General features: G+C 36.1%; 2 protein-coding genes across 9 annotated transcripts; one reads left to right on the top strand and one right to left on the bottom strand.

Annotated features, from left to right (window-relative positions):
• The first annotated feature begins 4,613 nt into the window (after nt 1–4,613).
• Nucleotides 4,614–86,831, top strand: LOC101746974 (potassium voltage-gated channel subfamily H member 8). Of its 8 annotated transcripts, none has more exons than XM_012697561.4 (17): nt 4,650–4,777; nt 6,698–6,803; nt 53,292–53,404; nt 66,080–66,310; nt 67,436–67,573; nt 69,815–70,062; nt 70,171–70,405; nt 70,477–70,640; nt 71,595–71,811; nt 74,674–74,853; nt 77,090–77,289; nt 78,010–78,259; nt 79,622–79,737; nt 80,557–80,843; nt 81,768–81,966; nt 83,521–83,670; nt 84,516–86,831. In XM_012697561.4, the coding sequence occupies exons 3-17, from the start codon at nt 53,329–53,331 to the stop codon at nt 84,981–84,983; spliced, it is 3,159 nt and encodes a 1,052-aa protein (XP_012553015.1). In that variant the 5' UTR covers nt 4,650–4,777; nt 6,698–6,803; nt 53,292–53,328; the 3' UTR covers nt 84,984–86,831. The 8 variants fall into 8 exon arrangements, with proteins under 8 accessions (XP_062526596.1, XP_012553015.1, XP_012553013.1 ...); XM_012697559.4 differs by having other exon boundaries at nt 4,673–4,861; XM_038013361.2 differs by having other exon boundaries at nt 4,688–4,861; nt 69,878–70,062.
• A 28,216-nt stretch (nt 86,832–115,047) lies between these two features.
• On the bottom strand, nt 115,048–120,132 carry LOC101746833 (NECAP-like protein CG9132). The gene is made up of 5 exons (XM_038013357.2): nt 117,417–120,132; nt 117,141–117,346; nt 116,884–117,065; nt 116,112–116,299; nt 115,048–116,045 (listed from the first exon to the last, which is right to left on the bottom strand). Exons 1-5 carry the CDS (start codon nt 117,500–117,502, stop codon nt 115,988–115,990), a joined length of 720 nt encoding a protein of 239 aa, XP_037869285.1. The 5' UTR covers nt 117,503–120,132; the 3' UTR covers nt 115,048–115,987.
• Nucleotides 120,133–121,896: the final 1,764 nt, after the last annotated feature.

The following is a 121,896-nucleotide window of genomic DNA, read 5'->3' as shown; positions in this document are numbered from 1 at the left end:
ATAAGCGGTGAGTTTCCCTTTTGAAATAACACTGCTGTGCTTTTCGCTGGGTTGATGTCTATGCGCCTTTTTTGGAACGCTTCCTGGTCCTACGGCACGCACCTACACTGCCTCATCACGCAGCATTCAAGCTCAGTCTCGACTAGCCGCAGACTTCGAGCAGCACTGGCGACAATCACGCAGCATTCAAGCTCAGTTTCGACTCACCGAAAACTTCGAGCAGCACTGGCACTTGCAAGCTAATCTCAGCACGGACAACGATAACTAAAATGACACGACCTCCGGTCTCGGAGGGGAGTGATGTTTTTTTTTTTTTTTTTTTTTTTTTTATTGCCCTTGTAGGCAGACGAGCATACGGCCCACCTGATGGTGAGTGGTTACCGTCGCCCATGGACTTCAGCAATGCCAGGGGCAGAGCCAAGCCGCTGCCTACCGTAAAATGATGTGGCGGGTAGCCATCATACAACGCAAGATAATTGACAGATGCCTGAATCTCGCTTACGACATTTTCAAGATAAAGCGCATATACTTAGTCTGGCCCTAAATACTCTTACAATTAAAAATATTAAAAATTCTATTGCAAATAACATTTATTACTTTTACAGTGTGTTAGTTTAATACATAAATATAAAAAAATTTAAAGTATAAAAAGCTTATTCGAAGTGGTCGCCATTGGCTGCAATACAGTCCTTTAAACGTTGAGGCCAGTTATCAATAGAAGCACGCACTCTTTCCATGGGAAAAATTTTCACTGCCAATTGTACGGATTGTTTTAGGAACTCCAAATTATCATGGCGTTTAGAGCAAGCTGTACTCTCGAAAACTGACCATAAATCATTATCCAGCGGATTAAGATCGGGACTTGACGACGGCATTCTTGATTATTGAACATGGTGTTGTTAAGGGGCTTCACTACCTTCTCAAGAATGGTATCTTGATACGCTTGTGCCGATGTTTTGATACCTTTTTCACAAAAGTATGGCTCAGTCACTCCTTCATAGCTAATACCCCACCAAACCATCACTGAAGTCGGATAGTGCCCACGTTGAACTCCGTCGACTAATTGGGAAGGTTCCTTAGAGCTTTGAGCATAAATACGGTCATTCTGGTTAGTTAAAATGTTGCTCAATTGTAAAAAATTTCTCATCCGTAAACAAAATTTTTCTATGACCTCCTTTTGCGTACCGCTTCAGTAGTTGTTTCGATTTTACCACCCTATTTCTCTTTTAAATTATCACTTAATAAATGACCAGTACGTCTCTTATAGGCTGCAAGTCCTAAGTCATCTTTTAAAATACGCGACATGGTTCTAGGTGCTATCTTCATCTCCCGAGATAAAATCTTTTGCTTTCGGACAGGATTTCTTCGAATTATTTCCCTTACTGCTTTGACCACCTTTTTCGTACGAACACTACGTGGACGGCCAAATCTTTTTCTGTCACAAACAGAGGAGGTCTCATTGCACCTATTAATAACCCGGTACACAAACATTTTACAAATACAAAGCGTATGGAGAATTTTAAAATTGCATTTGGCTCTATACATACTTTGTGTAATGCAATCACAGCGATTCGGTTCTCTTTATCACCCCACTCCATTTTAATATCGCAAAATATTGTACAATGTATTGGCGCCAAAATGAGAAAACTCAATGAGCAATCATATAAAAATGACAGATTCCAAATTCAAATGTAATATTTTGTTTAATTTTAATTGTAACAATATTTATGGCTAGACTAAGTATACAAGTTCCGAACAACAACATTCGGACCGTCGCGTCGGTCTACCGAGCAATATCACCCGCTCGGTGAAAGATTTCCCTCCGTCGTATACCTCCAAAGTAATGCGTTTCGGTCTGAAGGGTAGGGCAGCCGTTGTAACTATACTGAGATTTTAGAACTTATATCTCAAGGTGGGTGGCGCGTTTACGTTGTGGCTATGGGCTCCAGTAACCATTTAACACCAGAAGGGCTGTGAGCTCGTCCACCCATCTAAGCAATAAAAAAATAACGTAAACTAAAAATTTATTTTTATAAAAAAAATATTCTTATAAACTCATAGAATGTTTATAAGTGCTTCAAAGTATAAAACTCATATTATTATGATTTTTATTTAAGCCACTTCAATAGGTTCTAAAGGTGCGATATGTTCTTGAATACTTATCGTGAATATAGATTTAAAGATTACAAAGTAACAAGTTCATATTATGATATAATTTGGATTATAACATCTTTCGAGTTCTATTCCTAGAACACAATAACATTAAAATAAGTATAAGTAATATCCAACTCGGTAATATTGTTTCTTTCAATCCACCTATGAAATTTAAACTTTATCATTCTTAAATTATGTTCAAAATTTCTAATAAAAAAGTGATTCCAGATGTAAAGTATGAAAACAACATTTATGTGCCGTAACCAATAAATAGTATGTCAATCGGAACACAACATATGTTTTGTTTTTGAAATCTGCTCTAAAGAATTTTACAATTTTAAATCGTTTGAAGCACGTCTATTAAGCCAAGCCGTTTCGAATAGTATTACATAGGAGCATTTTTGTCGTCACTGAAAATACGTATAGGTTTACAGATAAAGCAATTATTTTTAGCGGCACGTGTAAAAAGACAACGTAAAATTAAGTGAGAGTGGAGAGGGAAGTAATATTGATACTGGCTTCTATTGTGGAACGTGTAACAATGCAGTGATTAATGACAGAAGCAACGCTGTGCCTTCGCGAGCAGAACTTAGCCACCTGTCAAATATGTCCAGGCTATTGTCATGGCTACGCAACACCATCAATATAACTATGTATATATATATATGTCAGTGGCTAAATACATCAATATGTAAAAGCCAAAAAGAAAGAAAAAAAATAAATATATATATGTATACTCAGTCTGGCCATAAATACTGTTACAATTAAAAATAAACAAAATATTACATTTGAATTTGGAATCTGTCATTTTTATATGATTGCTCATTGAGTTTTCTCATTTTGGCGCCAATTCATTGTACAATATTTTGCGATATTAAATGGAGTGGGGTGATAAAGAAAACTGAATCGCTGTGATTGCATTACACAAAGTAGGTATGGAGCCGAATGCAATTTTTAAAACTCTCCATACGCTTGGTATTAGTAAAATGTTTGTGTACCGGGCTATTAATAGGTGCAATGAGACCTCCTCTGTATGTGACAGAAAAAGATCTAGCCGTCCACGTAGTGTTCGTACGAAAAAGGTGGCCTATAAGGGACGTACTGGTCATTTCTTAACTGATAATTTAAAAGAGAATAGGGTGGTAAAATCGAAACAACTACTGAAGCGGTACGCAAAGAGAGGTCATAGAAAATTTTTGTTTACGGATGAGAAATTTTTTACAATTGAGCAACATTTTAACAAACAAAATGACCGTATTTATGTACGGCTTGCTCTAAACGTCATGATAATTTGGAGTCCCTAAAACAATCCGTACGATTGGCAGTGAAAAAATTTCCCATGGAAAGAGTGCGTGCTTCTATTGATAACTGGCCTCAACGTTTAAAGGACTGTATTGCAGCCAATGGAGACCACTTCGAATAAGCATTTTATACTTTAAATTGTTTTATATTTATGTATTAAACTAACACACTGTGAAAGTAATAAATGTTATTTGCGATAGATTTTTTTTTTTAATTGTAACAGTATTTAGGTATGGCCAGACTAAGTATAAGTATTATAACTTTTGTATCCATGAAACATTATGATAAATTGCAAAAATGTGCGAGTTACGGTGCGGTATTTCTCGTCTGTATTTCTATCAGAAATAGGAGTTTTATAAATTTTCATGGAATTGACGGGGCGCACCGCAACGAAAATCGATACGGTTCCAATCCTGCAAAAAGCCTCCACTGTGAAAGGTCTAGTGCTAATAATCCTGCAGCACAATCTGAGCGACTTGCCATGATTTAATGTACTCACTCAACTACACCAGCGTCCGTTTAATAAATTATATTAAAACTGATCTACCGGAAACTAAACTGTTTTCTCTGCTAAATATTGAAGGTCAATGTGTTCAGAAACGGTAAGTTCAGCATTAAAAGGTTTTGTTTGATTTGTTTTCTTTTTAAGATTAATTATTGAACAACATGGTACAAGATCAGTACATGGGAATAAAAACAGAACAGATGTTAGTAATCGGTTAAAAACAGTCATGAATTATATGGTGTCGGACGTGGGGGTTGCCTTTAGATGCTGAGCCTAAGCATATTAATGAGGTTCGGTAACCGTACTCGTCGAATTTGGCAAAGAGTTCGACGTGCTACCTAACCTAAGCAACAGCCTGTCGAGTTTCTCACCAGAACTTCTCAGAGGGTCGCGATTCCGATCCGGTAGTAGATTCATTCGCGAAGCAGCTACTCTTGAGTTGTTAGATCTCCCTTGGAGGCGCTGTTAGAAAATCACGCCCCTTCTGGCTGAGCCTTTGCTCGCCCACCTGTCTTTGTGAAACTGGAAAGGCCTCCGGACCACCAGTAAACACAACAAAAAACATACATTAATGAGGATGTAAATTGCCGTGTGCGGCATTTACGGGGTGGTGGGAGGTGTGAGGAAGCGGGTGGCCCGGGCCGCCCAACCTGTGGCGTATCTGTTGCGCCGCCCGCCAACCGCGCGTCCCGGCGCTGCCTGGCCGCAGGCAGTCTGTGTCACGTCGCCGTCGCAGCTGCCCTTGTTGTGCGACTGAAAGCTCGCGTTCTCGGCGGAAAACGACTTTTCCGCTTCAAAACACGTGACAAATAACCGGTTCGTGAAAATTTGCTTTTACGATAGTTAACGCTCGAGTCATTCGTCTGTACGTAAATGGTGTTTGGAAATAAAATTGAATTGGTTTGTTTTTAAAATTTAATAAACTAGTGTGTAGTTTCAGTAGTGATAATATTCCGTAACTTAATTGAATAATTTTATAAACAAATACTTAATAAAAAATCTTATAGATACAAAGACACATTCATGCACTTTTTGTTCTGAAATAACTTCAGCTAAGATATATGTACTTATATATTAATGTATTTAGACATGTTGTAGATCGTTGTAAGTTGGTGAATTTTTCAAGTACAGTTTGCAAAACAAAAAACCTTATTATTTCAAAGAGCTTTTGTCAATTCCTTAGCCATTAAATAAATTCTGGTTTTAATTTCAATATAAAAAGCACGGAACTCGTAACAAATCGTCATTTACGTATTTTATTGTACAGTTGGTTTCGGTGAGAAATGTTGTTTATCAGCGAAAGAAATAAATCACTGCGTTTTACGCTAGTTTATTTGTGTTTATTGAATCACTTTACATATTCCGGGTACCACCATGTGTAAATGAGCATATGATAGATATTGTGTATACTGTGTCCTTCAGTCTTTGTTCTTTCTATCAGCTGTGGCGTTGATTCATTGACGGTACTTTTAAACATATTTCTGGCGCATAAATTATTTTTCAATTGAACAAAAATGAATATAGTATAGATTTTAGGCGTGCTGATGAATTATTCGTTACGTAAATAAAACGAGCTGATGTTATATGTGAATTTGTATTTATTTCATAATCATATTAAACATCAGTTTAAAAGTTGCCGACAAATTAAAGGAAGATCTTTTTAACATATTTCAAGGGAATCAGAATTTTTAACGATAAAGTTGCCTGTGCTTAGTACTAGAAAAGTTGAAATATCATCATAACAATGAAATATTTATAAATAGGCCAACGTTTTCAGATCTGACAATATTTTATAAGAACGAAAGTCTTAAGGGTAAGAAGTACGGTAATATACCGAGACGAATAAAAAGAAATCTTGGAATATGAAAAAATATTTTGTTACTTTTGTCGTACGTAGAATAAAATATTCATAATACCATAAAGGATGCGTAGGCACACGTGCTCCGTTTAATATGTTTCTTTGTATTATTTGTTTGACTGACTACTTACCTTCAAATGGAAATGTGAATTATTTATAGAAATGTTTTATAAAGTTTAATAATTCATCATCGAATATGTCACTGGCAATGTAGATAGTTATATTTAGGCACATTTGTGTTTTTAAATAGCTTTAACTATTTAAACGAGTTTCATGATTTAGATAGAGTGGGCGGTGATATTAATAATATGGTGTATAATCATATGACTCGCTTACTAAGCATCTGGTCGGATGCATAGCATAAATCCGTATATACATAACAAAAACTCAATAAAACAATAAGTTTCATAGATTTCATAAATAAAAACAGTACCGTATTAAATTAGATGTTTTAAAATAAAACACGCTAAGGTGTAGATTAGTATTTCATATTAGAAGTCTTAAAGTCATTACGTCACTAGATACTTGACTGATCACCATGCGTAGCTATTATGAAGTTAAGATACAAACATACTTATCTACACGTGAAATAATGTTGTTAGTTGTGCCGGAGTTGAACTGAAATCATGCCCAGAGGCGGCCAATCTACTCAATCCCCGGCTATTAAAGCCCTGAACTTATCAAAGATATGAATCCTTATCTAAAACCCATATTTAGATCGATACAGCGATACGAAGCTACTCGGCTTCTTTAACATTATCTACTTAGTTGGCGACATAATAGTTAACATTTTATTTTATAGTTGTTGCTTAATTAATTCGTAAAAAAATACGTGAATATATTTATTGTGAATTATATTAATAGTTAGGTGGTTTCAGAAGTGCAGTGTAGTGAATTGTGAGAACTAGAAAGAGCTGCTTCCCGATGGCCATTTGTCTTCGATCGCGCTAGATCGATCCCAAATCGGAGGCGCGATTCCAATCGGTAAGTGCAGTATGCGATCATGCAATCAGTGGACCAAACTGCGTTTTGGTGTACACAAGTAAACGAGATAATGATAAAAATTGAACCTTGAAATGTTTTAGTAACGAAATTCCTTGAACGATCAAGATAAAGTCCTTTGTTTTAGTGTGTCATGTTTAAGCGAAGGATTATCACGTCATGAATATATAACTTTGACGCTATATAAGTATAATTAACATGTCTTCGTGTTTGTTGTTAAAAACTATCAGAAAATTTAAGCTATGAGTTTTATTAAATATAAATAAAATCAATAGTAATCTAGTAAATACATACTATTTTCCGTTAATCGGAAATGGGAGCATCAACCAAAATCTTAGATAAAATACTTTGATGTATCGTTACCTATTTCTGATGGTAGGGTGTCTTGTGAGTCCGCACAGGTAGGTACCACCACCCCGCCTATTTCTGTGGTGAAGCAGTAATGCGTTTCTGTTTGAAGGGTGATAACTGAGGCCTTAGACCATATGTCTCGATGTAGGTGGGCGGCATTTATGTTTTAGATGTTAAAACCAAGTGGGCAGTGAGCTTGTCCGTTCATCTAAGCAAAAAAATTAATTGCACATTAGAAAAATCCGGCAAAAATCAAGGATCGCGCTAACGACCATCTCAAAATAATCTTGCGATATCTTCTTGCGAATCTTCCGAAGAACGATATTCGGAGCGTTTGTATACCTACCGACTTACAATATTTTTGTAACTAGCATTTTCAAATTTAAAAGTAAATCACACATTTACAATAAACATAGCATTTTTATTAATTATTAAAGTTTCCATGATGCTAGCTGACGCGGCAACCATGGCACGATCCAAATTTCTGTATTATGTTTGTGATCGTTTTGTGAATATTGAAATTTGACAGGATTTTTTTTCATATTCTGTTTTCAAATGATTCAGTAACCAACTTTTAACGAATAGCATTTTTTGACAATTAAACTTAGTTGGTCATAAAAATCCGTCAACAGAATTAAATAGATACTAGTTGGAATATAAAATTAAGCGCCTAAGCCAATATTTTTTCCCTACCCGTGTTACTATAAACTTTAACACAAGCCGATTGCTAGCCTATACCTTAAACATATTTCTTTAAGCTTCAAAGACGTAATTCATTTTACACAAAATCTATAATAGATTATGTTTCGTAAGATCTTAGCTCTTGCTTGGTCTAGCAATTAAATCGTGGAAAATGGTGAAATCGGGTGCTTGTTTTCTATCATGGTAAATATCCAGCTATTTCCGACCAAATATCTTACCGTTACGCACGAGTGAACTCATTGTGAATGCTTGCAAGTGCATGTGGCATGTGTACTATATTAATGACTATTTTAGTTTGCTAGAGCTTTAATTGCTTATGAGGAAGCATCCGTGACCTAAATGTAATGTCTATCCGCATTCATATCCCGTGATTTTTTCATTGTTTTTTTTTGTTCTATATTGCAATGGGTGTCATTGCATTTACAGGGGCTCGTAGCACGGCTTATAATTCTGGACTTGTCTATTTCATTTATTTTCGAAGCATGACGTCATAAGGTGATGTGAGGTAAAGCTGTAGAAGTCGAGAGCGCATTTATATATCAAGGCAGAGCAAGGCAAATTCCAACCATTTATAAAATAAAACCGCCTTTTTAAAGCTATTTGGTGAATACTAAACAGTTGCACGCCGTCACGTTATAAAGAATGAAAGTTACTATAGATACGTATTTTTATGTAATAATTATGTAAAGTAGACATTATATGCTTACCTCGGTAATTAAGATAAGGAAAGATGTAATAAACAAGTACTTATCATACAATTTATAAACAGTAATTTACGTACCTCGAATAAACGCAGACACACACACACACACACACACACACACACACACATAAACAGGTAAACGTTGGAACATTGCCAAAATGTTATAACGTGCTTCTCTTCAAAAGCGCGTACAATCATAAAATAAGTCTGTGTGTTTGTTAGTCTGTTAGAACCTGCGGTGATGTTTATAAACGACGGATACTACGAAGTGGAGTTAGCCGAGATGAATATACTACTGATAAATAAATAAATTTTAATGATAACAAAAATAAAAAGGGCATAGTCAACTATGAATATGATTAAAACGAGATGAGGGAATTATTTCAAGTTATTTAGAGCACTTCAAGTACCTACGATGTTTCTTCTATGAACACAGAAGAGATTATAAGTGATCCGTATTTCGTTAGGTGATTTCTTCTATTGATCGAAGGGTGATTTATATATATTGGCCTCTCGTTGTTTTTTATTGACATAAAAATGTCGTATGACGGCAAAGTTCAGCCATAATTATGCGTTTAACTGCATCGATGTTATATTACACGTAGGTAAATTAATAATGAAGTTCAGAAGACGCTCTGACAATTTATGAAATATTTTACAATAAATTCTAATTAAAACAATATCTTATATCAATAATACCAGTACTAAATGACTGGACAAGCATACTGTGGGCTTTGTGCTACGTGGATTTTGGAATCCATAGAGATAATAACAGCGTAATGGTCGCCATCCTTCATCCACGAGATCGAAGCTTCAATTGTTGTTCACAATGGCTGCCTCACCCTTCCAGCTGGAATGCAGAAATAGGTCACAATACGAACGGCACTTAGTAACAATGCAAATTTATAAAATTTATCTCTTATTTTTAAGACACGTTGTTATTCATTTATGTTGGACAAATCTTTTCTGAATAAGTATTTATTATGTACGTATTTATTTATTGTTATACGGTTTCAGAATATTGACTATATGGATAAATGTATATTAGTACTATCATCTGATATTCCACTACTATAATGATATATACTGTTTGTCTTATCCTTCAGACTTCGACGGTGCGCGGCGGTAAAAATAAGTTGGGGAAAAGTCTTTTCGCATTATAGTATGTATGAACTTGTAATAAAATCTCTTTGGCTATATTATTATATACTATTTGTATCTGTCTGGTTTTAGTATCATTAAAAGTTTAAATTTTAAAGAAGATAATTCCAAATTCAAATTAGGAAAATGTGTTTTTTATTTATTTTTCGTACTGTCAATCTAATGAAAAAATTCGATACATTTTAAAATTTTACTACAAAAAAGGTAAAAAATGCAACGCAAGCCGCGTCAATTTGCGATGTTTTTGGACCTAATGCAGTGATATAGTGGCTAGTGATAGTGGCGTATATACGCGTTATGAGTGAGATATTACAGTTTTTTTAAACCTAATTTTTGAATTACGCAACTAAGTTTCCTCTAAAGCCGGTCCGCTACTGGTTTCTTAGACATTAAGCAGAAAGGAAAATTTATGACTAAAAGTATGTGTCTAGCATTTTAAGCGGAATTATTGGATATTAATCTAATTTCAACGTTGAATAATAGCGAACAGCTGGCGTATTCAGTCTTTAGAATGCAGCTAAATTGAACAATTTTAGGATAAAGAACAATTTGCTCGGGTCTCATAAAATCTGCGAACACTTAACTTCCTTTGTTTAACGAAAGCATCTCGAGACCGGCTGCGAACAAGGTCCCTTTTTAACTGAATCATGTAAATAATCGTAATTCAGAAGAACTCACAAGTTGACTGTAAATTTTTGTTCAAGATCATTTGAACTGTTTACCTTTCGTTTTAAGGATAGGTATGAAAATAGCTTTTTTTTTTTATTGCTTAAAGGTATGAAAATAGCTTCAATCTGTTCATTAGTTTTTTTTTTCTTTTCCGTTGGTACCAATAATTAACTAACACTAGTTACACTTGCATCATGTATAATAATTTGGTGCGAGTTGTCGTAATAACATTTATATTTTGATAAGCAAAGTATAGGTATGAAACTCTCCGAAAAAAAAAGATTTCTTTTATTTTGCGCGTTCCCCGTTGATTACAATTTACTTGAAGTCATCGTGGCCTAAAAGATAAGACGCTCGGTGTACCAGTATCGAGCGATGTGACTATGACGGTGTTAAAAATCCGCCGGCAGGTAGTAAGTGCATTTGCCTAATGAAAGATATACTTGCAAGATGCCATCACGCTGAATGAATAACATAGTAGGATTTAACTCTATTCCGAAACAACTATAATTTGCGTAATTATAGACGATACGGCGCATTGTAAATTCGTATGTATTGGTAGGTACCACCATTCTGCTTGATTCTGCTACGAAGCAGTCATGCGTTCCAGCTTAGGTTAGGGGGAGACTGTTGTTATACTGTGTACTACATTTGAGAATTAGACCTCATGTCTCAAAGTAGGACGGTAGGTCGGTTTTTTACTGGCGGTAGGACTTCTTGTGAGTCCGCACGGGTAGGTATCACCACCCAGCCTATTTCTGCCGTGAAGCATTAATGCGTTTCGGCTTGAAGGGTGGGGCAGCCGCTGTAACTATACTGAGACCTTAGAGAGAGTAGAGAAGTTCATTGTAGATGTCTATGGGCTTCGGTAACCACTTAACACAAGGTGAGCTCGTTCAATAAAAAAAAGGTGGGTGACGCCACTCACACACTGAAGATTATGAGTTCCGCTAACCAAGTAATATCAGGCTTACCGTGGCCACGTTGAGACTTCTATGCCATAAAAAAGTTGGTACCATACATTTTCCATCAATCTCATGGCGCTGCGGGTTGTTTGAGTTAAGTACTTATGATAGAGGTCACAGCTCTCGTCCGGGAGCAAGCTCAAAATGGAAATAAGCTACCGGAAAAAGATTTTCATCTGTAAAGTCTCTGTAGGTCTGTAATTTTGTAACTGTAGTTCTGTAAAAGGAAATACGTGCTAAAATTTACCTCCGGTTCATTTTTAGTTTAGTTTTTCGTGAGTATAATAAAAGTGCACTTTATAGGTACTCACCGTAAATGGTTCTTGTACTTTTTTCCCTACGTAGTCAATGGTAGCCTATGGGGTTATTCCAGTGACACGCGGACCGATAGGTGAACTCACGGACATATCCTGAGAGAATTACAACACTGAAACACTGATCCTAGCAAGAGCAGTGCTTCGCAGAATCTGCCATCGGATCCGAATCGTGACGCATTGAGAAGATCCGACGAGAAATTCCGTGGGCTGTATTCTATGGGCTAGTTCGCTCGTCTCTTCGTCGTAATCCACGAGTGGTACTAGTATATCATGCCGTAGAGTCGACCGAGTAAGAACGTGGTTCGGTCGCGAACTGTCCTAATGTGAGGCCAAATGTCATCCCTTTGTCGAGGGTGACGCCTAGGTACTTAGCCTTCGAGGCCCACGGTATATGGGCTGATCAAAGATTTAATGGCGGGTATAGAGTTACCGCGCGTAATTCGAAACGACATACTAGAAATGGCGTCGGGGGGACGATCTTGTTTGAAGAGCTTGATGTGCTTTTCGTGATGTTGATTGGGGACCGCGATTCGAAGTGTATTTTGTTACAATTTACGCTAAGATTAAAAGTGATGGATACTAAATGAGCTTACGGTTGACGTGGAGCTATATGGTTCCCGGAGTCTGTATACATCACAACCTGAATGTTGCCAACCTTGAGATATGGGCTCAAAGTCTCAGCTATATTTTATTGTATACCCTGACATAGGATGCAAAAGACTTTAAAAGGTGTTTTTTCAGGAAACCACTTCGCCTAGTATACAATTCTTGATAGCAATTCTTAATAGAGCTCAACTTTACTGGTCTCAAATTTAATAAAATATATAATTTCATTCCATTTCTTTCAGTTTTTTTTTTAAATGCTTTTATTTCATCTCATTAATGGCTGTCCTGGAAGAAATCAAAAACATATTGTATCTGTAAGTGCCCACAGATGTCGAGCCCTGAGGAAACACGATCTCGAAATCGATAGCTGTAATAAATATGCCGTCACATTCAACTGCCGTTTCGAACTAACTTCTTGATAAGGGATTATAGAGTATCCTTGAAGTATCATAGAATCATCAAAGATTATTAATAGTTTGTGTGCTATTTAGACCTTTTTGGGATCTACCCAATAAAATAGACCAGGATTCCTGGTACTATATTTAAGAATTATATGTTAGAGTTAAGAGGTATATGACTCAAAGTGCCATCCATATACTTGTGGAATTTCGAAGCGTTAAAAGTGCGTTGAATTTAGTTTTTTTTCTACCTATTAACTGATAGTATATGAGGCTATTCTAGCTAATTTTACTGCAAACGAAATAAGAAATCTTCAAACAACATAAACAAAATTATTATGAAAAAAAATATCGACTAAAAGAGTGTGTAATCACCTAAAAACATAGTTCACGATTCAAAGAGTTAATGCAGCACTAAGAACTAACAACAGTATTATATATTTTTCTAAAATTAAATATGATGGTGCTCTTAGTTCCCTATAAAAAGAAAATATGTTGTCCAATATAGTCTCACCAAAACGGCACTCTCAAATAATGAAATAAATAATAGGGGTTAAAGTATGAAATTGCCCTTTTGTTGTAATAGGTACTTCGAATTCACATAGAACCTTCATGGTTTGAGATTTTTCAGTGGAACTTTTTTCAAATGGTACCTATGAGGTTCATAGCTTAGCTTATTTTAAAAAATGTGCAACATTCATTAACCGACTTTCAGTTGTTTTCTTTATTCAGCTTAGACAAGAAAGATGGATAGGTACTTAAAAAATTCGAGTGATTTTTAATACGAGGTCCGACGCGGAACTAACGCTGCAAAAACAGCTCAAAATATCAATGTTGCGTTTGGAGAGGGGAATGCTAATGCTAATTTTCAATTTTTCAGTACAAATCGGCAATTTCATACTTTAACCCCTATTACATATTATGTATTTTGGTTGATGCCTACAACGGTGTTAAGTTTAGAAGCAATTCTCGCTTCTTACCTGGAATAAAAGCTCGATTTTCAAACTGATGTCATCAAACTTTTTATTTACATTTTTTTTCCTTTAAGCAAATCCTTATTTGGAGTTTATTGAAACCTCTGGATCTATTGAGGGACTTCAACTGTGTCTGCTGTACTTTATGTTCTCACAAATTGTTGAGTTTTACTTGATCCCGTCATCTCAGTATCATCGCTAAACAATACTACCTAGAATCACTGCTTTCCCCCACATTATATAATTAATAACACTCACGATAAATAAATAGCATTATTGTAATTTTGGTTAAAACTATTGCTATAAGCTTGGCTTTGTTGCTAGTGCATCTTAAAAATGAAAAAATGAATAAAAAACTTAAGGCGCGTAATGAATGTATTACTGTTAAAATAAAATACACGATCAAATCGTAGGATGTCATTAGGTTCCCAATTTTTTTTTCTTGGAACATCATTCGAGCGTTTGAGAGCCGGAAAAAAAATTATTAGATTGCCAATCAACATCGTTTTCGGAATGTTTTTTTATCTGGGTTCTGAGAACTTTCAAAAAGAACAAATTTATTTGGCAATAACGAAATGGCTTTCCAATTAAATGTTAATGCTTATGTAGCCTTAAGCAAAAGTTTCGTGTGGCCTATGAAATCACCTTGCCTGTGTGTGGTCAGTGGGGTGTAAATAAAACTTATCTTTACTACTAGCTCACACGTCTTTGTTTTCTTATTGCAAAATGTGATCTGATGTGGTTCATGAAGCCGTCATTTTTTATTTCGCTAAAACTTTTTTACCAGAAAACATTTTAAGACAAATTTGGAATTTAATCTCCTTGCGTCAATAATCCTGAATGCTGAGGGTCGTGGCCTCCTCTAATAACTTTCTCCTGGATTGTACTGCGCCACTCCCGCGTTTCCTCGGCTTTGTGGATAGCAATCTGGACCGAAGTCTTGAGAGTAGAACGTATTTGGTTCCACCACATTGAACTTCTGCCTCTGGATCTCCTTTCGCATAGCTTGCCTGTTACCAGCAGCTTCTCTAAATTATTACCTTTCTTTATGGCAATGTGTCCAAAGAACTCGAAACTTCTTCGCGCGCCTATAGCGAGCGATGAATCGGTGACAATGAATTCGTTGGTTTTGTGTTCTGTCCAATGAGTCCCAAGATTAATCTATACAAATGCGATAGTCGAATCGGTAGAGATTATTTTTAAGCAAGCTGGAACTGATAACCGGAATTAGTAGATACTACAATAACATGGAACCATTATTATGGATATCAATTCTTATGAGAATTCGAATCTTCTGATACTTAAACCGAACATTATAAAGTAGAATCAATTAGATATTTGTAGGAAAGCGGCCTGAAATGTTTAAAAAATATTATATTAAGAAACAAAAGATGCTATTCCAAACGACGCCGCGACGCTATTCCAACCGAAACAATAACATTTCGATAATGGATCTATTTTGGGTGTCCGATGCGTTCTTACTTCAGATTTTGATTTAGAAAGTTTACAAACGGTATTGTTGTAATTTTATGGCATTTTTATCGCTTTCCGAAATAAGCCAATTAACGACGGCCAGTCAAGGCGAATGCATTGTTACCAGGAAACTGGCAGAATTCCAAACAGATTGTTACCAGTTCAAATTAATGGCTAGAAATACGGGTCGCACTCGGTGTAAGCTAATTAGTTACTTATAAAGAAAAATCAGAAGAACATATTATGTAAACCGAATAAATTTCAGAAAATAAATAAAACTGTAAGCAGGCATCCATATCAATTCAATTAACTTAGTTATTCACATTTCGATTCCCAATAATTTTATTTATTGCGATATTTTGTTCATGTACTAAGTTTATGTATGCAGTACGTTTTTATCACAGTTTTTTTTATTACATATTGTAGAAGTTATAGCGACTTTGAATATTTTTTAAACATCTAAGTTGCTATCAAGATGATAATTTATGAAATAGCTGAAATAATCGTTTATCACATTAATCGCATAAGTCTTGCTTTCGATAAAGAAATCCGCTAACATATCTTGACGTTAATATTTATTACGAAATCCCACTGTTTACTGTAGCTCTCAATTCTAATGATATTTTATGAACTTCAATTTATATTCAACGCTAAATTTAAAAAAGATTACTCTTCAGACTCACATTATTCAATAAAATTCAATTTTCACAGACAAAGTCATAAGCATAATGTTATATTTCATGTGCACAGCTAATTTAAAATTAAACTTGAGAATTTTTCGGAAATCTTGTTTTACTATTTTGAATGCATTTAATAAGCTTGATTAACTTGTTCATCTATCAACGTAATATACAAAACTCAAGACGCCAGACCAGCTTGGAAATTTTCACAAACCAGGACGGCTGACAATACAAAAATTAAATCTTTTGGCCTAACGTTCCGACTGAGGATAACCAAGATAAGAAAATGTTTATTTGAAATTGTTAGTTTCGCGTTTAAGCGAGCTTCTTTAGTTTTTAAAATATACTTTCTATCAATCTTCTAGTACTAACTTATATAATTAATTTATGAACCGATTGACATAAAACAAACACTAAATGTTAAGTAAAGCTTACCCCAATAAATTAGTGAAAACCACATTTAAATCGGCAAAGCTGTTTCTGAGATTAGCGTGCACAAACGCACAGACAAACAGACAAACAGATAAACAGACAAACAGCCAAAAATTCTAAAAATCACTTTTTTTTGTTATACTGCGTTCATAAAGACCCTATAACAGTTTTCCTGAGATATCTTCCATGTACAGACAGCGACCAGTTACGATTTTATTATATGTATTGATTACTAATATTACTATCGTCTAGTAAAAAGAGATGTTTTTTTTGTCGTAGCTTAACTGGCCGAATTTTCACGCGGATAGGGACTGTAGGGGGGAGGAGGTGGGTTCATATTCGCAATACGCACAAAGCAGTCGCTCTTTAACGCTCTTTTGTAAAGTCGTCTTCGAAACAGTACTCTAAAAGTGTAAGGGTACGGTATTGGGTAGTCCCATGCATATTACGCCATCTCCATTCCACACGACGCCAAATTCGCGTACCGTATGAAGCTCAATTAAACAGTATTATTATTAACTCATCCGGATACTCTGCTAAGAAGCTAAGAAGCAACACGTAATGCTTCTTGCCTGTCCAGCTGCTTCCTTAAGGATCATAAGTCTGTTATTAATAATTCAGGATACGTATTAATGCGAGAGGTCATTTCGTGAGTACTACATTACACCGTACGTACTATAGAAAATAAGTGATAGTAACACGAGATGGATGAAGTTCCACGATGCGACCGTAACATTTTTATAAGATAATCTATACTCATAAATTTAAATCATCAGGAATGCTTAAGCTGCTCCAACTTGTAGATCACCTTTAATGTTTATAATTCATACAGTAATTTGGCTTTACGCGCTATTTACGTCACACACATCAAATTAAATTTATTTTCAATAGATTTGTTAAAACATAAATGAAAAAAAGCTGATTCCGGCTCTCGTTTCAACCTCTAACCAGCGTCAGCTTCAGATTGAATCCTTGAATTGGAGCTCCGTCGAGCCGGTTACAGCGATTGAACGGGGATAACTCAGTAAACGTAAACGTGTTTGACGTTCGTACCTGTCTGATCGATCAAACGCTTCTAGTGATTGTAAAAACCTTATTTACGTTGTCAATGTTGACGCTCTGACATTTTATCTCGCCATTGATTTACTGATAATCAAAATATTCACATTCATGGTACTTGTGTACGTATATATTAATCCGGATGGTAATACACGACCTTCCAGTACGCAATACTTGAATATTACGTACGCGAAATGATCCCGCCGAGAATATTGTGCATTGTGCAGTTCTGGCGATGCGCCAAAATACGTGATCACACTTTGTTGCTAGTAGTTTTGTGTCTTGTATCTATCCTCGTTATTAATTTAACTAGTTTATTCACCTTTTACCTAAAAATAAACGTAAAAGACATTCCCTGGAGCGCATACCAATATATTTTTGGCGCACATACACGATTCACGGTACTCACATGTCTGTCTGTTTAGATGTTAAACTGAATGATTTCCGATGGCAATAAATGTGCTCTTGCAGAATGTAGGTAAACCATTACATGTCTACTGCGTTTGCTTTTAAACAGATGTAACTCGTTCCAGATTCTTTAAAAATAGGTAATATTCAACATAGTTGATAATTACAACGCATAAATATATCAGAAACATACCCGCAGGCAAGCGCTTCTACGCGAGTTAAGATCAACACTAGAGACGTAAATTAAATGTGGTGGAAAACAGAAATGTGTTCTTACCGACAAAGAGGGACAAAGCATTGTATTGATTTTTTGGTATTTCAATTATTCAGCGTTAAAATAAATGCTTATTGTTATTCCATTTCTCACAATTCGAGGAACAAAAGGGAATTGGATAAACGATGTGATTGGGGTCTCAAAATTATGTCATCTATTACTACGATTTTCACTATAAATACGAGCCATTGTTGGATTATTTTAGTGGTATTAAAGGTTAAACAACATTAATGTCAAAATATTTGTACATTTACCCAAAATGTCGTCTTATATTAACAAAAGTTCATCTATGGCATCGGAGTATGAGAATTTTCTCAGTAATGACAACGGTTGACGTGGCCAGCGGTTTGATGTAGGCCAGGCCACACGGTAAATTTAGCTTAATTGCTACCTAAATAAAGAGAAGTGCACATTCGACCCTTCCCGGTGGACTGGTTTATGTTGCGTTATAAAGTCATCCACTTGTACCATCCACATGTAGTAAAACTGAATGTAGCCCAACGATAGTTATCACAGATACATGATTTTGTTCAATTGTGCTACCTATTTTCTACTTTCGGCTACCTTAGTATGCCGAACGAATATGTTAACATAGGCAAGACCCAACCATTAAGCGCTCAGATTTTGTTTCCGCCTGATAATTGGCTTTTAAGACCTTTAGAGGGTGACCAAAGAACCGGTCTCATTTTTGTTAATATTACGACAAAGGTTTTTGCATTCGGTCATAATTCGGTAATGAACCGATATCGGGTATATACTTATGTTTGGTCTACCATTCAAATGCTTTCCTACAGAAACAAGGAAAGCCTGTGGTAGCCACAAGATCGGACGTAATAATAATAATAGTAACATACAGCCCTACGACTAGTATAATTTTATTCGTGGCTAGCTTAGCCGCTGAGATAGGCAGGAAGGAGGCCACATGTGCGGACTTGCAATATGCCATGCGGCTTGCATAATTTTGCTCGTGGGTAAAGGTAATAATGGAAAGGCATCAACCAGTTTACTATTAGATTAAATAGAACCATGGCCACTGATAGTTTTATGACAGAAATATTATAACTAATAATACAGAAAGACGAAATGTTTTGAAAATGAGAGCGAACGAAATTTGAATTGAGGGTTGTTGATTTTAAATATTTTCGGTAATAATTTTGGGTCTTTCTGCTATCTCTGGCAACACTCGTTTGTTCAGATCATATGGCTGTCGTTGCGATACAGGATTTATCCGTAAGTTCTTTTCGTTTACTGAATTGTAGATTCTAAAATTGGACGCTCTCTAAACAATTAGTAGATCACGACTGAACGTAACGTGCGAATATTTTCTCACGAATACAGCTCTACGTGAATCGTACTATTATCTGCATAACTAGACTATCTATACTTCTATACTAATATTATAAAGAGGAAATATTTGTTTGTTTGTTTGTATTGAATAGGCTCGGAAACTAGTGAACCGATTTGAAAAATTATTTCACTGTTTGGAAGCACTTTTGCCGAGTGACATTATACCTAATAATCTTTTTTGAAAAAAATTAGGGATCCTTACTAAAACTCCAATAATGTAACCCAAGGTGTAAAAAAATTACCTAAAATATTATTTACATCGCGTGCCCTGCGAAAACTATTGATGATAGAATAAAATAATGTACTACGACTTTGTAGAACACATTATTATTTACAAAAAGTGTCGCAACAGCAGATGTCTAACTATTATAGTTATGCCGCAATAAGTGTTCTTTTATTTTAAAAAATAAAACCACGTCTAATATCGTTGAAATTTTTGTTAAAGAACGAGCGGAGCCGGAGCTGGCCGCTTGTTATTAATAATTCCATCGAGTCAAGAATGGATTCAAATGATACCTCACAAACACCTATAATACGTTATAAATTACCCTCGCCGCTGACTGTTGCTAAGTACTTATGAACTTGACTACTGGTACAGTTTGAAGGAGGCCAGCGGTGATAAGAAATTATACCCTCGAGAATAATCCTGTTCGCGTTAACGATGAAATATAAGCGCCGAGGCTAACTGCCGCTTAGTAGTTAAATAATTTCACTAGACAGGCTCTTGTTAGTTGAAACAAGATGAGTGACAGCATTTGTTAGCTGGATGTTTTAATTTATTTATTAAATGCACTTAATTTTATCTTGAGAACTAGATACATTTTGCGTTTGTTTTATTTATTTATTTATTGCTTAGATGGTTGGACGAGCTCACAGCCCACCTGGTGTTATGTGGTTACTGGAGCCGATAGACATCTGTAAATGCGCCACCCACCTTGACATATAAATAGTAAGGTCTCAGTATAGTAGTTACAACGGCTGCATTACTGCTTCACGGCAAAAATAGGCAGGGTGGTGATACCTACCCGTGTGGACTCACAAGAGGTCCTACCACCAGTAATTACGCAAATTATAATTTTGCGGGCTTTAATTTTATTACACGATGTTATTCCTTCATCGTGGAAGTCAATCGTAAACATTTGTTAAGTACGTATTTTATTAGAAAAATTGGTATCCGCCTGCGGGATGCGAACACCGTTGCATCGCTAGATACGAATGCACCGGGCGTCTTATCCTTTAGGCCTCGACGACTTAAAAAATTTGTATTTTAAAGTCTACATATTTTTTATTGAAAACGACTTTTATATTCGTGGTCACCGATGGAAACGGTTAAGTATTCGGAACGTCGGTAATAATATAAAGACAATAAAAAACGTGAGATTAAACCGTAAAAGTAATTTGAATTATATCTACGACCTTTTCGTAGGTCATATTTCAAATTAATGTATATTTTTATGAGCAATATGTTATATACCATTTAACATTAGATGTTATCACAAAATTTCCGGCCATCAGGGGTATTCCTATATATTTAATAACATATAAAACTAGAACTTTGATAAATGTAATGTACCCTTTTCATTCATTTTTATTATTACCTATTCGAACGAAGAAAACTTTGTTCTTCAGTAATTTTAGTAGCGGACGTTTAAATGTAGGTAGGTAATTGTTGTGTTGGGCGTAATTTCAGTTTCAAAATTAATTTACTGTAATCATCGAACCCTACTGCTTAGGATTTAATATTGACAGCCTTTATAATTAACGTTTAATACAGTCTAGCGTAATTCAAAAGCCTTCAATCTGAACTATTCTGAATTTGAAATGTTGAAATCCTTTGTTCAGACTTCAAAATCAACAAAACTTTTTCCATAACCATCAGCTCGTTCGCCTACGTTTCGCCGGAGCAACTCCAAGTGGTCTTGACAAGTCGTCATGAATATTAAAATGAGAAATTCTGTGAATTTCGTTTGAGTATCCCTCTTCACCACTTACTTAAGCTATCGGGCGGAACATCAATGCAAAATGCTTAAGGAATTTCAAATTTTCCACTAATATACAATTTTAGTTCAAAAACAAGTGAACGAAGAAAGAAAGATGAAACTCACGGGTAACAAATCGCAAGCAAATATGGCGAGTGCGCTGCACAATTTCAATTCACTTCAAACTTGACTTAAATTCTCCAAACGAGCTATTAAAGTGTTTGAAAAAGTGGAATGTCAAGACTTTTGTTTCAGTGTTTGAGCACTCTACGCTAATTTAAATTTAAATATGCTTCTAACTTATGTAATGCCTTAGGTTTGGTTGACGGACATAATGGAATGAGATAAAAATGCTAGATTAAACCGTAAAAGAAGTTTTAGTTATCATTACGACTAGCTGCAACTGATAATTTATTAATCTATACCTAGTCAGGTCATAAATTCTGTCACATGTTTAATGTAAAATAATTGAAACAAGTTTATTCATTATGTAACCATTCATATACCAAAATGAACTTAACAAAACATAGATTCTTATGACACTAAAGTTTGTTCAAAATGACCTCCGTGATTTTGAATACAGGCCTTCAATCTGCGCGGCCAGTCGTCTATCGCAGCACGAACGAGGTCCATGTCAATATCGGCGGCTGCCTTAATCAAGGATGTCTTGAGTGACTCCAAATTGGGATGAGGCTTTGAGCACGCCTTTTCCTCCAAGTGTTGCCATATCTTGTAATCTAACGGATTCAAATCTGGACTGGAGGAGGGCCAGTCTTCATGCCGGATGAAGTCGATTTCACGCGCCGCCAGCCAGTCTTGTGTGCTCTTCGCTCTATGAGCTGGCGCCGAATCTTGTTGGAATACCCAGTGCCTGTTATTGAACATGGTATGAGAAACAGGTTCCGCAAGGTTCGTCAGGACTGTATTTTGATACACAACTGCATTCGTTTTTACACCTTTCTCACAAAAATGTACCTCTGTTAAGCCCCAATAAGAAACTCCCAACCATACCATGAGCGAGGATGGAAAATGACCTCGTTGGACACGCGGAATACGGTTGCTCGCTTCTTCACTACTGTGTGCGTACACCTTATCATTTTGTTTGTTGTAGCTCTCTTCTACGGTAAAAATTTTTTCATCCGAAAAAAGAATTTCCCGATATTTTTTTCCCGCGTACCGCTTCAACAAAGCGCGGCATCTCTTCAGTCTCAGGTCCATTAGACGAGCATTCAAACGATGTCCTGTTTTACTTCGATATGCCCGAAGCCCTAAGTCTTCACTTAACACCCTTTTCACCGTGGTTCTGCTTAACCCCATCTGAAGGGCCAACAGTTTCTGCTTACGTTTGGGATTTCTTTGGATTCGCGCCTTCACAGCTTTTATCACTGCTGGAGTCCTAACAGACCGAGGGCGACCACTTCCTAACCTGTCATCTACACTAGAGTCTTCATTGTATCGTTTAATGGTACGATAAACGAATCTTTTGGTTATATTAAAATTTTTCAGTATGTTAAAAATTTGAATAGGCGCGTAACCGCAACGATGCAACGCAATAACTGCAACACGGTCTTCTTTAAGCGTCCACTCCATATTTAAAAATGAGTAAAATTCTAAAAGTATACATTTTTATTTTCATGAACAATTCGAAATTCGAATTCAATAAACTTTATGGTGGCCAGCATTCTAAAAGAAAAGTTTTTACTGTGTGACAATACTTATGACCTGACTAGTTATAATAATAATAATAATAATAATAATAATAATGTTTTTATTTCAAGTATCCATGACTCATATAAATTGTTAATAAGACTTAGACCTATGTTAGTAGTTATATTTACATCACAATGAATTACTGTGGTAACATCCCATGGGAGATGGCACCACAGCGACCCATGTATATACAGTCCAGCCTGCTTGCGATCATGCTCAGGATACTGTTGGAGCTGGCCCTCACTCTGTTTACCAGAGATGCACACCTCTTACGCATGGTAGCGTAAAAACAATCTATGTGCGCGTCTGCAAACATCCCTGATGCGCTACAAAAGCGGGGCAGCACCACCAGCACCCTAAACGCGTTATTGTATTGAACACGGAGAGCATTGTATGATCTTTGAGTATATCCAGCCCACAAGCTGCACGTGTAAAAGTTAGTACAGTAGGCCCTAAAGAGGGTGACCTTGACTTTAAGTGAACACCGTGCAAACCTGCGAGCTATCATGTTTGCTCTAACCGACAATGCTCTCCGCTCTCGTTCAATATCTTCATCATCTTTGAGATCAGGGGTCAACACATGGCCGAGATATTTAAATTTATAAACTCTTGTCAATGGCGTTCCGTTGAGTACTACGGGAGGTATTTTATCATGCGTCCCACCCCTGGTCTCAAAGACCATGATCTCCGACTTTTTACAGTTGTACACCAAACCGTGTGATTTGGCGTATCCCTCACACAAAGAAACAAGTTGCCTTAGGCCACAGATAGACGCGCTCAGCAGCACCATATCGTCTGCGTAGCTGATGTTGTTTACGCACACCCCGTCTATGAAACAACCAATCCTGGTCCTACTGAGCTCGCCGATCAGCTCGTTCATATACAGGTTGAAGAGCGTAGGCGAACTCAACCCGCCTTGTCTCACCCCGCACTCCAACCTATATGGAAGAGACAAAGCCCCAGCCCATCGCACATTGTTGATCTGGTTCCCATACCAAAACTTTAGAATGTTATTTATTTCCGTGGGTAGTTTAATATTTTCCAACTTTTTCCACAAGAGGTCATAGGAAACCAAATCAAACGCCTTGGACAGATCAAGAAAGCAGGCATAAACAGGTGTTCCTCGCCGCGTGTAGTATTTGACAGCATGCTTAAGACTTAAGATTGCACTCTCTGTCGACAAACCTGAACGGAATCCGAATTGGTTATCATGAAGATTTACATATTTATTTAGTTTAAAGTTAAGCATGCTGTCCAACACTTTGGATATAACAGTAGCTAGTGAGATAGGCCTATAGTTACTGCTATCTGCAAGGTCTCCAGTCTTATTTTTAGCTATTGGTACAACTACTGTTCGTATCATTTCCCTTGGCAAATAACTATGACCCACAAAAATGTTATACAGCATTGAGAGAACCCTAGAGATGTGCACGCCCGCATAACGCAGGTGCTCAATGCTGAGCCCGTCATGTCCCGGAGACTTACCACGTGACATTGACCTAATTGTCTTTTTAACATCCTTAGACGTAAATGCCACTCCAATTTCCCTGCCGTGCTCAATATCAAGCACCGACCCAGCGAGTCCTAAAGTAGATTTTACAAAGAAGCGTTCCTTGAACATGTTGGCAATTTGTTCTGGTTCACTCACGCCACCGACGCTCACAGGTATTGTCGGCCTATTCTTTAATTTATTTGTGTGTTTCCAAAAGCCACGAAAATCACTTTTAGAATGGTGTGAGGCTAGAATATCCATTTTTATTTGGTCCTCATGATCTTGGCACCACTTTAGTCTAGACTTGAAAACTTTTCTAGATTCACACATATCATTATACGCATACCCAGAAGTAGGTTTACCGTACCCTACCCACAACAAAAACTTTTGCCTAGCTTCCCTGTGAGCCTCGGCAACATGCTTATTCCAGCCCACTACCACTCTTCTAGCACGTTTTACAGCGCCCTCCCGACCGTCCAATGCAGCTGCACTTAGGGCATTTACAATATCTGTATACAATTTATCTATAACTACTATGTGATTTACTTCAGTACACACACCATCACAGCATTTACTGAGTTCATGAGGAAAGTCAATTAATCTTAATCTTTTATTACATTTTATTACATATACGCGCGAGCAAAAGTTTGGAATCACTTACTTGAAATTGGTTCCGCGCGATCTTGCTTACTGAATAAATTTTTAATTATTATAAAAATCACATAATTTTAAAAGTTCAACTGTCAACTTTAAATTGATACCAAATTCATTCAAATCGAGCCAGTAGTTAAGGAGCTATTCTGGATTAAGTGAAGGAGGTAGGAAAACAAGGAAATATGGAAAAATAATGAATGAATAAAACAACAAAAATTAATAAATAAAAAAAATTTTTAGCCTTAAAATTAAATGTCAGTACTTTGTGTTCCCTTCCCTTGCCCTAATAGCTCCTCGAAGACGATTCTTCATAGACCTGATCAGCTTTTGAATTGATTCTTGTGGGATACCTTCCCACTTCTCAATCAACGCCGATTTCAGCTCATTCAGGCATGAAGAAGCTGAAGTTCTGGAACGAACCCTTCTCTTCAGTTCATCCCACACGTGCTCAATAGGATTCAAGTCAGGGCTGAGCGCAGGCCAGTCCAATGTGGCGATATCGACTTCTTCGAGGTATTCAGTTGTTACACGGGCAGTGTGACAGTGAGTGAGAGTGTGTGTGTTGTCTCAATTGTCGTACAAGGTAAAGGGTCAAAAGTAGCGGAGATATGTACCGGTCAACGTGTGAAAGTCGACTGATAAAGAAAATCCTATAACAGGTGCTTTTATAGGGGTCAATAGGCCGCAACTCGCGACGTATCAAACAATTGAAACACGTCTTTTTCGTTATTCCTTCACTTAATCCAAGATAGCTTCTTAAATACTGGCTTGATTTTAATGAATTTGGTATCAATTTAAAGTTAAGAGTTCATCCTTTAAAATGATCTCATTTTTATGATTATCAAAAAAATATTTAGTACACAAGATCGCGCGGAACCAATTTCAAGTAAGTGATTCCAAACTTTTGCTCGGGAGTGTAGTATAACTACTTGAAAATGTAGTATATGTATAAAAGGTATGACTACGAAAACTGTACAGTAATCAATAAAGTTGGAAGTAACGAAGTGAAACTAATAATCGCAATACACATTATAAACACGTAACGCAAACCATAAAAAAATATGTACATATAAGTATTTCACCCATATTTAACAAGCTTGCGTAATTGAATCAAACATAAAAATAGTTGTTTTGTTATTATTCTATTTTAATTTTTACTTAATACATAACGTAATCAGATACTCAGATATTTGTCATTACCAAAATAATTCAAAAGGATTACCTACATATTAAAACAAATTAATCATTCAACAGTGGTGGTAGGACCTCTTGTGAGTCCGAACGGGTAGGTACCACCACCCCGCCTATTTCCGCCGTGAAGCAGTAATGCGTTTCGGTTCGAAGGGTGGGGTAGCCGTTGTAACTATACTTGAGACCTTAGAACTTATATCTCGAGGTGGGTGGTGCATTTACGTTGCAGATGTCTATGGGCTCCAGTAACCACTTAACACCAGGTCGACTGTGAGCTCGTCCATCGATCTAAGCAATAAATAAATAAAAAAAGATACTCAGATATTTGTCATTACCAAAATAATTCAAAAGGATTACCTACATATTAAAACAAATTAATCATTAAATATCTAAGTGGATCAGAGAAACGTATTTGAAATTTTGCGAACAATTTATGAGTGAGTGTGCCTTGAGAATTCATTCGTTTCTGTTGACCCGTAGATCTCGTTTCAATTTGCTCCTAAAATATTTACGTCCGTTTCGACGCACGACACTGAGCTGCTTCGGGTAAGCTGTTTCCAGTAATTTATTTTACGGAACGACAAATTACGAGCTGTTATAAATGAGTTGAGATATCAATTTAAAACGTCCCGAGGCGCCTCGGGGTCATTTCATAAACATTTCTATAATTTCAGTTTTTAACAGTACATACCTACAATTTTTATTTTATTTTATTGTAATATTGCTTGCTAATATTGATGGTAGTCAAATGATACGTATATAGATTGTGTATTAATCAAAATTCAGCAACAATCAGATTATCAAATTACTGAATTAGGCCGCTGCCTACTGAACGGTAGGCAGCGGCTTGGCTCTGCCCCTGGCATTGCTGAAGTCCATGGGCGACGGTAACCACTCACCATCAGGTGGACCGTATGCTCGTCTGCCTACAAGGGCAATAAAAAAATAAATAAAAAAATATTTTCTCAAACCATGCCTTGAAACAATAAAAGACGCGAACATTTTAACAAGCATGGCAATAATAGGAAGTAATTTTACAAGATAGTCTTTTTTTATTCATAGATGTTTCGATAATAATAGCACTGTTAATTTCTGAAAAAATAGCGACAAAAAGTAAAAGAATTTTACTCTCTGAAAATCATCTCCTTAAACATGACCTATTTTCATGACAAGATGACGTAACAAAGTGATCCAAAAATAGCTGATGCCACGTTTAATAATAAATGAATGCATAAAATATCCTCAGTGATGACGCCACAAATGCGGAACATCAATTGATTTTATTTTATGTTAAAACAATGAGTGGCACTGTATTAATTTAACTAAATTATTGAAATCAAATGTGGTAATGAGCTAGCTCACTGCACTGCGTTTGGGCTCTGATAAAAATACTTTCATTTGGTACCTATTAAATTTATTGATACACTAGGTTTATTTTTACAATGTTGGCAGACAATTTATAGAACTAAAGTTAGGTGGAGATGGATTGCACAAACATATATTAGAACGTTTAAATTAAGAATTGAAGTCCACAAATGCGAAGAAATTAGTATCTTGCCCTTAATACGGGATTTAATTACCTATTAGAGGATGATGAAAAATAGGAACCAATCTGGCCAAAAGAAGGTAATCCCGCGGTAAGTCCCATGATTGGAAAAAAGACGGCTATTGTTGTTATCATTGCTATAATTTTGACTATATTCTATTTTTATTGTAATTTATTGTATTTTACTGGTGGTAGGACCTCTTGTGAGTCTGCACAGGTAGGTAACACCACCCTGCCTATTTCTGCCGTGATGTGTTTCAATTGTACAATGTGACAGGTTTTTTCGTCTGACCATAAAATCCTATCTAAGAATTCTTGATCCTCGGTATTTTTCCTGAACATCAAACGGCAAAACTCTTTTCGAGCAAGATAGTCCCGGGGGAACAAATTTTGCACACGTCTTACGTGGTACGCATAAAATCTGTGACGTTTCAGAATACGCTGGGTGGTATTTTTTGGGATTCCCGTAGATTCCTCTATGACACGGACTGAAGTATTAGGGTCATTTTCAATCTCTTGCAGTAATCCTTCTTCGCGATTTGACCTAAAAGGTCTGCCTGTATTTCTTCGGTTCTTGGTAAATGACCTTCACAAAATGCTTGGTGTACATAATAAACACTCGATTATCCGGATATCGTTGGATATCATTCACGATATACTCTGCTTTCAGCGTTTGCATTGCAACTGCACTCTCCGTAAATTAAATGCATATTCACGTATTCCAACGCTGTATACAGAGTGTGGCATGGTATAATATCAATTAATCAAACAAACTGATTCACAAATGTCCGGTCACTAAAATTTTCCTTTATTGAACAGTAGGTAATGTTTTCAAAAACTAAACTGAATAATCCTTTTTGTGTCTTGATAAGAGAATTCTTAGAATTTTTACAAGTGTTGTCATAGTATTGCACCATTCTAGAATATATTTTTTCCTGCCTATTATAGATTGGTCGTTAGATCGAGGGGTTATTCTAGATTCGCCGAGTTAGTAGGTTAGCTCACGGGGCTCAAACCTGACGATGTTGCTAACACGAAGAGCCTTAGCAAGAGTCGTGCTTCGCAGAATCTACGGATCGGAAACGCGACCCACTGAGAAGATCCGGCGAGAAACTCAGTGGGCTGTTTCTGTGAGCTAACTTACTCGCCGAGCCCTTCGTCGCAAGCGACGGGTTCGACAAGAACGATGACCGGTGCTTGGGGTTTTGGGCGACGTCGGCTGTTTACCATTTGGTTCGCTGGATCGGTTATGTAGTTACCGGCGGCCACGATGAGAGGGTTCTCATGTCGTGCCGCTTTATCGCAATGGTTAGAATTGTGATGATTTACGCTAACTTTTGTAATAACATGCCATAGTACATTTCATACATTTTTTTACACAGTAGCATGTCAAAGTTGGTTAAAAGTTAAAATATTCTAAAATTTCAAGAAAAAGATTGTATATTTTATTTTTATATTAAAAACTACGAATGTTTTGGCCCTATTTGGAACTGCAATTAATAGCTATGCTACTTAGGTAGCTAATATAAAAAAAATGTGGGGATATGTCCACATTTGTAACCACAGTATCTAATCATAGGGTGTAGGGTATCATATTAAAACATTTAAAAAAAAAAAAAAGTAACTTTGAAAAAAAGAGCTGGATTTTTTTTATATTTTTCCATGAGTAGTTATTGAACCGACCATACACAGGTACCGGCTTATCGTTGAATTTTGGGACACGTTGTATATACATGTATAATTGGGATCGTGGCACATACAATAAAACAAATTCACTGTATTGTAGTTTTATTGTTCTCATCCCAAATCTTCCCTATAATTATAACTAAAATAAATTGATACCTCTTTTAAACCACACTAACATAATTTTCCACGCCATCTTGTTTACTTCTTTATTTGTTTTCTTCCTTTCATACCATTTTCTCTCACTCACACCTTAACGCTCCGTGCCACGCTATTTTTATACGTTCTGTTCTTACCCATTCTACATAATAGGTTGGGAAAAAGTCTTTTCGCATTATAGTATGTATGAAATAAAATCTTGTAATAAAATCTCTTTGGTTATACTATTTGTATCTGGCTGGTTTTGGTATCATTAAAAGTTTAAATTTTAAAGAAGATATTTCCAAATTCAAATTAGGAAAATGTGTGAATTTTATTTATTTTTATTATGCCGGCCACTGACATGCTCGCAAATATTCGTACATTGTACGAATGTTTGCGCGCATGTGAAGGGCCGTCAAACATTCATTCGCAAACCTAGCAGCTGTGCAAATGGGTTCGCATACTCAATTTGCGAACCCCTTTGCGCTTCCTCCTACACTTGTTTACGAATGTCTCACGAATTTCTCCTCCTTTTTAATTCGTCAATAGAACATTGAAAAGAAAAAGAGTTTTGAATTCTTTCCCAGACAACATTAACAGCCATGCTGTTTTTATGGGATTTCTTTTGATGAAGATACGCTACACAGTAGACGTCACGAACTATGAAAATGGCGATACGTCCGTTACCTTCGCAATCGTCGGCGCAACTGGGCAAGCGAATGTGTGGGAGACTACGCGACGGTTCGAGGTTCGCGCGCTTTAATGTCTGTTAAAAAACCGACACAGCTTGGAAAACCACGAATGCAGCGAAAACTTTGCATAATCATTCGCAAATGTCGTCCTACACTTGCGGGTTTGCGTATTCGTGCGCATGTGAGTGACCGGTGTTACTGTGAAGATGAGTAAATCTAATGAAGAAAATCGATACATTTTAATATTTTACTATAAAAAAAGTAAAAATGCAATGCAAGCCGCGAAATAATTTGCGATGTTTATGGACCTATTGCAGTGTCTATGAGAGTAGCATAAATTTGGTTTGAGCGTTTTCAATCCGGAAATTTTGATGTCAAAGTGGCACGTCGCTCTGGTCGCCCTATTACGGATAAAATGGATGCCATTTTTGAAAAAGTGGAGCAAGATCGGCATATCAGTAGCTACGACGTAGCTGAAGAACTGGGAATTGACCACAAAAAAGGTTTGGCGCATTTGAAAAAAGTTGGGTACACAAAAAAGCTCGATATTTGGGTACCTCACGAGTTCGCTGAAAGAAACCTAATGAACCGTGCACTCATTTGTGATTCTTTATTACGACGTAATGAAACCGAACCATTTTTGAAGAAACTGATAACTGGTGATGAAAAGTGGATCACGTACGACAAGAACGTGCGAAAAAGGTCGTGGTCAAAGGCCAGTCAGGCTTCACATACTGTGGTGAAACCCGGGCTAACTCGCAACAAGCTGATGCTGTGTGTGTGGTGGGAATGGAAGGCATTATTCATTATGAGCAGTTACCATCAGGCAGGACCATCGATTCTGAACTCTACTGCGAACAACTGATGAGATTAAAGCAAGAAGTTGAGAGAAAGCAGCCGGAATTAATCAACAGAAGGAGTGTGACTTTTCATCATGATAACGTTAGACCTCACACATCTTTAGCCACTTAGCAAAAATTAAGATAGCTTGGCTGGGAGGTGTTAATACATCCGCCGTATAGTCCTGACCTTGCACCTTCAGATTTCCACCTGTTTCGGTTTTTTCAGAATTCTTTATGCTTTATCCATACTACCTGGAGCCACTGCGGTCATCCACAGTGCGTTTCCAGAGGTCTTTTTTGCCACGTACCATCCGGCTATGGAATGAGCTCCCCTCCACGGTGTTTCCCGAGCGCTATAACATGTCCTTCTTCAAACGAGGCTTGTGGAGAGTATTAAGCGGCTTGGCTCTGCCCCTGGCTTTGCTGAAGTCCATGGGCGATGGTAACCACTCACCATCAGGTGGGCCGCATGTTCGTCTGCCTACAAGGGCAATAAAAAAAATTAGCTATGATAACATGGATTTATGTTTTTATGGAAAATAGACATTGTTTTTGTAGACGAAAGTGGTCGTTCGCAAATTAAACAAAATAACTGAATCACGTTCGTTGTATCTTCGTACGTGGATTTCTCTAACTCCTGCAACTTGGGAATTTCATCAATCACTTCCACTAATCAATCAGCTGACTCCAGCGGCATCTATAAATTTTAATACTGTGGGTAGGTACATAATACATTTATCTTTTACCTTATACCCTTACTAAAAGTTGTCCTTGATTTCGTCGAATTCTTCTAGAAATAAAGATTCTGGTATGTAGCAACAAATTTACTCACTTGTTTTTAAACTTTATGTGTAAATAATACAGTGGTGATGTAAATACCGAAGGCATTATCTACGGGTCTAAGGGTATAGAGAGAGATATATAAGGTAAAGAAAGAGAGAGAGAGAGAGAGTATTCTTTATTGTACACCAAAAAACAAATAAACATTGCGATACATTAAATACAAAAAAGTACAATTGGCAGTCTTATAGCTAAGAGCGATCTCTTCCAGACAACCATCAGGTATAGAGAGTAATGTGATTGATTGAGGGTTGATTGATTGATTGTGATTGATTGAGGCATTGTTATGTTTATAAATTAAAGTATCCTAAAAAAGCATGTCTAGACAAATGCTTATAGTATACATAAGAATAGATGTAAGTCCAACTTAAAATTACGTAAGAAATTACGTAAACAAGGAGGGAAAACATTGCATTCCTACATATGCGATGAAGAACAATAACACACTGTTTGGAAACACATCCTAATACTTATTACTAGTCTAGTTATGAGATGCTTCTGTCAGCACACAATCAACCTGACATTAAGTGGATGATTTCATGAATTCCAAAGTAAAAATGATAGAATAAGGCGACGCAGGACAACCCTCCCTATTAAAATTGTACGCGGAACAATGAACAAATGAAATCCTAAGAAGAAAGTCTTATTTTTAATGTGAATCAAAAAGCTATTGCTGAATTGAAACAAATAATACAAATTGTTCCGCAGATATAAATTGCGCAGATATAAATTGAATTAAAACAACAAATCGATAAGTCCAACATCGAACAACCTACACAGCAGACAATTAAAAGTTTCCTATAAAAGAAAAGAAGTTTTCGATTTATTCTTTTATAGGAGGTAAATGTAATAACGAGATTCCACTGCCTTGGAGGATTAACGTAATTTTTTTGAAGATCAAAAACAGGAATCACAGATACACACTCAATTACATATACCACACTCGCACACACACACACACACGAAACTTGTGTTTGTCTTTCAGCTCGGGACACGTTAAATTAAACTCACACTAAGAAAATCACGTCTAAAACTGTGACTGATCTATTTTGTCAACGACCTCTTTATCTAGAATCAATCTGTAAATATTTTCGTGTTTTGATGGAATTGGCACCACACGCGTTCCGTCTCCCAAAATAAACCTAAGCAGTTCCGTTAGTATAAACACTAGACATATACCAAAAAATTAAAATTACTTTTCTGACTGTGATACATCTAACACATTTAGCCTTCCGTTACAGCATTGAAGTAATGTTTCAATTTATATAATCGATTCGATCGTGTTAAGTGTTTACCATTAGTGCTTTAATTTGATGTAGTTACATATCAACGGGAAGTAGCAAATCGAAGGTAAGATGCGTAATGTAGTTAGTAGGTATAACCAGCTATCATCAGTAATTGGTAAAGTAAATAATTTTGAAAACGCGTGGGCGATATGAACTGACTTATATAACAAGTTAACGTGTTAATTTACGATGGTTTATATAAAATTAACATTACGTAACGATATAATATGGAGCCAAATATGTGATTATACCTAATTACTTTTTTTGGTTATAATTATGGCTTAGATGTGGCTCTAAATTTCATTGCATTGATTTTTTTACAATTCACAAAGACTGTGCCGAAAACGGTATCGTTAACTAAGCTAAGTAATAATTATACGTTCACAAGTCGTTTTTGTGACTTCACAAATTTTGAACCTAAAATGTAAAGCAAAGGCAATAAAGGTCCGAGTGTCATAGAAGACAATGGAACCAGTGTGTATATTGAGTTATAACCGTGTTAGACTGCGGCCCAAATCCGACCAAGGAGACGGGGCAACGCAAGGCCGTCGTCACCCGAAACATGTCTTGTCGGATCCATCAGATCCACTCTCGGTGCTTTTAGGCCCTTCAAGCACCGGTTACCGTCCTCGTAGAACTCGAGAGTTCAATGAGCGAACTAAACCATGGACACAACCCACTGAGTTTCTGGCCGGATGTTCTGAGTGAGTCGCGATTTCGATTCGGTGATTGATTCAGCGAAGAACTGCTCTTGCTAGAGCTAATGTTAGCAAATTCTCTCAGGTTGAACCTATGAGCTCTTCTACCTGTCCGCGCATAGCCCCTATGCACGTATTTCATAACGTCATCATTGTACGAATGCTACCTTCGTTCTATTTTTCCCGAATAGTTATATTAAGCTGTGTATACGACAAAATGTTATCATTGTAACTAGAAATGAATTGAAATACATCTACGTTCAACAATTTTTTTAAACCTTCACTTTTTTGAAATAAATGTTTATCCACATTACCGTATATATGTACCTTAAAATGGTACGTACACTTTTATGTTGTCAGTTGGTCAGACACATCTATATTTTTTTTATGACAGAAATTGTTTTGAGAGAACAAATGTTCAAATTACTACATGTGATTAAGTAATACGATTATTCCATACAACTCTCATGCCAAACTTTCAAAAACTCTTATCCTTTTAAGGAATAATTCGTTTGTTTCAAAATGATTTGCAATTTTAATTCATTTTGCCGAGAATATCGTAGAAGATAGAAGAATTTTATTCTCATTTTATTTATTGAATAAAAGTATTCGAATTCGATTGAAATACCTTTCTGTTAGACAACACGTTTTAAGAAAATAAACCACATCCAAGTATCTTACGACTTCTTTAATAATTATTTTAGAGAAAAATGATAACAAGCGTTTCTTGTTTTAACTTAATTTCCATTTTCTTTGTGTACGAGATTTATTAGACTTTGAAGCGTCGTGCTATTCAAAATGATTTCTTCTTAAGGTTTAAGAATGATGAGTACTTTCTGCATTAGATGGTCAGACGAGCTCACGGTTCACTTGGTCTTTGAGGTTACTTGAGAACATAGAAAAAAGAAATGTGTATCATCACCACACACCCTATGACGTGACGTGAAATAAATTATAAAAATAGATTTATTTAGATTTGATTGGAGAGATTTACTTACAGAAAAAAATATATTATAAACTTAAACCTTGAAAATTTCAATAAGTTTTCGTTAGTTTGATTTATTTTTATGAATCTATGTGATGGAATTTTTCAATCTAATTGTCATTAACTTCAAGACGTCCGATTACCTTGAAAATTGGACAATATAATAATTTTATTATTAATCTTTTTTTTTACGATTGAAAGATTAATGGTGGCCTGGAGGCCTTTCCAGCTTCATCAGGAAAGGTGGGCGAGCGAAGGCTCAGCCAGGAGGGGAGGATTTGCTAACAACTGCCCGAGTGCCTCCGAAGGAGACCTAACAACTCAAGAGCAATTGCTTCGCGAATGAATCTACTACCGGATCGGAATCGCGACACACTGAGAAGATCCGGTGAGAAACTCAGCGGGCTGATGCATGGGTTAGGTTGCACGTCGACCTCTTTGTCGAGTTCGACGAGTACGGTTACCGGGGTTCCTCAGCCTGCTCCTAGTGTTAGAGCTGAAGGTATCTAATGCAAGAGTTATTGGATCTGATGGATCCGTAAGGACGTGTTATTATTAATATGATTTAATACTGCTGTATGGGATATTTTGAGTTACATATTATTGAGGTCTCTAAACTGTTATAAACTTTTTTTGTTTGTTTGACCTTTGACCGTATCTTATACACCGAATACAAAGCTCTTCAATGCGAGTTGCCAACAACGACTTGCCCGTTTACGTGTAAATATTTACTAACATTGAAAATTGAACATTTTTTCTCTTCAAACGTAAACCAAACCTTAATGCTAGACCATGGAGTCTGATTACACATTTGTCTTTAACAATTACAAATTATGTAGTGATAATATGTAGCAAACGAATTATGTAAGTGGAAAGTAAGACAATTGATTAAGGTTTTCATGCCAAGAACAGTTTGTTGAAAACATTTTGTGGGCCGTAAGGACTATTCCCATTTAGGGTGTATTGATTAATTCCCAACACCGTTCAGAGCAATATAAAATTTAATTGGAAAATCGATAATTTCAATAAAGTCCGGCAAAGTAGGTTAGCATCTTGTTACTTATTAACGATTTTTAATGAGCTTTGAAACTTGAAAATCTTGAAGTCTTAGGAAAGTTTGCAATGATATTAAATTTTCATTGTTGATCAGAAACAGAAGCGACACGATGATTGACGTCGTTTGTATTATCTATCGGTAGTCTGACAACACATTGTCTATAAAATAACAGGCATATGCATAGATTATACACTTAATATATTACGTAGGCACTCTAAATAAAAGCCAATGATAAAAAATGTATATAAAATAGGATACGATAAAGATGCAATACAAACATATTCGATGCATTTGTAGAGTGCTTGAGACTTTCTGAATTTATAGATAAAATAGCACATTTATTAATAAAAATATTAAGCATTAAATGAAACATGAAATTGAATGATCTTTTCTGAAAATATAATTAAAAAATGGCCCCTGTCATTGGCTAATCAATTTCAAAGTGGAAATGGTTTTTCGTTGATTGCTGTGTAGAGCGTGGACTGTAATTTGTGCTGGTCGCTTCAATAATTCGATATATTCAGAGATAAGGTTATTTTTATTTTATTTTAATGTAGTTACAACACGTGCACGTACGGCCTGAATTGTTGATTGACTTATAATGACTGTGTTGTCAAAATTATTATGCTATTTCAGAATTCAAAAAAATTGTTATGCAAACTTCATGTTTAGAATTGCTTTAAACAATTGCGAAATTATGCCATCCTGATGTCTTAGCAAAATGATATGTTAAAGAGTATATTATTACATGGAATTTAAGTATGGTAAACCTCTTAGGACAAATGTTCTATTTAGAAAAAAAAAATGCCATTTTTGCAAGCAATAATATAGCTGAGCTATAATCTCCAATACGTCCCCTATTGGAGATTCAAATTGGACATACATTTTTCCCATATTAAAATCGATAAGTAATAAATCGGTTTTTATTCTGACATGTAAGCACAACATAAATCGCTCTCTAGTTATAGTATGGAATCGAGAGAGCGATCGATACTACATATAACAGGTCGCAGGTTGCGGCGACGCTTTCTGCAGATGAGTATTACGTATGGGATCAAAGGGAAGTCACTGGCTTAATTCAAACACAATCGAAATGTTTCCCAGTTATTAAAGCGCTTTATAAATTAACTCTGCGTTAACATTTCAATATTAATGTTTCACTATCGTTCTCAGGTAATAGGGAAGTCACTGATTCAATTAAACATCAATGAATATATTTCTGATTAATAAACAGCTTTATAAATTAAATATAAATGCATGTATCGTAAATTCAATCATCGGTAATTTCATTGCAATCTGTGTTTATATAAACTAGAGGTCCCGCAGTAGTCGAAATTCGACTATAATTAATTGGAATTGTAAGTTTGTACACTATTATGATTGTATTTTATACTTCTATAATCACAAATTTCGCCAAGGCTACACTATAGACAAATATTAATAAAGACAAATAATATTTAATCTATTCTCAATTTGACCACAGACGTCAAGAACAAAAGTTTGACAATAAATAGTATGCATGCGTGTGTGCGTCTAAAACATTGTATGTAGTGTGTGTAATGTTTTCTTTATTGATTTAATGTATCTTTTATGCATTATTTTAAAAAAATATTAGCATTGTGCACTTCTTCTCTATATTCTCTATAAGTGTAGAAATTTTAATACTCCTCCGTCCGGACAATTTTCGTAAAAAGGGATACAAAGTTTTTGCTTCACGTATTAATATATAGATAGCTGTTATTAGCAATTAAAATCTATGTCAGTGTAATCTATCTAATTATGTTTGGGTATAGCGATAACCCTGACAATGCCAGAGGCCCAGCTAAGCCATTATATTAATCACTTGATAACCTTTCTAATATATTCATTCATAGTTTCTTCAATTCTCACTGAAGCTAACAGTGGAACAATTATTACACTATTACGTGATTGAATTAGCGCGTACGTAATGAGAATTTTAGTTAGTGGGCTAATGCGAGAAAACAAGAACTTAATATCATCCAATTATTGGAATGGATTGCTTATTTTCATTTTTAAAAATCATAAATACCAGATTTCTTACTGGCTATTTCTAGAGAGCACGCACTGTGTGAAAAAACAAATATATTTCTAAAATGAATGAATGAAACGAATATTTTCCATTACTTAGTACAACCCACGGGGATCCGCTAATTGGTTCAAAAGTATCAACATTATTTTATGTCCTTTTCGGAATTCCGAGTGGGTTTATTTCACAGTGAATTGGCAGCAGTAAACAAATAGAAACTTAGTTACAATAATTCCCTACGTGATGTGTTTCGTAGAATAGGAAAAAGGATAAAGACGTATGTAGAGTGTAGAGCAGTGTACTAAAAGACGGCTGTAGAGAACAAATTGCTGTGTGGTTCATTTATTGAATAAATGTGTAGGTATGCGATAACGAACCCATGTTGATGTTGATTTCTAGAAAATAACGCTTGTTCATTATTTTTTTATTGCCTTTGTAGGCAGACGGGCATATGGCCCACCTGATGGTGAGTGGTTACCGTCGCCCATGGACTTCAGCAATGCCAGGGGCAGAGCCAAGCCGCTGCCTACCGCTTAATACTCTCCACAAGCCTCGTTTGAAGAAGGACATGTCATAGCGCTTGGGAAACACCGTGGAGTGGAGCTCATTCCATAGCCGGATGGTACGTGGCAAAAAAGATCTCTGGAAACGCACTGTGGATGACCGCAGTGGCTCCAGGTAGTATGGATGAACTCTACTCTAGTGGTGGGCGGTGCGATGGTAAAAACGAGATGCCGGTATCATCTCGAACAATTCCTCAGAGCACTCCCCATGGAACATACGGTACAAAATACAGAGGGAACCGAAGTTCCTCCGCAGACCCAGAGGTTCCAAACAAATCATTTACTCTATTCTTTTATGACATGAAACAGATACGCTTTGCACCTTTTGCAGAATCTGAATTATTGTTTTTTTTACTCTGAGTATGCCAAATAACACTTCGGCTAATGCCTAAAGCGGATTAATTTCATTCACTTTTGATGCTATTTTAGAATCGTGTTTAATAACTACTAACAAGCTCTTACTCGTACCACGACCCCATCCGCGGTTTCCGAGATTAGCGTCCAATATGTTCCTAATATTAATATTGTCAATATTTTTGCCAGAAATCATTTAAATATTTCCGAAATAAGATTGCTTAGATGAATCAACTTTGGAGAAATTCTCTATCTTTCAATTAAAAGTCATCAATTCAGTTATATCAGAAATTAGCCCGTATAAGTAAACAGATTCACCAGGAAGACAAAATATTAAAATCAAACTTGGTATTTCGAGACACAGACGCCCAATTTTTCATCTTTAGAGTGTAGCACGATATTACACAACACGAAATCATCAATCATGTTTTAGACGTATTTCACTTTATTACCGTATTACCATTCCTCAATCCATTCACACCGCTATTAATCAAACTATTCTTACTTAAATATAATCTTACTTAAATATAGTACGTCTAAGTATCCGCGCGAGTGAAACGATTAAAACGCCTTGTATTTGAAAAGTCACATTTTGTAGAAATTATTAACGGACTACCTACTTGATAAAAAACAGACACAATGTAATAAATAGATAATATTATTGAATTTACTTCGTAACTCAAAGACAAACTATTACTTTGAAGACATCCATTTGAGTATTTATTGTCTCATTTAATTTGCTGGTGGTAGGACCTCTTGTGAGTCCGCACCACCGTCCCGCCTATTTCTGCCGTGAAGCAGTAATGCGTTTCGGTTTGAAGGGTGGGGCAGCCGTTGTAACTATACTGAGACCTTAGAACTTCTATCTCAATGTGTGTGGCGCATTTACGTTGTAGATGTCTATGGGTTCCAGTAACCACTTAACACCGGGTGGGCTGTGAGCTCGTCCATACATCTAGGCAATAAAAATAAAAATTGCACCACGATCAGTTGATCGTGCCCATTTTTGCTGTAAAATGTTTTCTAATTTAACACCACCATTTATTTTATTAATAAAAGTAAACAAAATGAATGTGTACGTAGTACTGAGTGAATCCAGGCTCGGGCAATAACAATAAACTGTTATGTGACTGACCTTGAAACATTATGAGATAGAAAAGCTTACAAAGCTTGCATCAAAGGATTAAGGTCGAGCTCGTATTGTACTACGCAGGAATTTGAGTGGAATTAAAGAGACATTACGACATTAGTCTCCTTTATCCAGACGCGGATTGTTCACACACATTCTGTTAATCCAATATACTTGTCTATTGTTTAAGAATGTGATTCAATTTTACTATGAAACGTTTTGAACGAATATTCCTAAATGGGAATTTGGTATTTGGAAACGATTTGTCCCTTTTAATGTCCGTGTTCTTTGAATTGGTGGACGAGCTCACAGCCCACCTGGTGTTAAGTGGTTACTGGAGCCCATGGACATCTACAACGTAAATGCGCCACCCACCTTGAGATATAAGTTCTAAGATCTCAGTATAGTTACAACGGCTGCTCCACCCTTCAAACCGAAACGCATTACTGCTTCACGGCAGAAATAGGCAGGGCGGTGGTACCTACCCGCGCGGACTCACAAGAGGTCCTACCACCAGTAATTACGCAAATTATAATTTTGCGGGTTTCAATTTTATTACACGATATTATTCCCTCACCGTGGAAGCCAAACGTGAACGTTTGTTAAGTACATAATTCATTAGAAAAATTGGTACCCGCCAGGGATTCGAACACCGTTGCATCGCTCAACACGAATGCACCGGACGTCTTATCCCTTAGGCCACGACGACTTCAAAACTTTTTTTATTACTTTTATAACTTTTTGTAATGATAACAAATACAATACTAGAATTTATGTAGTATGCCAGGTCTTTACTCGACTTTCATCAGAAAAACGCAGGCGCGTCGCAAGACATCTTGAGCTATTTTTAGTTAAGAGTACCATCCATCCATAGCGGCTGTATTCTCGCCCTCTTTGCTTATTTTTTTTGTCCTTGTAGCCAGACGAGCATACGGCCCAGAGCCAAGCCGCTGCCTACCGCTTAATACTCTCCATAAGCCTCGTTTAAAGAATGACATGTCACAGCGCTCGGGAAACATGTGGACCTCATTCCAAAGCCAGATGGTACGTGGCAAAAAAGATCTCTGGAAACACCCTGTGAATGAATGCAGTGGCTCCAGGTACCATGGATGAACTGTACTCCAGAGGTGGACGGTGCGATGGTGAAAAAGAAACGATGGAATAATCTCAAACAATTCCTCAGAGCACCCCATGGAACATACAGTACAAAATACAGAGAGAAGCGAAGTCCCTCCGCAAACCCAGAGGTTCCAAGCGATCCGTGAGAATGGGATTATTGACAATCCGAACGGCCCTCTTCTGTATGGAGTCTAATGGAAGTAGTTGGTATGTGGGAGCCCCGGCTCAGAAATGGGAGCAGTACTCCACCCGAGGCCGGACTTATAAAGCAAAAGTCTTTGTCCAGGCGTGAAGTACCGCTTCGCTCTGTTGAGGACTCCCATTATTTTAGAGACCAACTTGGCTTTTCCCTCCAAATGACTCCGAAATTGGATATCGCTCGAAATATCGACCCCAAGTATATCGATACGCGTGGAAGGCTGCAGGGTTGGAATTGTGGTACCATGGCAAAGGGGACTATTTCTACCGGCATCATGGGTTCACGTAAGACAGCTGTTGTAATAATACACTTTATATTTAATGCCATATCTAATGGGTGTGGTATTAATGTTGTCAAAAACTTGTCGCAAAAAAAGAATAATTTTATCTACAACATTTTTGAATAAAAGTAACTGAAAATGATCAATAAGTGATTATGAAAACTCAGTTAAAAGGAACAAAAAATAAATCAAAATCATTTTCAAAGATAATCAAACATTTGAAATTAATTTCACAAGCCCTGGATAAGAATAGTTTACGTCATATTGAAGCACTGGCTTGCAATATTCCGTAATCGTGTTTACGTTGAATTTACCTGTCGACGTCATCTTCAAATCAGGCCTGCGACGGCTTCCGGTTCACTGGAATTTTATAATCAAAATTCGTTCATCCGTCTTTGATGTTATACAGAGAGGAAACTCATCTTATAAAACATTCATTCGTTGTTCACCGTAAAGAATCGTTGAAACTGAAGACTTGTCAAAATTAAAAAAAATGCCGATGATAAAGGCCGTGCTAAAATGAAATTAACAAGAGTCTTAAGGAAAAGAAATATGGTTAACACCAGCGTTCCGCCCGAAAACGCCGGACTTCCGCCCTTGTCTGGGGATGGCGGGCGGGGTATGTCAGAGTCGAACTGACTAAAACCTCCTGTCGCTCAACAACCAACGTCCAAACCTCGCATGAAACAGAACTCATGAAAAGGCAAAGGGGGGAAAGTAAAGCGCTTAGTGCGGAGCACATCTCTCCCATCACCCTCCCCTTCGGGACGCCGGACTAGCGGTCGTCGGCGCCACGACCACCAGCCCTCTCGGTCGGCAGACTGTCCGAAGCCCGCCTAGATGGCGCCGGTTCGAGTGGGTAGTGTTCTGCCCTACCAGGCTTTCTTTTCTAATAATGATTATTTATCATGATAGCAATAAATTATTTTCGTTGTTGCATTGTATTTATGAACTTCCGGGAATTTCATTATTAATTAATATTTGTTCCACGGAAGGGTTGGTGTAATATATTTGGCAATTGGCTGCGGTATTCTGGTATGGTTCGCTGAACTGAAAACGATCTGATCCAGCTATGCAATTGATCGAGTTAGTTAACAACGCTCCGTTTATTTATCGTCAAATAAATAACTATTACAATTCATTCATTACCTGTAACGCAGCTGTCAAATTAGATTTTGTTAATGATTTTAGAACGTTATTAATGATTCGGGATGTGATTCGATTCCAGCAAAGACAATTTTTTTTATTTTTTTTTATTGCTTAGGTCAGTGGACGAGCTCACAGCCCACCTGGTGTTAAGTGGTTACTGGAGCCCATAGACATCTACAACGTAAATGCGCCACCCACCTTGAGATATAAGTTCTAAGGTCTCAGTATAGTTACAACGGCTACTCCACCCTTCAAACCGAAACGCATTACTGCTTCACGGCAGAAATAGGCGGGGTGGTGGTACCTACCCGTGCGGACTCACAAGAGGTCCTACCACCAGTAATTACGCAAATTATAATTTAAAAGTATATTACATCTCATTAATTTCTCTCGGAATTCTTTGTATTCCAGATAAGCCCTGTAAATTTGCTATTAAATAACACGTATTGTATTATATAATTATAGTAATAATTATTGTGCAAGTACAGAACTCGACGTAGCCCTCGTGAACCACCCCTTAGATTCTTTGAATTCATTAATCCACTTTAAATGGATTTTGAAGAAGGGAAAAAAGTTAATGCTCTAAGCAAGTAATAGAATTTTAAACTTAAAAAATAACTGCGTGCTGTTACAGTAAGTTTTAAACAAAATTAGTGAAACTCGGCACGTTCCGCGGTGACTAATGCTTATATTGCGTGAAAAAATAAATTACCTGCGGATTTCCAATAATTTACTTTCGTTCTTACTTTGTTCTGACAATTACGGATAAATCAGCAAATCGAAAAACAAATCAGCTACATCAGTCTATTTTCAAGTGATAATAGATTCGATTTGGTGATAAATTTGAATTGATTTAGGTATTTTTTGGGGCTGCCTGTAACGATCTGAGCATATTATTCAATGGTAATTATGATTCTAGGACGATCTTTATTAACACACAGGACAGTTACGAAAAATAAATGAATCCATAGTCTTTTGAGAAAATATACATTAGAGCTATGTTCTAATTCTTACTGGAGGAAGGACCTCTTGTGAGTCCGCACGGGTAGGTACCACCACCCCGCCTATTTCTGCCGTGAAGCAGTAATGCGTTTCGGTTTGAAGGGTGGGGCAGCCGTTGTAACTATACTGAGACCTTAGAACTTATATCTCAAGGTGGGTGGCGCATTTACGTCGTAGATGTCTATGGGCTCCAGTGACCACTTAACACTAGGTGGGCTGTGAGCTCGTCCAACCATCTAAGCATAATAAATAAAAAAATCTAAGCATTATGATGTGCTAAAATCTTTTGTTTTAAATTTTATTCCAACATACAATATAATCTCCTAGTTTAACAAAATGCCTAAATAACAAAAATATTACGATTTGACATTAACAACGAAAATAAAGCTTTAAAAGATGCAGGATTTTGAATTTTTATTATTACTAGTGGTCCCGCAGTAGTCGAAATTCGACTATAATTAATTGGAATTGTATAATAAGTTTGTACACTATTAAGATTGTATTTTATACTTCTATAATCACAAATTTCGCGAAGGCTACACTATAAAAATATTAGTAAAGACAAACAATATTTAATCTATTCTCAATTCGACCACAGACGTCAAGAACAAAAGTTTGACAATAAATAGTATGCATGCATGTGTGCGTCAAATACATGGTATGTAGTGTATGTAATGTTTTCTTTATTGATTTAATGTATCTTTTATGCATTATTTTAAAAAAATATAAGCATTGTGCACTTCTTCTCTATATTCTCTATAAGTGTGAAAAATTTCATACTCCTCCGTCCGCGCTATTTTCGTAAAAAGGGATATAAAATTTTTGCTTCACGTATTAATATATAGATTATAATTAACATACTTTTTTGGATTTTGATTCGGTTTGAGAATACATCTAAAATACATGCATACGAGATTAAAGCATAGCACTGACATAGTCGCATCGTTGATAAGAGTGCACCAGGCGTCTTATCCTTTATATTACGAGAAATTTTCAACACCTAGCATCTTTCCTAGTAGCATCGAGTAAAGTCGCTAAATAAAACAAAATCAACATTCTGAGCTGTAACTGGAATTGTGTCTTCCTTTTGTTCGCCTAATTGTTTTTATTTAACAATTATCAGTTCAAAGGGCAGCACCACATCGACGAGAATTTCAAAGGGCATTTAAAGGGTATCTCTATAAACAAATTATTTGATACCATTCATTTCGCTTAATATCAATTTCCTTTGACGGGTAAAATTAAATGTAATTAGATACGAACGTAACTTTTGACAGTACCCGTGAAATATACTCGGGGCTTATAAGCAGTGATGTTTCGTTAACGTTCATATTGTTTTGTGTGTGTTCAAAGAAACTTTTATGAAGTGGTTCCCGTTTGCTCCAGTGCTCCTTCACAGTACTAGCTCTATTTTAATGTAATAGTTTAAAATTATTCACATAGTAACAACACATACCAACTAAAGCAATATTTAAGTACTGGATAAATGTTTTTCGTTATTATTTGAATTGGATAATTAAGACACGACAATCGTATGTTCTTTTAACTGCAGCTCGGTGGTTTCAATCTTAGGAATGAAATCATTTTTTAAATCTAGATAGGAATGAGATGCCAAAGGATATGCTATTGTACTAGTATAAGGAAAAATCATTTAAGGCTATTATTAAGATGATTTGGTCCTTATTTACTGGCGAATATTTCTGTCATATTTCACACTCAAAATGTGTGCCTAATTTCATTGAAATGACTTTTTTTTTTTTTTTTTTTTTTTATTGCTTAGATGGGTGGACGAGCTCACAGCCCACCTGATGTTAAGTGGTTACTGGAGCCCATAGACATCCACAACGTAAATGCGCCACCCACCTTGAGATACAAGTTTTAAGGTCTCAAGTATAGTAACGACGGCTGCCCCACCCTTCAAACCGAAACGCATTACTGCTTCACGGCAGAAATAGGCAGGGCGGTGGTACCTACCCGCGCGGACTCACAAGAGGTCCTACCACCAGTATACTCATCTAATCTAAGACTCATCTAATCACAATTAAATAGCACTTTCCATCTCGGAAGCCTAGCTCATTAGCATTTGAATAGATTAAGCTTGAGTGGGACTAACAAAACAACATGCGAAACTGAATGAAACGGAAGAAATAAACATAGATAGATGCTAGACACATGTATGTAGATAAAGAGATACTTCGAATATTCATCATTACATTTACCATAATTATTGAAGCTCATAAGTCACTTAAAATACTATTACAACAAATCAGAATCAAAAATGCATTTTCAATTTCAACTTTATTATCATAGGGGTCAATTCAACACACGCTCCACATGGATTGCTCTGTAAATTTCACCATCCACTTTGAGATATGAGACTGAAGTCTGAGTTGTACTTAACAATACTTCTTCTTCTTGCCCTTACACTACATTGTGTAGGGTCAGCGCAACTTGTCTTCTTTTTCTATTTATTCTAACATGTTGCATAGGAATTTGGCATAAATTTTACGATTAGATCCTTGCCTGATGTCAACCCTCTTTGGGAATGGTACTGATGTATCTACAACTATTATACCGGTATTTATTTTAAGACTGGTACGACTGACTGAAACATTGCTCTATAATGAAAAATAAGTGAAGAAAATGGCTTCGTATAAAGTATGACCATATCTAAACGATATCTATATACGAAATGGTTAATAAATTACAACGTATGCCCGTAATAACGGATTTATGAAGGGAATTATATCTTTAGCGAGACTGCAAGATCAACAAGATCTATTTATATCAAGGAATCCTCGTTCCCGAGAGAGTAGAGAGCGGAACGATACCTCTAAAAACCATTAATTCGTATTTACTGCTTTATTATTTATGGCACGTAAAAAGTTTATGACAACGCGAAAAGGCTAGAAACGTACCTACTCGTGTGCCGTTGTTTACGAATCACTTTCGATACATCATTAACTACTTCGTTTACAGAAATTATTGCGTCCGGTTTCGTGGAATGCCTAGCGCGAAATAAATCTTGATCCCTTCCTTATTCGACTTTAAATTTGATTTCTGTCAAAATATAGAAATTAAGAAGAGGATGTTCACGAAGCGAATGCTTGTTTTGTAACCAGCAGATTTTTATTGCACAACACACAGCAAAAACAGAAATTTTCTTAGAAAAAAAAATTGTTTACGTGCGCTGTTCGTGACCTGGTGCATGGAGGTACTAGTTCTGTTCGTTTTACATTGCGGGTTCACGAAATATGAAATCACTAATATGAAACGCAATGAAGAATAAACTTTTGTTTTTATTTTACTATTTCATTTATAAACAAACTCATTAACGGATGAATGGTTATCTGAATAGGAAGTTTTAATTGTATAGTAGAACTTCTATCCTACCCTTCAAAGCGGAATGCATAAATAAAATACTATGATTACCGCCTACGCTTTGGAAATAGATCTCTTACGTCCGTATTATATTACTATGATTCGACTTATGTGTTTGGCTATACATTAAAATGCAGTTGCAGGGATCAAAAAAACCATTTTACAGAGGTAATTCGTAGCAGAGTTAGCACTTTATTAGTGTAAATATATTTTATCGTATTAAGCCACAATTATTAACAATTATTATAACACCATCGTCAGACATCGTAGGGACGAATAGGGTGATCAAACTCAAAGAAATATTGAGTACACCAATCACGTTTGTTGTCTTAGAACAATTTAGATATCTTCTCTTGACGTTAGCGAACGAAAACGAATGATAGTTCTTAGAACAGAGACACCGCTTCTCAAGAAGGCTGGTTGGTAAGTGTGATGGCGTCTATGCGCCTCCATCAGCTAGGCTCTGTCAACACGAAGTTATCGGAGTTCCGACGATACCGCAATCGTGCCGCCATCTCTCGGGAATCGAGCTGCGTTTGGTTTAGCTACCAAACTAATGACCGTCTCCGACATGTATGTAATAAGATCGAACTGCTAATCTTACTTTGCTCATTAAAATTATATCCAAGAAAGAATTACCGGAAAAATGTTTTCCTAAGTCGTTTTCCTAATTACACTCAGAGAGACCTTGGATTAAAAATAAATACACTTTCTGAGAAGATAAATGTTGTCGCTTGAATAAGGGGAATAAACGTTATGTACATATTTAAATGTATAGATCTTGTATTCGACCGTGTTTTTATTAATTGTAAATCATGTATACTTTATATACAGTTATACATGTTTTAAGTAAGACTGACATTGTATGGGTTAGCTGAGTATATTGTGGGTAGCCACCATCGTAAGATTTAGGGCTGTGGCTTGGAGAACTGTCAATCTTACTGTAGCGTGAACGAGTTTAGGCGTATTCTATGCAAGAAATGTTTAAATAGTGTATTTATGTATTGACTCATTTGTCGATAGAGTTGAATTCTTAAAAATAATGTCACGAATTATTTTAGAATTTTAAGACTTAGTTTCTACGTCTGTCGAAAACAACAAAAAAAGTAAGTAAAGTAACAAAGAGCGAAATGTGAAAGGAAAAAAGCAGATTAATGTAATATTCATTAATAAAAACAGGCCTAAGATAAAAATATATTTTTTCATGAATTTTAATACGCATCTGTCACCCTTTTCAGAAGGACCATGAGCGTCCGCCATGTATATTTATGCCCTCAAGAAGAAAGTGTACTTACACCTATAACGTGTGCACAGTGAATTTGTTGAAAAATCGTGTCGATGGTCCAAACGTAAGCTGGATCACGAAGGAGCTGTTTGTTTAGGTCTGTTGGTAAACTTGTATACTGATTTTATTATTTTCTATTTCCTCTCAAAACAAAAGCTAAATCTTGGTTCTCGGTAAGGGATGTCGGATAATTTTGGGTTACTTGAAAGGTTATTATTATTATAAGAAAATTAGTATACGATAGGAATATAGTCGCGGTCAAAGCAATATGTATTATGTGCAAAAAAAACCTTTTTATAATTAGCACATAGTAGACATTTATTTGACAAGGAATATGTTTAGGTTTTTAAATAAAGCCGCAGTTATATACTTAGTCTGGCTATAAATACTGTTACAATTAAAAATAAACAAAATATTACATTTGAATTTGGAATCTGTCATTTTTATATGATTGCTCATTGTGTTTTCTCATTTTGGTGACAATACATTGTACAATATTTTGCGATATTAAAATGGAGTGGGGTGATAAAGAGAACCGAATCGCTGTGATTGCATAACACAAAGTAGGTATGGAGCCAAATGCAATTCTTAAAACTCTCCATACGCTTGGTATTAGTAAAATGTTTGTGTACCGGGCTATTAATAGGTGCAATGAGACCTCCTCTGTTTGTGACAGAAAAAGATCTGGCCGTCCACGTAGTGTTCGTAAGAAAAAGGTGGTCAAAGCAGTAAGGGAAAGAATTCAAAGAAATCCTGTCCGAAAGCAAAAGATTTTATCTCGGGAGATGAAGATAGCACCTAGAACCATGTCGCGTATTTTAAAAGATGACTTAGGACTTACAGCCTATAAGAGACGTACTGGTCATTTCTTAACTGATAATTTAAAAGAGAATAGGGTGGTAAAATCGAAACAACTACTGAAGCGGTATGCAAAGGGAGGTCATAGAAAAAATTTGTTTACGGATGAGAATTTTTTTACAATTGAGCAACATTCTAACAAACAAAATGACCGTATTTATGCTCAAAGCTCTAAGGAAGCTTCCCAATTAGACGACAGAGTGCAACGTGGGCACTATCCGACTTCAGTGATGGTTTGGTGGGGTATTAGCTATGAAGGAGTGACTGAGCCATACTTTTGTGAAGAAGGTATCAAAACATCGGCACAAGTGTATCAAGATACCATTCTTGAGAAGGTAGTGAAGCCCCTTAACAACACCATGTTCAATAATCAAGAATGGTCCAAGAATGGTCCAGCAAGACTCGGCGCCAGGTCATAAAGCTCGGTCTACGCAGTCTTGGTTGGAAACGAACGTTTCGGACTTCATCAGAGCTGAAGACTGGTCGTCGTCTAGTCCCGATCTTAATCCGCTGGATTATGATTTATGGTCAGTTTTAGAGAGTACGGCTTGCTCTAAACGCTATGATAATTTGGAGTCCCTAAAACAATCCGTACGATTGGCAGTGAAAAAATTTCCCATGGAAAGAGTGCGTGCTTCTATTGATAACTGGCCTCAATGTTTAAAGGACTGTATTGCAGCCAATGGAGACCACTTCGAATAAGCTTTTTATACTTTAAATTGTTTTATATTTATGTATTAAACTAACACACTGTAAAAGTAATAAATGTTATTCGCAATAGTTTTTTTTTTCCTTTGTCTCAGTATTTATGGCAAGACTAGGTATATACCTACCACATAAGAGGTATTAAATTACATAGAGTATTTAGACTATTCCCATGCTCTAACTTTTGAACAAATGTAACTAAACTTTCTATTGAACGTGGCTGGTTGAAGCCCGAGTGGTTAACGTTAGGAGTTAGATTTTATTTTTGTCCCCGAAACGTTGAGCATATAACTCTTTATTTTACGTAAAGCACGTGTACAATCGGCGTATTAAAATTTAAACTTTAATTTAGTAAATATTTTAATCAGTGAGAGAATATATTGAATCATTTACGATTTCATTTTTCATATTAGTTTTAATCGAAATCTGAATTACATAGTACAAAGGCTGTTCCACCGTTAATGCTCGAACACATGACCGCTTCAAGACATAAATAGGTGATAACCTACCGGACTTAGATACTCCTGCTGTTGGTCTTCTAATAATAATTAAATACGCTCTGCCCCCATAAAATTTTAGTTTTGTTTCTAATCGTCTGTGTTGCCATATTCATTTATTTTACTCGTATTAAAGGATAGAGTAACTATATCATAAAGAGGGGAAATCGTATGACCTTGTTTACGAGCGTAATAAACAACAACACAATCATTATAAATAATTTAAGGATTTCATTGGATAGTCAAATTTTTTTTTTCTAGTTTTCCACCTGCGGTCCCCCTTAAAATTGGTCGAGCGCAATACGCATACGATACATTTTTTTGTATAGCACCGTCAGTGACATTTCAGCCATTCTGCCCAAACTATTTACAAATTATAAAACCAAATCTTCCTCGTTTATAATTTTTTTTATTGTTAAAAACCGTATGAAAACCAGTAGTAGGAAATAAGCAGAGAATCAGATAGAAGAGGCACACTGCCACTATGTTTTATATTATTTAAGGATAACAACAAATACTATATGATTAATAATAATAATACGAAACTTCCTTGCGAAATCGAATCAGGAATGAAGAGATTCGGAGAAGAACCAAGATAACTAGCACAGCTGAAAGGATTGCAAGATTGAAGTGGCACTGGGTAGAGCACATCGCTCGTATAGCAGATGGCTTCCGAAAAATTCTCGAATAGCGACCGTGAACCGGAAAGCGAAGCGTGCGTTGGCATCCCACGAGGTGGAACGCCGACCTGCTAAAAGTTGCGGGAATCTGCTGTGTATGCAACTTGTAGAGAGGCGAGCACGAATGACTATCGAAACAGTATTCGTATCGCTATCCAGAAAAAATATTCCTATACATTTTTTCTTTTTTTTTTCCTTACTTAAGCTGATAGCCTTGAGAGGCTATTTCAGCGTAACCTTAACTAGTAGGTGAGCTCACGGGGCTCAAACCTGACGACGTTGCTAACACGAACCCTAGCAAGAGTCGTGCTTCGCAGAATCTACCACCGGATCGGAAACGCGACCCACTGAGAAGATCCGGCGAGAAACTCAGTGGGCCGTTTTTTCTGGATAGAATAGAATATACAGTCAAACCTGGGTAAGTGAGAACTGGATAAGTGAGAAAACTCTATATAAGTGAGAGTAATAGCCAGGACCCGTCATTTTAAGCTCCTAAAACCTCTATTAGCGAAAAACAGAAGCCTCTGTAAGAGAGAGTCGTTTTTCCCTCATGTACCTCCGTAAGTGAGACTGCTACTTATCTATACTTCTTTAAGCGACAGTCGAGCTTTATTTATTTATATTATTTAGGAGGAACAAATTACAAAACAAATAACAAATTTAACATCTGCTATTTTATGATTCATTCTTAACTTTCGTGGAACTAAATAACGTTGTTATTTTATCGCATTCTTTTCGAATGGACACGTGTGCCTGTGTGCCGTCCTGTTTGTCGGACCTACTCAGTTTATCGTTAATAAATTGCGAAGTAAAGTTCTGTTCTGCATCATGTCAAAACGGAAAATTAAAGTACTGTCATTATTAAGTGATAAACTTAAAATTGTGAATGCGTTTGAATCCGGAAAATCCCGAAATGAAATTCAGAGGGTGCATTAGCGAGAAATTCGGGTTAGTGAGAAACCTCTTTAAGCAAGAATGAGATTGTGCTCCCTTGAACTCTCGCTTATCCAGGTTTGACTGTATACGATAAACAGCGCCCCTACCGTCCGTAAAAAGAATTAATTTCAGGAGCACGAATGAATTTCCTGCTTGTCGTTTGGAAATCGAATCGTCACGTTCTCGAAACTCGAAACATATACTCATAATCGAGAGCACGAAAAATCTTTTGACGAACGTTAACGTAAAGGCTTGACTACCATCTAATGTAATAATCCGTTTTCGTATCGAAGTGTCGATACATTTACATTACGAATTCGATAGATTTTCGTGTTTGATGTACCCACTGGTTCGGTTACTGTGGCCAGCTTTGGAGGAAGCCTATCTCTCGCAGTCCACGTCCATGGGCTGAAGAATAATAATAAAGAATTAATTACATTACATTATATTGGCTTTGTTTTTAATATTCCAGTCTGGGCTATAAAGCAAATGGTACCGTAATCTTTGTTAATAGCGATCTCTTTCCAACAACCTTTGTAGTAAGTACGCATAGGAGAAAGGTAACGCACAGTGACTACTTGTAGGTTTTTTCTATTTTTTTATTTCTTAGATGGGTGGACGAGATCACAGCCCACCTGGTGTTAAGTGGTTACTGGAGCCTATAAACATCTACAACGTAAATGCGCCACCCACATTGAGATATAAGTTCTAAGGTCTCAAGTATAGTTACAACGGCTGCCCCGCCCTTCAAACCGAAACGCATTACTGCTTCACGGCAGAAATAGGCAGGGTGGTGGTACCTACCCGTGCGGACTCACAAGAGGTCCTACCAGCAGTAATTACGCAAATTATAATTTTGCGGGTTTGATTTTTACTACACGATGTTATTCCTTCACCGTGGAAGTCAATCGTGGACATTTGTTGAGTACGTATTTCATTAGGAAAGTACATTCTTGTTTGTTTTGTTTCAGATCGAGGGCGGGTGCGCGTGGTGCGCGTCGTAAGGGGATGCCCGTGCGCAAGGGGCTTCTCGCGCCCCAGAACACCTTCCTCGATACCATCGCAACTCGTTTCGATGGCACTCGTAAGTATTTCTTAAAATAGTCTTAATTTTCTTCCCACCTCAATTCCACTAGTGGATGCTGAACGACATCCATATCGTATATTATTTTCTTATCGTGAACCACGTTTTTGAAGGTCACAAATTGTGTACGTGTATCATGGAATTTCTTAAGTTGATATAGAAAAATTTGTACTGGTCCCGTGATTAAATTACGACATAGTCTCGTGACTACGATACTCGGAGCGTCGACATGATAATCGCCTTATCGTTGCCACCGCTGACTACTCCCCGAATCCTGATCACGCACGAGCCAGTCACCGTCGACGCTTTAGACACGTCCTTACGGATCCATCAGATCCAATAACCTTTGCATTAGACACCTTTAGCTCTAACACTAGAAGTAGGGACCCCGGTAACCATACTCGTCGAACTCGGCAAAGAGTTCGACATGCAGCCTAACCTAAACATCAGCCCGCTGAGTTTCTGGCCGGATCTTCTCAGTAGGTCGCGATTCCGATCCGGCAGTAGATTCATTTGCGAAGCAGCTAATTTTGAGTTGCTAGGTCTCCTTTGGAGGCGCTCGGGTAGCTGTTAGCAAATCCCACCCCTCCTGGCTGAGCCCTTGCTCGCCCACCTGTCCTGGTAAAACTGGAAAGGTTCCGGGCCACCAGTAATCTCTCAAACATAAAAAAAAACTCGGAGCGTCTTATCTATTAAGCCATAAATGCTTTAATTTTAAGTAATTGTACAATAAATTCAAGGATAATCTATGTCCATGTCTCGAGTTGTAGATCCTAGCAAATGATTACAATGCAAGATATATGTTCGCTTACGCGGAATTGCTTATGATAAATCGCTGAGTTCAACCACGGCGCGTTTCAAGGCAAATATTTATGATGTAAAATCCCGCACTGACATGAGCTCCTCCTCCTGTATAGAACCTTAGGCGGATTTTCCTGACTTAAAAATGTCTTTGTTCAAACGTGGTCTGAAACCAATTCTCAGTGACTTGCTGTAATGCTACCTACTCACCATCGAAAGGTCCGTAAGCTCGTATGCATTGGATAAGAACAGGGAAATCGTCTAACTTCATCAATCAGTAAATTTGATAGGAACATTAGCGAATACTGCTTACTGGTGGTAGGACCTCTTGTGAGTCCGCGCGGGTAGGTACCACCGTCCTGCCTATTTCTGCCGTGAAGCAGTAATGCGTTTCGGTTTGAAGGTTGGGGCAGCCGTTGTAACTATACTGAGATCTTAGAACTTATATCTCAGGGTGGGTGGCGCATTTACGTTGTAGATGACCATGGGCTCCAGTAACCACTTAACACTAGGTGGGCTGTGAGCTCGTCCACCCATCTAAAAAAAAAAAAAAGCGCTAATACGAACAAATGATAGGAAAGTACGTACGATAAGTAAGTAATATTACTTATTTAAGATCACCAGACCAGAAAATAATCAACAAACGCCTCGTTCTAAAAATTTGCTAAATTGAATCTTAGCTTAAGCTCATTCGGTTATTTTTCACTTTACAGAAACTATTACACGCGTTTTCTTTTGAATTTTGTCCTATTTAAAAAAAAACCATCTTTCTACTTCTACTTGAATTCGCGTCGGTTCTTTCATTAGACTCATTTTATGTGCAAATAGAGTAATCGGATTTTGCGTTCAGTACTCAGATAGTATTATAGTATCAGTTATCAGTATCAGATAGTACTTAGGACTTCGTTAATGCGCGCTAAGTAGGCACAACTAGTGTGAAATAAAAAGCACATTACAAATAAAACATAAATAAATAAACCTTATAATAAAATAATAAGCGTTTCAAATTTAATAATCAAATACTAAAACAATTAACAATGAAATCGTTTGTATTTTGTATTTTTAAAGTACAGCAACAACATTGTTTACGAAGCCGTGTAAAGTGAAAGAGTTCTCCAAAATAATTCTCGTTAGGTTTATTTAAAGCTTTTCATATTTCGTATAAGCCTTATGATATCGCGAACATTGTACGCCAACGTAATTTAGAAGATTTTCTACTGGAAGACTTATTTTGCTTCTCGGTATTATGAACGTGAGCTTGGAGAAACCCAACAATATGAATTACAACGCGAGTAGAATGAGGTTTTCTTTCACAATAAAATAATATCAGAAGGTTTCTTAAAATTAAGTTGAATTAATGATTATGGACCTTTTTGGATGTGATTGAAGAAAACCTGTTAAGTTTTAATCTCAAATTTATTCATTTCATAATTAATGCCGACTCGAATCTTACATTTTATATTATCTCGAATACATTTGCTACACCATGAAAATCGAAAGATCTAGAACCTTCGCATAATGCATTATCATTTATTTTACATAATAAACTTCCAACAAAACATTGTAATTTTTTATAAACATATAATCCTAGTATTACAGCTTCGTTATCGACTCACGCCAATTAAAGAATTAATAAGTTAACGGTCTCATAAAGCTTGCAACACCGGCGAAGGCATTAAATTAATTTCTTTCATAGATTAAAAGAGCGTGAATTCTTCTATTACACGAGGCGATCGTTATTGATAATCCGTCTAAATAAACGAGAAAGCATTTTTACGAAGAATGTATAAAAACTCATAAAAGCGAAAGCATTGAAGCGAGATGCCGCGGACGCTATTCAAAGTGTAATCATAACCTTTTTCTGTGAACCTTTACGGATCTGTTGAAAGCAAAGGATTAATGTTGAAAAAACAGAACGCGTTAGCGCAAGTGGATTACAGATTCATAAACGGGGAAAGCTCATCTTTTCCTCAATTTTATCAAAAAAGAAATTGAAACAGAATTCACCGCTTAAAAAGCATAATTATGTTTTTCTTCTTCATTTATTTGGATTTTTGGTGTTGACCTTGACACCCTACCTAGACTTACAGATCTAGCAGCAACCCATCTCAAGGATTCACCTAAGAACGGGCAATAGCGTTCTTTGAGTAATACCAGAATATACCAGTATATTCCAGTCGCCAATCGTGAGTGGTGGTACTCACTATGTTTTGGCTATGGAAGGGTTTAAAAACGAATTAAGAACATTGAATATAGATTTACCCTTTTATTACAATGTTATGGATTGTTCAAATATAAATAGATACATTAATTACATGGTCTAAAAGCAGGTAAAGCGGGTAAACATATACCGGATAGTTTTTTTCAATACCTTAACTTTAACTTTTGCGAAAACAAAGGAAAAATCTTTAAATTAACCGTATTGTTTATTCAATAGTTTAATTTTGGGTCTTCTTAACAGCATACTATTACGTAGCTTTAATGATTACAAGCATTAACGTGACGTGCGTTTCCTTCTTGAAGTAGTTTGATTGCACATAATATTCAGTGGCCAATTGGCGCCAGTTTCGATTAACTGTCGGTTATTTCTGTTATATTTCTGTACTGCATACCGGCGCATTGACCGAACCGACTCAGTAAAATTAGCCGAGATTCGCGAACGTGCACTAAGCCATAGTCGTGGCCGCATTCGTTTAAATCTAATTATATCTTCAACAGATAATAATAATGTCCTCAATAAAAATAAATCAATTAAATTATCTATATATAAAAATGAATTGCTGTTCATTAGTCTCGCTAAAACTCGAGAAAAGCTGGACCGATTTGGCTAATTTTGGTCTTGAATTATTCGTGGAAGTTCAGAGAAGGTTTAAAAGGTAGATAAATATGAAAATGCTCGGAATTAATTAAAAATAACAATTTTGTTTTCTTTTGACGTGTCCCCCGTCAGACGGATTCTTTTTGTTTGTTTTAAGTTTATTTTATACAAAAGTTTAGGTATTTTATTTATCGATTGAGGCACTACGAAGTCTGCCGGGTTAGCTAGTACTGAATAAATATTGTTGAAACGTACGCAAGTAGAGGTAATTGAAAGTTAAATGTCTTTTGTGAAATCAATATCTGATCTTACGAAGTCGGCTTTGTCGTAATTGTTGACCTCTATTAATAATTATGCGAAGATTACAGCCTATCAAGGTATTCATCGCGAAGTTACGATTTGATCTTCACATAATTGGAAGAACAGAGAAGGATATTCTCAAAAGCCCTTTAAATCTTTGAAATCAAGAAAGTACTTCCGTCAAAATTAAATTTAATTATCGAGTTATTCAATGGCGTAATCCGTAAAACGTCAATGTCAAGTCAGTTATTAGCTACTTTGAGAACTTTATCTCGTTATAGGAAGCAAGTAAGTTAGGTTGAATGTCAAATTGTATAAGGAATTGTCCACAAAAGAACAATGGGCTGTTGTAACCTTGTTATTAAATCTCGTTTTGACTTTCGTTTCCGTTACAGAGATATCGTCGTGTTAAAAATAACGTTGAAATCCGTTTGTGATGCTAAATCGATGCAAAGGTACTCAATGATCTCGAGTACCGAATATCTAAATTGGTGCTGCTGTTTGAATGCGCTCACAAAACAGATAATTCCAAAAGTCGTCGTGGCCTAACGGATAAGACGTCCGGTGCATTCGTGTTGAGCGATGCAACGGTGTTCGAATCTCAGGCGGGTACCAATTTTTCTAATGAAATACGTACTCAACAAATGTTCACGATTGATTTCCACGGTGAAGGAATAACATCGTGTAATAAAAATGAAACCCGCAAAATTATAATTTGCGTAATTACTGGTGGTAGGACCTCTTGTGAGTCCGCGCGGGTGGGTACCACCACCCTGCCTATTTCTGCCGTGAAGCAGTAATGCGTTTCGGTTTGAAGGGTGGGGCAGCCGTTGTAACTATACGTGAGACCTTAGAACTTATATCTCAAGGTGGGTGGCGCATTTACGTTGTGGATGTCTATGGGCCCCAGTAACCACTTCGCACCAGGTGGGCTGTGAGCTCGTCCACACATCTAAGCTATATATATATATATATATATATATACATACATACATATATGAAACAAGAATACCACCGTTAAGGCTTCAATAAACTACTATTTTATTTAGAATAGTCGATAAACATCATTCAATATTTTATGAACAATACTTCGATTTGTTGCTACGATAAAAAAGGTCTGTATCAAGTGAACCCCATCAGCCGAAGTGTAAACGCGGTTTATATTCAGCTCGTGTGAATTGGAAATGAAAAAATCTCATACTCGGGTTTTCGAGGACGACCGCTAAGAAATTGCTATCGTCGACGGAAAATGCTGTTCATATGACTTGACGTACTTTGTCCGACACCAGCGGAATGTTTCTTTATGCCTCACACTATGATAATTGCGCATTTACTGTAATGACTTCAGATGATATAACGTAATGTTCTAAAAATATTTGTAGGTACATTGCAATGAACCATAAAAGCTAAAACACTGTAATTCGGTTTAATGTACCTGCGTAAACGACATGATATATTTTACATCATGCGAGGTAAATGTGAACGCCTTATGCTATTTACTGCCTTATTATATACAAAAATTGTGTTTTGATGGATTATAAGCTTAAAAATAATAAGCACTTAAAAATATATACTACCGTCTCAATAGGAACGCAGAGAATAAATCTAATTCTAATAAAGAAGTAATTGTATTTATGGATTTAATTATCGTTATTTTCTCTTTTTTGTGGATATTCTATATTTTAATCAATCAATCAAAAGATGTATCTAGCATTCATGTAATGGTATTTGAAGGCTCCAGCTATACAAGATCGTGCGGAGCGAGAACGGTCCTGCCAATTAAAATCCTATTATTATTTACACGTCTAAAGCCATCGTGAAGGCCAAAAATGAAGTCATAGTGGCCTAAGGGATAAGACGTCCGGTGCATTCGTGTTGAGCGATGCACCGGTGTTCGAATCCCGCAGGCGGGTACCAATTTTTCTAATGAAATACGTACTCAACAAATGTTCACGATTGACTTCCACGGTGAAGGAATAACATCGTGTAATAAAAATGAAACCCGCAAAATTATAATTTGCGTAATTACTGGTGGTAGGACCTCTTGTGAGTCCGCGCGGGTAGGTACCACCGCCCTGCCTATTTCTGCCGTGAAGCAGTAATGCGTTTCGGTTTGAAGGGTGGGGCAGCCGTTGTAACTATACTTGAGACCTTAGAACTTATATCTTAAGGTGGGTGGCGCATTTACGTCGTGGATGTCTATGGGTTCCAGTAACCACTTAACATCAGGTGGGCTGTGAGCTCGTCCACCTACCTAAGCAATAAAAAAAAAAATGAATTTATAAATATAGTTATATGATAATATAATATTGTAATACAACTTAATACTGATTTACTTACGTAATCGAAATAATCGTGGTCTTTTAACGATTTGAGATAAAAGCTAAATATTCATTAAGCTGAAGGATCAATTACGTAGCGACTGCTTTCGAATTTGAATATGAGTATTTTTACGTGAACTTGAATATACAAGTGATAGACGAAATAACAAAGACTTTTCTTTCCAACAAGATCAGGTAGGTACTGATAAATAAATTGAGCAATTTAAGTTACATAAAAACTTTGTCATTTGTGAATTTATGTTTTTATTCATACAGTCGTGTTTTCTTGAATACTTATTTTTTCTCGGTGTACCATATATCATGTACTTTTAGAAAAAAAAATGAAACTGAAAGAAAACATCGCTAGGTGTTTCTCTTGTTATGTTTCCAAAAGTACCTTAAAAAATTCATATATGATATATAAAAATAAAGAAATATATACAACAATTGCTAACAGATCGCTGGAGGTACCTTTTCTCTTTTTGCATATTTGAAATATTGTCGAATGAACAAATCTAATACTAGTAGTATTAGACTCAAAGGCAAAGGTACGTTTGACCTCTTGCTCGACAGCGTAGGTTTTATCAACGTATCATTTTCGTTATTAAGAACATCAAACGGTAGAAACAGACAAAATAAGATATTCATTAAAATAAATGTATACTCGAAATATACCTTCGAATTTATCTATGCAGCGGTTTTATAATATATATGATGAAAAATCGTTTTAACAAAACCTTAGATTTTGACAAAACAACGCACGTCAGCAAATTTAATTAACGCAGGCATAATATTATTAAATGTGACTTAATAAACACTAACCGAACGTGTTCCACTTCAAGTAATATATGAATCTCGAATGTTCCGAAATCGTTTTGCGATACAAACAATTTTAATTAAAGGACCGTGTTGAGCAAAGAAAAGTTAATTTCAAGTTCGACGTTGATTTCCAGGCAGCGTAAACAATCTATCAGTGGAGAATAATTTATGCAAACTTTATTTTAAGCTGGAGTATCGTAGCCGCAGCACGCTCGCCCTGGCCTCCTTTCCGCCTTTACCAGAATCCAGACTTTTCATCTAATTCCGTTCGAAGTCAAAACAATAGATCGTTATACAGAAACCCAGATTATCTTGCCAAACCACACAAGTAATTTTAATGCGTTGTTAGAATGTTCGCATTTAAAAATTGGTTTGCTTAAAAATATTGTTGTTGTAAGGACAACAGATTACTATTTTAGTTATCAATTAATGATCTTAAAAATAAACTGAATATTGTGAGGGAATTTTTGTTTCCGGCAACATGAGCGTTGAGTTATTTGTATAGCGAACTTGAACGCTAACGTAATTTTATGAAATAGGGCACTGGCAAATTTTAGTAAAATTAGCGATCGATAGTTTATCTATGAAGATATTTCAATTTTGTTTTCATTAAACGACTTATTGATGAAGGAATAAAATACATTCAACGCTCAGTTTACCGATCCTAAGTTTTCATGTTAATTTCAGTGCTAAAAATCATAGTCATTAGCGACATAATAACAGCATGACACATTATACATTTTATTATATGGGTGAATAGGTAACGGAGAGACGTCTCTCGTTAACTTTCCTTGAACCTGTGCCCACGTCATCAATCTTCTTTTTTTGCGAAAATCAAAATGTACGCTTTCACAGCAACCCACAAACACGCCCATAAATTAATGTTATTATTCTTTTTCGTTGACACGACAAAGAAACTTTCTGGCATTTTCCTTCCGATCTAAACTTTCTACTTTTGTACTCCTTTTAGTGTTGTTTTTATTTATTTATAAGTTATTAGGGAAGTTAGTGAAAAATGTCAGTGTTGTTTGTGAATGTACAATAAATACGGGAAACTTTTATTTTTATTCATAGAGTTAGAATTAGAACTAAAAGCGTAATTGAATTCACTGCTCTGTGAAGGAGTATGTTTCTGATATAAAACGAACAACGCTAATTTAGTATTGGTAATAAAACAGGCGGTACCATCGCATCATGACACTATTCTATATATACTATTTTTTTTTTTCTTTTTCTTGTTCCTGCCCTCCCAAGAAATTTTCACTAAAGCAATGATACGGTTCATTTTACAGGAATAATAGTAATTATTCACTTTGATTCATTTAAAACTATGAGTTAATTTTATGTCAAGAATTTGTACCAAATAAAAATAAACAAAAAATCGGGAACAAATTTGTTGGATTTGAATTTATTTCAAAATGTGATATATATAGTTTAGTCCAAATATACGTAGGTGGGCTATTATGTAATTGGTAAAATCGTTAAAAGCATTTTTGCCAACCATTTAATCGAATACATCAGCTGCTCGCGACAACAATGTGTTAGAGAGCTCTTAGATTTTACACCTGGCCGCGTTTATAATATTCGTCTCATTTTCGAACGGTCATTCATTGTCAGGCCTTTGAATATGACGTGACTTGCCTGGAATTTTCTCTAATCTTTCTTTTTAAGACACGAGCTGACTGATTTTTCTTTGGTCTTTCTTTTACGCTCTTCTTAAGGCGCTGACTGCGCATGAAGTTAAAATATGCAGTATTTTTATCACATAAATATTCCGCGCGTAGTTATGTCTACATTAATTATACAGTGTATCGCGTGGATGGAAATGTGAAATGAAAGGTGACATAAAGGTATCCTTCTCGGGATTGTCGACATGTCGTATTTCGTTAAAATCGGTTCAGTATTTGAAACGAAAAAAATATTTAAGCTATCGTGGTAAGAGTATTAAATTTACTATAGAAAATTTTAAAAGTGAATTCCAAAAATATTTAAATGACAATAACTGTTTTGCCGCTGGAATCATGGTCCAGGCCGCTGGCCGATCCTTCGGCTGGTAGTAGGACCGTCGAGGCGATTCGCCCGATTCTTGTGGATTGGGTGAATCGTGACAGAGGACGCCTCACTTTCCGGCTCACGCAGGTGCTCACTGGGCATGGTTGCTTCGGTGAGTTCCTGCACCGGATCGGAGCCGAGCCGACGGCAGAGTGTTACCATTGTGGTTGCGACTTGGACACGGCGGAGCACACGCTCGTTGCCTGCCCCGCATGGGAGGGGTGGCGCCGTGTCCTCGTCGCAAAAATAGGAAACGACTTGTCGTTGCCGAGTGTTGTGGCATCGATGCTCGGCAACGACGAGTCGTGGAAGGCGATGCTCGACTTCTGCGAGTGCACCATCTCGCAGAAGGAGGCGGCGGGGCGCGTGAGAGACGCACAAGCCCGCCGCCGTCGAGAGGGGGCCAGGGAGGCGGATCTCGCCCTAGCCCTGGCCCTCTAAGTGTTTCGGGTCCCCCTCATATGTCGGTCTGGGGCCCGGCGAAGGGGGCCTAAGAAGACGACGTGCAAGCTGCTCTGCACGCGTTTTACGCAAGAGCATCCGGGTGATGGAAGGCCGGCTATCCTCGACCCACGCTGGTTCTGACCCAGCGGGGTATTTCGTAGGATAACCTATTCAAACCGGCGCCATCTAGGCGGGCTTCGGACAGCCTGCCGACCGAGAGGGCTGGTGGTCGTGGCGCCGACGATCGCTGGCCCGGCGTCCCGAGGGGGAGGGTGATGGGAAAGATGTGCTCCGCACTAAACGCTTCACTCTCCTCCCCTTGCCTTTTCATGAGTTCTGTCTCATGCGAGGGTTGGACGTTGGTTGTTGAGCGACAGGAGGCTTTAGTCGGTTCGACTCCGACATGCCCCACCCTCCATCCCCAGTGGAGGGTGGGAGTCCGGCGATTTCCTCCTGACAAAAAAAAAAAAAAAACTGTTTTGCCGCTTTCGTTTATAATGAAACAAAGCTTATATTCTTTCTTTGTGTACCTGTGAATTTTTTTATGAGAATCTGTTCCGCAACTCTGAAGATGTGCGCAAACAAACAAACCCCTTTCTATATTAATTACTTTTTTCAATGTACATAGACACCGGTTACTGCCGGTTTATTATTGTATTGATATATTTCAATTTTTAGATCTATGCGATGAAATTAGAACTATCAATAAGTAAGTAATTGTAGATACTTTATCACTTAAACAACTCATTAAATCAACATTATTGAATGTGGATAAAGAACACGTTTTGCGTGTAAGTTTAATTCTTGTAATGTGAAATCTTTTTTTTTTCATATAAAAGCTATGACATCTCAAATCGAATATACCACAAAAGAACTTTAAACTTTAAGAAATGGCTCATAGAGAAAGCTCTAAGTCTGATATGTGAAATAGAAATAAATGAATGTAGATGCTTCTAGTGATCCATAAATTGTGACTCTTATAGAGTCAAATAATATTAATTAAGCATATGCGGCTAGTGATGCATAATGACAAATAAAATTGTTAAATAATGAAAAATATGTATCTGAAGTCACCGCCATTAAGCTTCCTGCCACGTAACCGGTATTGTGAGAGCTCCCACTACACACCTACCAATTTTTCTAATAAAATAATAGGAGGAAATTGCCGTTTTATTGTAAAAGGTATTCGAATTGACATAGAACCTTCATGGTTTGAGATTTTCGAGTGAAACTTTTTTCAAATGGTAGCTATGAGGTTGTTCTTTTAAAAAATGTGCAACTTTTGACTATCACCTTTTAGTTGTTTTTTTTTTATTCAGCTCCGACAAGAAATATGGATACTTCGAAAATTCGAGTGACTTTTGAATACGAGTTCCGACGCGGAACCAACGCTGCAGAAACAGCTCTCAACATCAATGTTGCGTTTGCAGAGAGGACTGCTAATATGTATATAAATAATGCTATATTCAATAAAAAAGGTGGATAGGCAATCATTATACGGGAAATAGGTGATTTGCCGATAATCGCTCGTTTGTGACATACTAACCATACTGCCGCGAAACAGAATTGCTCAACGTCAATCAGAAATAAATAACGTGAAGATTTACAAGATTAATAAATTATTATAATAGGTAATAAGGTAATAACGTTAGCTTAAAAAAAAAACTGCAGCTAATTTTGATACTTTTAAGCTAAATTTCATTTCAACAAAAAGATTTCGTTTTAATCATACTATATGCTTTGGCCGGTATAGTAATAATCGAATATAGGAAGCAACCCTACATATCTAGACGTAGCATTCATTAGTAAATTATTAAGTATTTCTACGTAGAATAAATTTAATAAAGTAATCAGGAACAGTAATTGAACTCGGAGAAGCAGAACAATCTGTGAATGAAAACCATCTAACATCCAATAGGTATAACATACATTTGTTAACATAGCATTATTATTTGCTCAGTGGATGTTTGCTTAGGACTCATAGCATTAACAAATTTCAAAGTACTTACTGCCTTAAGGGTTCCTTGGGAACTACAAACCGAGTCAACATATACGTATTTGACATTGTACAGGCACAACATTAATATACTTGTTTTATTTGGTTTTAACACTTTCACAGCGGGTACTTTGTTTTAATAGAACATATTAAATATATAAACCTCTATTTCCTATATTCGCACAACAGAGAAGCCTAGTTCTTTTTTAGTCTACCACAAGACTGATACAGATGAGGCGTATCAGACCTCGTTTTGTACTTAAGATTTTAGTGTAATATGGATTTATTTTCTGGCACCTTTATCCGTATCCTATAGAAGGTATCTTATTAAGTAAGTGGGTGTAAAATCAAACAATAAACGAAAATGGTGCTTGTGTATCGAGTCTTAAGGATTATTTAAAAAAATACTTGTCCTCAATTCAGCACGATCTCAGAACGATCGATATCTGAAGATCTTCGATCAATAAAGCTGAAGATCATAGTGGCCTTATCATTAGCAACAATGCGCTATTAGGCAACTACTACAAATGTGGTACCTATCATCCGACAGAAACCGCAATATTGTCATCTTGATTTCGTATCTAGCTGGGCCCTATATATTGAATTGAGTGCTAGTCTGAGTCGTCTTGGCCTAAAGTATAAGACGACCAATTCTTAGCGAACGATGCGACCGTGACAGTGTTTGAATCCCGCACTTTTTTGCAATGAAATATGTATTAAACACAATGTTCACTATTGACTTCCATGATGAAGGAATATCGTCGTGTACTAAAAATTACACCCGTAAAAATTGTAATTACTGTAATTACTCATTAGTAATTACCATTTACCATTGTAGCGCGTCATGTGAGCGAGCAACAAATGTTCACGATTGACTTCCACGGTGAAGGAATAACATCGTGTAATAAAAATCAAAATTCTAATTTGCGTAATTACTGGTGGTAGGACTTTTTGTGAGTCCGCACGGATGGATACCACCACCCTGCCTATTTCCATTAACGTAGTTGGTGTCTATGGGTTCTGGTGACCACTTAGGTAGACCATGAGTTCGTCCAGCCATGTATGCAATAAAAAAAATATATTACACTCAGTAAACATTAATGTAAACATGTTTTTGTTAACAGACAGTAACTTCGTGCTTGGTAATGCACAAGTGCCGTCGTACCCGATCGTGTACTGCTCAGATGGGTTCTGTGAGCTGACAGGCTGGACAAGGGCCAACATAATGCAAAAGGCCTGCGCCTGTAAGTTCCTCCACGGCCCAGACACGAGAGATGAACATCGCAAGGAGATTGACACCGCACTGGATACCAAACACGAGCTGAAATTGGAGCTTATCTTTTATAAGAAAAATGGTATGAGTAACATATTTATTAAATATTTTAATTTCTCATTTAAGCGTCTATGTATATAAACCTGAAACAACTAAGATTAGGTCAATCAAAAAATGATTTTAATTTTTGATTAAGTAAACTATTTGACATATTAAAACCATTGTTCACAAAAAAGGAACCATGTGTTAAGAAATCTATTCGAATTTACGAAATAATTCGATTCAGTAATCAACGGACGAAAATCAACAGTTCCTTTGATAAGATAAACATTGCGTCATTTACGAAATACGCACAGCGGCACAGGTAAACGATCTCTTCGATAAATAAATATTAATAACTGGAGTGTACCTGTTTCTAGTTTTATCGTAATCAAAATTCCGTTTATGAAAGCCGATGCTTTTAAAGTGTATGCTTCAAACAAATACTGTTTTCTTTAGTTCGTGCATGAATCGATTCGTGAAATCACCACGAATAATTCAAACGCTCAGCTTACTTAATGGAAAACAATAAATATTGTAATGAAAAAACAAATCTCAATCATGAGTTTTAACGTATTCTCTTTAGATTAACTTCGAAAACGGGAAGTGGTTTTTGGATTTGTTGTTACAAAAACAGCCCGTCCACCACAATCGTAAACAAAAACCAATAAGGCGTTTACGATTCCATTCGACAGAATTAAACTTTTACAAGCGCCCAGCTGTTCGTCGTCACCAAACGTTTACGGCCTTCAGGAGCGACGCAATACTACTGTATTAGAGACTATAAAGAGCACTCCAATATGACACTCCGAGAACGTTTCACAGATCGTTACATATACTGAACTAGCGACCCGCCCTCGCTTCGCTTCGGAAACTGTAATTTATTATTGATTTCTCCACTATTTAATGGACGTTATTATACATATAAACCTTCCTCTTCAATCACTCTATCTATTAAAATAAACCTCATCAAAATCCGTTGCGTAGTTTTAAAGATTTAAGCATACATAAGGACAGACAGATACAGGGACAAAGAAAGCGACTTTGTTTTATACTATGTAGTGATGAGAGATACTGCACATCTGGACGTCTCGATTGAACTGAATCGAAATTATACCCGAGTTTCACTTCATTGATAAAAGAATTTTATTAACTTTATACTCCCCAGGATCTCCTTTTTGGTGTCTGCTCGATATCGTTCCAATTAAGAACGAGAAACGAGAAGTCGTTTTATTTCTCGCTTCGTTCAAAGACATCACCAATACCAAGATGGCCGCCATGAACACTAACGAGGAATTCGACAGCGGTAAGTACTTTAAGGGGACGCTCTAGAGACACTTGTGAATATGCCTATTTTATATAAACTTATTACGTATATTATTAAGTTACTGTGAATTCTGAATAATCACTAAAATATTAAAGATGCAAATATTAAAAATATTAAGCACGTTCTTTTAGTGACATTTTAGGTGCTATGGTTGCTAGCGTTAGATTGAGCTCACGTAGCTCCTAATTGCCATAGCAAGTTACGAGCATCACCGCACGGTAAAGTTCTCTACGAATGTTTGTTTCTACTAGATACTGTTTAAATGTGATCGACCTTAGTCCAAGTAGTTAGAATTTTGTAATGTTTAAAAACACTTCAAATACACTATCCTCACTTCTGATATATTTTTTTCAATACGTAACTTTTGGCTTTATTCTCCGTGCAAAGTGTGTTGTAGGGTCTACAGAATATCTCAAAACGATTCAGTTAATTATAATGGAATCGTTGACTATTTTCTAGAACATTTATAATAAGTTTCTTTTAATATTGTTAACCAGGAATAGGACATGCTACACTTAATATTTAATACAAAGAAAACTCATTGTAATTAATAATGTAAAACATAAATGTATGTATGAAAGACGAAAAAAACCACCCTGTCATTTTCTATATAAAATTTTATATTATAAAACAATTGGCAATGTCGCCAGTTTCAGCTGCGTGAGCATTCTGCTTTCATTCTGTGATTTTATGATTTTTATTACGATTATTATTTTCGTAGTTTTGGAAATTTAATGATCTTTATTAGCATGCCACAAAGACCATATTACCTGCGGTCTAGTTACAGTTTGTAATTCCCTCCTGGCTAAGCTCGTGCTCGCCCACCTGTCCCTTGAAACTGGAAAGGCCTCCGGGCCATCAGTAATCCTTCCTTCCCTATAATTTTTTTGTAATTGTACCATCTAGCCATAAGATCGATTCAATTGATTAGTAAAATTATGTAAGTACAAGACAAGTAAGTGAATACCTTGACAAGCCAACGATGAAAATGTTGAAGTCATCTTTTTTGTTGATTAATGAAATAATTCACTTGTTTTAAATTACCAAACACACTATAAAATAAAATTTTTAACTTTAAATAAAATATTCACGCCTCAATTAAAATGGCAGCCATATAAATTCAACATTTGAGAGGTGTCAACTTACACGTCTCGTACTAATTATGATAAAAGTTGCGTGTGCTTAAATTAGCTTTTTCTTAGCATATTTTACTCTGAATACGAGTTAAAAAAAGCATTTGTCATCAAGTCGCTTCTTATAGGTAATTTAGAATTTTTATTGTTTTTATTAAATACTATACCTCATTATCATATCTCATGGCATTTAAAATGCGGGGTTTTTATTGAGCCACAGGCGTGTTTTTATAAACTTTTCCTGTAACTTCAGTTATCATAATTAATATAAGGACACGCAAATTTTATTGTTTTATGTTTAATTTTAAAATATTTTTTATTCATATGCTTAAGGTACTTTTAGTCACAAAAAGCGTTTCATGTCAGCATGGGCCAGTAGAGATCTCTATAGATCTAATATTGTAGTTCATAAAATTCATTTGAGAAAAGCGATTTGGTATAGCTAATTTGCCTAAATTTCATCGAAATATAATAGGTTATTTAAATATGCTATTTTTTTTAAAACTTATTCAATTCGAGTCGCTTAATGTCTGCTTTAATAGACTGGCGACATTTCTGATATACTGATTTTCTGTTGTCCAAAATCTCTTTCGTTCTCGGAAATAAACACGTATCAAGTGACCCAATTTATAAGTACATACTTGTCATACCTACGCATTAACTTATCAGTTTGATTTGACGTGTTTGAGTTTAATAAACTGAATGAACACCAATAATGCTATCGATAACTTGTATTTTTCAAATAAATTTTTTATCATCAATTGTAACATAGAGATTTTGGACGCTCAAACGAAAATTGTAAAACTTGACCACAAGGCTTCTTTTCATAGTATCAAATTTACGATAATCTCCAGCGATCTTCAACACAATAGCTATAACTGTAAGAATTTTGGATTCCTTACAGTCGATTGACTACCTATTGTGCTTCTTTTTTCAATTACGAAGTAAACACGCTGAACGACAAAAAAAGAATCGTACCGATGAACAAATTGAAAAGAAATATTGTGGAAGGTACTCGATAATATTAAACATAAGTGACAAAGTGATCGAAGCTACCGTACAGTAACAGGGTGGTTTATGCGTACAGGAGCCGCGGTGCGGCCTTCGGCTGGCGTGGTCACTCTAGCGTTATCCCCATTTGTACCCGCAGCGGCACTCTTGGGCGCCAGGTTCCGCGCTGAATCTAGTTGCCTACTTCCAGACCCGAATGGGAATCTTGACCCAGAAGCGCCCTCGCCCGCGAACATGGGTAGGCGGCGCTCGCGTGCTGTACTATACCAGCTTTCAGGACATTACAAACCAGACAAAATGAAGACTAAACTCAAACTCAACAATGTGAGTTTTGTATTAAAATTTTGAGCCTTCCTTACTAGTGGACACCGTAAGACCTGATTTTGATAGGACACTGGTGGATTTATAAATTTAAGTTACATATCTTTACAGAACCTACTTCACTCAACCGATCCGCCTTTACCAGAATACAAAACGTCCGCTGTGAAAAAGTCGAGATTTATAATATCGCACTATGGGGTTTTTAAAACATTTTGGGACTGGCTCATTCTCATAGCGACATTTTACGTGGCTGTCGTAGTCCCATACAATGCGAGCTTTGTAGACGAAGGCCATCCTAGGATCAGCGTAACGAGTGACGTCATTGTGGAAGCTCTCTTCATTGTCGGTAGGTAAATCACATTTTCCCAAACAATATTTTTTTTAAACAATATTAACTTTAATAATTTTATCTTATAGATATCGTACTCAACTTCCGAACGACGTTCGTGAGCAAGAAAGGAGAAGTAGTTTCGGACTCAAAAGCGATAGCCCTTAATTATATCCGGTCTTGGTTCGTGGTAGATCTCTTGGCGGCGCTCCCGTTTGACCTACTTTACGCTTCGGACGTATACAGCGGAGCGGTAAGTTAGTGCTGCTTAATAATTAATAGCGCCGTTATTTAATTACAGCTTCAACTTAAACGGTCTCGCGTATTTTCACCGCAATTACTGCACGGTGTGAGCTTCGTCTTATTTTATTCACGTAGATGAGAAACTCAGGTTTCTTGGAGTTAAATAGGAATGGGAGCGGTTACCCATCCGTACACTTGAGTGTAGTTGGTTTGTGAAAAAATAAGGCGTACGGTGACAATCATTTAGTAAATTCGATTTTAGTAACACAATGTTATTTTGCAGGTCAGTGATACACTTTTTTTTCTGCTTAAATGGGTAGACGAGCTCACAGTCTGTCTAGTTTTAGTGGTTACCGGAGTACATAGACATTAACAACGTAAATGTCACCGGCCACCTTGAAACACGAGTTCCAAGTCTCAGTGTTGCAGTGTAACTACATTATAATTAGAGCTATCTACATATTAATACGTAAAGCAAAAACTTTGTATCCCTTTTTACGAAAATTGCGCGGACGGAGCAGTATGAAATTTTCCACACTTATAGAGAATATAGAGAAGAAGTGCACAATGATAATATTTTTTTTAAATTATGCATTAATAATACATTAAATCAATAAGAAAATATTACACACACTACCATATATTTGACACACACACACACACACATATATAATCTCTATTGTCAAACATTTGTTATTGCTTAAAGTCTGTGGTCAAATTAAGAATAAGTTACTATTGTCTATCTTTAATATTATTTGACTTGGCGAAATCTGTGAATAAAGAAATCTATTAGTCTTTGACAATATAACCTTAATAATGTTCAAACTTATAATTACAATTAATTATAGTCGAATCTCGACAACTGCGGGACCACTAGTACCTGTTAATGTATAAGAATGATTTCATTATGGATTTACGACAGCATTTATGTTTCGGAAGATTAATTTCCTGGCATATTATGCAGGAATCAACCCACGGAAATGTGCATTTAGTGAAGTTAACGAGGTTGCTACGACTGGCGCGACTCCTGCAGAAGATGGATCGATACTCCCAGTATTCGGCGCTGATATTGACCTTATTGATGCTATCCTTTACGCTTGTCGCGCACTGGCTCGCCTGCATTTGGTTCATAATAGCGGAAAAAGAAATTGAAGTTCACAAAAATGAGATTTGGGATTTAGGTAAAATACAATATTGTTTTTGATCTTATTTAAGGCTGGTAACTTTTTACTCGTTCTTTCTGGTTTGTAATTATGTAAATTTGACAAATTGGATTGTATAATATTACTCATATAACTAATGCTAGTAACAGACACAATAAACTATCAATGAGCTATTAAAGTATGTTTGTTTATGATTACATATTTGATTAGCATAAATTTTAATCAAATCTGAACTTCAAATAATTTTAATACGACATTACATACTTATCATTATTTTATACGGAAACTTTAAAAAAATACTTCTGATTCAAACCCATAAGTAAACCAGCACAAGAATTTTAAAGTAAAATAAATATTTTTGTTTTAAAGATATATCTTTATATCTATCTGCATCTTAATAACTTGCAAATAAACTGCTCTCGAACCTTAAAAGGGTTGAATGTTTACTTCCTCAATATACCTAAATGGAAAACAGGATGATCAGTCTTTCTGCAGACGAGGTTTAAGGAAAATGTTTCATAAGGCAGTAGCACGGTTAAGCCTTTGACAGCGGCATCCGTGGGTGACAGTGATTACTTTGTATCAATGTGATTCGTACAGAATACATGATCAATAACCTAAATAAGGGCAGTTTACAAATTAATCTTCTTAAAATTTATTATTATGATAATTACATTATTTGAAGTCGTCGTGGCCTAAAGGATAAGACGTCCGGATGTAGCGATGCATCGTTATGTTTGAATCCCGCCGGCGCGGCAGGTACCAATTTTTCCAATGAAATACGTACTTAACAAATGTTGACGATTGACTTCCACGGTGAAGGAATAGCATTGTGAAATAGAAATTAAACCCGCAAAATTATAATTTGCGTAATTACCGGTAGTAGGACGCCTTGTGAGTTCGCACGGGTAGGTACCACCACCCTACCTATTTCTGACAGCCAGCGGTTAAGGGTTTTTTTCGAATGTCGAACGTTTTTTCATACGTAGAAGATTCTAGCAGTCGCGTAACACCCTGAAGGAGAATTCGTTCCAGGACCAAATGTCAAAAATGATTTCTCTTAGAAGTCGTTTGGAACTTAAATACATTTTATTTTCAGTTTATTTTAAGGTAGCTTTTTGTTACTGTTCCGATTTCTTGAGCGATTATTGAAACTACCACAGAAGTGTGTCAATACATTGATGATATAAAAACTATGATTGAACTGATTGTTCGTTTGTACATCACAGAAAAACTATTTTTTATTATTCTGCTATTAAATATTTTTTTTGTTTTTGATAGATATGATTACCACGTATATAGGTATAATACATTTATTCAGAAACATTGAAGTAACAGCAATTTAAATAAGCTTCCATTTAAAGTAACAAACATTCATATTATTGATCATTTATCATCACAATTACAATTTTTCTTAACAAATTAAAGTATACGTGAAAATGCACTTAGTAGAAAATGCTCTTAGAAAATGCAATAGCTCGAAAAAGCACTTCTCGTTTCAATTTTGTCCCATTATAGTACAGAGCAGCAACGACCTGCCCCAAGTTTTTATCATTTGAATAAGCCTTAAAGTTTTATTACTCTTTTAGTGACGTTTATTGCGTATGATAAGAATTTAACTGAATATCAGGTCCAACCCGGAGTATAATCAAAGTAGATAAAGATTTTAAATTATCATACAAATGCTACAGTTGGTATTTTTTCGTATTACCTTATTTACCGGAGTATTTGAAATATTTATTGACCTGAATCAAAAGAAATGGTAAATCTGGAATAGTTGAAAGTAATTTAATTTCATTTGACTGATGCCAAACAAACCTATTCCAATATTGATTTCTTAATTTATTGTCCATAAAAATAATACTTCAAGCTAGTTCCTAGTACTTAATTATCGTCTGAAAATATTGCAACGTAAGAACAATATAATAATATTTAAAACCCAATAAAGATTTGGAAAAAGAAACGTCCATTCCATATCATTATATCTAATATTTATACGCCACTGAATTTACGATTTTCTTCTTAAATTTTGTTGAAAATGTAACGTTTCATAACCAACAAAAAGTTTAAATAAGAATAAAGTACGCTTCATAGAACATAAACTGAAAACTCTGGCAATCAAGAATCGAGATGAGGAACTTTTTTATTGCTTCCAAGTCGAAGGGAATATACATCGGGACGCGCTCATTCCACGATTTGAGAACTTTTGAAAATAACATAAAAGTCTTTTTAATTTTGAGATTCAAAGCTCATAAATTTATTACCGTGTGATTTTTTTTAAATGTTAAATCGAAACACTGTCACCTTTTTCTATATGTTTCGAATAGTCTCTAATACGATTTCTAATCTTCTATATCGTTCCCTCACTACTGAGGATCGCGACCACATGCGATGTACTTCCAATGCACCCGATCATGGGTGGCATGGACTGCATGTACAGGCGACTGTAAATTTCCTTATTATATCTAAACGCCAAGAAAGAAGAAAGAAAGAAAGAAATAAAGAGTATTCTTTATTGTACACCAAAAAACAAATAAACAGTGAGATACATTAAATACAAAAAAAGTACCATTGGCGGTCTTATCGCTAAGAGCGATTTCTTCCAGACAACCATCAGGTGGACAAGAATCATTTGGAAACGAATGACGCGCCAAGTTTGTGTACAACTACTTAAATGCAAAAAAAACTATTACAAAAAATTACTAAATAACTTTTAGAGAATTAGGTACGCGTTAATCTTCATAGCTTCACTAACATAATTCCCTTCGTCCTTAGTTTATTTGATCAAACAATAAATGCTCAGCAGGATAATAAGATTGTAAATAAAAAATTATATTATTTCCTTAAACATACACCACTCATACTGTTTGCATTAAGCAGGCTGGATAAACAACCTAGCGGAGAGACTGAAAGTGCCCATCATTAACATATCACACAGCGAGAGCTACGTCACCGCACTTTACTTCACCTGTTCCTCTCTGACAAGCGTCGGCTTCGGCAACGTTTCGGCGAACACTCTCCCAGAGAAGATTTTCAGCATAATCACCATGTTGATTGGAGGCAAGTTAATTAATTTCAGTCCTTTTAACAAAAGTAAATACATTTTCAACCTACGGCTTTGAGTATTTCCAAAAATGTTGGTACGAATTTAAAGTAAATGAAATCTACTGAATTGGTGCTGCTACTGTTATACTTTTGACAGAAATTAACTGATCCAGAACAAAGGCTGGATAAAACATTAAAATTTTTACAACGTATTATGTCATCAAGTAGTTTTATGATTTTAGTCAAGGTGCTATATTGTTCAATGGTTTAAGTGATATATTATAACATTTGTAAACTCTCCACACATGACACTTAACTAGTTCTGTCGCTATTTATATCGCCGCGGACAATAATGCTCAGTCAAAGTATGATATTCTTGTTTGACGTTTCAAAAAAAAATTCATAAAGGTTTGCTGCAAGTACAGAATGGTGAATTTTCGTTTCCTCTATTTATTATAAAAAATATACATTTACAGTATGTATGTTATTTTGTTGTATGCTATTTTGCAAATGTTATTATAGAAACAGAGATTGCTCATTTAATACGTTTGCTCATTTAAGTCTAACACCACAGTGTCAAGTTAATCATCTATCTTGCCATTCGACAGCGCATAATTGTCTACCATGAATTCATTATTAAAAAGTCTGGGAACTATGACATCTTATTCACTAATTAAGTGAATTGTTTTATACTATTTAAGTAGTTTTCTTTGTTCGTTTTTTTTTTCACCTAAATTTTTTTTGGTATCCATGATTTTCGGGTGCTATACACAACATAATGTTTATTATGTGTGAAGGACTCATTTCTTAAGATGAGTTGGAAGACTCAATTTTTATAATGATGGCTTCCCTACATTTGGAACTGGAATGTATTACTGTTTCACATTAGTCCTACACAGAAAAGTATTTCGTCTTTTTGCATTAAAAATGTACAATTTCCAAAAATATTCGAAATTGAGTTATTATGGGGAATCATTTGGTATCACCAGTATTTTTCTCATAAATACTGTCAAAAGAGCGTAGTTTAGTTTTAGTTTTTTTTTAGTTTACCTATATTTTGAATAATATTAACAAAATTTATACATAATTCTATCTTACTTTAAAAGAAAGATAATGTAACTGGTAAAAAAAAAAAACATTGCAAAGATGATTAATATTAAAAATATCACATGTTAAACCTTTAAAACACTCACCTGTAAAATTAGTAAGTTTTGAGACTATACAGTTTTAATTCGAGAAGACGATTTATCTAATTGTACTAACCCAAGATTATCATTTATTATAATTTATATTATATACAATTTCGCACAGACTATGTCGGTGTTGTTTTCACAACACTATTGTAATTTATCATCGTGAAAGTCGTTCGCGAGCACGTATCCAACCAAAGTTTCAACCCCGACATCACTGTATCAAGTGCTTCGAGTGCTATATCCATTATGGCGGAGACACATGAAGCGCTTCTATAAATTATTCCCTTTTTTCTTGTTTGTTAATGAGAATTAAAGCTGTTTTTTTGAATAAAATTCTGCGAAAATTCTTGCCGAGAAGATATTGAGCTTTATTAACATTCTCTTCGGGGGCAAATATCTAAATGGTAAACTTCGCGAACCCTATTTAAAGGAAAGGTAATTTATTTTCTCACGTTCATTAAAATACAGTCAAGGTTCTACTTTTGCTCGAGCTTAAACATTTAACTACAATGTGGAGGAGAGTGTTTAATTTAGTTTACACTTGAGAAACCCAGTCACGCTTCATTGTGACTATCGTTAATTTAATGAAAAATAAACTATTTCGTTTAAATACTCGCGCACAACCATTAAATCTTTTTACTGGTGGTAGGACGTCTTATGAGTCTGCACAGGTAGGTACAACCACCCCGCCGTGAAGCAGTAATGCGTTTCGGATTGAAGGGTGGGGCAGCCGGTTCTACTGTTAAATCTGAGACCTTACAACTCATGTGTTGAGGTGGGTGGTGGCATTTACGATGTAGATATCTATGGGCTCCGGTTACCACATAACTCTAGGTGAGCCGTGAGCTCGTCTACCCATATAAGCTATAAAAAAACCTCGACGGTACTATGACAGAAAACTTCCTTTGCATGCTAACAGTAGCTGTCCCAAGTTGAATATAGAGACAGATGAATGGCAAGAAAATTCTATTGGTGAATGCGAAACTATCGATCTTTGTCATTTAAAACACGTTGGATACAAAAAGTGGGTTGGTTCATTATCTCGCTTATTTTTCTAGCTCTAATGCACGCAGTGGTTTTTGGAAACGTCACGGCGATCATTCAAAGGATGTACTCTCGGAGGTCAATGTACCAGAGCAAGTGGCGTGATCTGAAGGACTTTCTCACTATCAATCAAGTTCCGACGGAGCTGAAACAAAGAATGCAGGATTATTTCCAAACGATGTGGTCGCTAAATCATGGCATCGATATTCATGAGGTGATTATGATAATTGGGTTCATTTAATGAAAAGCGAATCGCTGCTCCTATATTAACGATTCTTCGATCTCATTAGGTTTCTTAAGATGGGCGTTGGCATTCATATCGTGATGTCAACGGGCATCGTTAACGTCTATTTGGCCACAAGCTTGATTGCCTATCGAAGTTCAAAAATATACATTACACACATATTTTTACGCACATATTTTATATCTAATAATACTTCCAACCATAACAAGATGTGTTATTTCTATAAATTAAGACAGACAGCTAAAAGATTTTGAATTTTCAAAACGAGATTTCAACACGAAGTTACACGAACGTAAAACATTCGAAGCGAACTAATACTATCGGTGATATTGGAAAAGTTTTGACTGTTCTACATACGTTACCTGAAAACGCCTTCATCACTTTCGTTGGAGATGTAGGAACCCGAAAGCTTTGAGGTCTTACTGAATTCGAAATTGGTTAAATGGGCAGAAAACTAAATGTAATAACTTTTTTATAATATATTATTCACAACAATTTTATTCGAAAAAAAATCTGAAATATTTTTGTATGAACTCATGTAGCAAATGGAGCTGGTTTTTTTCTTCACTTAAGATTTTAATTAATAAATTTTGAGCTATCTTTTAAATCAAATCAACTTTGTGTGAAGTTGGTATCGAAAGTGTTGCAAATAAAAGAAAATATCTTCCTAATCGAAATCCAATATTTCAGACGCTTAAAGAATTTCCCGAAGAACTGAGAGGCGACGTATCGCTACATTTGCATCGTGAGATCTTGTCACTTCCAATATTCGAATCCGCGTCCCAGGGATGTCTCAAATTGCTTTCGCTACATATTCGGAACAACTTCTGCGCCCCCGGCGAATACCTCGTCCACAAAGGCGATGCCCTCACGTACATCTATTACATCTGCAACGGATCCATGGAGGTGGTACAAAACGATATGGTCGTCGCTATTCTCGGTGAGCTTTAAATAGTATTTGATCATTTATGAAATATGTTTTAATTACAAAAAAATTCTCCGTTTTAATTAGTTAGTTGGATGTTTTGTGTGTAGGACAATAGAAACGGAGTTCGAAGCTTTTGTTATTATTAAATGTTTCATATTCAGTTATTCAAGTTAGCTACTTTATATAATACTAGCGACCCGCTCTCGATTCGCTTCGGAAACATTAAATTTTATTATTGATAACTGAGTCCCGCGATGTTTCCTAGGGTTATTGTGATACCGCGGGTGACGCCGTAGGGCAAAGCTGGTCTAAAAAAAGTAGCCTAAGTTACTCCTTATATCATCAGCTAAATATCAGTGAAAGTCTCGTCAAAATCGGTCCAGCCGTTCCAGAGATTAGCCGGAACAAACAGACAGACAGACAGACAGACAGATAAAAATTGTAAAAAATGTTATTTTGGTGTATGTACCTAATTATATATATTCACATGCAAGTAGTAAAAAGCGGTTATTTCAATATTACAAACAGACACTCCAATTTTATTTATATATACAGATATATTATTATAGGTGCCTAAGTGAAATCTCAATTTAAGATTAAAATATTACAAAATGAAGCTCCAAGTGTAATGCACCTGACCTAATATTTAATAAGTACTATTTCTCTGTAGAGAACAATTTCAAATATTTGCAATTTTCATTCGCTTAACTGCAGATTTTATCATAAGTATTCGCTGATAGTTTGAATTTCAAAGCTTAGATCGAAAATAGCTAAAATTCCTTGAAAATAAGAAATTGCATTAAAGGGTGAGAGAGTAAGTATACCCTATTGCACACAAAAACAAAGTTAATATTGAAAATCAGTTAACAAGTAGGTACAATTTGTGCAATAGTGTTTTCGCTAAAAGCGATCTCTTCTAGATAACCGATCTCACTTCAGTTATGATGCGGTGTACTGGTATTGATAATTCTCAGTCACACTACAGATAGGTCCAAAAAATAGACTAGACCTTCAAATGAAGTGTTTTGAGAGTGTCCGTCTCAAAGCTTAGATCCAAAATAGCTAACATTTATCGAAAATAAGATATTGCATTAGCGCCGCTGCGACAAGTTATGTTATGATGATATTTCAAAGATATTTCACATTAATCATCAATATTGCTTAACACCCACACTGCGTCTTCAATCCTGCAATCCGTTTTTATTACCATGTTCAATGATTTATAACCTCAAGGTTTTCAGTATAAGAGAAGCAATGTCATATTATTATGTCACGGGCAAAATTGATCCTATTATCGTCCCACACGTTAAGCCGATTTGTCAAATATCAAATATTTGAATATTAATAATTTATGCATGAAAATTTATCGAACAGGTAAAGGAGATTTAGTTGGGTGCGACGTAAACACCCATTTACAGGCTTACAACGGTACGGGAACGTCTCAAGGAAACAATCCAGACATCGTCGTCAAATCTAGTTGTGATGTAAAGGTATTCAATTATTCGACTTGCAAATATACATACACGGTAATGATAAACCGTTTTCCGTCTTTGTGTTTCTGTGAAATAATTAATCGTCCCCTTACGAGATAAAGGACAGGAAGACGAGAGCTGTAGGAATCTGATTAAAATTATCTCATGTAATTTACGTAGACGATTAGGGGCGGTGTGTGTGTGTGTGCGAAATTTGCGAACCAAAATCTCAGTATAAACTGAATCTTAGCTTATAACTTAATTGAAGGATTATACTTATCCGCGTACTTAAACGTAGCTCAATTCATTATATAGACTTCCTCAAATGTAAATATAGAAAGTTTGTTTGATACATTTTGTGTCTATGACATTAATCATCAAACGAGGTTTAAAGAAGTTCCTTGGCACTATATAGCGATTTTTTGTGCTAGCTATTTCTGGCATTGGCGATGTCTATGAGTGACGGACCTACTTCCTTCCATATTACTACAAATTCGATGGCAACAAAAAATCAACACATTTTCATAATATACGCATTTAAATCAAGATTCGTAACAAAGTCACATTTTTCTAGTTTGGACACATTTTACTCGTATATTACTATCAATCATTTCATTTCATGATATTTCTCACTTTATTCATCATCATCATCTTCATCAGCCTACAGCCGTCCACCGGAGGACAAAGGCATCTTCCAATTTACACCGGTGAGTTTGGTATACGGCTTTCCTCATCCATTTCTTGACGGACACTCTTCCCAAGTAACTCAAGATTTGTCTAAAGATTTGTCACAAGATTCGTCTAATAATAATAATTTCTCTAATTTGGATTCAACAGGCTCTGACATACTGCGATTTGAAATGTATTCACATGGCCGGTCTAGCAGAAGTGTTGCGATTGTACCCCGAATACCAGCAAGAGTTTATTCATGACATACAACACGACCTTACTTACAACTTGAGGGAGGGATATGAGGCTGAACAGGAATCAGACGGGAATGGACATCCATCTTTAACGTTACCTTCCATATCAGAAGACGATGAAAACGCTGCGGAAGATCATGCTTTAACACCTAAAAAGCTGCCTTCTTCTAACACTAATAGTCCCCGTCACACTAAATTTAGGTAACATAAGTTATACTTTCAATCGACAGTTTTAGTTGTTTTATGAGTTGGCAGCAGTTTATTATTTATTATGCCGTCTCGAAATTAGCTTGACATTTCACGGCATGTCATTTTACGTTACTTTCCTCATTTATGGTAATATGTCACTTGCTACTCGAAACCGACTCGAAGTTAGTTTTGTACATGTGAAATAGTTTCATACTTTAAACAATTAAATGCGAGAAACTCCTGAGTTCCTCGCCGGATCTTCTCAGTGGGCCGCGTTTCCGATCCGGTAGTAGATTCTGCGAAACACTGCTCTTGCTAGAGTCAGTGTTAGCAACACTCCGGTTTGAACCCCGTGAGCTCACCTACACACGTTAGGGTGAAGCTGAAATAGCCACTCAAGGCAATCAGCATAGGTAGAAAAAAAAAAGCCCCGGAATTACTCTTGTTAAAATAAATCTGCATATAATTTCGAAAACATTAGATTTATTTTCTAATTCGGTTATAACTCATTTCGAAATTAATTTAGCCATGTAAATATTTTAATTTCATATGAGTTTATAGATTGATTGAACAGCCTTCTAATAATTTCCATTTTAATGATTATTTTGATTGCAAATCGAGGCGCTCATCAGACTAAAATATTCATAATATATAAATGTTTTACAGCGATTACGTATTCACTTAAAGCTTTAGTTTAGTTTAACTTGTATAATAGTCAATATTATTATACGACTGTAGCTTCGAAAATTTAATATTAATTAAATCTAATAAGACACCATTGAATGTAGAGCCACGATTCTGTGAGCCTCCGAACAAAAGAAAAACACTGTTTTATTATTATAACATTATTGTTATATTATTTGCCTATTCCATAAAGTCTAAATAGCGTTTAGATGCAAAAGGAAACCTCGTGAAATATCGACCGAGCTATTTCAGGATTGACGGACAACGCCTGTCTCACAGGGAGTTACGGGAGAGGATAGAAAGGCAACGCTCTGTCGCAACACCGAAGATAACTCGAGCTGATTCCTTGGAAGGTCTAAATTTAGAAGTGCATAATACGAGGTCTTCTGTTGAAAGACTGGATACACAAGTGTCTACTTTACATCAAGATGTCGCAACACTCAGTATGGAGGCAAGTTTTAGATCCATAGTTTTCAATTTAATTTGTATTTATATAACAATTGTAAACTATTTGAAAATAGACAGGAGACCGCGTTGGCATCCCAGTTTTAAGCGGCTACCGGCTCCGTAGACTTATAAAGCTTACTTACAAGCATCTTGAGACCTGGAACAATAGTTATCATTGTTTTTACAGCGATTAACCTGCCCTTCAAATTGTAACGCAAGGTCGCATCAAGGCAGTTATTGGCAGGACGGTGATACAAACCCTTCTCCATCTTCAGTTAGTAGTATCTCCCTGTGTTTCGAACTAATTTCGTGCTTTGCCAATGCCAGGCTTGCTAATCCCATAGTTGAAGTTAAGCAGACAGTTGTCATTGCCTAAAATTGTAAACTAAATCAAACTAAACGTGAATAAGCCTGCCGATCCCACCAGCTGGAAATATTTCCCATTATTTTATAATAAGAATCTAATAAATGCCAGTTTATGTTCTTTTGCATTGTATTTCAAAGACATTTGTTTTTATTTATTTAATATAGTTTTATATTACGAACAAACTAATTTACTAAATTTCGATTTAGATTGCATAATGAAAGTAGAGGAGGAGGTTGAAAAGCTATTTTATTTAACTCACGTGTTTTTGCATAAAAAAAAAATTAAATGACATATCAATTTTAAATCTGATGTGAAATTAAAATCAGATAAGTTCACAATTAATAAATACGACCTCGATCGTATTATTTAGGGATGTGAGCCACATAATTTAGTGTACAAAACATATTGCGTTAACTGCTCTAAAATGAGAATACTTCTTCAGAGAATCACATACATACAAGAAATTTTCGGATTAGTATATTTTCTCACCGGATCTTCTCAGTAAGTCGCGATTCCAATCCGGTAGTAGATTCTGCGAAACACTGCTATTGCTAGAGCTTATGTTAGCAAATTCTCTTAGGTTGAGCCCGTGAGCTGACCTACTCGTCCGCGAAAAGTTGGAATAGCCCCTTATGGAATAGCCCCCGCGAAAAGACACAATTCGAATATCGAATAAAGTATGCTCACTCCGAGTTAGTGTCATGATCAATCACATGCCGATCCAAATTTCAGTTTCTTCTAACGCAGGACCTCGGTGACTGATTCGGACAGATAAATTTTATGATGTAATAATTCACAGCGGACGTGATGGAACCGCAAAATGATGGTTCGTCTTCTATTCACGATAGGTTAAGAATACGATCGCACTTCCTTTGACATCAGACTTTAAGATTCTCGTTCACGTTTGTATGACCGTAGATGATAAGTTTAATGAACTAAATTAAGGTAGTTTTAATATTTTCAGCATAACATCATATTTAAAATTTAAGACTATTTGCTATCCGGATTAAATTGCTTTATATAGAGAGTATACTAATATAATATTAATAAATAATTAGTTGTAGGTTTTAGTATATTTGTAAAGAAACCTAAATAAATTACAACATAGATTCGCATCGGTTTGACATGACTTAAATTAACGGAACTATAAAGAAGTGATGACGGATAACAATAAATATTTATGGATCACAGGTAAGGAATGCCATACAGGCACTTCAAGAAATGACAGGGCCAGCAGGATGGCACGCGGCGCACTCTATACCAAACTTGCAGTGGAACGCGCCCCCCAACCAACTTGCAAGGAGCTGCAGCCATCCACCGGATGTCTTTTGCTGGGATCAAGTAAGAAATGAGATAATATACATATTTGGTTTTTTTTTTTTTTTATTGCTTCGATGGTTGGACGAGCTCACAGCCCACCTGGTGTTAAGTGGTTACTGGAGCCCATAGACATCTACAACGTAAATGCGCCACCCACCTTAAAACTGGTTTATAACTGGTTTTACTGGTGGTAGGATATCTTGTGAGTCCGCGCGGGTAGGTACCACCACCCCGCCTATTTCTGCCGTGAAGCAGTAATGCGTTTCGGTTTGAAGGGTGTGGCAGCCGTTGTAACTATACTTGAGACCTTAAAACTTATATCGCAAGGTTGGTGGCGCATTAACGTTGTAGATGTCTATGGGCACCGGTAACCACTTAACAACAAGTGGACTGTGAGCTCGCCCACCCATATAAGCAATAATAAATAAAAAAGAACAGCAATTGGCAAGCAGTTCAAATCTTGGATTTTTTGCGTCGTGATAAATCATAGCCTCCTGGACCCGAATATGAAATTAACATTCATATGACTGTAGTGGAGCTTGTTTAATATAAAAGGTTTTTCATTTTGGTTCTTGAAGACGTACATATATTTTTTTACTATCATGCCCCTAAAAGTGTACTGAGAGCAGTTAATGAAATAAGTAGTGTGATTGTAGTTCGTTTTTTTACCGGGCTGCTATATTTTTGTGTTTCCACACCAATAAATAGACGGACAATTTTATAAGGTTTTTTTATAATAATATATATTAGGATACGATCTTCTAAACAAATAAGATGAATTTCAATCAAACTTGACTAATATTCACGAATGATTATTTCGGGATATTTTAAATACTTTATTATTATTTTATTTTATATTTTAACAGCAGGAGAGACCAGTAACTCCTGAGCGCCCGAAAATGCACCGCAGCACGCAAACTGAGCCATTCCTTCACAGCGTAACCCAATATATCATGGAGCATCCAGCTACTGTCATGTTATTACTCGGTATCGATCCGATGTCGAGTTTGCCACCCGTCATTCCGCAGCCCATCGATTATTACGACACTCGACGCCGACCTAGCGCCCTAGAACAGATTATAGAGACTGAAACCGGAAGTCACACCCCTTCTAGTACCACCAGTGAGAAATTCGAACCGATCCGCAGCCTCAGTGGGAGTGCCAAAGAACTGACTTCCCACGATCTAAGGAAGCAATTTGAGCGAGAAAGCAAAGAACGTTTGATACGAAATCGGTATTCGACGAGTGATATACACGAGGAATCGGAACGATTGCTTGGCGCGAACAGGACACATTCAAGCACCCGTAGCCTCAAGTACAACATTAACAGTTAAATATTCCATTACATGTTATGCTCATTAGTAATAGACGTATGTAAATGTCAGTAATTTCAATGTTATTTGTTGTTACATCATTCATAGTATAAGATAGCATTAGACGTATTTAAACTACATATTTGCCTACCATATCTAATATTCTATTTCTGCCAATATTACATATATAAATATGCATAATATGTAACTACTGCTATCTGCAAAGATTGACAGTAATATATGTATTTATAGTCGCACGGAAAGCACCTGCGATTATTCTGTATAAATTTTGGATACTTCTTTCAATTCAACGAAATTCTTATCGACGTTTACAATTTTTATACTCAAATTTTGTTCACATTCTATTAATTACATTTGAAATGTGCATATCATGTAAAACGATTATAGTAAGTTATTATAATAAATTTAATTATTATTTAAAAAAACACTGTAAATAATCTAGTCAATATCAAAGTGAAAATGCATAGTGATCTATGGGAATATGTAGGAAATTCAAGTCAAATCACTTCAAAGTGAAAATGCGTATCATAACGACAGTATTATTATTTATATTTTAAATACAATAATATCTCTTAGGTAATTTATTTGTACTTTTTAGCCGTGTAACGGTATCTATCGATTACAATGTCTATTATATAGAAGAAAAATAGTATGAAACTTTAAGTATATTTGTATATTTTGGATCATGTAGCGTTCTTCCATGTCTGTATTTAGATAATAAAAATTTGTATCATCTTTGTTAAGTATGCGTATTCAGTGGATAAATACTACGATCTCTAATTAGTTGATACTATAAATGTAATGAATATTGTCTTCCTTCTATTTAGCCAAAGTATGAACGTAGAGAAACTAAATGTGCCAAACTAGTCAGAAGCATAAACTTTCCAAATTAGAAATCATAAATGTTGTACTCATACATCATGATAATAATTAGATTAGTTCCAGAAACTTCGCGTATAAAAATTTGCCTATTTTATTTACTTTTTGTTCTTTTTGATTAAAAGAATGATTCAAAAACTAAATTGTTAAATTATTGTTTGATAAAATAATTCATGACAAAACAATTCAAAATTCTAGAGGTCTTTATTTTAACGCCTAGATAATAAAATCCGCCTTCATTTATAACGTTATTTATTGCTGCATTTTCGGGTATATTGTTTTTTTTTTTTTTTACTTTTTTTTTTTATTGCCCTTGTAGGTAGACGAGCATACGGCCCGCCTGATGGTGAGTGGTTACCGTCGCCCATGGACTTCAGCAATGCCAGGGGCAGAGCCAAGCCGCTGCCTACCTACCTTTATTTAAAGAAACTCAATTAAAACTAACATTTAGGTAACTCAATGAATACGATATAACAGCGTAATCGTACTTAAGAATATCAAAATGATAACTTTATTTGTGTGAAGAAATCTTACCTTGTCGGAGCGGGGGAAATTGCTTCTGCAAATACAGATAAAACGACATAATGCGTGGTGCATAAATATTAACAGAGTACGGTCTGAATATTAAAATTAATGTAATGTCCGCAACAAAATTTCTAATGTATTTGATAATAATGAAATTATTGTGAACTGAAACGCTTATTAGAATAAATGTAATCTACTGCGGTGTTTTATAATGAAAAAATTATTAATGTGATAAAGTATTTTAAACACGCGCAGTGCCTACGTTCTCGTTAATTTATTTGTTAAGTAGATGTTTTATTATGATCTTAATTCAATTTCTATGTTATAAGAAACAGTAGTGCATTCGTTTGTATTACATAAATTTTGTAAATAATAAAAACTTTATTGATTGTGTAGTTAAAAATAATAGTTACCAGTAAACTAATAAAGACAAATCGATGTTCATTGGTATTTTTTTATTGTACTGAAACCTTTCTTGTTTTTTTCGTTTATTGCTTTAAATGAGTAGATTACTTTTTTTTATTGCTTAGATGGGTGGACGAGCTCACAGCCCACATAGTGTTAAGTGGCTACTGGAGCCTATAGACATCCACAACGTAAATGCGCCACCCACCTTGAGATATAACTTCTAAGGTCTCAAGTATAGTTACAACGGCTGCCTCACCCTTCAAACCGAAACGCATTACTGCTTCACGGCAGAAATAGGCAGGGTGGTGGTACCGCGCGGACTCAAGAGGTCCTACCACCAGTAAAATAATACTTTACGTCTAACCTCACGGTATCTGATTACAAAAGTCCATAAACATTAATCAACTTGAATAGCGCTGTCCACTTCGATACGTAGCGCCGGAGTCTCAATTGTATTGTGTAACAGCTAATCCGCTCTTCAAGCCGGAACATATGAATGCCACGCTGAAGAAATAAGCAGGGCGGTAGAGACAGCTACCAGTAATTACAAAAAAATATAAATGAAATTTCAATTCTCTTACACGTTGTCAATTCGAAGTCAATATAAGTGATGCTCAAAATCAGAAATATATTTCTATTCATTGTAAGATTGTGTGTGCGAATGGTGACCAATCATGAAGTAAAACGAAACTTAATTTTAAAAGGGCACAAAGTAAAAGTTCGCTGTATGGAATATTAATAAGCGGAAAAAAGATACTGCAAGTCCGGCAATTCCCGGGCTCATAAATTATTGAAATGGAGACGTGGAATCGCATTACAGATTTTGATTCGAATCTATTACTGAACAAAAAAGTGGTGGTCCGAGGCGAGCATAAAAATGAAAGCTATCAATCACTTTTCAATCCTGGTTATAAATTATTCAATTATAGTAATAGTTAAAGATTTTGATTATAAGTCATTGACTATTATAAGTATTATAAGTCCAGCAGTGGACGTCTGTGGGCTGATAAGAAGAAGAGGAGTATTATGATAGTGATAGTTGACGCTGTTAGCTACTAAAAAATCATTTTAAGACAATTATGATCGGATAATTTTTAACATAACTTACCAGTTCATGCCTTATTTAATATGAGGCGGTGCTGACTTAGAATAGAAACAACACGTCGAAGTCTGAATAGGCAAGTGGGAACCAGAAACTAAAAATTAGCAAAATTATAACGATGGCTTAAACGTTATTTTCGCAGAATGTTAATGATTTACAAATTAAACTAGTGGAAGATAATATTATATTATCTCTGCTGTACTAGTTGTCACTAATTGCTTAAAAATTGTAAATTTGTCACGAATATAAGCGTGCGTTATCTATCGCACTGTTATATCGTTACTCTATTCCCGTAGAATGCTTTTTACTGGCGGTACGACCTCTTGTGAGTCCGCACGGGTAGGTTCCACCTTCCACCACCCTGCCTATTTCTGCCGTGAAGCAGTAACGCGTTTCGGTTTGAAGGGTGGGGCAGCCGTTGTAACTATACTGAGACCTTAGAACTTATATCTCAAGGTGGGTGGCGCATTTACGTTGTGGATGTCTATGGGCTCCAGTAACCACTTAACACCAGGTGGGCCGTGATCTCGTCCACCCATTTAAGCAATAAAAAAAAAGAAGCATAATTTAATTACATAAAAACTATAGCCACCACATGTCGAGTCAGACAGCCTAAACAATCAAAGGGAATTGACGCGTTTGACAAAGAATTGCAGTAGAGACCCTTTCTAGTAAAGAGTGTTTTTTTTAAAATAAATAATAGTGTTTTCTTTAAAAGACCGACACCAACCGCAGCCTAACATCACGTTGATGGTACTATGATTGAGTGGTACTTCCTTGGAGTAACAGCCATAATCGTACCAAGTTTCATCACAATCGGATTAATCTTTTTTTTTTTACTTGATTCTAATCTTTTTAATACTATTCATAATAATGTTACAATTATGTTGCTGGTCGTTGTATAAGATCTATGGTTAGGTGTCAACTTAACTTTTATTTATTAAAAACTGAGTTTCCTCTACTAAAACTAGCTGTCTGTCCCATCCAATAAACTAATGTTACAAAAAAAAACAGTCTTTATTTCACCAGTGCGTTGTTAAGCTGTAATCGTATTACGTAGGGTTTTACCTTTTATTTTCTTGTACCATCCGTCTAATCGTCAACCACCATGAAAATGTCGTAGTCACATATTATAATGAGAGTTCTCGACTCAACGTAAATTTAACCTTGTTTGTTCTCGAGTAAATTGTACGCTCTTAATCTTTTCCGCTTGCCTTTTTAAGTTTAGGCGAAAAAGGTGTGTGTTTTTTTATTTGAAAATGTCCTGAATTATTTATTCGTGATCATTATTTGTTGATTCATAATGTTTGTGCAGATTCAAGTTGAGACGTACATTTGAAATTGTTTGTTAAAAACACCATCTTTTTCTATCAACGTTTTGTTTTTTTGTGGCCACTCAGCGCCGTACCAGCAAAAATCGAACAATCACGAATAAAACTTGCGCCCCCAGGGTTCCGGGTGCACAACGGGTCACTTCGAATACACAACACCCGCAACCTACGCAACCCTCCAGAACTAACGTTGTTCTTCTATTGTGCACGGGCGTATGTTTCACATCAAAACTGTGAGAATTTATTAAAGTTCCTTAGATTCTGTAAAAGAAAAAGCTGTGTACTGCAATGATATGAAAATTCGTCAACGCTTTCGATTTTGTTCACCCGAATGGATTATTTGTTCTTTTTTTTTTTCCTACCTAAGCTTGAGAGGCTATTCCAGCGTAACCCTAACGTTTGTAGGTGAGCTCACGGGGCTCAAACCTGATGACGTTGCTAACACGAACCCTAGCAAGAGTCGTGCTTCGCAGAATCTACCACCGGATCGGAAACGCGACCCACTGAGAAGATCCGGCGAGAAACTCAGTGGGCTGTGTCTGGGAGTTAATTTACTCGTCGAGCCCTTCGTCGCAAGCGACGGGTTCGACGAGAACGGTGACCGGTGCTTGAAATACCTAAAAGCACCGTTAGTGGATCGGGAAGATCCGAGATGACGTGTTTTGGGCGACGTCGACTGCTTTCCATTCTGTCCGCAGGGTCGGGAATGTAGTTACCGGCGGCCACGATGAGAGGGTTCCCGTGTCGTGCCGCTTTATCGAAGTGGCGCATCGACGCCGACTGAAGATACTTACTGATGGAATTATTTGTTATTGCTCTACAATGACGTCAGAAAATAAAGTAGCACGGCGCGGCGACTTGTGTTTTCACTAGAAAATTAATTTTTTTATACTTATGTTGGACTCATAGAATTTAAATAAAACTTTAGCGTCACATATCTCAGATATCTGATTTTTATTAAATTAATTTAAACAATCTTAATTATTATTCATTTGAAACATATTATAATACCCTATTTCTAAGATAATATAATTAACTTTTACTTTTTACCTAGAGATATGATTTCTAAGGTCTCAGTTTTTACAGTATAAAGATATTACGGTATTACGTATCCCCACCCTTCAAACCGAAACGCATTAATACTACTTCACGGCAGAAAAAGTCAAGATGTTGGTACCGCTCCTTGCGAACTCACAAGACGTCCAATCACCACTAAACCAGTAACTGTTATCATGCTCCTTATCTAAAAATTTATCTAATCGTCTAAGTGTACTAGAACTATTTATTGACTTTGCAATTAAACTTTCCAATATCACGGTGTAGAGAGCAGAGCACACGAGTCGCTACGAACACGCCAGCCGTGAAATGCAATTTGCCAATGGAAACACTATATATAGCAATATGTACGGGTGCAAAATTGTTTCCACGTGACTATACCCAATTTTAAACCAAAACGTGTACATATCAGCAATGGATTTTAATTAGACATCCGGTCATCGTTCCCGTCGAGCCCGTCGCTTGCGACGAAGGTTTCGGCGAGTAAGTCAACCCGCAGACACAGCCCACTTACTTTCGCGCCGGATCTTCTCAGTGGGCCGAGTTTCCGATCCGGTGGTAGATTCTGCGAAGCACTGCTCTTTGCTAGGGCTAGTTTTAGCAACAGTTTAGAGGCCCATGAGCTCGGATTTGCACACAACCATGTGTCTAATATTTTTAGGTGTAAAATTTCGAAAAAACATTCATTCGTAGATACAACTTACAACAATATTTAGTTTCTAGCCTTAATGGCTTAGGCTCTACGCCGACGAGTCAGTCAGTCATGATGTGTTATTTTATATCTATGTTAATATATAAAACTGTTGAATTTAAATTTGATATGGATACTTCTTTTTGTTATAGGCGCTTGCTAAGAACGGTTTTTATGCAAACGTTATTTTTACAACACGTTTTTTTTTTAACATAGTTCTTAGTCAAATGACTGTTGACTTATAATATACATACACAAATGTTACATTTATGTAAAATCTGAAACACCATTTCTCGCAGTCTTTAATTCGATAAGTGCAATATCGAGATTCTTCTACACCAAAACGCTGGTCAACGCGCATTGGCTTGTTTGTGTTTAATGCGGAAAACTTTTGCAAAATTCACATTTGTTTCACATGTTTTATCTTACTTTTTTAGAATTATAGAAAAGGATAAATATAAGATCTTTCACCGAACGAGTATTATTGCTCTACAGATTGGCTGGTTTCAATGTTAACCGAATTATTACGAGTATACATGAGCCTGTAAATTGTCAGATATCTTCTGTTCTATGAGAGTTGTTACAGTGACATTTTCATTTTTCAATACAAAATGCGACCATCGTTATCTACGTTAACAATTGAAAAATCGTTTCATGGTTTTATATCGTGCGACTATTGAACGTGGATACTTGTTTCCGTGACTTGGTCGCAAGTAATACGAGCGTAAACTACGAGGCAATGGTTTAAGTTGCCGTAGTCAGTGCTACGATTTTCCTCGACTCTTGGAGAGAAATCCTGCTCCGCATTTACAATTTTACGACTTAGGTCGTGCTGTATTTAAAAGGCAAACGAAAAAAATAAATTAATTAACTCAGTGACAGCCATCAAGATTGATTACAGTTTTTCTTCGTTTTCTTCTTGCATTGTATAAATTACTTATTGTTTTAGTGCACGAGAAAGCTCTTTAATTAGCAGTACAAACTGAATAATGATTCTTACGTTTTTATATTCTACACTTTTAACTGTAGGTACTCTGAAAGTGATATTAGTTAAAACTGTTATTTAACTTTGGCAAAAAATTTAAAAGTTCCATCATCTCACTAGCTCAATGTTACCGTTAATTATCAAAATCAAGACCCAACTAGTGTTTTCGAAGCTCATAAATATAGCCAGATGAATGCATGGGATAACTGCTTTTCCACTCTTCAAATCAGAACACAATAATATGATCGTTATATAAATCGGCTAATGGCGGTAGATACCCGCGCGGATTCCTTATACGCCCTATAAACAGTGAGTTGATGAAAATTCAGGCGAAAAATTGCAATACATTATATTCAAAAGCGTACAGGTTCAACTAATCTAAAGAATTTAAATTAAAACATCATTCCGTATCATAAAACTGCTATTCAACAATAGTTAATTACGTGTTGAGTTTCAGTTACAATGCAACTGGCTTTGTGCTATCGGCCTTGATTTCACTGACGTAGAAAACAAACGGAACCGGCAAATATGGCTTTGTTTGTGTTCAAATTACACTCACGAGACTGACAACGCAGTATGTGACAACTCGTATGACAGTGATACGTGTTCTCCCCTCATGCTATGTTATCTACATAATTTATATTAATATCACAAATGTGATATAGATATTTGTATGTTTGAACATTTGTTACTCAATGAAACAAAAATGTCTCAAAGGATTTGGATGAAATTTCACACAAAGATAGTTTACAGCCTGGAATTCTACATAGGATGCTTTTTATCAGAGATGACCCGGGCAACGACGAGTATGTCTGCCGGGTAAATACGGCATTGTGTTCGCTTCGACTGGTAGTTTACAGGCCAGAGAACGACCGACGGAATTTTTATCACAGAAAAATGCAGAGTTCCATAATTTACGTTCCAAATTTAATACGGCTTAAAACCGCGGCGTACGTCAAGTCTAGTATAAAAATGAATATATGTGCGGGTTTGTTTGTTCGTGATCTCTACGCGCGCACGTTTTTTTCCGATTGAGTTGAATCTTTGTACAACTGTTGTTGACACGTCATAAAGAAATTTTCTCAGCACTCTTATGTATGGCAGGCATAGATAATGTAATAGGTTGGGGAAAAATTTTCTTCGCATTTTTTAAGAAAATTCACAACATTTTTAATATAGTATTTTAATATAATGTAAATAAAACATTTATCTAAAGTAACGCAGTAGAGTTCAAAATCGATGGTCCTGCCTGGTGGTAACAGCTCATAATGTATAATGCTCTTCCAATCCCACCACAAACACAGCATCATCTTGTTGCGAGTTAACCCGCGTTTCGCCACAGTCTGCGAAGCCTGACTGGCCTTTGACCACGACCTTATTCGCACGTTCTTATCGTACGTGATCCATTTTTCATCACCAGTTATCAGCTTCTTCAAAAAATGGTTCGGTTTCATTACGTCGTAATAAAGAATCACAAATCAGTACACGGTTCATTAGGTTTCTTTCAGTGAGGTACCCAAATATCGAGTTTTTTTGTGTACCCAGATTTTTTCAAACGCGCTAAAACTGTTTTGTGGTCAATTCCCAGTTCTTCAGCTACGTTGTAACTAATGATATGCTGATCTTGCTCCACTTTTTAAAAAATGGCATCCCTTTTATCCGTACTAGGCTGCACTAAAAGTATCGGGAATGGAATATTTCCACTGTTCCTGTCATATTAAAATCTTTTTAATTGAAAACTCCTTGGTTTTAAAAATCGAATACCATTTATTTATTTAAAAAAAGATTCTCGGTCTTGTCACGAGGTTTTGTCAAACTTGTTTAGTCGTTGAGAAAATGGAATTGACTCGAGAAAATTCAAGAGCGATGATTTATTATGACTTTCGAAGTGGTTTAACACAAAAATAGTGTGTTGACCGGATGATTTCTGCATTTGGTGATGAAGCCCCATCCAAAACCACAATTTATCGCTGGTTTGCTGAGTTTCAACGTGGACGTGTCAAGCTCAGTGATGATCCCCGTCAAGGTCGTCCAAAAACTGCAGTCACCAAAGAAAACGTTGATACTGTGCGTAAGCTGATTGAGGAAGATCGACATGTGACATACCGCGAAATTCAGGCAACTTTAGACATTGGCATGAGTCAAATACAAATAATCTTGCATGAACAATTAGGTGTAAAAAAGTTGTTTTCCCGATGGATACCGCATTCGCTCTGTGAAGAGCAAAAAGCAGCTCGCGTTATTTGGTGCGTCAGAACTCTCGAAAGATTCCACGCAGGATCCTCAAATGCTGTATACAACATTGTATCAGGTGACGCATCCTGGATATACGCGTACGAACCCGAAACAAAAAACCAGTCACGAGTTTGGGTGTTCGAAAATGAGTTAAAGCCAACAAAAATTGTTCGTTCACGGAGTGTTGCAAAAAAAATGGTCGCCACGTTTGTCTCCAAAACCGGCCATGTTGCGACTATTCCTCTTGAGGGACAAAGAACGGTTAATGCAGAATGGTATGCTAGCATTTGTTTGCCACAGGTCGTTCCTGAACTCCGTAAAGAGAACTGCAACCGCCGCATCATCCTCCATCACGACAATGCGAGTTCTCACACCGCGCACAGAACAAAAGAGTTTTTAGAGCAAGAAAACATAGAACTATTAGACCATCCGCCGTACAGCCCCGACCTAAGCCCTAATGATTTCTATACTTTCCCTAAAATAAAGAATAAATTGCGTGGATATAGATTTTCATCACCTGAAGAAGCTGTGGACGCCTACAAAACGGCCATTTTGGAGACCCCAACTTCCGAATGGAATGGTTGCTTCAATGATTGGTTCCATCGTATGGAAAAATGTGTCAAACTTCGCGGAGAATACTTCGAAAAGCAATAAATACATTTTTAAATAGTAATGTTGTGTCACTTCGTTAATTCCCGAAATTTTCAGTGCCGCCCTCGTACTATAGGGCTGCGACCAGAGTGACGTGCATCTTTGACATCAAAATTTCCGGATTCAAAACGCTTAAACCAAATTTATGCTACTCTCACAGACACTGCACTAGGTCCATAATCATCGCAAATTTTTTTCGAGGCTAGCGTTGCATTTTTACCTTTTTTGTAGTAAAATTTTAAAATGTATCGAATTTCTTCATTAGATTCACTCATCTTGACAGTACGAAAAATAAATAAAAATCACACATTTTCCTAATTCGAATTTTTAATTATCTTTTTTAAAATTTAAACTTTTAATGATACCAAAACCAGCCGGATACAAATAGTATAGCCAAAGAGATTTTATTACAAGTTCATACATATTATAATGCGAAAAGACTTTTTTCCCAACTTATTATTTAATATATAAGATAGCACGTTGTCGCATTGTAACAAAAACCCATTACTTTTCGGGATTTTTAAATGTTTTGTTTTTGTGCCTTTTTTTAAGTGTCTTTAAACAAAATAAATAAAATTTAAATTATTCTGACACTAAAACACATAAAACAGCATGCCATAGTTCAGTTTCTTATTTGAAAATATTTCTAAGTGGGTCAGTTGAATCGTTTTGAATTTTAATGTTTCTCAACTTACATTTATTCGGCTAAATGTATTCATTTATTCCCTCTTTCTTTCTTGTGGTGTGGCCTAGATAGCACCATCCGTGGTCTTGTATGCGTCTAAGAGATTTACCAAAGATTGAGCAGCAGGGTAATCTGAGTATTTTAGCAGCGATTGCCAAGAGGCATTTATACGCAGAAGAGTGCCACCATCCGGAATATTTCCGCCACGAACTAGTCACCCGTTCCGGTTTTAAAGTTAGGACAGTCGTTGTGTTATACAATTGACCCTTCTACGTTATCACTCAAGTTGGTGGCGTCACTCGTGTTCTATATATGTTTCAACTTCAGTAACTTAAGACTAGGTGGGCCGTGAGTATACTCACTAATATGTGCACCAAAAAAACTCACTCAAAGCAACAACAACAATATGTACATATACCTAATCGTATACATACAGTTTTGTCGGAATAAATCTTACATATTATTTAATACGTTTGAACTACAAAACAATAATATACTTCTACCGTTTTAGAGAAACAATTTGCCTTGTCGTTAATAAGCTCTGATCTGCACCGATCTTGAGTTAATATCGATCCCGGCTTGTGTTGCCTACTAAAATTGTAGTTATTATGAGTATCGGAACGATCCGGGAGAAACGTCGAAATTACCGAATGGAATTTCGCACAGAAACGTTTATTAGTCTATATACATTACGCTACACTTAATTAAAAAACGAACATTAATTAACGTGTAGACTTAGGTTTATATTTTTTGTTTTACGTTTATTGTACTTACTATAGTCTGCCTGTTTTTCTTTAATTTTCTTATTGTAATTTTTATATGGAACAATTAACAAAGTTTGTATTACAGATTTGTATTACAGATTTTGGTAGGCAGCGGCTTGGCTCTGCCCCTGGCATTGCTGAAGTCCATGGGCGACGGTAACCACTCACCATCAGGTGGGCCGTATGCTCGTCTGCCTACAAGGGCAATAAAAAAAAAAAAGATAATATCGTTTCGATTACCTCTCGATTAACGTCGATCTTTATCATCGCGTGCACAGTTGAATAATCGCCCACGGCTAGTCTTGCCAACGTCTACAAATAAAGCAGCTTTTTTGTGTAGACCTGAGTCAGGGGAAAATAAGTGAAAAGAAATATTTCGTTAGTGGATTTTTGTACATACCCCTGGCCTTAAGTTACTACAATATCTCCGTAAACGAACCATAGTCGAAGAACGGTGTTCTCGTTTTTCTAAACAAGTTTTTTAACTTTACTCTCTATTTCGAGAAGAAGCTATTCAGTGTCCATTTCTGCTGAAAAGTCCCACTCGATCCGCGAACGACGTATTTTTTTTTTCCTACCTAAGCCTTGAGAGGCTATGTCAGCGTAACCTGACAAGGCGAGCGCCGTATTCATTATTTCAATAGATTAACGATTGAAAGAGAGACAGAAGAGATGTAAAATAATAATAATTATACTACTATTAGTTGAATTATGGATGAATGAATGGTAAATTATATAATATTATATTATCTTGCACTGCACTAAAATTCGCATGTCAAATAATGTCATTTTAACTTATATAATAACTCATTTTCGCTATGCTTGGCGAATAAATGATTTCTTTCTTTCTTTCTTACCTTCGTTCAATGAAATTTTACATCAAAATATTTTAATAAATCTATGTTGTTCTGTGATGTTCTTAAATAAAACACACTATATATTATTTTATTAAAACAATGTACCTACCGGTTTGAAGTAGTTTGTTAGGCTACTGTTTTCCTCGTTATCCGAAGTATAAAGTTACGGGATCGTAAAATCGATACAACAAAACTTTGGATACTTTAGTTTGACATGTTCTCGTTCCTGAAATTCGATCCTAAACTCCGGACAAAAAATAAGTTTGAATAGTTGTATATTTATAGTTAATAGTTATATATATAAGTTTTTATAAAGTTCAATAATTAATTAGAGTATCGAAACTGTGATTGTTTTTAATAGGAATATGGTATGAAGAAATTTGTAGGTCCGCGTCGTGCTCCATTATTCCCGGAAGCAATAGTGCATTGAACTATCGGCCGCCATTACAGCGACTAAGGGCTGCTGAGCATCCCGGTGGCTCGTTAGTAAAACTGAATTAGTACTGCTCTTATTAAGCTGCAAAGTAAACGTAGCTAACTAGTACCTATAATGTTCTCAATCGGATAACGAACAATCGGTTTTATTCATAATACTAATGACATATTTAACCTAAACCACCTAACCTAAACCTATCAACAAAGAACCATGCATAACGTCTATAAATATCACATAGCTTCAAGTTATATTAAACAAAATCCTCGTAAAAGTAAAACAAGAACAATGTATGACATAAAAATTATGTTCCTTTTTAGTGCGCACTCGGTCGAAATGTCTATGGAAATTACTCTCCATAAACAAAACAATGTGTTAGATAAAAAAAGATGTAATAATAAGTGCTCTTTAACAAGTCAACCAGATATCAACAACAAAATAACCTAAGATATAAAAGGATCATAATTAAATTAAAACCACGATTTTACAAGTACCTTTAACGCTGATTTCTTTTATTGTAGATATGCAGATTAATGTAATTTCGGTTTTGTAAGAAAAAAAAGGGGGGAAATGAAGAAAAATAAAATTGGTCTGTGAGTCTATACTCGTCTATGTTGTGCTGTTTATTATTTATGGTATGTACAGTGTGTATACTGCATAATGTGTTGCAGCATTCCCAAGTTGGTACTGTTGGTCCCGCCTAATAACCAGTGCTGGTTGCAAGTGTGCTGTCAGCATTCGTAGCCGTAGCGCAGAACAATAACTTTTATATTTAATACCTAAGTAGCATGGAAATTTTAACATATATTATTATTTATCTATATTATCACTAAATAAATAGAATAAAACTAACAATGTTATTATTGTTTCACGTCTAACTAAACACAATCACAACGTAAGATGTTACATGAGTCTAATCGTTGTTTTAGTTTAGTTAGTAATCGTTATGGTTAATTCACGAACGATGTTGCACTTAATGAATTTGCGTTCAGCTGTATTTCCAAAAGTATTTGCGGCAAAGTTGATTTGACTAGATCCCTATTGCCCATGCTATAAATACGTTCAAGATTTACTATGTTATGTATTTATTAGTGATTTTTATATAATTAGAATATATATTTAGAAATATTAATTAAAAACACCACACCAACTAACCTAATATTTTTAAACCCGATATTGCATAACTTGATTGTCTACATTAAGTTATCAAATTCACAGCTTACTTTGATTAATCATTTTCTAATTATTTAGTAAGACTGTATTAATATGATGCTTTCTCTTCGTTTTCACAGGACGACGTTTTTCACGTTGATGCTCACGTATTGTGTAGCTGTATATGTTATCTTTTCTTTTTAAACTACATTCAATATTTAAAAGTCACAATTCTAACAGATGATTCTAACAAAACCAAAAAAAAATTAGGGAAATGTATAGCAATGTGTCGTATTGACCGTAGAAGTCATCCTTTCACAATTTCATTGAAAATTATTGCAGTCATTGCCCGAAGACTTTTGTTAATTCAATGTTTGTGTTTCGGCCATGCTTTTCTTTTCTAAAAAATGCCATCCGACACAAAAATTACGTGACCTAACAAAAGCTGTTCATGTTGAATGTCTCGTTGAATTTAACTGTGACAGAAAAATTCAAATTCGACCTCGAAATGATAAGACCACCTCTTTTTGTAATTAAAAGTCGCACAAAAATGCTTGATTAAAATCACTCATCTTTGAAAGATACTAAAGGGATCTACTCAGGGACAAAAGAAAATGAAAATTGCCTTTGACCATTCATCAACCACCAGAATTCAAAAAAACAAGCCGCAAACATAAAAGATAGCTAGGTACTGAATTCGTGATGTATGAGTACTATTAAAAGAAAGGCCAGATTAAAATACTAGTGCAGTATTAATTAAGTCTATGTTAAAATAAAATATTCTCAGCTCTAAGAGATAAATTATGCAGTATTCAAACATAATATTTCCATAAATTTGTCCATAATAATGACGAATACCTGCTTTCATCATAGGGTTATAAAATAGTTGGACTTTATATTTGGAAAGGAAACTATTCGAAATATTCCACATTAAATAAGAACAGAAGTAATTGTTTTTTTTTCAAATAACATGCCAAATTATTTTCTATGTGAAAATACCCAAAAATTTATCGTGTACTGTTACAGAATCAGTTATCAGGAATCGGTTAATCCCGATTACTTATACTCTTACTACATAAAATTTGATTTCTTTTCATTAGATTAAATTTACTGGTAATAATACTACTTCTTATTCGAAGCCACAAAACTCGGAACTTTTTGAAAGATACAATTAAAATGGATCAAAATGAATGTTTGAATAATGTATCGTTTTTCAAGGTCTACTCTTTATGTACCCTCCTAAAAACAAAATCAATACCATATTTCTTCTAAAAAGTTGACATTCCAATGTTCTTACCCCTTTCCACACTTCATCACTTTCCACCAGGTGTCCAATAGAATCTACTACCTATTATGACAATAAAACCTAGTCAAAATGAAAATTTCTATGCATATTTTATTGGACTCATAAAATTTAGGACGCCGCATCTGCGGCATTTATAACGTGCTTTGAATTCATGATGATCACAACGTATTGTGAAACACAAATGTGAAAAACAGAAATATGTCTATGTATTGTTTCACAATACGATATCTGTTTCTTTACCCATCGCACCATGCTTTATAAAGAATATTCCTAATTGAACATTCATTCATTTCGAACTTAGGACGAAACTTTTTAAATTATAGAATACGATTTTAATTTAAAAAAGAAGGCGAAACACAGAAAAGTTTTCATCATAATTGTTAAATCACAAACAATAATCCAGAAAACCTATAAGCCTACGCATATCTATATTCGAAACAAGTTAAAACAATGTGGATCGCCAGTAGGTAGTCAGGGTAGGGAACAGACCTCTTAGCAATTCTGCAGGCAATTAGGAGTTTCGCTGCCGTCGTTTCCGTCATAACGATCAAACGTTCTGCTTTTATTGGCAATCTACCATTTACTATATAGTTTTCGAATTTAAAAGTCCGTTTTTTATGATTAATCGTTCGTTCATGTGCTTCACAGCACAATCGCATTGCTCGATACGAATGCACAGAGTGTCTCAACCTTTAAGCCACGACGACTTCAATTATTACTGGGTACGGTTACTATTATTATTATTACTGCTTTTGCCCGCGACTTCGTCCGCGTGGAATAGTTACTTTGGCATAACGCTAAACCCACCTCTTCATTTACGTAGAAAGTGACAATATTTTTGAATAATAGAATGTTAAGGAGCTATTTAAGGTACCAAAATGACGCTATTTAACCGACTTCAAAAGAGGAAGTTATCAATTCGACCACAACTTTTTTATCTATTTATGTTCACCGATTTCTCGAGAATGCTTGAACCGATTTTGATAATTCTTTTTTAGAACATTTAAAGGGTAGCAATTTTTTCATACATTATTTTAGCGAAACTTTAACCGCTTCCGCAGTGCACGCAGCGGAAGCTCTCAAAAGGGAAAAATACCCTGATTTTGAAACATTCTTTATTGGTGCTCCGCTTGTATTGATCTTAGCGTTATGTTATAAAGCCTCTTCTCAGTCTTCCTCAATAAATAAGCTATCTGACATTGAAACAAATCAAATCGGACCAGTAATTCCTGAGATTAGCGCGTTCAAACAAACAAACTCTTCAGCTTTATAATATTATTAAGTATATATTATTAGTAAAGTTGAAATAATCCTTGAAAATTTTGAATGCAGTGTTAATTACATTCTCAGCATGTACATTTGAATTTCACAACGCGATACCAATAATGAAGATACATGTGATAAACTCGAAATCAATTAATTATTTGTATTATCATAAAATGCGAAATCTCTCAAAGTATAATACAACACTACTTAACTGAAACCAGTGGAATTTTTTTCGAAGCTATTTCTGTTGAAAGCCTTTCCGATTTTCACGTAAACTAATCGAAGTTCGTAGGCATATGTACTGACAGTTTATTGAATTTAATTTGCACCACAAAAATGCACGACCCATTCTGAATTGTGTGAAAACATCGGCATTTTTGCACGAAAATATTAGAGAGAGATAAGAGAAATATATATATACAGGAGATAATAACAGGAAGTACGTTAACTTGTAATTAGATGTAGAGCTTTCATCGTTATTTATAATTAGGAGATGGGCAGCTTCTGAAATATGAGACAAAGATTTATGGCATAAACCTAAACTTTCGAAAAAAAAATATTGGTTTTCTTGCTTCAGAGCAATTCTGTAATACCTATATTTTTAGTTAATATTAATGATTAAGATATTAATTTTTACAACAGTTAACATTAAGCTCGTTAACGGTCTAGTCTGGATACCGGTGAATTGATGCTCTTGAGATAGACGGAAACACGATCAGTTTCAAAATTCCTAGATAAAATCCCGTATTTTGTTCCTGTCAGTCCCTCCTTCTTGTTACTTCGTTCTCCTCGTTACTGAGGATCGTGACTCCCCCGCTGCTTCAAACTGTCTTGTACGATTGTTCTCCATCTGCTAAGATCTTTGGACCCGTGGAGAGCATCGTGGAGCTTGATGTCTAGACAAGACCAGATTTGGTCCGACCATCTCGTGGGACTGCGTCCTCTGGGATGTTTGCCCTCTATCTTATTCGTTACCATCAGCTGCTCAAGATTGTGACCCTCGTTTCGAGCAATGTGTCTAAAGAACTCCAATACTCTACGAATGCATATTGTGGACAGTCTGGTTTTAAAATTAATGGTTTTAAATTTTAAAAAAAGCTCCTTTAGTATTTGACACTTTGATGCCAAAGGCAGTCCATGGAATCTGCACTAATTTCCTCCAGCACCGTATTTGGAAGGCGATGCGGATCTGTCGGCCTGTCATATTTGACACAATCACTTAATTAATATTATATTTTATATGTCTTATAAATGTTTTCGCAAAAAATTTTGATTTTTATATAATAACGAAACATATTTCACTTAAACATATTCATAGTCACGCACTTTGTCCGAGTGAAATTTGACAGTCATTTGGCATATTTTAAGGATTTTAAATTAAGATGGCATTTAGGACTCGTCTTATTCTCTCAAAGACATAATATAATTATTTAATCAAGTGGATTAAGACCGGAACTGGACTATAATCACTCTTCAGCTCTGATGAAGTCAGAAACCTTCTCCTGCTGCGATTGTATAAATTGAGTTTCATGACTCGGTTCTGAGTCTGTCAGAAAGGATTGCAGATATGGAACGTGTGGGGAGCTATTAAGAGACCTAACCACTTTACCTAGCCTTCCATATAATCATACACCTAGATCATTCATTTAAAATACTTTTCACAGAAATATGTGTCCGGATATACATTGTACAATATATAAACTTGATAAATAAATAACTTGATAAATAAAACCCCACCCAACCATTACTGAAGCCAGATAAATATCACGTGGAACCTTATTAACTAATGGAGAAGCTCCTGTGAAGCTTTAACAATAACACAAAATCCAATCAAAATAGTTGCTCACAAATTAAAAAACACTCGTCAGTATTATTATTTTTTCTATATAGTTCCATCCATTCTAAATCGTATATTTTAAAATCAAGATTTTTTATAAAAATGAATGGCAGGTTCTAAAACAAGTTCTTCAAATGTAAAGGTTTTTTATGTAATTTATTTATGGCCAAACTGTACAACTATAGCATAGCAAATAATTCCTAAAAAGAGACGTTCCCGTAAGCTCCTCAGTTCATGAAATCATTATATAGAGAATTTATTTCCAGAATACAATAGACCGATACCTTAAAAATATATCAGTGATGAAATCTATTTGCCGATGATGTCAACTTAATATCCCTAAATATAATTACATACCTGCCAACATTTCGATCCCAACCTTCGTAAGATATAATAATACGTACCCTTACGGCGGTATTACGTATCCTTACCCAGTCAATTTAGATCAACAATGAAACATTATACGAAATAAATTAATACCGAGCTATACAAGTAGGTACTTTACCACCCCGTTCAATCCAACGTGATTAAGTATCTATAACTATCCATATATTATATAAGACAGTACAGGTACATATTACTTAATCAATAGATCGCAGTATACGACCTATGCATACAGTTTAGACAAAGTCAGGGAAAAAACAGATCAACAGTTAATCTATTATCCCTAGGTTCAGTTCACATGATGCTGAAAGTAATTTGTCTGGCCATGCTCTGGTATTAACGACTTCCGCTAAACATTTAGCAACAGATGAACAGTGAGAATATTTTATTATTACATTTACGCCAATAGAAAGCGGAAAAAAATATGTTTGTGTTTATTTAATTTGGAAAACATTTTTATACCTATATAATAATACATATAAATAATACAGAATTCTGAAGATTTCGAGTTTGCAAAAAGTTTTATTGGTCTTGGGAGTATAACTTGGGTGGAGCATGAAATTGAAATTCCGTCTATTGTGCCGGACGATGTGCGATAATCCGCAAAGTTGATTTAACAAAAGAATTTAATGTAATATGTTTTAAAAGATACATTAATAACAGGTCTTTACCTCTGAAGTTAACGTTTTACAGCACTGGCCATTTGAAATGTAATTTATGTATGGGTCGCATTAAATTCTAAATTGAAATGAAATTTATTTTCAAAATATGGAAATCTATTTTCAAATTCAGTCATTTGTTTATTGATTGTTATTTTGTTGTCATTACACTTGTATCTTTTTATCAATATGGACACGCTAAAAATACGAGTAGGTAATTATCGAATAAGAGTTCCGTCGCGTTAGCAATGTCGCACAAAAGGAGTACATACAACATCAATGACGTGTACGGATTGAACACTACACTACCAACGAATGCACGACCCGTAATTGGTTTGACTCGCTTCCGACGTGAAATTTTTGATCAAAAAAATGAGCCCCGTGGTCGCTCGAAAAATAAAGTCGATAACGACGTTTTTAAAGGTGATATTGAAAACTGATGATACTCAATCTACCGCTCAGTTAGCATCAGCACGAAACCATACCAAAACCATATTGGTCGATTTGCGTATTAGTAAGGTAAAAAAACTTGATGTCGGTTGTCTAGCATTGCTCAACCCACAATAACGGAGAAATTTTGAACCACACTATTATTTGCGATGAAAAATACGTTCCTTTTGATAATCGTAAGCGGTCATCATGTTCGTTAGACCCTGGTTCAGCTTCTATGCAATGCCCCAAACGAAAACTTGCCCCTAAAAAATCATGGTCACGGTTTGGTGGTCTAAACCGGTATAATTCATCACAGCTTCTTACTAAATGGCACGAGATTTACTGTGCATGTGTACTGTGAGGAACTGGAGAAAATGATGGAGAATCTCTTGAATCTCCAGCCAGACAGTTAATCGCCTGTCCCCGCTGTTGCTACACGACAACGCTCGATATCTTACGGCACCACAGACGTTCTCTAAGTTACAAGAGCTAGGGTTGAAAATTTTTGCTTTCACCGTACTGAACAGTCCTTACGCCGACAGAATTATTCCTAAGTTTGGACGACTTCATGGCCGAGAAAAATTTCAATACCCGAGATGCAGTACAAAATGCCTTTGAAGAGTCTGTTGGCTTCCGTACACCTGGCTTCTTCAAGAAGGGCATTGGGATATTACCACTCTGTTGGCAGAAATGCATCGACACTATGGGTGCAAATCTCGATTGATATAAAAATGAATTGCTGTTCGTTAGTCTCGCCAAAAACTCAAGAACGGCTGGACCGAGTTGGCTAATTTTGGTCTTGAATGAACAATTTTGTTTTCCCTTCGATGTGTCCCCCGTCGGACGGATTCCTTTTGTTTGTTTTAACTTTATTTTATACAAAAGTTTAGGTTTTTTATTTATCGATTGAGGCAATACGAAGTCTGCCGGGTCAGCTAGTAAAAGATATTTATAAAAAAAAAAGTGAGCCGTCACGGGACGCCTGGCAGATGTGAAACATCGACATTATTTTGTAAAAGTAATATGCAGAAATGAACAGATTGTGATAGGAACTATATAAATATGTCATAATGATAAAATAAAATATTACGAAAAAATAATTTGTTTTCAAGTAAAACACAGGTTATGTGTACTGTAGTAAACAACACTGTATACACTACGGAGTATATATACACTATAGGTGTCCGAGCTCAGTGTAGCGAGAGAGATGGCTTAACGCCGGATCGAGTGGGAGAGAATCGCACAGTCGATTGCGCATGGCGACGCGTCGCCACACCGTACACACTACTGCATATAGACTGTATACCATCATATAGCGTGGCGACGCGTTGCCACGCCAGTAATCGGTTGTACGTGCGGCTATAGATGTTTCACATCAAAATTACTTTATCTTTCTCTATACAAACAACAATTTCGTAGGTATCAACCTAATATATATTTACGTCAACGTCTAAGAATAACTAATTTAATAATCGAAGCTGTACATGTTAAATATGAACTGGCCTTCAGAATTTTAATTTGTTTTGCTTCGTTAATACCTTTCTTTGTTTCCTCGAGAGCAGGGATCGACGCGAATAAAATGGGAAACAGCGGAAATCCATTACCGCGCAGTCAACGTTCGAGGAACAATGCACGGAGTCTAAAAGCTTTATTAACTTCAGATACACACTCAATTATTGTCTGTGACGATCGTAAGACTCACTTTACTTTGAATGACATAACGTAAAAGTGGTAAACCTATACCCATAAAACCTTGAGACATGAGGTCGAACTATCAATTGTATTGTTCCTAGGTACCGCTATATCAAAAAGTACATATTTAAATTACCCACATTTTACTATTTTTAACGGCTGTTATCAATTTTCTTTCGGATAAGGTATAAACAATAAGTACCATCACTGCTTCATGTAATGGTAATGACAAAAGTTCTCATTCTACTCAACCCAATATTATTATTATCTGAACAGGCAATCACGATAATAGATTGTTGAGCGAAGACATTTGTCCTTGATGTCGAAATTGCCGCTTAATTGAGTTAATATTTACTAAAATATATTAGTCTCCTGGGTCCATTTTGTAAATCAAATTAATAACATTTTACATTAGGTACATCTTATTTTCCTTCACTTAAAGAATATAATATAGTCGATAGCTATGCTTAATTGAATTATTATTAGTATATAGGTTCATGGTCTATTTTTTTTCTAATTATGGTGTCCAAAAATGTATTTGGCGGGAAATGTACGAAATTAATCTGTTAAACAATAGGTACCTACATATTGAAGTAAAATATTGTCTTTTAATTTGTTGCTACCGGATTGCGATTCTCGGAATCCATAGAGTTCATAACACTACGTCATAGTGCTGTGGAGTGGTTCATGCATCGATATATTACCAATATGGTAATATGTCGATGGGTTCATGGCAGAGCAGTGTTACGTCGAAAAAAGATCTCTGGAAATACGCTGTCGATGAACGCAGCGGTTTCAGATAGTTTGAATGAACTCTGCTACGGTGGCGGTAGGTGCGAAGGTAAAAAGGAGATGGTTTTTTTTTATTGCTTAGGTGGATGGAGGAGCTCATAGCCCACCTGGTGTTAAGTGGTTACTGGAGCCCATAGACATCTACAACGTAAATGCGCCACCTACCTTGAGATATAAGTTCTAAGGTCTCAGTACAGTTACAACGGTTGCCCTACCCTTCAAACCGAAAGGCATTACTGCTTCGCGGCAGAAATAGGCAGGGTGGTACCTACCCGCGCGGACTCACAAGAGGTCCTGCCACCAGTAATTACGCAAATTATAATTTTGCGGGTTTGATTTTTATTGCACGATGTTATTCCTTCACCGTGGAAGTCAATCGTGAACGTTTGTTGAGTACGTATTTCATCAGAAAAATTGGTACCCGCCTGCGGGAATCGAACACCGGTGCATCGCTCAACACGAATGCACCGGACATCTTATCTTTTAGGCCACGACGACGACAAGAGACGACGTGGGACGTGGGACGACGTCTCTAAAAATTCTCCAGAACTCCCCGTGGAAATATACGGTACTAAACATAAAGAGAACCGAAGTCCCTCTGTAGACTATAACATGGACAACCTTTAAGTCCATTTTAGTGCTCGAAATGTTTCATACATTTTAGTTGATGTTGTTGTTTGATACAAAGTAGATTATAGCTAAAGGATAATTATTCGCATAATCGCTGTTTTCACACGCTTCGGCGGACGTGCACCATCCAAAGTCACTCTTTGTTTACTTTTCTTAAGCCACGAATAGGTAGCCGTTCGGGCACTCATTCTTAATAAGACTAACAAATTTGATACTTATTACGAACGTGAATGAGGAGCTTCCGGGGCACTTGGTGTCAGGTTATTTACAGAAGACCATAAACAGCATAATGGGGACGCCCACCTTGAGACATGCGATAGTATGATAGCTGCTGCTTTATCCTGTTAACGGTAACGCAAGATTGCTTCGCAGCAGAAACCGGAGAAATTACGTAACCTAAGAGCGAGTACACATTAGGCGCTCGGAGTTGCGTTAGGTGCGCGATTGTAGCATACATACAGCGCGCTTAGCACGGCGTTTAACGAGTGCTACCTACCAAGATGTTCAAGACTAATCTATACTAATATTATAAAGATGAAAGATTTGTTTGTTTGTTTGTATTGAATAGGCTCCGAAACTACTGAACCGATTTAAAAAATTCTTACACTGTTCGGAAGCTACAGTATTCCCGAGTGACATAGGCTATAATCTTTATTGAAAAAAATTAGGGTTCCTTACTAAAACTCCAATAATGTAACTAAAGATGTAAAAAAAATACCTAAAATATTCTTTACATAATAATATAATATAATATAATAATATTATAAAGATGAAAGATTTGTTTGTTTGTTTGTATTGAATAGGCTCCGAAACTACTGAACCGATTTAAAAAATTCTTACACTGTTCGGAAGCTACAGTATTCCCGAGTGACATAGGCTATAATCTTTATTGAAAAAAATTAGGGTTCCTTACTAAAACTCCAATAATGTAACCAAAGGTGTAAAAAAATTACCTAAAATATTCTTTACATTGCGTGCCCTGCAAAAACTATTGATAATAGAATAAAATAGTGTACTACGACTTTGTAGAACACATTATTATTAACAAAAAGTGTCGCGACAGCATATTTCTACCTATTATAGTTATGCCGCAATATGCGTTCTTTTATTTAAAAAAAATAAACCACGTCAAATATCGGAGCCGAGCGGAGCAGGAGCGGGCCGCTAGTAGCTAATATTTTATTTTTATAATCTGGACTTTGCATGTCCCATGTAGCTGGACGCTTTTGTCATTTACAGTTACAGTACATTTTATATTCGCAATAACAAATATTACAAATCTAATCAATGTAAATAGAGGAAACGAAAACATTTTTTTTTTATTTCTATTGATTTCGTTTAGGGGGTTCAACCCTTGGGTCGTGGGTTGGTCCATATCTTGCTTCGTTTTAGTTCATGCTTTTTTTCGTAATGCATTTTTTTTAAAGTAAATATGCCACGAGCCAGCTGATCTAAAATTCAACTCTAAGAAGAACAAAAAAACAAAGACGTCGTCAACAAAAGAAGTTGAGCATGAGACGCACACGTGCTAAGCTGAGCGGAGCAGAAATTCAAGAGATAAGAAAACAAGACAAAGAAAGATACAAGAAAAAGAAAGCTGAAGATCTAATTAAAATTATAAAAGTCTACACTCCCAGGCAGCAAAGGAACATAGGAAGGCATGAAGAGAAAAAGCGAAAATAAGACGTGAAAAGAAAAACAGCAAAAAGCTGAGGCTACTGATTTGATTAGTAACACTTCATCTTCAAGTTCATCATATTTGGCAAGATCTCGTGTTAGTGGAGGTAAAGTTATTAAAGCTCGTAACTTGCGACGACTTAAAGCAGAGAATAAGTATTTAAGAATGAAAATATAAAACATGGATTCAGTTAGATAGCTTAGTTAGATATCGTTTGCAATTATCAAGATTAAACAGAAAACAGAAGAACAAATCGTCAGTTAGAGCAACGTATAAACAGAAAAAAGAAAATAATGAAGAAATACAGCTGATATGCATTGTTTTCATTATCGTCTAGGTCAAATAAATTTGCAAATGAAGACATTGAATTCGTTTTTAGGGCCTCACATGTTCTAGATTCTGGGTCAAATACTCCTGAAATAGAATATTTATCTGTACCTAACTCTCCTTTTATACCAGTAACATCCGACGCATCTATGCTATTAATATCACCTGATTTCTCAGACAGGTTTACTCCAGATTCTGATATTATATATGATCGAGAACCACGTAAACCTATTAAGCGAGCACTGCGTACCTATATTATATTCTGATAGTGAGTCCGATTACTCCATAAGTTTTTCATCAAAAAAATTATGGCCATTAATTCCTTTACAGGATTCAGACGATTCTGATAGTTCTCTGGAAATATTTTGAAATAATCAAAGTCCTTAAATTTCATTACATTGCATATTAAAATTCTGGTTCCATGGCTGTAAAATTATTATCATTCGAAATTTTGTTTTGTTTCAAAGTCCACCGAAGGGATTTTCCTTTCTGTAGACATTATTATTTTATTTTTTATTTTCCAATTAATGTGATTATGTTGACATTTTATTTGCGTTTCGCTATCCGTTTATACCAGTGGCTACACGTGTTTGATTATGTTGTCTTAATATATTTTAGCTTACGCTGCATCAGAGCTTTTCATCTCTCTTGTAGACTAAATCGTCTCTTCTGTGGTCCGCAAAAATATAAAAATTACGATTATGCCAAAAATAAGATATATTGATCTCGGTTACAGTGATTAAAAGATTGATAATCAATAGTTAAATAATAAATAGTTTGTTTCACACTGATTCTGAGATATTTTTTGCTGCACTTTTTTGTTCTCTATTTGTGTATGACCCCTATAAGTAAATCTGTATCGAAGTGTTCGATGTCCATAATACACGTGCACCCTACACGAAAGCGCGCGATCAAATGTACAGTAAATGTATCTACAAGCGCGTAGCTAACGCCCGCGCAACGCGCGTTCCAACGGATTTGTGAGAGCGCGCGTTTGCATGTGGACACGTCAAAATAAGAGCTTTGGAATCTCAAAACGCGCGTTAGTAAATCGCGCCTTTCAAAGCGCCCAACGTTTAAGCGCTGTAAATACCCTCAGTCTTCCAGTCAGTAGTTAGTGAACACATTTTATTAGGTACCTGCTATTTCGAAAAATTAGTCGCCAGAATCATCTACCCTCTTAAATGTAATTATAGATAACATGTCATAAATATTGTTTGAACCCCACCTTCGAAGGCAATAATAAAAATAAATATTGTGTATCTGTAATAATGTTACCGTATATCTATATAATATATAATGATTAATTGTGCGGGGGTGTCAATCACTGAAGTAGGAAACCTATGGAAATGAAACGTCAACAAAAATTTCGTGCCACTGTGACGTCATCTGGCCACAAAACATGGCGGCTTTAGTGCTGCCCAGAAGATTTTTATGTTAGTAGGTTTTATCGATAAACGTTCTTGGCTTATTTTATTTTAAATATTGTTGAGTATTAATGTTTTTGTAGAATTTATACTTTAATAGGAGTAAGTATATTGTTATGTGCAAAGATGATGTGATTTAGATATTATGTGAAATCTAAGACGAGTTCGTGCTTCAAATTTGCCAAGTAAACGATATGACGATTTTTTAAATTTGCTACACTGATTTTATAAAGTTGTCGTTTGCCGCAAAACATAAAGATATGGTATAGTACAGTGCCATCAGCCCATTTCTAGCATGCTGAATGTTATCATATTTTGAGTACGTGTTTTTCTTAGACTATTACAATCTATTTTAATTGTTTTGCTGACCTAAAGTCCGTAACACACTACCGCAGCGCACCTCAAGGAAGGTGCACCGCACTACCGCACCGCACGCAAATGTTAAACTTATCAAGAGACCGCCTGATAAAAAAAAACACCTACAGAACATTTATTCGTTAATGAAATTACAAACGTCATTCCTTGTGACTTCCTCTCTAAAATCACTAGTGTTTTACTCACTGCGGAATAAAACTATTTTATTTAAATAGTTCCGAAGAGATTTTGCCTTTTTCCCGAAATATCTAAACAGAATGTCTAAATATGTTTTGATGACATATTTTAAAAAGGTATTTATGATTAGTGTCATGATGAATAGATTCCGACCGAAAAATGGTGTCCGATATTTCGGATTCAAATATATTACCTAAGTGTATAATCTATCTTTCGGATGAGGGCTCCATAATGAATTTAAATATATATAGATAATAGTTTTGGGGCATCGACTTTCTTGAGATCCTATAAAATATGTTGTAATTATTATTTTTGTATGTTTTAAGCATGATAAAATTAGAAACTTTATATAAGCAATCATATTAAATCGATATCAAAGTCAATAAATAATGTACAACCCAAAACAGACGGCCGAACTGACGTGACAATGACATTTGGCGCGCTAAACATGGCGGATTTTCGGCCTCATTAGACGGAGACGGAGACATTTACGTATATTCATGTTTCATTTTATGTACGCACTGAAATACTGTTATATTGTTTTCCTGCGAGTTAAAGTGCTGAGTAAGAACGAGATAGATATATGTTTATGTGTGTGCCTTCAAAATGGGTGCTATTTATATAAGCAATTGTACGTATAGAACAATATGTCGTGTCCCTACTATATAGGTCTATGGTGTCAATAGATACTTCGGTACGAAAAACCTGTGACCCGTCAAATTCTAGACATCAAAGAAGGCAAAAGGCCTCTTTTACCGCCCGCCGCGTACCTGCACGTACAGTAAGTACCTACTATAGAGGGTAAAACTAAGGAGTACCTTCTCAGTTTATTAAAAAGTGTCCACTGAACGGGAACTAATTAAAGTGGCGCCATAGTAGCAAGTAGAAAGACTTTAAAAACAACGCCATAAACCACCACACTTCGGCTATGTCCCATTTTGCACTGCGAGCACTATAAGGTGTGATTTCAATCCAGTATACAGCGAAGCCGTTCCTTTATAGTTAGCTATATACAGTCATCGACGTTTTTTGGCGTTGTATTCACTTCAACAAAAAACACTTCACTTATCTTACTTCGAAAAGAACAGTGTTCGGTACAGTAGAAAATTGGCAACAATTTATGACGCCGAATAGGTATGTCCCTAGCATACTTGCATACAAGGGCAATAAAAAAACCTCCTGGGACTATATATACTATACTTATACTTTCTATAAAATATACGTATACTTTCAGCCCTTAACGGAACGAATTTCACCCCAATAAGAGCATTGAAGAGTGCTCGCAGTGTATATAGGAACATGGCCTTCGCGGCTATACAAACACACACCTATACACTGCAACCCAGCACATTTCACTCGGTTTAAAACTGGTAATTTCATATAATTTTCACTTTCTACAGTAGCGCTATTTCGGTGAGTCTTCGAACAATAACTTGCTTTTTACTCCTTATGAATTATGAACCTTGTGTACTCCTTAGTTCTATTCTCTATGCAAAGTGCTTACACAAAATGACACGATACAGATGGACCCAGAAACGACACAAATTCGCCCGGAATGTCGTAAATAACAACGTGAACGGAACCGGATAAGGAAAAGCCAAAGAACTTACTGATGCTTTTTTTTATTGCTGTCTGGACGGGCCCTCAGCCCACCTGGTGTTAAGTGGTTACTGGAGCCCATAGACATCTACAACGTAAACGCGCCACCCACCTTGAGATATAAGTTCTAAGATCTCAGTATAGTTACAACGGCTGCCTTACCCTTCAAACCGAAACGCATTACTGCTTCACGGCAGAAATAGGCAAGGCGATGGTACCTACCCGCACAGATTCACACGAGGTCCTACCACCAGTAAATAATTAAGTAAGGTGGTCTGGGCGGTGGTAAAAATCTTGCGGGTTCACAAAACACTTTAGCGCTGGTATTTTTATGGGCTTTATTTGACAAAGTTACTGTTTGGGAAGTCATTCGTAAACGTGAGCTAAAGCTAAATACGTACCTATTTCATTAGAAAAATTGGTACCTGCTTGCGGTGTTTGAACATCGATCATCATTCTATACAAGTAAACCTTTTTTTTGAGCCGGAGACCGAACCTCCTCCCACGTCTCCAGACTAGGAGGCGCGCGGGGTATATGAGACTGGAGGGTCGCAGAAGTTGAGAGAAGACCACGTACAAAAACGATGGAATAGAAGGCCCTACCCACTAAACGACTACCCTGCAGTCTCGCCCAAGCGTCCTATCCCTCCCTAGATCAGAACCCGAGCGGGGTAAGGTGGTTAACCCAGTCAGCACTACAACTCGAGGGAGTCTTCAGTCTTCCAGGCGAATCGAAGGATCTGAAGTTCAGATGCCAACTCTACCAACTTCTAGTGTCGTAATCAAACCTACCACTTTGCAGCAAAAATCTACCAACTTTTGAAGTTTTCAAAAAGTCCAAATGAACTCCATGAAAATAATATTGAAACTATAATTTTTTTATTTTTCGTAACCTTTCTCTTGCTTTTTTACCCTTTGATGGATTCGTCGAATTTACTCGAAAATAGAGGGCGTTACAGGTTGATGTACAGGTCATATCATGGCGGTTTAGTAAAAAAATTAAAAAATAACATCATGGCGGCGTTAATCTTATTGAAAAGTAAATTAAGGATGCCAGATTCTTATTGGAGGGTCTCTAAAAGACTTGAAAAGTATGGGTGGTAGATATACCAACTTTTCATATTAGGGTTTGTTGAAAACTACCAACTTATAGAACCCTATCTCAAACCTTGATGAATTTCGAGTTGCCGTCTCGATACGGCAGCCTGTCAGACCGCCTAGACGGTGCCGCTGGTGTCCCGGAATACTCTTCTGGAGCAGAGCCAGCTTGCCAGGTCGGGACTCGATAAATCACCAGCCCGTCGCTATTTTTTTTTTAATGCTTATATGGGTGGACGAGCTCACAGGCCACCTGATGTTAAGTGGTTACTGGAGCCCATAGACATTTACAACGTAAAAGTGCCACCCACCTTCGGATATAAGTTCTAAGGTCTCAGTATAGTTAGGTACAACGGCTGTCCCGCCCTTCAAACCGAAACGCATTACTGCTTCACGGCAGAAATAGGCAGGGTGTTGTTACCTACTCTAGCGACTCCACAAGACGCCTTACCACCATCAGTAAATTTTATAACTTTAGTCCTTTAGTCCAAGACTTCACATATACACTATTTAACATTTAAAACTGTGTTTCCACAAATTCATAACATTCCCAGTCAAGAAAAATGTAGTAGTATCTAAAACAAGATATCAATATTATTAACTAACAAATAAAACTTAAAAAAAATACGAATTTTATATTATGCTTACTCAATAATTTTATTATCATTTGTACATTTCTAGAGTAACCTGTGTTACAGATCTTCAGTTCAACAATTAAACAATTCAAACAGATTACATATTTTTCTATTCGCAAATTCACAAGACTTCTATTTACATAACCTATCACATGCATTTTATAACAGTAACAACATTGATAAATGAGACTAATAATCACAAGATCAATAATCTAATCATAAATATATGCAATACAACATATACAAACAACATAATTAAGTTACATTATATTATTGCATTTGTATACTTATTGTGATCTGGCCTAAATAATTCACAATTTTTAACTCTCAAACATTGATGTCAATTTATGACATACCATACCCTATAATTATATTAAGTGAAACAATAACTTGACATTAGAAGAATAAGATATGGGGTTAAGAAGAAACATGACATCCATTTTTCAGCTTTTCAAATCGCAAAATCTCTAACATTTTACAGGAACATCCATGACCAGTTTGCAGGCAAAAGATTTCATGGCCGCAATCCAATGCGCTGGTCCGACCAAATCCGCACCACTCTGGATACCACAATCTACGATGCCATACACACCGCCGAGAACAGAAGATGGCGAAACATCATCCAGAGAAGGATAATGGGAGAAAATGGTCACAACCCTCACACAGGAAAGTAACTCAGGGCGGAGGACATAATCAGTTTAAGTAACAAATTTCTTTCAATAAATAGATCCTATACTGAAAATATTTTGTTGAATACTTAAGACAAAGACACATATCTGTTATTTGCAAATCTGATCTTATGCAACTAATATCTAGATATAGATTTTTAAGCTACTGATAAGTCTTACATAATTAAGTATAGTTTTAAGTATTGTGCAAACACACCACAGCATCTATGATGTCACCAAATCACAATAATATTATGCCATCAGCAATTCAGAACTGCACCCAATTTTGTTGATTGGCTGGGGTTGTTGCTTGTGGTTCTGGAGCACTGGAAAAAATTGTAAATTAGTAAAGAGAACATTAAGGTTTTTTTTTAAGAATCAGTTTATTTTACCTTGCTGAATTAAATTCACCCCACTCTGTGTTAGAGCTGGCAGGTGGGATTGATGATGGTGAAGCAGCATGTTGTGGTGATGGTGGAGGTGGTAACTTAGAACCGCCTGGAGGTGGTGGCAACAAACCACCACCACTAGCACCTGGCACACCACGGCGTGACCTGCTGCCCTCACTCCCATCTTTTTTCTGAAATATTAGTAAGATTTTATAGTATACTTAGTACTTTTTTAGATTTTTAGAGTAAGATTTCATTTCGGCCAAAGCCGATCTTTTGTGTTATCTTTTAGCATTAATGGGTAAAACAAGCATACCTAATCTCACACAGTTACCAGAGCTACCACAAGTTGAATACATGAGCCAATCTTGTAACATTACATCAGCATTTATTGCATTATATTTACTACCATCTAAAGATTCAAACTGAAATTCCTGATTGCTTTGCAGTACGATAATGATAACATGGGTTGTTTACAGCATTGCAGTAACACAAGTAGTTTATAGTATAATAATATAAGTATATAATAATAGTATATATCTATACAAAATGTTAGTCAATTAAGTGTATATACCTACTACAATTATAAGCAGGCAGTCAAGAATTGGTTGAGTTTTTAAATTATTGTACAATGTTATTAAGAAAAAATGTTTTTATGAACGATGAGATTATTCAACTTGATGATGATGATTCAGATCTAAACCGGAATGTTATTACTCATTATCTACATACTGATAAAAAATTTCAAACTACAATTATTGTTTCCAATGCTTACAGTAATTTTCATGTTGATTTTAATTGTTTCACCATCTTTAAATCCAAGATCCAATTGTCCCTGTGGTGTTTGATCGCTCTCTTGTTCTTTTTTCAACCATTTGAAATGGTCTTGAAGTGCAACATTTAGATCAAACGAATCAGATCTATCACCAAATCCAAGACCGATATATGCAGCACAACCTGAAATTTATATCAACCACCATTATTTCATATCATAATGAAAAAAACACTTATTCAACTTTTCTAATTTCTTACCATTATCATCTTGTATTTTCACAACAAAATATCGTGAGCTATCAGTTACAGCTTCCAGTGCAACTCCTGGATATTTATCTATTGGGCACTTCGCAAATAATTCGCCACTTGTTTTATCCTCTAACTTCATGACCAACTCGTTCCCTTTTGACACCAACCTCATGCGACCTGTCCATTGTGGCTCTTGCAAGTTCCAATCTGCTGCCCTATAAACACCCACTTTTATCGTATAATCTACCGTATTAAAATTAAATAATTTTATGAACGAATACATACCTGTATCCTCTGTTAGATGTTCTGGGTGGTATTTTAAAAACGAATACTTCGTTCTTCACTAAAATAACACTTTCATAAGTATCCATTGTTTATAAAAAATAATGTTAATGGAATTCCACAATATCTTCTGTAAAACAGATTTCTTGAAAGCTGCGTTTTTTTGACAATTCGAATTGACGTGTCTATTGTCTTATCCATTCGTGTAGGAATCAAAGTTACTGGTTGCTGTACACTATACACCCGCTCAACCAAATATTTATTTTGTTGTGTTTTTATTATTTTACTAAGTCTAGGATAAAGCCGCAACGGTTTGCATTCCATCCAATAAATTTAAATGAGAGAATAAAGTATGTGCAGTGTTTATATTTGTTTTTCCTTTAATGAGAGCATCTTTAATTACGAGATAAAAAAAAAATACTTCCTAAGAAAAAACAACTACTATGTATCTACGTTTCATTTGTATCTGAGTTTCTCGCCGGATCTTCTCGGTGGGTCGCGTTTCCGATGCTATGGTAGATTCTGCGAAGCACGAAGCACGGCTCTTGCTAGGGTTCGTGTTAGGAACGTCGTCAGGTTTGAGCCCCGTGAGCTCACCTACTAGTTAAGGTTACGCTAAAATAGCCCCTCAAGGCTATCAGCTTAGGCAGAAAAAAAATCATTTGGTTTAAGAATTATTCACGGATTTAGACTTGTAGGCGTAAGACCCCGAGACCGTGGCTTAGGGTGGCAACATTTTATAGGCGGCAAAATTGAAAACGTAAACAATTAATTAAAGAATTAAAAGATATGACTTTATTTATACAATACACCTTATTTTTAAAATTAGGTGTTGATTTTTAAGATAAAGGACAATTTCAGCACAAGCACAAGCGGTAGATTAACTAAAACGAAGATACCTTGCATTCCGCCAAGTACCGTTACTTTAAAGTTCTAAAATGTTTCTATGTTTCTTTAAGTGTTCTGTAAGTGTAATGTTTCTTTAAGTTCTAAAATGTAGGACTGTACGTCTAGTGTAGCCTATCAGATTAGTAAAAGATTCAATCGTCAGAAATACTAAACCACGTCAGATTAAGGAAATTTATGTTAAATAAGAATTTAAAATGTGTGTAAAATGCGTTTAGACGTAATGGAGTGGGAAGATTATATAGATGATACAACAAAAAAGTTGATACTCTTTTGATGTTCTCGAGCGTTCTTTTTTTTATTCTTTACAAGAACCAATTGCACAGATAGCAAAAAATATGTAATCTACCGATTACCACAATTCAGATGTGAACGTGCAGCTGTAGTATACAACGCGTACTGTTCTATGCACTCGGCTTTCTTGTTCTTTAAAATTGGTTTTACGAATAAAAAATTGTGTTTAATATTTATTATTATTATTTAACACAAAAATAATCTAGCTGCCAGATTACTCTTCAAAAAACGTCGGTTTTTAAGCAATCATAAATTAAAAGGTTCTTACGCTGAACTTTCTATAATCTTATTTTCTAAATAACTTTCTATAGTTTTATCTTCTATTATAATCTGAAACGCTCGAGTATTTCACAATGCCGATTTTATTTTGCATTTCCAAAAACTCACGTTCATTCTTTTCCGATCTTACGTCGTTACGTTACGTTACGTCGTTATGTCGTACAATAGTTTTTGCAAAGTACCAGCGCGCGTGGTCTTTATTTGTAGTTGTAATCGTAAATACACATTTTCGTTAGAATGTGTACCGACGGAGTGGTCAGTAGCTACATTAGCTACAGCATACTCGATCCTCTGGACCGAATGGTAAACAGTCCACGTCGCTCTAAGCACGTCATTACGGATCCTCCCGATCCACTAACGGCGCTTATACCCTTCGCTTGCGACGAAGGGCTCGACGAGTAAATTAACCCATAGACACAGCCCACTGAGTTTCTCGCCGGATCTTCTTAGTTGGTTGCGTTTCAGATCCGGTGGTAGATTCTGCGAAGCACTGCTCTTGCTAAGGCCAGTGTTAGCAACACTCCGGTTTGAGCCCCGTGACCTCACCTACACGTCAAGGCGAGCTGAAATAGCCTCTCAAGGCTATCAGCATATGTAGGAAAAAAGCTACCTATAGCCTACATCAGTGATTCTCAACCACTGTTCCGCGGCACTTTTGTGTGCCGCCAAATTTTGAGAATATAATTAATTATAATAATGTTAATATTATTAAATTATATCATTTTAAAAGAAAAATATTTTAAACATGAATATATATTTAAGCCCACAAAAAAGAATTATAGTATATTTTAGTTTATTTCGTATATAAAATTTTTTTGATAATCTATTTATGCAGTGTGTTGCAGTAAGCAAATAATTTTTATCTTTTTTTTTTGTGTGCCGCCAAATTTTGAAATCGTTAAATATGTGCCGCAACAAAAAAAAGGTTGAGAATCACTGGCCTACATTGACGCGTATACAGATTGGTCACTCACACAAATAAGGGCGGCGCGCTGTCGTACTTTGCAAGAACTATACCAGTATCTGAGACAGTAATTTTATCATTAGTTTTAATTTTTTAAATCTATTGACGCTTCCCTCATCGCTGAAAGAGGAAACATTAATTAACTTTTTTTCTACGTATCAACTAATCTATAAAATCGAATAGGTCACTACGATGCTCGAGTAGCAGTCCATTTACAGCATGGGCCTCGTCGTCGTCTCGTCGTCGTGGCCTAAAAGATAAGACTTCCGGTACATTCGTATGTAGCGATGCATCGGTGCTCGAATCCCGCCGACAGATACCAATTATCCAATCCAAAAATGAAAGTTAACCGTTCAGTAACAACAGTACAACAAAAACTTAACAAAAACAGTCCAATAATATAACAAACTTCAACAAAAAACCTAACAAGAACAGTTAAAAAATTTTAAATTCAAGGGATAGGGAGACGAAAACTCGTATGACGCGTGTCGGCGAAAAATATGCTAACCGTACTGACGCGACAAGGCGATCGCGGGAAGGTGAGCGGAGAAGCGAGCGGGGCGCCGCTTTCCAGCGAGGTGCAAACTTAGCTTGGTCGAGCTGTATTTAACAAATGTTCAGGACTTATTTTCACGGTGAAGGAATAATCGTGTGAATTATAATAAAATACATCGCGTAATAAAAATCAAACCCGCAAAATTATAATTTGCGTAATTACTGGTGGTAGGACCTCTTGTGAGTCCGCACGGGTAGGTACCACCACCCCGCCTATTTCTGCCGTGAAGCAGTAATGCGTTTCGGTTTGAAGGGAGGGGCAGCCGTTGTGACTATACGAGACCTTAGAACTATATCTCAAGGTGTGTGGCGCATATTACGTTGTAGATGTTTATGGGCTCCAGTAACCACTTAACATCAGGTGGGCTGTGAGCTCGTCCACACAACCAAGCAATAAAAAAAAAAAAAAACTAAAATTAGTAAATAAATAAAGTGGATAGTGATAAGTATTAGATAGGTAGTGATAAGAATTTTAGTTATTTAAATTGTATAAGTTGGTAACTCTAATGCCCGTTATTTAACTTCAAATATGTATATAGTTTGTATACACTATTTGAAAACATTATATTTATTAATTTATACAAACATTTAATAATTGTTAAATATCTACGTACGTACTTACTTTCAAGTAGATTTGTTTAAAGTACATAATATCACTACAAGTGTTTGAGCAACGATTATGTAGGTAATTCTGAACTACTAGTTATCTCTTGTCTCTCTTTCAGCCCACAGATGTCCCAGCGACATATTTTAGGTTTTAGTTATCATTTTGTTTTACTGTTTTCGTATCACACAATTAGTCGCGTGAACTTTAAGCGAATGGGATGTATCGTATTCGAGATGGTGCGTATGGTACACTCTCAGCGCTGAGAACTTTGTTTTATTGTACTTCATCCAGTTGTGGATGACTATACTCGTCAAATATAAGTTTTAGCTATCCAAAACCTAAATTAATCTGTAACTTTTTAAAAGGAAAACCTATCATAAATATGAAATGTATGAAAGTAGTAAATATATATTTCAATTTGAATGTCCACTGAAACATTCTCATTGAGATAAAATAAACTCTACCGGTTCTATCTCTGGTCCGGACGAAAGGAAAACCATGGTATACTCGCTTTTTTTTTTCCTACCTAACCTGGTAGCCTGGAGCGGCTATTCCAGCGTAACCGTGGCTAGGTGAGCTCACGGGGCTCAAACCTGACGACGTTGCTAACACGAACCCTAGCAAAAGCCGTGCTTCGCAGAATCTACCACTGGATCGGAAACGCGACCCACTGAGAAGATCCGGCGAGAAACTCAGTGGGCTGGGTATACTGGCAAACTTCAGAGTCGCATATGCAATGTATAACCTGTGCTCACCCTTTCGTATAGTGGTCGAAGTTCAGTGTTTGATCCTCGCGGCGTTTTTGCAGGCAGTGGTACGCCAGTGTTGACAGTGGAATCTCCCCTTACCTTGCCAGAGTTCTGTTTCTGGCGTCGAGT

Source organism: Bombyx mori, chromosome 10 (assembly GCF_030269925.1).
Source record: "Bombyx mori chromosome 10, ASM3026992v2".
Classification (NCBI taxonomy): domain Eukaryota; kingdom Metazoa; phylum Arthropoda; class Insecta; order Lepidoptera; family Bombycidae; genus Bombyx; species Bombyx mori.
This window is presented reverse-complemented; position numbering and strand designations above follow the sequence as displayed.

Bases quoted from the DNA above. Each gene is read 5' to 3' on its own strand.
- LOC101746974 (XM_062670612.1), top strand. From the start codon at position 53,329: ATGCCCGTGCGCAAGGGGCTTCTCGCGCCCCAGAACACCTTCCTCGAT. The intron at 70,406-70,476 runs GTAGGTAAATCA...TTTATCTTATAG, and splicing joins GGAAGCTCTCTTCATTGTCG to ATATCGTACTCAACTTCCGA. The intron at 83,671-84,515 runs GTAAGAAATGAG...ATATTTTAACAG, and splicing joins ATGTCTTTTGCTGGGATCAA to CAGGAGAGACCAGTAACTCC.
- LOC101746833 (XM_038013357.2), bottom strand. From the start codon at position 117,502: ATGGATACTTATGAAAGTGTTATTTTAGTGAAGAACGAAGTATTCGTT. The intron at 116,300-116,883 runs GTAAGCATTGGA...CTAATATTTCAG, and splicing joins AAATCAACATGAAAATTACT to AAAAAAGATGGGAGTGAGGG. The intron at 116,046-116,111 runs GTAAAATAAACT...AATTTTTTCCAG, and splicing joins GGTGAATTTAATTCAGCAAG to TGCTCCAGAACCACAAGCAA.